Genomic DNA, 144,179 nt, shown 5'->3' with positions numbered 1-144,179 from the left:
ACTGTGTGTGGCCACGAGGAGGCACAGCAGAGGTCTTGGTGTTAGAGAGGCTGTGTACTGACAGGGGAAGACTTACGCACTCGGCTTCCCTATTCGCACAGGGCTAGCCAGCGGTGGCACTGAAAGCGAGAAAGCACAAGCAAAGCATGCAACTTATACTAAGGAGCATGCAGAGCATGCGACCTATTGCCCAGTAACCACACTAGACGCTTCATAACGCCCTGTGTATATACATACACTCACACACACTATTAGGCAGATAACGTCAGCCTAGACAAAACGTTTACATCTAGCACCCTTACTAGTAACATGGCCACAAGGACAGACAGAGACAGAAAAATTTCGGACATCTCAGTCTACTGGTCACCAAGTACTACCGACCTTTAAGCAGCTTTTTCTTCACCCTTTGTCAGAAAAATCACTCATTGAATGAGGACTGAGGGACAAAAAAGAAGTGAGAGTTACTGGAGCTGCTGATAACACATCCACTGTATTATCTACTCTCCATTTAAAAAAAAGGGGGAGGAATTGGTACAAGTGATTTATTTATATCTAAGTAGTAAGTCCGGTGCTAAGTTAACAATTCAGGACACTTTTGATGATAATCTCCCGTCCCATATTAATGGGTGGAAGTTTGTCGTTATCTATCGAGTTTGAATCATTGGAGTTTCACCGTATAATTAATGAAAATCCAATAATCAACTTTTATCAATTTGTAAAGGTGGCGTAATATTAATTTACATTTGAGTTTAGATAATTATTCGAGGTTTTACTTTAGGAGGTTCGTTTTCATGGGTAACTGTTTCTTTGCTAATGGCACTGTATTATATTTCGAATGTACTTTAAATAAGGCTAACTATATTAGATGGTTTGATAGGCTAGCCAGGAAGCAAGCATTTTCAATATAGGCAAGCTTGCAGTAATAGTATATATTAAGTATATTACTTAAATAAAGTCCTAAGTTTATCTACTCTAATAGAGAATAATTTCCGGCATTTTTTTTTTATCGGTTATTTTCCGGCATTTTGTTTGTTTTTATCGTTTACTTTGTAGCATGGGGATGACGAATAAGACAGGAGAATACAGACAAATACATAAATAAAACAAGAAAAACAAGTTTAAAAACAAGGTACCATAAAAAACATTTAGGATGAGTTTTAAAAAGATAGTTAACATGTTTGCCATAATGTTCCGTCCACCGTCTTTTTGCCAACTGGTAGCTGTCATGTCGTGTCTTTCTAGAGCGTAAGAAGATTTCTATTTCCGGATAACTTGGACGAGTGCCTATCTATTTATAGAATAAAAGTCGTTACGTTCAGGTGTGTAAAATATTTCATTTATATTTTTTTTTATTGTTAAAAAAGTTCTAACTTTTTTTTAAAAGCCTTAAGTTTATCTACTCTAATAGAGAATAATTTCTGGCATTTTTTAATTTTTTTTTATCGGTTAGGTTCCGGCATTTTGTTTGTTTTTATCGTTTACTTTGTAGCATGGGGGGGGGGGTGACGAATAAGACAGAAGAATACAGAAAAATACATAAATAAAACAATGAAAACAAGTTTAAAAACAAGGTAACATAAAAAACATTTAGGATGAAATTCAGGCAGAGGGGCATTAGCAGCCCATATTCTGTTCCAAAGACTGCCCAACCGTCTTAAGGAAGAATTAGTGAGGTCTGTAGGGGCACCACATCCATCTTTAACTTCTATTTTAGATACGGGCATCAGGATCTTAAAATCCTGGAAGGCTACACTCCCTGAAGCAAACCAGAGAGATTTGGATTACGGTAGCTCTCGTAGATACATTCATCCAGACAGAAAAATGGAGACAACAACGCCAACATTGGATAACTTCCATATCCAGGAGAGGCATATAACCTGCAACCTTTGTTTGAGGGATGGTCATTCCACTCAAGTTTGTGAAGAATACCATACATTTCCTCAAAGATGGCATCGTTGTCGAGAACTCGGACTATGTTATAGGTGCACAAGTAACAATCATTTCAGTGATTCGTGTCCCTGTAAAAGAAGCCCTAAGGGCAATTGTGAGCGATGTTCAGCCCAGGACCATACCACAATCATGTGTCCTATGCCATATACATCAACAAATGAATGTATCAATACCGGTTTGGGTGAGAAGCAGTGTATTTTGCCGATTACTACCATCGTACTACAAAGAGAGGACAAAGCTGTGATGTTTGATAGACACGGGCAGTCAAAATTTGTATTTTAGTGGAAGAATTTTGCAGGATCTGGCTTGTGACCCAAGATCCGTCTCAGAGGTAAACCTTGAGATTGGGATGTTCCTAGGAAGGAAAACCTGCAATTTTCAACGACTTACCACAACAGTGGAGTTGACACCAGTTGTCATCGGAAAAGGTTCTGGGTTACAGATATGACCCAGAGTCGGACTCCATCAGCCTAGTCCAGCGAACTTGTGACCCCAACTTAGCAACAAAACATCAAATACTATCAGCTACATCCAGTGTGTTTGACCCAGTATCTTTATGTCTCCCAGTCACCATTCAAAGTCGCATATTGGTGGGAGAAATGTGGAAGGCTAATATTGATTGGGATGATCCCATTCCAAAGGAAATGCAGGAAAGGTGGAGATTACATGCTAGTGATTTGTTGGCACTACATTCGTTATCGTTTAGAAGACAGGTACTTGATAGCTATACTGTTGTGGATTTATACATATTGACAGATGCCTCAAAAAAGGCATATGGGTTTTCTGTATATGCAGTTCAGGGAGGTATATCTTCTCTGATTTTTGCTAAGGCAAAGGTGGCACTATTAAAAGCTAAAGCTGTGCCAACGCTGGAACTATTAGCAGTCTTTTTGGAAATTAAATGTCTTAGTAATTGTGGAAAAAGAAGTGGCTTACCGTTAAAGCGGCTGCGCATTTATGCCTGCAGAGCACAAATTGAGAATCAAGATGGCGCCCGCATGCGTTTATGTGGAAAAAATCTCGGGGAATCTCGGAGAATCTCGTACCCTGATTCCATAAATAATGAGGAAAGGAAAGCGGGAAGGGACGATTTTTAGTCACTAAAGCGAACGGATGTGTATAAAAGTGTATATTAGGAGTCTTTTTGGAAATTAAATGTCTTAGTAATATTTTGAGAGCCTACCAAGGAACGAAATTTGGAAGTTTGTATTTGGCTGTAGATGCCCAAATTGTACTCACTTGGCTGATGTCCAAGCAGACGAGTCATAAGAACATTTTCACAAAGAATCGCTTCAAGGATGTGACACAGATGGAAGAAGTGATACTTGCAACTTACAACCTTACTATCAGGTATAAATATGTGCCTTTTAATCAGAACCTAATGACTAGAGAACTGACAATAGCTAAATTTAAAGAAAATTTCTCCTTTTGGAGTGCTGGACCAAACGGGTTGTCTGGTGAAACTGTCTGTTGGCCTGATAGTACTTTGGATTGTCTTAGTGCAACCAACCAGCAAATAGTTCGTACGAACCTGTTGTACACCTGTAATGAGAACTGGTCTAAACCTATCATCTCCTTTGACAGATTTTCGTGTTTTAACAAACTTCTACGTGTGATTTCCAGAGTCTTCGAATTTATATCCAAAACAAGAGGCAGGGAACTGGACTATAAACAGGCTGCTGCTAACTACTTGTTCAAGACAATGCAACAACAGGCGTTTCCTCTTGAATTGAAATTCTTACATGCACCTCATGATAAACCCATTCCGAACCTTGTGAGTCAGTTAAACCTATTTCTGGACAAGTCTGGTGTCGTCTGCTCCAGAGGCAGGATCCAAAAAAATTTTACTCTACAATATGAGGTTTTAAACCCTATATTGCCCAGGAAGAATCATCCCTTGATTAATCTAATTGTGAAGGATCAGCATGAGAGGGCTAAACACTTAGGTGTGCCAGCTACACTTAGTAGAATCAGGATGTGAGGATTTTGGATACCTCAAGGCAGACAGGCTGTGAAGGGAATATTGAAGCACTGCTTTATTTGTCAGAAAATCAACTCGATACATTTTTCGTATCCTAAGATGACAGACCTGCCTAAACATAGAGTAAATCTGGTAAGGCCATTTCTACATACAGGGATAGATTATACGGGACACCTGTGGGTTCAAAACCAAAATCTTCAATCTAAGATTTACATTCTCATATTTACGTGCTTGGAAATCAGAGCAGTACATTTAGAACTGGTCGAGGACATGACAGTGCACACATTTATACTGGCCTTCATCAGGTTTTTTCAAACATGTGGGGCTTGCCTTCTGACATATATAGTGACAATGCAAAGTCATTTCTTGCTGGAGTTAGTTTACTAAATCAGGCCCTAACTTCTTCCGAATTTGATGAGAAATTTGGCCAGTATAATATAAAGCATGTTAAGATCCCTCTTCATTCGGCTTGGTATGGAGGAGTTTGCGAACGCATGATTAAAACATTAAAGGAATGCCTCTATAAAAACTGTTGGAAGGTCCATTTATAGTCGATCTGAGCTGTGGACAGCTGTTTCAGATGTCCAACGGGCAGTGAACAATAGACCGCTAACCTATGTGAGTTCGAACAACTCGGGACTGGAGGTAATTACACCCAATCACTTCCTTCATCCAGATCAAAACCCTGGACTTCTTAGATTGGAGATTCAACCAATTAATGAAGGGGAACTGGCCGTCCAGACAGATATTGTTGGAATCTTTGAAGAATCGTGATGAGCTGCTCAAGGAGTTTAAACGGATATGGCATGAGGATTACTTACTCTCTCTTCGAGAACGTAAACAAGATCGTTATCCAACTATATCTAATAAGGTACGGCCTGGAGATATTGTGACGGTAAAACCCCCGAACAAGTTTAGACCCTTTTGAGCATTGGGGAGAGTAGAAGAATTGTTTCCAGGAGATGATGGTATAGTACGATCGGCACAGATACGCTCTTAAGCATCTATATCCGCTAGAACTTCATGCAGAATATGAACCACAAGAGGATGGTCCGGAACCTTGTTATGATGACTGGGAGTCCATAGAAGGAATTCCTTGGTCAGAAACCAGTTTTGAGGAACCCACTTTAGTACAAGAGAGTGAGCAGGTTTGGATTTGTCCCGGATGTAATAAGCCTGATGACGGATCGGCCGTGATCTGTTGTGAGCAATGTGATAACTGGTTCCATTTTAGATGCGTTATGATCAGTGCAGCTCCACCACATGAAAAGGATTGGGTTTGCCACCACTGCTCTGGTGATCAAGAATGAGGAATATGTATATTAAAAAGGCTTTACAAAATAACAATTGATTTTGTTTTCTGTTGAGTGGTAGTGTATTGAGAAAACTTGAAGCACTTACCCGCGACTCTCAGGAAGAGTGGCAGCAGAAACCTTTGTGTGGGTGATGACTCTTTTTATATTGGTAGTTGTTACGTTTAACTTATTTGATTGGCTAACTGGATTATAAGAAGGATGGAGTGAACTGAATTTTGGTTGTGATTTCAGTTTGGGATTGGAGTTGAAGAAATTGAATCATTACCCTTATTACCAGACTGACAGGGTTCTACAATTTTTACCTAGTCACAGGTCGCAACAAACCATTGTTGCAAAATCCTTGTTAACCTCTAACTTTCAGTGGAGAAAGTTTCCACACTAATATATATATATATATATATATATATATATATATATATATATATATACAGTGATGATCATATTTATTGGCATAGTAAAATAAAAGTTAAATTTTGTCTAATAAATTCTAAAAAAAGGGATTAAATTAAAGAAAATAACAAAGTATATTATGTATTTTTAACTGGCCTTTCCGATGCAGCAATCGGATTTTAGAAAAAATAAATAACAAAGGAACAACAAACATAATTGCAAAAAACCCTTGTTCAAAATTATTGGCACGGCTTTGTTTTTCTTTTAGTATCAATATAATATCAATCAATTTCCGGTTTACGTGCTTTCTGAACTTTTTATAGCCATATTATGCTTGTTTAACGCTAATTCAGTGAATAATTTTTTTCAGATAATTTTTAGATAGCGATTTATTTAAACTATTATAAGTGACTAAATTATAATTTTCAATCGCCATGGTTAAAACTAAGGAACACAGCGAAGACGTCAGGAAGCTTGTTGTAGCATGCCATACCAATGGGGAGGGCTATGATAAGATTTCAAAGAAGCTAAACCTTCCCAAATCCACTGTTAGAGCCATAATAAACAAGTTCAAATCGCAAGGCCACGTTATGAGTTTAGAGGGTAGAGGGAGAAAAAGGATTCTTTCCCCAAGAGATGAACGGAAAATTGTTCGACAAGTAAAACAAAACCCAAGGATCTCTGTTGGGGAGATTGTTGATGAACAGAGCACCTCTGGAGTGAATGTATCTCGACATACAGTTGGTAGAGTTTTGAAGAGAGCTGGTTTAAAAGCATATCGTCCGAGAAAGACTCCCTTATTGAAGCCTATGCACCTGAAAGCAAGGCTAGCGTCATATTGATAAAGATGTTGCATTCTGGAAACGTGTTCTATGGACTGACGAAACGAAAATAGAGTTATTTGGCCATAATAAAGTGTCTTATATTTACAGAAAATCTGGCGGAGCTTTCCTGCCTAAGAACACCATACCCACAGTGAAGCACGGTGGAAGCAGTTTGATGTTTTGGGGATCCTTTGCTGCCTCTGGACCAGGGCGACTTGTTAAGGTCACAGGTAGCATAAAAAAGGAAGATTATGTTAAAATATTGGATGAAAACCTGAAAGACTCTGCTAAAGAGCTCTCACTTGGTCGTCGTTGGTGGTTCATGCAAGATAATGACCCAAAGCATTCGGCTAAACTGACTAAGAAATGGCTTGAGGACAATCATATTAATGTTTTGGAGTGGCCATCACAAAGCCCAGACCTTAATCCAATTGAAAATTTATGGAGAACATTAAAATTGAGGGTAATGCAAAGGAAGCCTAAGAATCTTATTCAATTGGAGGATTATTGTCAGGAAGAGTGGGCTAAAATTACTACTGAAAAGTGCAACAACTTGGTTGTAAACTATGAAAAGCGACTGAGGAAGGTAATCAAGGCCAAAGGCTATACAATTGATTATTAAATAAATCGTGCCAATAATTTTGAACAAGGGTTTTTTGCAATTATGTTTGTTGTTCCTTTGTTATTTATTTTTTCTAAAATCCGATTGCTGCATCGGAAAGGCCAGTTAAAAATACATAATATACTTTGTTATTTTCTTTAATTTAATCCCTTTTTTAGAATTTATTAGACAAAATTTAACTTTTATTTTACCGTGCCAATAAATATGATCATCACTGTATATATGTATATATATATGGGTGTGTGTGTTTAGAAATAGTTTTCTGTCCTTATTTTTTATTACGTTTACATAAAATGATTCTTTTATTACGTTTACATATAATTATTCTTTTATTTCGTTTACATAAAATTATTTTATTTCGTTTACATAAAATTATTTTTTTATTTCGTTTACATAAAATGATTATTTGTATTTCGTTTACATAAAATGATTCTTTGTATTTCGTTTACATAAAATGATTCTTTGTATTTCGTTTACATAAAATGATTCTTTGTATTTCGTTTACATAAAATGATTATTTGTATTTCGTTTACATAAAATGATTATTTGTATTTCGTTTACATAAAATGATTCTTTGTATTTCGTTTACATAAAATGATTCTTTGTATTTCGTTTACATAAAATGATTCTTTGTATTTCGTTTACATAAAATGATTATTTGTATTTCGTTTACATAAAATGATTATTTGTATTTCGTTTACATAAAATGATTCTTTGTATTTCGTTTACATAAAATGATTCTTTGTATTTCGTTTACATAAAATGATTTTTTATTTCGTTTACATAAAATTATTCTTTTATTACGTTTACATAAAATGATACTTTTATTACGTTTACATAAAATGTGTTGTGAATAATACATAACTTACCTGGGTGTAGCTGCCAGAGTTGAGGATGCTCTTCCTACAGCCAAGAAGAACAATAGCCTTATGTTTATTTATATTAATAGAGTAAGACAATTATTATAAAAAACTTCCTCCTTACTGAAGAGTACTTCATTCCCTTTTTTATGTTACTGTGGTTACAAGACCTGAGAAGAAAGTCGTGAAAATATTGTATTTTTTCGCAACTTCAGGTTAGCTACTCTCAGTTATATGATATTTTTCCAACAAATGAGCACTTAACAGAAACTTAATAAAGGAAAAATAATTGGTAAATATTTACAATCGAATCCATCGTAGTTTTAATACTAAAACAAAATGTATTTTTTGGGCATGGGGGTCACCACTTATCAAGCCCCTGAGGCAACTCAGGGATAAGGGTTATTGTGTGTACAGTAATCAATGAGATAGAATTGTAGTAATCATTAGTATTGAAGATTTGATAGAGTGTCTTACTTAAGGGTCGGTTTGTCAGGAATTTGTTTATGTTGGATTTGAAGACGTCCAAGTTGTAGTCAGGTGGGAAACAGGCAAACGGAATAGAGTTCCACAATCGTGCACTTCTGAGAAAGAAGCTCTGCTCATGGAATCTACCTTTGGCACAGATAAAGAGTGGGGAAAATTATTGACAGTAGTTTCAGCCAGACGGGTGTTTCTCATGAAAGATTGGTGAGAGAGGGGGCGAGAGATTGGAGCTCAGATGAGCACTTGCCATGGAAATAACATTAAAACAAAGACAGGCTAGCAACGTCTCTTCTGTGGCAGGGAGGTTGCAGGGACGAGAAAAGGGCATCCCCCACTAAACCACGAAGTCTATTTTGTACTCTGTCAAGGCAGGATAGGCTGTTTTAGCAGCTCCTGCCCAGATGTGGCAGCAGTGCTCCATCCTTGGACGTACTTGGCTTTTATACAGATAGAGAATTGCATCAGTAGTGAGATATCTTCTGGAGCGGTAGAAGGATCCAACCATTTTCCCAGCGTCCTTGGCAACAGATTTGATGTACGTGTTCCATTTCAGATCAGGAGTAAAGGTCAAACCCAGAAGCTTGTCAAAACATGGAGCCTCTCCAAGAAAAGAGCCATCCATTTCAATTGATGCCAGATGGGGATCAGAGCGTTGATGATGTAAAGATAGAAGCTTGGTTTTGAATGCATTAAAAGTGACCAGCCACCTCTTCCCCCATTTACAACGCGTTCAAGATCAGAGAATTAGAGAGAACTTTTTCATTTACGACCTTTGATGTGTTGCCATAGATGATGGTGTCATCAGCATAGATGTCAACAAATGATTTAAGTATGTGTTTTTGGAGATCATTGATGTAGGTCAGGAAGAGAGTTGGGCCCAGGATGGACCCCTGGGGGATTCCAGCATTAATACTGTGGGCCTCTGATTTCTGCCCATCAACCACTACTCTTATGAACCTATCAGAGAGAAATTATTTAATGATTGAGAAAACATTTCCAGTTATACCGTAGCTCGAAATCATGTGAAGTAGGCCCTTATGCCATACCTTGTCGAAGGCCTTTGATATGTCAAGAGCAATTGCCCTTGGAAGGAAACCTTTGTCAAGAGATTCACTAATCCTATGAGATATAACCATTAGCACATCTGCTGTAGATCTTGCAGAGTGGAAACCATATTTCATGTCACTAAGAAGGTTGTTTCTGTTGAGGTGGTTGACTACTTCTTTATTTAATGTGGATTCCAGCAACTTACTCATGACACACAGGAGACTTATTGGTCTGTATTGAGAGGAAGATTACTTTTCACCTGAATTCTAAAATGCAGGCCATACTGATGAGGTTTTCCAGGGTGTTGGAAAGCACTTCTCCTTAAGGCAACGCTTAAACAGTTTTGTAAGTATAGAGGCAAGTTCTGGTTGGAGCTTTTTGAGCACTATAACTGGAATGCCGTCAGGGTCAGTTGCTTTACTGGAATCAAGGGTCTTGATTAGCTTGGTGACCTCATGCACAGATATTTGTATGTTGCATAGCGTGTTGTCTGTTATAGGAGGAAATACGGGGAGTTGATGGCCATTGTAGCATAGGGTAGAATTAGCTGCAAAGTTCTTGGCAAATAGTTTGGCCTTGTCTGATGCTGACATATTTTTGTTTGCCATTACATCTGAAAAGCCATTAAAAATATTGCGAAAAATAGAATGAAAAACACAAACTTTAAATATTTAAAACTTTGTTTTATTAATTAAACATAAGATGAGCACCCACCCCTTCCTTATAATAGATGCTGACATATTTTTGTTTGCCATTACATCTGAAAAGCCATTAAAAATATTTCGAAAAATAGAATGAAAAACACAAAATTTAAATATTTAAAACTTTGTTTTATTAATTAAACATTAGATGAGCACCCACCCCTTCCTTATAATAGATGCTGACATATTTTTGTTTGCCATTACATCAGAAAAGCCATTAAAAATATTGCGAAAAATAGAATGAAAAACACAAAATTTAAATATTTAAAACTTTGTTTTATTAATTAAACATAAGACGAGCACCCACCCCTTCCTTATAATAGATGCTGACATATTTTTGTTTGCCATTACATCAGAAAAGCCATTAAAAATATTGCGAAAAATAGAATGAAAAACACAAAATTTAAATATTTAAAACTTTGTTTTATTAATTAAACATAAGATGAGCACCCACCCCTTCCTTATAATAGATGCTGACATATTTTTGTTTGCCATTACATCAGAAAAGCCATTAAAAATATTGCGAAAAATAGAATGAAAAACACAAAATTAAAATATTTAAAACTTTGTTTTATTAATTAAACATAAGATGAGCACCCACCCCTTCCTTATAATAGATGCTGACATATTTTTGTTTGCCATTACATCAGAAAAGCCATTAAAAATATTGCGAAAAATAGAATGAAAAACACAAAATTAAAATATTTAAAACTTTGTTTTATTAATTAAACATAAGATGAGCACCCACCCCTTCCTAATAATAGATTATTCAATCTAATATTTAGATTTTTATCAAAAAAATGTGGTTATATACTTTCGTTATTTCTGAGAAAATAATATTTACCATAAACAAAATAAGTTGATCCAAAGTTTGTAGAATTGTTACAAATATTTTTCTGTCCACATTTCCCTAATATTTCCCTCGAGAATTGTTTGAATTTTGATATTTCATTCAATATTTTAGGTTTTAGAATAAGGATAATTTTCTTTAAAAAAATGTACATAAAATGAGCACACATTTATTGGCCATCATGAATTAACAGAAACTTAATATAGAAAAAATAATTGGTAAATATTTACAATGGAAACCAGCATAAGTAGTTTTCTGTCCACAATTATCCAGGGTTGTGGAGTCAGAGTCAGAAGGTGTTGGAGGTTTTAGCTGGAGTCGGATTTTTAAGAGGAGTAGGAATCAGTCAGAATTTTTTATCCGACTCTGACTCCTTAAGTCCAATAAACATGGTTTTCTTGTTTGGTTTTACCAGTTTTTTTATTATACCAAACAAGGCACATTGTCTCTTGATGTAGGGGGCTAATATCAGGGACCTAAGTTGCAGGGATACTATGTAGGGAATTGAGCAGCAAAATGTCTGTTTACATTACACTTCTGCATGTCAGTACAGTTGGGGAAGCAGGAAGCTAGAAGAGAAAGAAAGAAACAATTAGAGTAGAAGGCTTTCAGACATCTAGGGATCTCTTCTGTGTAAAGATGGGACTTTTCTGCTTGTCTGGTTTGTCGGGGGTATTTTCATTAAGGGGGTACAAGAGCTTGGAGTGTGTCAGAGCATTCACCATTAAAATACTGGTAAAACAAGCGGAGGGATGCAATACTTTGTCGATGGGACAGTGGCTGAAGCTTAGATGACTGTTCAGGATCTATCAAGTTGACGTCTCTCTTTTGAACCCTGCCAAGAAGCGAGAGACTAGTAGCAGATGCACCAGCCCAAATGTCATAACAATACGCCATACATGGGCGAATGGTAGCTTTGTAGAGGTATAGGATATTTTCAAGGATAAGTGACTTTCTAGCAGGGTAGAGAGAGCCCACCTTCTTCGCGGCAGTCTTGGCAATGATCTTGATGTATGTATTCCAACTAATGTTCCCTGCCTTGACAGAATTAAAAGTAGACTTCGTAGCCTAGTAGATGATGCTATTTTCTCTTCCTTGCAACCTCTTTCTCACAGCCTGTCTCTGCTTTATCATTATTTTCAAGGCAAGTGCTCGTCTTAGCTCCAGTCTATAGTCCCCCTCACCAAACTTTCACAATACACACTCGTCTAGCTGAAAAAACGTAGCATATAAAATTTCAAACGTAAAATTTTCACTGACTCCAAAAAATAAATAATGTAAACTATATAAACAGCATTCAAAATTGTTTGCAGCAGATAAAGCAACCATCAAAACACTTGACGGTAATAATATTTAATTCAATACAACAACCACAATAATAATGATAATTATATGAAAACATTAGGTGTACCAACCCTCAAAATATTCGACAGTAAAGGCATAAACACTTTAAAGTCGTTAACAAGCTGGTTGTAAGGACAAATTCACTACAGTCAGCAGTGCTTGCTGCTCTGTCTACACAAACCATGGCTGACAATTAATGCACATTAAATATCGGCAAGATACAGAAACAAAGATTAACTTGTTTTACTTGTTGATCTAGTGTTACTCTTCATCAATTCTCTTTTCAGGTACATCGTTATAATACATCATCATATTCCAGTACCTTTCTATCCAAAACTGTAGACTTGTGGAGCTCTATTCCGTCTGTTTTTACTGCCTATAACAATTCACTATAAAATTTCTAAAAACTATATTTATTTCCTATAGCAATTCACTATAAAATCTCTAAAAATTATATTTATTGCCTATAACAATTCACTATAAAATCTCTATTCAAAGCTGTAGACTTTCGGGGCTCTATTCCATAAAAACAGTTTTTATTGTCTATAGCAATTCACTATAAAATCTCTAAAAACTATATTCCTTGTTCAGGTACCTCGTTATAATACATCATTATATTCCAGTGCCTTTCCATTCAAAGCTGTAAATTTATATGAGTTTTTTTGTCCCTTTTAACTGTGACTTTACGATGAAAGAAGTTCATGAAAACATTTGTAAGTCTCTTCTTGTTCCCTGTTTCCTGACTATAAAAACATGCAAAACTTAAATGTGATGTAAACAGACATATCACATCACAAATCACAGGCAATGCCTCTGCTGGCATGGCCCATAGTCCATAGTATCATATTAGGTTTCAGTTGCAATGTGTGTTGTTTTTCAATGCCAGTAAAAATACTTTTTCAGTATCTTTTGTTTATTAAATTTTTACGTGAAATTATAGAATAGTTGATGACACTTGGCTTTTATTCTCCCTCAACTAATGTAAGAAAACTAAAACCGATACCATCCCCCTCTCTCTGCCACAACAAATTGTAATCATATTGTTTATCATGTAAAATGCATAAAATATAAACGACATACAAAACTGGTAAAGCAGATAAAGCATTAGGTGGACGAACCCTCAAAATCATCGACGGTAAAAGGGACCACCCTTTAAAGTCGTTAAAAAGATGATTGTAAAGACAAATTCAACACACTCAGCAGTTCCTGCCGATCTGTCTATACAAATTACAGCTTACAACTGATGCACATTAATTATCGGCAAGAAGACAGAAACAAAGAATTTTAACTCGTTTTACTGTTAATGTTGCTCTTCATCAATTCTCTGTTCAGGTACATCGTTATAATACATCATCATATTCCAGTACCTTTCTATTCAAAACTGTAGATTGTGGAGCTCTATTCCGTCTGTTTTTATTGCCTATAACAATTCACTATAAAATCTCCAAAAACTATATTCCTTAAAAATAGAAGAAAAAAGAATTAACTTTCTAAATATAAAACCATTTTTAGAGATGTATTATTAAATGTGTTGATCTTACATGTGATTAAGTTTTAAAAACATATGTTAATCTGAATTAGAGATGAACAGATATTTTTCTTCATTCGTTTGGAATAGGATTGACACATTGAGAAATACACGAGAAGAAATAGAAAATGTAATTGTCCCAAGCAAAGAAAATATCAATCTATTTGTGGTAGTTGTATTGTTATAAAATGTTGAGTTAAAAAAAAATCAAAATAATATAATTACGTTAATAATTTAAATATTTTGTCTTACTAATATTTAAATATAAAACATTAAACTCGCTTATAAGTTAAACGTCTATGATTACAAATAATTTTAACGTTCAGATGAATTAAGAATGAACAAATATTTTAAGATAAAACATTCCAACCCCAATTTTAAACTATTTTGGCCTCAAACAATAGAAGCCTTACACGCATCAACAAAGGAGAATGGTTGGATTTTGATGTTTGTCCGATTGGTCGGGAGTAAGTACGTTGGTGCAGAGCGTATACTTGAGACTTTTTAGAAGTCTAAGATAAATATGGTCTTTGGTAGTTGCACGAAGCCATATTTTGCAAGAATACACAATACATTTGGTAATTTTAGCTTTGTGAACGTATACGATACTCTTATGTAATTTTTTAGCAAGGTTTAAGCAGGTTTCGTAACATCCTTACTATGTTAATTGTGTATTAAATAATTATTAAATAACAATTTTGTTTTAACCAATAGTTAAAGTGACGTAAAATGGGCTGGTAAACAGAAAAACAAAATAAACCAAATACAATCCACAAAAGTCCAGCTAGAATTTCTCACTGTCAACTTTCTCTCTCAACTTCCATCACGTCTCTCCCAACTGTCTCTGCCAACAGACATTTTATCATAAAAATGACCCCATTCTATTTACATACATGTGCAGTGGAAGATGGGATCTTGTGAGATTCCACGAGAAGACACTTTATAAATCCATGGCTGCCATCTTTAATTTCTCTTTCTCTCAGATCCCAAGCATCAATAGTTGGATTTTCACACGCACACACACACACACACGCATACACACACGTGCACATTTTCCTTAAAACAAAATAAGTTTATAATGTATATAATCAATAAGCATATCTTAGAATTGCAACACTTTTTTTAACTCAATGAAAATGATTGATACTTTCACGTGTTTCATTGCATAAACAAATCAAACCATCAGACTTGTCATCAGTTCATGAAAAAAGAAAATGTCTACTTTTTTCTTAGGTTTAAAAGACAATAAAATATCTACTGCTTATTGATACAACATTAATATGCAGAAGTTTAGTTCGTATACCATGACTTGAATAGTTGGATTTTACAGGCCATTTTAAAATTTATACAAAGCTTTGAGCATTAATACATTTTAATAATTTATACTATTAGAAGGTGAAAATAATTAGAATAAAAATTCATAAACTAAAAAATATGTGAATAATAAAAATATGCTAAAAAATTGGATGAAACAATTTGTTGAATTTTTAATATAAAACATTATTTTTATCAAAATTAAAATAACTACTAACAATATCAATTCTCTAATGTTAGGTAAGGTACCAAATTCACTACATTCGATGGCTTTTTTCATATGCAAACATATATAGTATAAGACTGTTGATTTCTAAAAATCAAAGTAAATAAATAAGAACCTAATTCTGTTGCAGTAAATTTTTATGTGTATTAACAAATATGTATTAACAAATATGTATTAACAAATATGTAATGTTAGTAAAATATCCAGTTTAATATCAAACATTATAAATAAGCGGCTATATTTCCACACATATGACTTAAAACGAAACTATTTTAATAAACCATATTAGTATCCATTGCTACGTAACTAGATTATATATTGATTTGTATTAACAAATTTAATTTACTGAGTATTTAAATTCACTTTTCCTGTATTATAAACTTAAAATATTTCTATTGTTAACAATATATTTTTATTATTATCAGTAGCAACTATGGTAGTTGCATGTTTATTGTTCCTACAAATTATTACTATATTATTGTGTATTTTACTTTACTAATTGCATAATTTCTTTATCTAATACAAAATACTATGAATAATATTAAACATTTAAACAATATGAATGTGAATTTAGTGTTTATTTCTGTGATTTTTAAATGTTTTATAAAGTTATGTTTCTTGTTTTGTTTGCACGATTAAAATAAACAATGATATAAGTTAAAATTTAATTTTTTATTTGCAGATGTTCCTGCTTGAATGTTTTTAATGAATATTAAGGGACCATCCTGCACCTTAAACAGTATTCTATATACAATTATTTCCTTACCTGGCAGACAACAAAAACGGCTTCACACAATATTGTTAGACATATATGTGTGAAGAGTTATTTTATTTGGATTAGCAAATAGTGATTAGAACATCACATATATTTAAATTTGTGAAATTTTTGTTTAATTTTTCTATAAATTCTAAGATATTGAATTTAATATTTCAGAAAAATCTGCTAATTTAAAAAAGAGAATAGTTTTACTTTTACACTACGAAATATCTCTTATCACATAAAGTGATACAAATTGAAATTTCTTTAGCATAAAATCGAACTTAAAGTAAAGATAAAATGTCATTGTTTATAACTTGGTAGCGATAATCTTGTTGCAGGAGTAATTTGATTTAAATATGAATATACAAGATAGAGAAAAGCCATATTCTTGTGACACATATGAGAACACACACTGGCGAAAAGCCACATTCTTGGTGGATGTTCTTATTCTCAAAAGTAAAATTTAATGCGACATGAGAACTCACACTAATGCCTACTAGACACTGCCCTCGATTGTCTAAGGTCTCTCTGTACAGGGGTTTGTCAGAACAACCTGGCATGAGGATACTTTTTCCATAGAAGTAAACCCTGTCCAAATATTCAAAATCACATAGTATTCGCTGCCCAAATAAGATCTCCTCACTATGGCTAACCTACATTAGCTTTTACGAGGAATGGTGCACCTTCTCCAAGTGATGTTATCTGAAGTAATAGCACAAAGCTGGGTACTCCACCAGACTAGATAAATTCTTGTCCTGGAATCCAGTAAGACCAAGAGACCAAAATGAAAGACATACTACAACATATAAAAATGGTTAATTGGAGAGATGAAAATATGTTCTCAATTTCTTTACTTACTCAGTGTTTGAGAGATAAAGAACTTTAATGGAACATTCGAATATCTATGTATCTCATATAGAGTGCAAGTAAAATATGTTCTAAAAAATCATCTTTATATTCAAGTGTAAGCCCCAGGTCGTGGCCTCCGTGATGTCTGAGAACTTCGACTGAAGTAAAATAAAAAAATTAAAAACAAAAAGTGAAAAGCCAGATTATTGTGAAATGTGTGGATATTCTTGTTCTGATAAATCAAATTTAATGACATATGACACACTGCCAAAAAGCCACATTCTTGTGAATTATGTGGATATTCTTGTTCTCAAAAGTCAAGATTAGTGATACATATTAGAACTTACACTGAGGAAAAGCCACATTCTTGTGATGTATGCAGACATTCTTGTTCTGTTAAATCAAATCAAGTGATACATATGAGAACTCACACTGGGGAAAAGCCACATTCTTGTGATGTATGTGGATATTCTTGTTCTCAAAAATCAGACTTAGTTATACATGTGAGAACTCACACTGTAGAAAAGCCACATTCTTGTGAAGTATGTGGATATTCTTGTTCTCAAAAGTCAAGATTAGTGATACATATGAGAACACACACTGGAGAAAAGCCACATTCTTGTGAAGTATGTGGATATTCTTGTTCTCAAAAGTCAACATTGGTGATACATATGAGAACTCACACTGGGGAAAAGCCACATTCTTGTGAAGTATGTGGATATTCTTGTTCTCGAAAATCAGACTTAGCTATACATATGAGAACACACACTGGAGAAAAGCCACATTCTTGTGAAGTATGTGGATATTCTTGTTCTCAAAAGTCAAGATTAGTTATGCATATGAGAACACACACTGGAGAAAAGCCACATTCTTGTGAAGTATGTGGATGTTCTTATTCTCAAAAGTCAAAATTAGTGATACATATCAGAGCTCACACTGGGGAAAAGCCACATTCTTGTGATGTATGTGGGTATTCTTTTTCTGTAAAATCAAATTTCCTGAGACATATAAGAACTCACTCTGGGGAAAAGCCACATTCTTGTGTAATATGTGGATATTCTTGTTCTCGAAAATCGGACTTAGTTAGACATTCGAGAACTCACACGGGGGAAAAGCCACATTCTTGTGAAGTATGTGGATATTCTTATTCTCAAAAGTCAATATTAGTGAGACATATGAAAACACACACTGGGGAAAAGCCACATTCTTGTGAAGTATGTGGATATTCATGTTCTCGTAAGTCAAACTTAGTTATACATATGAGAATGCACACTGGGGAAAAACCACATTCTTGTGAAGTATGTGGATATTCTTGTTCTCGAATATCAACCTTAGTTATACATATGAGAACTCACACTGGGGATAGCATGAAGCTGGATACTCCACCAGACTAGATAAATTCTGCTCCTGGAATCCAGTAAGACCAAGAAACTAGAATAAAAGATATACTACAACGTATGGAACTGGTTAATTGAGGAGAGGAAAATTCTGTTCTCAATTTATTTACTAACTCAGTGCTTGAGAGATAAAGAACTTTAATGGAACATTCGAATATTTATGTATCTCATATAGACTTCAAGTGTTAGCCTCAGGTCGTGGGTCCCTTGATTTCTGAGAACTTCGACTGAAGTAAAATAAAACAAAAAAGGGAAAAGCCACATTCTTGTGAAGTATGTGGACATTTATTTTCTCGAAAAGCAAACTTAGTTATACATATGAGAACTCACACTGAGCAAGCATACCCGGCGAACCAAGTGCAAGTGAAATACAAACGATTGCACTGAAAGGGACGGCTAGAATCCTGAAAAGATCTCTTGGTTGGACTCACTAAAATAGGGGTAAATGTCAGACATCTGGTTGGATGTCCCATCCCCTAGAAGAAAAAGTTTAAGAAAAATGAAAAAAAAAGGGAAAAGCCACATTCTTGTGAAGTGTGTGGATGTTCTTAATCTCAAAATTCAAAATTAGTGATACATATGAGAACTCACTAGGGAAAATCCACATTCTTGTGATGTATGTGGATATTCTTGTTCTGTTAAATCAAATTTAGTGATACATATGAGAACTCACACTGGTGCTGTATCCTCAAGCCATACAGAGCGTCCCCAGATTGCGGATTGGGGGAATCTCTCTATTTATAGGGGGTAGCTTTGAATATTAAATCAAAAGCCGCTGACAATGAGGAAATTAAATGAAAATGAATACCAAAAATAATCCATACTGGCTGACCGTCGCCCAGGATAAAAAGGGTCCCTTTACCCGTTCACACACCAGACGAGAAAAGCTATTTGAATGTGTGAACCCTCTTAGCTCAGATAATGGTACTACCATGACAGAGGTCCACTTGGATCAGCCAAAAAATCGTGAATTAGATCCTGGCCCCAACCCATCATGTTCAACTACAAAAAAATGGAAACAGAAGAGGCCTAAAGGCCCAACCCTGGACAGTTGCACAAAAGAAGGTATTATTATATTGCTACCATTATTCAGTTTGAAAAATCGAACAGAACTTCGAATGAGATCCTACAAGAGAAAATCAAGAATTCTGACCTTCCTGAAGACAAAAAGCAGGCAACAGTAGCAAAACTGCGATCCCTTGTATCACAAATGAAGAGATACATAACAGAAGAATATGAAAATGATATAAAGCATAAAGCCCTAAAAATGCTGAGCATGATTACCTCCCTATTCAGGAAGAGGAGACTAAAGAAAGACTAAAGTCCAGATGGAGTAAGGATGAAAAGTGGACTTTAATTTGGGCCATTGAATACGCTAAAAGCAAAGCAAAAGAAGAATGTCACACAGAGTAATTTAACCTCTCAAAAGTATAATATTTTAAAAGAACGAGTGTTTAATGAGAGAGAACTAAAATACATGAGAGATGAAATAACAGCCCTAATAAACTCACAGGCTAACCCACTAGAGAAACCTATTCTGTATCCCACCGAATTTGATGAGACTGCAAATGTGAGCCTGCAACACCACCACCTTAGATCAGTGCAACAGTTGTCGATAGCTTCTCAACAGATAACCCTTACAGCATCATGTCCAACAGAAGTGGATCACTCTATATCAGGAACTCAAATATCTACAGAAACCTCTACACCAGCTCACTCTCACCATAAAGCAGATAACACATCTGCATTTCCATCAACGTATGAAATAACTCTTTCACCAGAAAAAACTCCCTCTTGTGTTTTGCTTCCAGAATCAGATGATAAGCAATTGGAAATAGAAGAACTGTAACACAATAGAAAAAGTTAACAATATGAGCATGGAAGAACGGCCTAGATTACCTAAAATACAAGCCTCAAGATTCTTTAAGTCATTGATCATCAAAGTCAATATTGCGCTTATAAAGCTTGTTCCAGAAGAAATAGACCTTAGGCAGCTAAATAACGTCAGATATGCAGCTGGACTGTACATTAGCAACAAAATACTTCCTCTGAATAAACACCAAAATAGAAATAAAAAACCTAATTTAACCAAAGCAACACCAAAATGGAAAGTCAAGCTGCTGAAACAAATAAACACCTGTAGAAAGGAGCTTAGCCAATTAAAGCAGTTCATGAAGAATCCCACAGTGGGAGGTAGACTCGAAACCATCGTCAAAAGAATCTGTGCGATATTTAAAACAAATTGTAAAAATATCAGAAGCATAGTGAAGGAACTGGACGGCAAAATACCAGCCATTGCCCAAAGAATTAAACGTCGCATGGCCAAGATTAATGCAAAGACACTGTTGTACTTACCAACAAAACAAACGCCCACATGTTTGTGCCCTGTATAGGCATGCGCGACAACAAAATTTGGGGTTTTATAAGCGGAAGTCTCGAGGTTGTCAGGAATCTACAGGCACATGCGCAAGAGAAGGGATTGAGATAGTGGTATAAAAGGCAGGTCGAGTGAGAAGGTTGTTGTTGTCATTGGATGTTACAGTGACGCGTGCGTTAGCAGGTAATTAAGAGGCTGTTTTTTTGTGTGTCAAGTCGCACACCTCGGTGAAGATCATATAAGTTGTGCACCTCGGTGAAGGTGAAGGTCATAAGCTATTTCGGCTATTTCGTTTTGTCACTTTTCCTGGACAACTATGGCTGGGGCAAAGTTTTATTTAAAACTGATACCCGAATTCGACGGATCCACTTCTGTTGTTGACTGGGTCGAAAGGGTTGAGCTGACCTGCAGCCTCTGTGAAGTAAAGGGGGTGCATACCGTGATTCCCCTAAGATTGGCTGGAGGCGCCCTAAGTGTATATCAGCAACTTAGGGCCGTGGAGAAGGCTGATGTTACCTGCATAATAAATGCTTTATACAAGGCATTTGCCATGGATCCCTGCACGGCCTACGAAACATTTGCCTCTAGGAAGCTCATGCCAGGAGAAACCGTGGACGTCTTCTCTGCGGAGCAGAAGAAACTTGCAGTTCTATTTGGCAATGGAGTGTCAGAGCAAACACTGGCGTATGCGTTTGTGGCCGGCCTTCCCACCCATGTTAAGCAACTGTTGAGGGCTTCACCAGCGTATCTGTAACGCCCATGGAACATTTGTTAGAACGTGCTCGAGCCAATATCAGAGATGAGGAGGACCTGAGGGAACTGGTTGTAATGATGGCGCAGGCAGCCAAGACTAATGCTGAAAAGAGTCCCAGTTTGAGACCCACGACCAATGGGAGATGTTTCTGCTGTGGCCAGCGAGGCCATTTCACAAGAAATTGTACTAACAAGGGGTGGGGGCGCCCGTGCTGTTTCCAATGTGGTAGTTATGGACATTAATCCCAAAATTGTGCGGGAAATGCATCAGGGGGCAGGATGTCAGCGCCACCCTGTTCCCCGGACAAGATTTAATTGAGGCACAACTGACAATAAATGTGTACGTGAACCAAGTGCCTTGTTCAGCTCTTCTCGACTCCGAGTGCTCACACACCATCATGAGTGCCAAGTTGTGTCGACATTAATGTGCTGGTGATGCGAGGGAATTTGCTGGCATTCGATGTACTGTTGGAATATGATGCTATTAAGGCACTGGGGGGAGTGGTTATCAGAAGAGATGGGACTGCGATTTTTGGAAACCCCAAGTGTGTGCTACAGTTCACATTGATCGGCCTGATTTTAAGGTGGACTACGACCCTCACCAAAAAGCATGGACTGCATCGTGAAAGTGGACAGAAGGAAGGGCGCCAACCGAACTCAAAAATAGCATTGCAGAGTACTCGATACCCGACAAGGCCTGTAATGAATACGAGAAGGAACTTGAGGCATGGATCCAGGATGGATGGCTGATCCCCTACCCCAACAAGCTGGGACCACGCAAGGGTCTGATTCCCTTAATGGCGGTAGTCCAGCATAACAAATCAAAAGTTTGTCCGGTGCTGGACTACTGTGAACTCAATAGATACATTGAGACATACACTGCCGATGCTGACGTGTGCGCCAGCAAGCTGAGAGAATGGCGCCAGAAGGGCTCCAATGTGTCTATAGTAGACTTGCAGAAGGCTTATTTGCAGGTGCGAGTGGATGAGACATTTGGCCGTTCCAGACAGTGTGGTTCCGGGGTCAGAGATACTGCCTTACTCGACTTGGCTTTGAGCTGAATGTGGCACCGCAAATCATGAAGACCATCGTAAATGCAGTGTTGTCCCAGGAAAAGACCACTGAGGATGCAACATCGGCCTATATTGACGATGTGTACGTCAATGAAGACGTACAATCTGCGTCGCACGTCAGAGAAAGGTTTGCTCAATTTGGGTTGGAGTGCAAGGATCCCGAACGTCTGAGGGATGGAGCACGGGTATTAGGATTGGACGTTTGCGGGAAAGATGGCACCTTACGATGGAGGCGTGGCAGTGAGATTCCAAACATTCCTGATGTTATTATGCGGCGGACTATTTTTTCCTTGTGTGGGAAACTTATTGGTCACTTACCAGCGTGTGGCTGACTCCAAGCAGCTGTGGGCGTCATCAAACGCAGGGCAAGTTTAGTAATACAGGTTGGGATGAGTTATCTGATGATGCTCTTCTAACTCTGATGACGACAGAAACCCTAGAGAGAGTTAACAAGGAGGACGCTGCCCGTGGAGAATGGTGTGTCGATGAGGACACTGTGAATGTGTAGGTTGACGCTAGTTCTTTGGCATTGGGAGTGGTATTGGAGCAACGTGGAAATGTAATTGAAGATGCATGCTGGCTGTGACCCGTGAATGATGCTCAACACATCAACCTGGCAGAACTGGATGCTGTTGTGAAGGGTTTAAATCTGGCACTGCAATGGCAGTCAAAGAAGTTAAACTTGTACACGGATTCTCTCTGCGTCTACCACTGGGTGTCCGACACTCTTTCGGGATGAACAAGAGTCCGCACTAAGGCAGCCAGTGAGATGTTAATCCGGCAGAGGCTAAACACCCTGAAGAGTCTGGTATCAAAGTATGACTTGTTGGTGAGTGTAACGCTCGTGGCATCACACTGTAATCGTGCAGACCAACTAACCCGTGTGCCTCACAAATGGTATGAAGCTGTGAAGACAGGCGTGGAGTTCGCTGCTCGATCTTGCGCAGTTGGCGCGATTAGCTCATGCCAAATACAAAGAATTCATGTGCAGAGTGGACATCCAGGTATCAAAAGAACTTTGTATTTTGCGAGGCGTGTGGACCTGGCAGTGACAAGGGTGGATGTCAGGCAGATCATGAAGCACTGTGAGGCCTGCCAGTCTATCGATCCTACACCTGAGCAATGGCAGAATGGGCGATTGGAAGTTGAGCATGTGTGGCAACGATTAGCGATGGATATTACCCATTACAGTGGTAAGCCCTTTCTAACACTTATCGACTGTGGACCCACTCGTATTGAGGTGTGGCGGCAAATGACCAGGCAGGACTCAGCGAATGTTGTCCGCCAACTGTCATCTATCTTTTCTGAGTGAGGTGCGCCGGAAGAGATATTGACGGACAACGATGCTGCTTTTTGTAGCCACCAAGTTCGGCAGTTGTTGAATGAGTTGGGTGTCCGACTATGACTGCGATGTGCTCATATGCTATCAGGGAATGGCATTGCTGAGAGGAGCCATCGCAGCATCAAGAGAATTGCTGCCAGAAAGCAATGCACCATTACGCAGGCCACATATTGGTATAAAATCACACCAAAGGATGGGAAGACACTAACAACAGCACCGGCCAATGCAATACACAAATACCGTGTTAGGATAAAGGGCATTGACACTGTCCAACCACGCGACAAGGAGAGTCATGACAAATACAAGGTAGGGGATCCAGTTTGGGTTAGGCCCCCTGGAAACCGGTGCACCACCAAGTTCAAGCGAGGACGAATATCTGGAGTGGTCAGCCAGCAGTCGGTCCTTGTTGATGGAACCCCACTCCATGTGCACGATCTTCGCCCAGCTAGTGAAGTACATCCCACAGCTACAGAGAGCAATGAATCATCAGATGATGAGCTGCTGATGAGTGAGGTCATCGAGCAAGAGAGTGGTAGTTGTAGTTCGTCTGATCAGGCAGGATCAGAACCAGAACCAGAACCTGAATTTGAGATTGTAAATACCACCCTTCGCAGAAGCCAACAAACTAAGAGGCCACCCCTGGAGTGCACTCTATGTGATCATCAGATCAGGGTGGAGTGTAGTACTTACCAACAAAACAAACGCCCACGTGTTTGTGCCTTGTATAGGCATGCGCGACAACAAAACTTGGGTTTCTATAAGCGAAAGTCTCGAGGTTGTCAGGAATCTACAGGCGCATGAGCAAGTGAAGGGATTGAGATAGTGGTATAAAAGGCAGGTCGAGTGAAAAGGTTGTTGTTGTTGTTGTCATTGGACGTTACAGTGACGCGTGCGTTAGCAGGTAATTAAGAGGCTGTTTTTTTTCGTGTGTCAAGTCGCGCACCTCGGTGAAGATCATATAAGTCGTGCACCTCGGTGAAGGTGAAGGTCATAGACACAAAATAAGCTTTTTGCAAACAATTCCTGAACTTTCTACAGGAATCTAATAAGAGAAGAAATTAAAATACCAGATCCCCCATGTAAACAGGAATTAGACGATTACTGGAGACCCTTATTTGAAAAAGAGGAAGTACATAACTAAGAGGCCCAGTGGATCGAGGATATGATCATGGCAATTAAAAACAAAAGAAAAATGCCAGAGCCAGAAATAACGCCAGATAAAATAAGATTAAAGCTGGCACGATCTTCAAATCACAAGAAACCTGGCATCGACAACATATCTAACTTCTGGTTAAAACAGCTAACAGCATTGCATGATCATTATAGCAGATGTTTCACCAGAATGTTGAAAGCTTATGAAGCGACATCATCATGGCTATTAAAAGGCGATACAAGCTTAATAGTTAAAACCACAGAAATCAAAGCCCCCAACAAATATCGCCCAATATGCTGCCTAACCACGACTTACAAGCTATTCACTGACAGCATATATGAACATCTTTCATACCGTGATTATCTTGAGACAGAACAAAGAGGATGCAGGAAAAACTGCCTGGGCACCAAAGATCAATTGCTCATCAATAAGACCATTTGGAAGATTGCAAGAAAAGAAATCTAAATATGGCATGGATAGATTATCAGAAAGCATTTGATAGTGTACCCCACTCGTGTATACTAAAATGCCTCCAATTATACGAAATCCACCCGACTATATGAGAAATTTTAGCTGCCCAAATGAAGGAGTGGCAAACATCCATTACCTTAAACCATAACGGGGGAAGGATATCCATTCTAAATATAAAAATAAAAAAAGGAATCTTCCAAGGAGACAATTTATCTCCTGTACTATTTTGCTTGGCGATCCTCTAAGTAAGCTTCTAAAGAACTGCCAAGGTGCTTATAATCTAAGCAACAGCCGCCAAAGAGAATCCTCCAAGGTAATAAATCATTAATTTTTCATGGATGATCTTAAGCTGTATGCTAGCTCGGATAAGGATTTAGATGATCTACTGAAAATTATCCACACTGTTTCCAATGACATCAAAATGAAGCTCGGGCTAGATAAGTGTGCTAAGTGTACTCTGAAAGTTGGCAAGAAGATATTTACTGAAAATATACAGCATGATGAAAATAGTGAAATCAGAGAACTGGATGAACAGGAAACATACAAATACCTCGGCATTGATGAAAATGAGTCCATCCAGCATTCCAAGATGAGAGAAAACTAAGCCAAGAATATTTATTCCGGGTAAGAAAAACCTGCAAAACTGAAATCACAAACAAGAACAAAGTTACGGCAATTAACCAACTTGCCATGCCAGTACTAACATATAGTTTTGGCATTATTGACTGGCCTCAGAAAGACAAATTGGCTTGACACAAAGACAAGGAAAATGTTAACCTTGTACCGAGTTATTTATCGAAACCAGTGCATGCCTCGTTTGTACCTACCCAGGCGAGAAGGAGGTATGGGATTCTCGGAAGTCAATCATCAACACAGAGCCACAATCGTCAGCATAGATCAGTACATAATAAGTTCCTGTAACCCCAAGCTTATGAAAATTAAAGATCATTATCAGAATCGAGCAAATAGTAAAACATCTATAACACAACTTGCCACTCATTTTGGAAAGGATTGCCTTACAAATGATGCTGAGAATCCAAACAAGCCTGCCACTGACATATCCCAGAAACGTCGGAAAAAATACACTAGCCAGTTCCATAGTGTTAAAATAGAAGAATGGACAACCTATAAACAGGCAAAATACCTACCGACTGAAATATCCCAAGAATATATAGATAGGGATGGTTCCCTGGACTGACTCAAAAGAGGATCCCTCCATTACGACCAAGAGAGGTTGATATTGGCTGCACAAGACCAGGGCCTCATGACAAACGCCTTCAAAAAGATGTGTGGTCTAAGCAACAATAATAAATGCAGGTTCTGTAGCACTGAGGTTGAGAGTGTGGGCCACCTGATTTCTAGTTGCAAAGTCCTACTTGGAGATGGTTATTATACAGATCGCCATAACGGAGTTTGCAAATACCTTCACTCGAAGATATGTAAGAAACTCAACATTCAGTGTAGTAAAATAGAGGTCAGTGTACCCAATGATACAGGGCTTAACAGAGCTGAGAGGGAAAAGATAACAAAGTATCAAGAACTTATGTATGATATGAAACGAAATTGGAAATTAAAAGACGTTTCAATTATACCAGTCATTATAGAAGCAACTGGGCTTATGAAAAAGAACTTTAAAAAGTACATAACAAGCATACCCGGTGAACCAAGTGCAAGTGAAATACAAACGATTGCACTGAAAGGGATAGCTAGAATCCTGAAAAGGTCTATTGGTTGCGCTTACTAAAATAGGGGTAAATGTCAGACATCTGGTTGGATGTCCCACCCCCTAGAAGAAAAAGTTTAAGAAAAATGAATGAAGAAAAAAGGGGAAAAAGAACTTGAATGCTTACTAGACACTATCCTCGAGTGTCTAAGGTCTCTCTGTTACAGGGGTTTGTCAGAACAACTTGGCATGAGGATACTTTTTCCATAGAATAATATTAAACATTTAAACAATATGAATGTGACTTAAGAGTTTAATTTTATTTAACTATGGATATACACATTAGGGAAAAGCCACAGTCTTGTAAAGTGTGTGGATATTCTTGTTCTCAAAAATCAAAATTAGTTTTACATATGAGAACTAACACTGGAGAAGTTGAAAACTTCTGGAGGCCACTCTATGAGGACACTAAAGTACATAAAGTGGAACATTCGAATATCTATATATCTTACATAGATTTCAAGTGTTAGCCCCAGGTTGTGGGCCCCTTGATTTATGAGAACTTCAACGGAAGTAAAATAAAACCAGAAAGCGAAGAGGGACAATACAAACTCCAAATATCAGTGTCCAGCGAGGTATATTTCAAGGTTATTGTTTGTCACCACTGCTCTTCTGTCTTACTATTGACCCACTCAGCAAACTCCTAAAATTGTGATGTTGGGTACAATCTTAGTAAAGGAAGGAAAAAAGAAAAAAGTAAAAGAGTAAATCATCTACTTTTTATGGACGATCTCAAACTATGTAGAGACAGAAAAACAGATTGTCTCTCTGATAGAAAATGTAAAGACTTTCACAGAGGATGTCTGCATGGAGTTTGTATTGGACAAATGTGCCAAATGCACAATAAAAAAAAGGAAAAAAGACGAAAAAAGACATCTGAAAATATTCAGTTCGATGATGGCTTTATTGAAGATCTAGGAGAGGATGCCACATATAAGTACCTCGGTATAGAGGAGAATGTAACTGTGGAGCATGAAAAAATGAGACATAAGGTGGAACAAGAATACACATCACGCCTTAAAAACATCCTCAAATCTGAATTAAGCCCGAAAAACAAAATAACTGCCATAAATTAATTTGTAATCCCTGTCATCACATATGGGTTTGGTATTATTGACTGGCCTCAATGCAATATTGATAGGTTAGATACAACGACCAGGAAACTCCTAACCTTACATAAAATAATATATCGAATCCAATGTATGGACAGAATATACTTATCACAAAAAGAAGGTGGCCATAGTAAGCATGGAGCAGTATATTAAAAGCTCAACAGATATGTCAATAGAAATAGTGAGGGACCACCATGGACGCTTACCCCAACAAACCTCAGTCACAAAGCTTGCTGAAAACTTTGGAGGTGCCATACTGGAAAATACTGCTGAGGTATATGATGAACCAGCAACACAGATTGCAAGAAAAAACAGAAAGAAATACACCGAAATCGAGATAGACACACAAAAAAAAAACAATGGTGGGAACAACATAAAAGAGCAGGAAAGTTCCTAGAGGAGCTTAAACAGGAATATAAAGACAAAGATGCTTCACTCGAATGGCTCAAGAGCGGGAGACTTCCATTTGATGAGGAAAGACTCATTATAGCCAGTCAAGATCAGGGCTTACTCACAAATGGATTTTAAAAAATGGCGGGCATACAAGCAAATGGCCAATGCCGGTTTTGCCACTCAGCAATTGAGATCTCAACCCACCTAATGTCTGCATGTCCAATCTTATTGGCAGATGGCCTTTACACTGCCCGTCACAACAAAATATGTAAGTACCTCCACTGGAAGATCTGTGGAGAGATGCAACTTGACAGAGTAACAAAAATCTGAGAACATGAACCACCACCGATAACATCAAACGGAAAAGTGATCGTGTATAAAAGACAAAGCTATCAAGCCAGATATTGTAATATGGAACAAGTCCGAAGGAACTGCGCTCATTATCGATGCCACAATCCCAAATAATTTTCGCCTTAATAGAGCTGAACGGGAAAAGATAACAAAATATCAGGACCTAAAAAATGATTTAAAAACAACATGGTCTCTGAAAGAAATAAACATTATACCGGTTGTGATAAGAACAACTGGTTTAATAAAAAAAGAACCTTCAGAAATACTTAGAAGCGATTCCTGGGGGACCAAGCTGCTACGAGATACAAATAGCAGCCATAAAGGGAACAGCATCTATTCTTAAAAGAGCCCTCGGATATAAATTTAAATCATAACAGAATCAAGTGTTAGCTCCAGGAAGGAGCCCCTTGATATCTTAAAACTTACTGAAGTTAAATAAAAAAAAGAAATCTTCCCTTCAGAGCAGATTTCCAGTATGATTAGAGATATTCGCTTAATGATTTAAGATGACATCTGCCCAATAAACAACCCCATCCCTCTTCCCAGAACTCACTTCACCTCAACTACCCGACATGGTCCCAGACTTAACATTGACAGAGGAAACACATTATCAAGGGCAACGCCCAATAAACAACGGTAACTCTCCTCAAGGCTCACCCCTGAAAATATCTCAACTAAAATATGGGCAAAAACAACACTGCAATGTCCCACCTGTAAACATGACATTGGATGCAAACCAGATGAAGCTGGAAGAAGAACTGGCTAACAATAGAAATGGCACGATGCCTGGCTGTTGAAGATCGACCCAGACTGGTGAAAATAAATTGTACCAAAGCCTTCAAGATCCTTGTTACGAAAGTGAATGATGCTCTCACAAAACTTGTCCCAACTAATGCGTCATTAACTGAAATAAACCATGCAACTTTTGGGGCAGCATGGTATATGCAGAGGAAACTTTAGCCTCACCATAAAGAGAAAAAAGAGAATTTCAGGTCACAACAAAAGAATCAGTCTTGAAAAGTAGGCTACAACAGAAAATCTTAAAACTCAGAAAGGGAACATCCCAGACATCTGCCTTTCTGTTATGTGACAGCCCAGGGGAAACATTAAAAAAGAAGATGAATAAACTTAAAACCGACTATTCACTCCATAACCAAGTGCAGCAAGGAGCTAAGGTAGCAGAAAATTGAATATTAAAGCCGACAGAGGTATATTTCTTGGATACGATAAAAACAGTCCAGCCAATTTAGTATTTTTTCCAAAAAAAAAAAATAAATAAAAAGAATCCGATGTGTAAAATTCACAGACACGTTTAATTTTACAGACGAAACCCCGTCATATGAAGAAGATGAAATTATATTCCCTCAAACAATTAAAACAAACGAAGACAATAAAAATAACGGAGACAAGAGTGTCCATGATGATGATGATGGTTATAAAGTCGAAACATATCCCAAAAGAAATAGAAGGCGACCCGATATTTTTGTGATTCGACAATATAAAAGATTATCAAATCGACTATTGCTATTCAATATGACCTAAACATCCATTAAATGGACGTATTCATATATCTATAATGTTCTCTAACCATCGGTTTTACGGGACCATTCAAGTCACAATGCACCATTGATAGGATTTTTTAGCCTTTGTGTCTGGTATCTTGTTTTAATAGTTTGTCATTTTCCCTTGCGTACAGACGTCGCAGTTGAAGTTTTTGATGTTTGTATTTTCATTCCATCAACTACAGTCGGCAACTTTTTGATATCAGGAATATTGCAATGTCCAAGAATTTTATGCCATGTCTGTAGATCATGGCAGGCGGTTTTCGATGGGACTACGCTATATAAATAATATAGTCTTCCATTTTTCTTTAATGTCGAATACAGTTCCATTCGAGTATACCAGTTTTGATTTATTGGGGCTAAAGTTTATATTTGCACCTTGATTTGTGGCAGCTTGTACAGAAAATATATTTTTAAACTAAACATGACTTACACTTCTAGAGATTATGCGCCCAGCGTGCGTCTTTATTTCGATAGATCCGAATCAAAACATTCAATATGACCTAAACATCCATCAAATGGACGTAAAAAAATGCTTATTTGAATGCCCCAATAGACTGTGAAATTTATATTACCCCTCCAGAGGGATTTATAATGAAAAATAGCGTATGGCGACTTAACAAGTCATTATATGGTCTAAAGCAGAGTGCTCAGTGTTGGAATACAGTATTTCATGATAATATTATTAACAACAATTTAGACAATGCGCTGTAGACCCCTGTTTATATACCCAACAGAAAGACGATAAACTACTGATTTTGGTTTTGTGGGTCGATGATATTTTAATCGCATCAAATTGTGACATAATGTTAACTGATGTTAAGAACAAATTAAGTAAAAGATTCAAAATTACCGATCTCGGAAAAGATCCTGGTTTCTGGGGATAGAATTTACTCAAAGCCAAGGACTTGTTACGATGAATCAATCGAGATACATCGACAAAATACTATTAAAATTTGGAATGGGAGAGTGCAAGAAACGCTCTACAACAGTCGAAAATGATATTAATAAAAATATACACACAGAATTTGAAATAATAAATATTATAGGTAGTCTTATATATTTCATGACTGCAACCAAAACTCACAAAAATTATCACGATCGACAATGAAGGATTTAAAAAGAGCTAAACAAGTCCTGCCTTATTTAAAAAGAACAGAAGTTAGTATTTAGAAAATCAAGAAATCCCCTAAAATTAGGAGGTTTTTCGGATTGAGATTGGGGAAACGATGAAGATCGCAAGAGTATATCTGGATATTGTTTCAGACTCTCAGAAAATGGGCCTATTATTTCATGGAAATCTAGAAAGCAACAGATTGTATTTCTCTTGACGTGTAAAACATAATTTATCGCGATCACACACACGACCCTGGAAGCACTCTACCTTTAAAATATCCTAAAGACTATTTTAGAGCCAGAATTAACTAAAAGCCCCGTAGTAACTGATTGTGATAATCAAGCCAGTATAGTCTTAGCACAGAACACGATAATCAACCAAAGATCTAATCATATAGATATAAAATACCATTTCATAAAAAACGAGGTGAAAACGGAATCCATTATATTGAATTACATATCATCAGAACAAAATATTGCTGATGTATTTACCAAACCCGCAACAAGAATAAAGTTACAGCGTTTTTCTCCAAACTTGTTGGAGGATTCAGCCGAAGATCTTTTTTCACGGCTCTGTATGTATATAAATGTCTATATATGAAGAAAAATAGTGCTTGACAAGACATTAAACTGTATCCATTTTATTTGTATTAAAACTTTAACCTACTAATGCGTAACTAATACTTTTGCTGAAATAAAAAAAGAGAAAGCACTTTAAAAAAGAAAAAAAAACTAGTTGTAATTTTCCTTTTGGACAAAATACTGTTTGCATGCTTATTTTAAGGTGCGCAGAAATTAAAATTGACTTTTATTTTTTTGTGCACATTAGTTTTCTTTTTTTTCAAAAATGTCCTATCTTTTTTGCATTGTTTTAATTAACAAAAAAACTCTTTAAACTGCATGTATGTTTATTTTTATGTATATTTATTTATATGTATGCGTTTTTTTCTTTTTTTTTTTACAAAACTGCATAATCAAATTTCAGAAATGGCTTCTTTTTCACATACCTACCCCCTTTTTAAGGTTAAAATACCTCCCATTTCTTTTATTTCTCTTCTTTGTACACATATCTGTTTTGACATTTGAACACAATTAAAAATGGCGTCTTTTTACATGCTAAAATTCTAGGATCCAAATGCATGTCCAATCGTATTGGCAGATGACCTTTACACTACCCATCACAATAATTGGAAGATCTCTGGATAGATGCAACTTGACAGATCGACGAACATCTGAGAACATGAACCACCACCGATAACATTAAACGGAAAAGTGATCGTGTTCTATGACAAAGACATACAGGCAGGCAGATACATAAAAGACAAGACCATCAAGCCAGATATAGTAATATGGAACAAGCCCGAAAGGACTGCACTCATTATCGACGTCACAGTTCCAAACGACTTTGGCCTTAATAGAGCTGAACGGGAAAAGATAAAATTTCAGGACCTAAAAAATGATCTAAAAGCAACATGGTCTCTGAAAGAAAGAGAAAGAAATACACCGAAATCGAGATAGACACAAAAAACAAGGATGGGAACAACATAAAAGAGCAGGAAAGTTCCTAGAGGAGCTTAAACAGGAATATATAGACAAAGATGCTTCACTCAAATGGCTCAAGAGCGGGAGACTTCCATTTGATGAGGAAAGACTCATTGTAGCCAGTCAAGATCAGGGCTTACTCACAAATGGATTCCAAAAAATGGCTGGCCTACAAGCAAATGGCCAATTCCGGTTTTGCCACACAGCAATTGAGATCCAAACCACCTAATGTCTGCATGTCCAATCTTATTGGCAGATGGCCTTTACACTGTCCGTCACAACAAAGTATGTAAGTACCTCCATTAGAAGATCTGTGGAGAGATGCAATTTGACAGATCGACGAACATCTGAGAACATGAACAACCACCGATAACATCAAACGGAAAAGTGATCGCGTTCTATGAAAAAGACATACAGGCGGGCAGATACATAAAAGACAAGGCCATCAGGCCAGATATAGTAATATGGAACAAGCCCAAAATGACTGCACTCATTATCGACGTTACAGTTCCAAACGACTTTGGCCTTAATAGAGCGGAACCAGAAAAGATAACAAAATATCAGGACCTAAAAAATGATCTAAAAACCACATGGTCTCTGAAAAAAATAAACATTGTACTGGTTATGATAAGAGCAACTGGCCTTTCAAAGAGCCTTCTGATATAAATTTAAAACATAACAGAATCAAGTGTTAGCTCCAGGAGGGAGCCCCTTTATATCTTAAAACTTACTGAAGTTAAATAAAAAAAAAAGAAAAAGAAAAGCCATATTCTTGTGAACTGTGCTGATATTCTTGTTCTCAAAAATCAAAGTTGGTGAGACATATGAGAATTCATACTGTGGAAACCCCCATATTCTTGTGAAGTGTGTAAATATAGTGGTTCTCACAAATCAAAGTTAGTGACTCACATGAGAACTCACACTTTTTAATTCCTACTAGACACTATCCTTGAGTGTCTAAGGTTTCTCGGTATAGGGATTTGTCACAACAACCTGGCATGAGGATACTTTTCACTAGTAACCATGACCAAATATTCAAAATCACATAGTGTTTGCAACCCAAATAATATGTCATTAGCTTTTATGCACCTTCTTCAAGTGATGTTAACTATAGTTGTTTATCAATAGCAACAATCGTTGTTGCTTTATCAATCCATCGTAACTATAGTTGTTCTATCAATCTATTGCAACGTTTTTTTATCAATGTATAACAACTATAGTTGTTATATCAATCTGTACCAACTATATTTTTTGTTTTATCAATCTATAGCAATTATAGATCTGTTGATTTGTAACGAACTCACAAAAGCATGGGTGATAAAAGACGAAAAACCTTCACATTTCCATAACAGTTAGGCACTGCGGCCTAGAAAATATAGAATATCTTCACTCACCTGCTTACATACAACATCTATGAACAATTATTGACTGGCTTAAAAACTATCAGGAGGAATTCTGTTCGCAACAAGAATTAATTATTGATAAGGAAGCTCATCGCTAAGTATTCCCATTTATTCCTATGAGAACTTCTAGCTAGTGAAAACAAAATGACAACTTCCCAAGTCTTCATCACTCTCAAACAACTATAGTTGTTGTATCTGTTGATTTGGTATGAACTCACAGAAGCATGGTTAATAAATATTTTGTTTAGAAATTCAATTCTCAGTCCATAATCTAAATTATCATTTACAAAAATAACACAATGGCTCGCTTCAAAGATCTGATCGAACTCAAATAAACAGTTAGTAAATACAGTTTTTGTTAACCTTTTTGAAAATAAACTTTACTATAAGTTGTGTGTCTGTGTCTGTTAAGAAGTATGAGTTACCCTCATGATAGGATTTTTCTCATGAAATCTGTTCTTTAGTTATTATTTGATCAGGCGGAGACAAACTAGACAGCCGAATTCAAATTTATGTATTAATCTTTGTTTTTGAAATTTGTAAAAACATTATATATACATCTATAGACACATTTGCATAAACATCGTTACATAGACACAATTCAAAATATATGTATTAATCTTTGTTTTTGAAATTTGTAAAAACATTATATATACATCAATAGACACATTTGCATAAACATCGTTACATAGACACAATTCAAAATATATGTATTAAGGTTTGTTTTTGAAATTTGTAAAAACATTATATTTACATCAATAGACACATTTGCATAAACATCGTTACATAGACACAATTCAAAATATATGTATTAAGGTTTGTTTCTGAAATTTGTAAAAACATTATATATACATCAATAGACACATTTGCACAAAACATCGTTACATAAACGCACTTCAAAATATATGTATTAAGCCTTTTTTTCTGAAATTTGCAGGAACGTTTTATATACATCAATAAACACATTTGCATGAACATAGTTACATAAACACAATTCAAAATATATGTATTTTTTTCTTAAATTTGTAACAACGTTATATATACATCAATAGACACAGTTGTAGGAACTTTAAGTTAAGATTCTTCATCCAAGCTAAAAAAAATAATCAGTCCACATGTTCCCGATGAGTCACTTTGGTAGACATGGCTACTCAACCAGCTCTCCTGACCTATCGTCTTATGACTCGCAAGTAACGTTACTTAATTCCTTTTTCTAACCAACGAACTCTTATTCCTTCTATATTCATTTCTTCACATGTATATTTATGTAAATAAATCTACATCCTTTCACTATCATAAATTGTTATATTTCGTTTTCACTTGTGACCTCTTGCTTCTCAATCACCTACCAATACATTTAACACATCCTCCACAAAATAAACTTGCAAGAAAGTAATATAATGGTTAACTGTCCTAATAAAAAATATTAGCAAAACTTTTTAAAGATAAACTTTACTATATGGTGTGTGTGTTTTTGTCTGTTAATATCAGTTAACCTCATGGTAAGATCTTTATCATGAAATCTGTTGTCTTTTTATATTTTTAGTTATTGTTTGATCAGCTGGAGACAAACTTAATAAAGATAAGTCTTTAACGATTTATTAATATTTTCACTTTTTATTTCATTATTTATTCTGTATTCGAGTGTTAACACAGATAGAGAGACACTTAATATATTAAAACAAACATGAATTGAAAACATGAACGATAATATGAAATGACTTGAACATGTAGCGTCTACCCCGGAACTAAAACTCAAGAGATACCCAACATTTTTCATAATCGAGATTAACGGCAGACGTGACTCGGTCAGTGCCGATCACTTAAAGAAAGCGATTTTTGACGATGATGTCACACACATGCAGAAACCAAAGACTACGGTCCGTTTCGACGACCCCGACTCATCGACCACGACCATTTCTACCAGGTCGGGTAGACGCATTCAGCGCCCACACCGATTTGCTGTTTACACTCAGTGACATTCTGTTCTCCTTATCGACATACTGTCTAGTAGGGGGGTAATGTAGCGTCTACCCCGGAACTAAAATTTGACAGAGACTTTTGAATTGTCACCGTTTCCGGAGAGCTCTAAAAAAGAGGACAAAAAAAAAAACGTGGCGCCAAATTCGAGTGCCTTCTCTTCCTCTTTCGCTCGCTGACCCTTGAGGAGTTAACACACACACTACTGCTGTGTCTGTCACATGTGCGCGACTGCGCGACACGCGCTATGCCAGTTCTCATAATGAAACCAAAAAAACATTCTTCTTACCATTCTACGCCACTTTTCACTCGAACGGCTATCCCACAGAAAAATATTTAAATTATCTTTTCTTTTCGACTTTACGCCAAAAAAAAAGAGAACATTTACCCAATCAGTCAAGATTTCTTTCTTTTCTACGGACACAAAGAAACCACATGAGTGTGATACACAAAAGGGTAAATAAAATTACACTTCTTTTAACAAGCCAAGTCTGACTATTTATTTTCATGAATTTTTCTGAATATTTGTTTTTTATTAATGTTTATGAAACATTATTTTAAAGGAGCTGTTCAACGTTTTGCCCGGCGAGCAGCTCACTTCAAACACATGATTCTTTTTCAAACCTATTTTTTAATTTAATTTTTTAATTTTTTTTATTCATTATTATTTATGATTGACTCAGTAAGAGGAGCCATCAAATAAATACAGTCAACCAAACGAAGTAACTTTATTTAATTATGACATCATTAACTTAACAATAAATATTTGCTTAGAAATGTTATTTTTGATATTAAGCCCAAGATGACTGGAAATAATGCTGAGATAAGCAGAGAGACCATATAGTACATGGAGGCACCAAATAGTAATTCATTTAATGCTGACTAGGTTAAACGTTGCGTAATATCGGTGATCGAGTGCTGAATCAGTGTGTCAATGTGATTAAGCCATTTTATATATATATATATATATATATATATATATATATATATATATATATATATATATATATATAAAATAAAAATTACAATAAGTTTACCAAGGTACTCAAAATGGTAAACTTAAAATATATTATAAATATTAAATATTTATATGCAAAATCCGATCCTGCATTTTGCTAATTCCTGCCCTCTGATGAGAAGGAGAGTATTTCTTCAAAACTCCGCAGATTAAGGACTATCCACTTATCTTGTGCTTCCTTTTTTCAAATTAAATATGTTTTTAACTCTTTTTCAAGATGTCTTTAAACATGTTTTATTAATCATTTGTTCATTTATATATATATATATATATATATATATATATATATATATATATATATATATATATTTAATTAGTTATTAAAACCTCAGCATAGTGTTCCTTGTCTTTTCACTGGGAGCCCATTTTCTGCGGTAGCTGTTCATTTGAGTCTGAAATCATAAAAAACGGCCAGTCATCTCATATGATGTATAGCAATAAGATATTGAATTTTCAAGAGTTGAAAAGTTATTGAAGGCACTCTCATATATTGCACACCATTTGGAAATTAAATATTCTTATCATAAATTGATACAATGTTAAAGCATTGTAATGTTATGTGATTTGGATTTTCTTTCGACAAATATCGCGCATATATTGAAATGTTTGTTGGATCTAATCGATATTTGTATAATGCATTGCCTAAAACAATTAGAATATTGCCATGTTTACAAGTTTCTCATATAGCATATATAACAATAACATAATTTTCAAGAGTCTCCGACAGTTTTAAATGACTGTCCAAAAAAGTCTGAAAACTTATTGAAGGCAACTCGTATATTGCATTTTGGAAATTAAATATTCTTTTCATAAATTGCTAGCGTTAAAACATTGTAATGCTATGTGATTTGGATTTGCTGGCGACAAATATCACATATAAATTTACGTTTTTGGTGGATCTAATCCAGATTTGTAAAATGCATAGTCTAAAACAATTAAAAAAGAAAATGCATTCTGGTGGGGGTGAGGATAATGATAATAATCATGGGTGTGGCCGATGTTTAATGTTTAACGTTAATATGAGTATACCTATAAACTAGGAAATAATTACATGTTAGAAGTGCAACTAATATACGTCATCTAATAAATAATAGGATTAAACTTTTAATATCCATAAAGATCAAAGTGAACAACTCAAAGTCTCCAGAGAATACAAGCGTCATTCATTTATGGTATTATTACCATACATTAACATGGGTACTAATTAGAGGTCACCATTTCGGTAGGCTCCCACTTCGGGGCGCCTCCGATAACAGGAAGAACTGGAGCGCTGAAATAGCACGAAATACTGGTAAAAGAAGACATTGTCTTCTTATAACAATAAGGACGTGTAACGCGACTTTGTTATGAATTCATGAGGTTTTATATATCCAATATATATATGTGTGTTTTCCCGAAACTCGGGTTACAAAGAAAGGCAGTGCATTTTATAAAGTCTGTATTAATGTTCAATGCTCCTCTTGGCTACCCAACGGGAGCTGAGGAGTGAGGCGAGGCGTGTGCTCTGTCTCTAGTCGCCGTGGAAGTAAGGACGTTTCCTTCACTCGAATGTCCCACGTAAACCGTTTTCGCTTTTCATTGGCTGGAACCTCTGATGACGTATAAGAAGAAAGGAAGGAAAAGAGAAAAGAGTAGGGAGAAAGAGAGAACTAAGGTGAGAATACAGCCTAGTTTCATAGTAGTAGCAGCTCGCTACACAATCACGAGGTACATGAATGCAGTGTAAATAAATAATTGACTCCAGGTGTTATCTTTGTTTTCAATTATAAAGATTGATTATCAAATAAATTTTCAGCTTTCAGAGAAGGAGGGTTATTGTTAGGTTTCTTTTCATTGATTTGAATTTTTTATGAAACAGAAATATATTCGTTTGAGATCCGTTTAGTGTAAGGAAGAATTGCTGTATTAAACGGTGTGGTGAATTATTTAAAATAATCTTTTTTTTTCACTGAAGTATTTCGTAATAGATTATTTGAAATGAATGAAACAATGTTCATCTAATCGAAAGACTTTTTTTTTTCAAATCATTTTTAATTAATTATTTTTGTGAGTGAAACATTTTCGGAAAATTCCTAATTGTTAAGAGAGATAGGAAATATGATTCATAACGTACTATATAAATCAAATATTCCTGTTTCTGGCGCTTCATTTTTTTTTCACAGAAAGAGTTCTTGGGGGTTTTAACCGTGGTAATTTTTATTAATCATTTTAGGATCGTGTAGATTTTTTTATTTATTTGCAGAGTCGAGTTATTCCTGTGCGAGGAGTAGTCCTTTTTTCGTACTTCTATTACTCGTAGTTTTCTTTTTTTCTCTCTTTTTGTTAACTTTTTCTTAAATAGTTTGTTTTGCAGAAATTTTGTTACAATTATTTTTTGCTTTCTATTGATTATATTCCAAGTTATTATTTAGTTAATATTTTAAAAACATATATAGTATCCTAAAAAACATGTATGTTATTATTTTAAATCAAGGTTTTTGATATATCCTGCGGTGGGTGGCCGTAATAAAAGGATATTCAAGAAAGGTATTCCACAAGGAAAATAAATGGATAAAGAGGTTCTGAAAGTTAATAAAGAAATAGAGAAGTCCACTCCTCGCCATAACAGTTTTACGAAAGGTGTGTCAGCTGAACAATAGGTGTTTTTTGCTGTTTTTTCAACTGTTGTATCGTCATTCTTTATTATATTATTTAAAATTTCATGTTATTGAAATTATATTTCATGTTTTTATGCGTAAGTAATGAAGTAGGTAAATTAGCTATGTATTAGTTTGAAATGTTTTTTTTGACGAGGGGGGGGGCAGAGATTTGAGTTCAGACGAGCACCTGCCATGGAAATAACGATAAAACAAGGATAGGCTTGCAACGTCTCTTCTGTGGGAGAGATGTTGCAGGGTAGAGAAAGGGGCATCCCCCACAAAGCCACGAAGTCTATTTTGTACTCTGTCAAGGCAGGATAGGCTGTTTTTAGCAGCTCCTGCCCACACATGGCAACAGTATTCCATACTTGGACGTACTTGGCTTTTATATAGATAGAGAATTGCATTAGTAGTGAGATATCTTCTGGAGCGGTAGAAGGATCCCACCATCTTTCCAGCGATCTTGGCAACAGACTTGATGTACGTGTTCCATTTGAGATCAGGAGTAAAGGTCAAACCCAGAAGCTTGTCAAAACACGGGGCCTCACCCAGATGAGAGCCATCCATCACAATTGATGCCAGATCAAAGCGTTGATGATGTAATGATAGGAGTTTGGTTTTGGATGCATTAAAGGTAACCAGCCACATCTTCCCCCACTGGATCACGCGCTCGAGATCAGAGGAGAGAGAATCTGAGAGAACTTTGTCATTTACAGCCTTTGATGTGTTGCCGTAGATGGTCGTGTCATCAGCATAGATGTCAACGAATGATTTAGGAGGAGACGAAAGTCTTTAAAAGGATGAGCGTAATAATCAGCCGTCGGATGTTGACAATAATCAATTAAAAGCCTTAGCTGAAGAATTCACAACTGTACAATAACTTGCTTCTAAATTAAATGATACATATACGACCATTTCCAAGATATATAAAGATAAAAACGTGAAAATGAAAATGCCAGACCGCACGTTGTTAAACTCTCCCTGCAGAATTTAAACGCATTGGGCTACGAAACTCTGCCTAATCCGTAGTACTGTCTAGACCTCTCAACTACCGACTACCACTTTTTCAAGCCTCTAGAAAACTTTCTGCATAGGAAATGCTTAAAAAAGCACAAGAGATATAAAAATCACCTTCATTGACTCCCCCCCCCCCATAACGTAAGACGTTTACGTTACTGGCATAAATACACTTGTTTTGTGTTGGTAAATGTGTTCATTCTGATGGTGCTTATTTCGATCAATACATTTTTGGTTGATCTGAGATATGTTCCTTTTAATTGAAAAGTTAAAAACCGCAAGAACTTTCTTGTCAACCTGACAGTTGACCATTATTTATCATTTGATATTTCTATTCTAATCATTTTGTTTGATTATATTTCTTTCTGATTTCGGATGGATGAAGTTTTTTTTTTTTAGTTTAACACTTTTTTAGTGCAAAACCATTCTCAGGAGACTTGCCGTCCACATTGCCGTGGAATCTACAATATCTGTTTGGGTTCTGTTTAGTCTTAATCTCATTGCATCGTTATTATTGAGACAAAGAAAGTATTATCCAAATTTACCTTCTCTTCATACTTGATTTACTTTTATTCTTTTTTCAAGCCAATTTATGTCTTTCTGAGGCCAGTCAATAATGCCAAAACTATATGTTAGTACTGGAATGGCAAGTTGGTTAATTGCCGTAACTTTGTTCTTGTTTGTGATTTCAGTTTTGCAAGTTTTCTTACTCGGCGTAAATATTCTTGGCTTAGTTTCTCTCTCATCTTGGAATGCGGGATGGACTCATTTTCATCAATGCCGAGTTATTTGTATGTTTCCTGTTCATCCAGTTGTGATTTCACGATTTTCATTGTGCTGAATGTTTTCAGTAGATATCTTCTTGCCCGCTTTCAGAGTACACTTAGCACACTTATCCAGCCCGAGCTTCATTTTGATGTCATTGGAAAAAGTGTGGATAATTTTTAGTAGATGATCTAAATCCTTATCAGAGCTAGCATACAGCTTAAGATCATCCATGAAAAATAAATGATTTATTACCTTGGAGGATTCTCTTTGGCGGCTGTAGCTGAGATTATAAGCACCTTGGCAGTTCTTTAGGAGCTTACTTAGAGGATCAATTTCTAAGCAAAATAGTACAGGAGATAAACTGTCTCCTTGGAAGATTCCTTTTTCGATTTTTATATTTGGAGTGGATATCCTTACCCCGCTATGGTTTAAGGTAATGGATATTTGCCACTCCTTCATTTGGGCAGCTATAATTTCTCGTATGCTCGGGTGGATCTTGTATAATTCGAGACATTTTAGTATCCACGAATGGGGTACACTATCAAATGCCTTCTGATAATCTATCCATGCCATATTTAGATTTCTTTTTCTTTTCCTGCAATCTTCCAAAATGGTCTTATTAATGAGCAATTGATCTTTGGTGCCCAGACAGTTTTTCCTGCATCCTGTTTGTTCCTCCTCAAGATAATCTCCGGATGAAAGATGGGCATAAATGCTGTAGCTATTAATCCAGTGAATAGCTTGTAGGTCGTGGTTAGGCAGCATATTGGGCGATATTTGCTGGGGTTTTTAGTTTCTGTGGTTTTAACTATTAAGCTTGTATCGCCTTTTAATAGCAATAATGGTGTCGCTTCATAAGCTTTAAACATTCTGGTGAAACATCTGCTATAATGATCATGTAATGCTGTTAGCTGTTTTAACCAGAAGTTAGATATGTTGTCGATGCCAGGTTTCTTGAGATTTGAAGCTGGTGCCAGCTTTGATCTTATTTTATCTGGCGTTATTTCTGGCTCTGGCATTTCTCTTTTATTTTTATTTGCATTGATAATATCCCCGATCCACTGGGCCTCTTCGTTATGTACTTCCTCTTTTTCAAATAAGAGTCTCCAGTAATCGTCTAATTCCTGTTTACATGGGGGATCTTGGATTTTAATTCCTTCTCTTATTAGATTCCTGTAGAAAGTTCTGGGGTTGTTTGCAAAAAGCTTATTCTGTGTCTTTGCATTAATCTTAGCCATGCGATGTTTAATTCTTTGGGCAATGGCTGGTATTTTGCCTCCCATTTCCTTCACTATGTTTCCAATATTTTTACAATTTGTTTTAAATTTCGCACAGGTTCTTTTGACACTGTTTTTGAGTCTACCTTCCACTGTGGGATTATTCATGAACTGCTTTAATTGGCTAAGCTCCTTTCTACAGGTGTTTATTTGTTTCAGCAGCTTTACTTTCCATTTTGGTGTTGCTTTGGTTACATTAGGTTTTTTGTTTCTATTTTGGTGTTTATTCAGAGGAAGTATTTTGTTGCTAATGTACAGTCCAGCTGCATATGTGACGTTATTTAGCTGCCTAAGGTCTATTTCTTCTGGAACAAGCCTTATAAGAGCAATATTGACTTTGATGGTCAATGACTATTGAGGCTTGTATTTTAGGTAACCTAGGCCTTTCTTCAATGCTCATATTGTTGACTTGTTCTATTGTGTTACACAGTTATTCTCCTATTCCCAATTGCTTATCATCTGGTCCTGGAAGCAAAGCACAAGATGGAGTTTTTCTTGGCGAGGGAGTTATTTAACATGTTGATGGGGATGAAGATGTGTAATCTGCTTTATAGTGACAGTGAAATGGTGGAGAGGATTCTGTAGGTATTTGGGTTTCTGATATGGAATTATGCACTTCTGCTGGATTTTGCATTGTAAGGCTTATCTGTTGAGTAGTTACCGACAAATGTGGCACTGGTCTAAGGTGGTGATGTTGCGGGCTCACATTTGCAGTCTCATCAAATTCGGTGGGATACAAAATAGGGTTGTCTATTGGATAAGCCTGTGTGTTCAGTTGAGCTGTTACTCCCTCTCTAATGTGTTTAAGTTCTTCCTCATTGAACACTCGTTCTTTTAAAATATTATGTTTTTGAGAGGTTAAATTACAAGGTGGAGTATTCTTCTTCCATGGACAGAAATAGAAGAAAATTTCCCTTCAGGTTTCTGTCCTTTGCTTTTTTTTTCATATTTTCCTTTCGCATACTCCATGGCCCAAATTAAAGTCCACTTTTCGTCCTTACTTCATCTGGACTTTAGTCTTTTCTCATTCTCCTCTTCCTGAATAGGGAGGTAATCATTTTCAGCATCTTTTAGGGCTTTATGCTTTATATTATTTTCGTCTTCTTCTGTTATGTATCTCTTGATTTCCGATACAAGGGATCGCAGCTTAGCAACTGTTGTCTGCTTTTTTTTTCTTCAGGATCTTTTAGGATCTCATTCGAAGTTCTGCTCCACTTTTCAAACTTTGAATAATGGTAGAAATATAATAATACATTCTTTTGTGCAACTGTCCAGGGTTGGGTTTTTAGGTCTCTTCTGTTTCCTTTTCTTGTAGTTGCACATGATGGTTTTGGGCCAGGATCTAATTCACGATCTGTTAATTTTGCTCATTGTGTATTTTCATATCGTTCACTAACTTTGATTTTTCACAATATGAATATAAGAATTTTGCTTGTCCTCACTGTGTAACTCCGGTTTCTCAACTATTTCAGAAAATATGTGAAATAATAGTATCCGGATATATACAGTTATAAAATAGTATCCAGATGGTTCTATTATTTTCTACATATCTAAAGAAAGTATCTTTAAAGAAAATGATGATCCATTAAAAGTCAATACTGTAAAATAAATTTGGAAGATTATATATTTTGCAATGAACTATGTTAAAAATATTTAAATATAATGAAAATATAATTTATATTTAGAATACTTAGTATATTTGAATTTGTGAGTTTTAGGGACTATGGAGTAACCACTTAGTGACAATTACTGGTTCCGGCTGATCTTTAAGAATGACATTTTGTTTAAATGAATCGAAGAAGTTATAATCGAGACAAATACTGATATTTTTTGTTTCAATGTGATTATATGTGTTACTAAATCCTATCAAGACAAAAATTTAGCAAAACGATTCACACATGTTCTTTTTACTTTTAATTTATTTCTTAAAGCTGAGCATAAGTGCACTCTACAGATGTCAGCATCTACTATTTTATATATTATATCATATATATATTTTTAATGCTCTTTGAAAAAAATACAGCCTTTATTATGTGTTATTTTTCTCCATAGTATTTTTCGAGTTATAAAAGAGAGATATTGTCTTTTCACATATCACATGCTTTTCTTTTATTTGTGATCTGCTATTCTTTAGGATTTCAATATTACACACCTTTTTTGCAAACATAGACATTCTCTTCGAAATGTATTCTCTGGTCACCAATGTTTCACAAAATTCATTTAATACTAATGTCCAGTATAATAAACTAAATAGTAATGTCCAGTATTATAAATTTTCTCACAAAATAAAGTAATAACTGCTTTATTTTTAAAGATGAGGATACCCCGTTAAAATGGAATAGCGTTCAATCAGGAACGTCTTTAACAAATAAAGTTCAATATTTTTAATATTTACATTCACATATTAATATTCTATATTTATTGTTGTCAATGCCTTTTTTGTGTATTTTTTATTGAACTGAAAACGTCCAAATCACTTAAGCATCATATAAGACACATGAAAAATGATTGAATAGTTTCCAACTTGACAAAAAGTATGTCGATACAGATGTTGCTTAAAGTATATAGTTGAAAGTATATCCACCGTTTTGTTTTCATAGTGTATATATATATATATATATATATATGCATGTATGTATATATATATACATACATGTATTTATGTAACAGTGAAAGTAAATTACAATAAGTCTATCAAAATTCTTGTCTCTGGATGTTCATATACTATTGAGAGGGTGTCATTCTGGGAGCTTAGCTTCGCAGATACTGACCGATGCTCACAATAGTTGCCCTATGTTGATGATTAATCTCTGAGAGTCTCAGACCTCCTTCTCCCCGGGCCAAATACAGCCGTGGTAGACACTGATTTCTGTATATTATTTTATGAAGCGTTAGTAGCTTCCGTGTTTTTACATCTAGCCGGTTGATGTATTTTTGTGGCCAGTCAATGATATCAAAGCTGTATGTTATTACTGGCATAGAAAGCTAGTTTATGACAGTAATTTTATTTTTATTGGTGAGCTGGGTTTTGCATATTTTCCTCACCCGGCGTACATATTCTTTACTAATCTTCTCCCTTATCTTGGCATGTTGTATGTTCTCATTTTCCTCAATTCCAAGGTACTTGTAAGGCTCATGCTCTTCTAGATCCCTGATGTCGATGTTTTCATTAAGCTGCATATTTTCTGTGTTGGGTCTTCTTCCAAGCTCTGACTGTACACTTGGCACATTTATCCAGGCCAAACATCATTCGGATGTCACTGGAAAATGTATGTACTACTTGCAGAAGGTGGTGCAGATCGGTGTCAAAGCTAGCATACAGCTTAAGATCATCCATGAAAAGCAGATGGTTTATTCTCTTGCTTGGATCTCGATGGCGTCCCTTACTCAAATTGTAGGCGTTCGGATTTTTATTCAGGAGCTTGCTTAGTGGGTCTATTGCCATACAGAAGAGTAAGGGAGATAAGCTATCACCTTGGAATATTCCCCTTTTGATTTTTACTTCAGGGATGATGGTTTTTCCTCCATTGTGATTTAATGATATTGTAGTTTTCCACATCTGAATGTGAGCAGCCATTGTTTGTCTAATTACCGGGTGGACTTTGTATAACTCAAGGCACCGAAGTAGCCATGAGTGTGGCACACTGTCAAATGCCTTCTTCTAGGACTGTCTTGTTGATTAATAGCTGGTCTTTGGTACCGAGGCATTTTCTTCTGCACCCTGTCTGCTTTTTTTCAAGGTAGGTCCCAAAAGATAGATGGTCATATATACCATCGGCTATCAGACCAGTTAAAAGCTTGTAAGTAGTTGTAAGGCAGCATATTGGCCTGTATTTATTTGGCTGTTGTGTCTCCTTGGTCTTGGGTATGAGGCTGGTGCCCCCCTCTGTCAGCCAGGGTGGTGTTGCTTCTTGATCTCTTAGCATCCTGCTGAAGCAATCACTGTATTGGGGGTGGAGTGCAGTCAATTGCTTCAGCCAAAGTTTTGGACATTGTCGATGCCAGGTGCTTTGTGGTTGGATAATTGTGCCAGTTTTCTTGTTATCATACCAGGAGTTATAACTGGTTCTGGCATCTGAGGCTTGGTTTCATTGAGCCTAATAATATCTTCAATCCACTGGGCCTCTTGATTATATTGCCTTCTGTTTCAAATAGAGGTCTCCAGTAGTTTTCCTGGGCTTCCTCTGCAGGTGGACTATCTACAGTAATGGTGTCCCTTATCAGCTGCCTGTAAAAAGTCCTTTGGTTTGTTTTAAACTGCCTATTTTGAATCTGGGAGTTGATCTTGTTCTCCTAGTTTTTAATTCTCTGGGAAAGTGCTGGTATTTTTCCTTCCAACTCCCTAGCTGTATTATGTAATCCCCCAATTTTCTCATGGTGGTATTTGGTACAGAGATTTTTGATGGTGGTCTTAAGTCGACCCTGTACCGAGGGATTTGCAAGGAACTGTTTTATTTGGCTTAGTTCTTTCCTGCAGACGTTCAGTTGTTTTCGCAGCTTGGTCTTCCAGTGAGGTGTTTGTCTAGAGACTCTGGGCCCTATTCGATGATTGTGATTGAATGTTCGAAGGTTAATTTTTCTGTCAATATAGAGGCCAGCTGCATATGTGATATGGTTGAGTTCTGTGAGCATTACTGTTGTTGGAATTAGCCTCTTGAGAGCGATGTTAACTTTGGCTATAACAGCCTTTGCTCTTCCAGCTGCTTGGATCTTGGACAAACGTGCTGAGCTCCTCCTCCAAAGCTAACTGTTCATCATCTGCTTCTGGGAGTACAAATGATGGTGGTGGGTGTCTATGTGATTGTGGCGGTGATGCAGGTGGTGGTATCCTGGTAGGTGATGTAGATTCCTGTGTTGGTGTTTGTGGGGTTTCCAGCAGAGAGTTTGTGAAGGCAGGTGTCATGTCATACAGAGACTCCAGTGGCACAGGAGTTCCAGGAGAGCTGGGCATGTGCTGGGATATTTGGATGGGTTCTGATGGTAAAGTTGGTGGTTGTTACTGGAGTAAGTCTATTGTGGGAATTTTGATTGGGTTTTCCAGGGGACATCTGTTGTTCACCGAAAGAGCTGTTATTTTTTAAGACATGTAGTCTAGTTCTCTTGTGGTGAACAATTTCAGGCTGTTATGTCGTTGTGATGTAATTTCCCCTGGAGGAATGCTTGCTTTTCCAGAATAAAAATGAAAAAAGATCCCCTCCAGGTTGCTGTTCTTTCTTTTTGTCTTTTATGTTTTTGTTTAGCATAATCCGTTGCCCATATAAGTGTCCACCTCTCTTCCCTTTCCCATACCACCTCCTGTCGAAGTTTTGTTTCCTCATCCTCTACTTTCTGGTAGTCTTTTTCTGCAGTCTTCAAGGCCTCACATCTAATGGTATCTACGTACTCTTGTGGGATATATCTTCCCATCTGTGAAATGAGGGATCGCAGGTTGTGTAAAGGTGTGTGCTTTTTCTCTGCTGGGAGGTTTGATGTTTTTATAACCTCGGTTAGTATCTTTCCTGAGCTGCGTCCCCATTTCTCAAACCTTGAGTAGTGGTAGCAGTGCAGAAGGATCTTCTTTTGCTCGACAGACCATGGCTGGGTTTTAATCCCCCTTCTGTTTCTTTTGAGATCTGTCAAGCGGGCTGGAGGAAGGACGCTTGGTCCATCTTGATCCTGGACTGGTTGCTGTCCTTGTGTGACCTCTAGGGTGATTGAGGTACCACCTTTTGAGGCAAGAAGGTTCACACCATTTCTTTCCTCTTCATGCCTGGTGTGTAAACAGGTTGAGGGGCCCTTTTTATCCTGGGCGACGGCCGTCAGTTTGAGTTCCTTTTGTTTGGCATTTTTCATGATTGTTCCTCATTGTCCACGGCTTCTTATTCGCTATTCGAAGCTTCCCTCTACCTACTTTACATAAGTAGAGTGGGTGCCCCCTTCCGCAACCCGGGGGACGCACTGGATGGCCGGAGGAAGACGGCACACCAGTGTGAGTTCTCATATGTCTCACAAAATATAAGTTTTGTGAAAAGGAATATCCACACACATAACAAGCATGTGGCTTTTCCCTTTTTTTATATATTTTTTTTATTTTTCTTCCTTTGAAGATTGTAATGCCGGGTATGGGGCAGCCAAACTAGCTGCCAACATTTCCCCGCTTTTTTATTGAAACCAACCGAGAGCTCTTTTTAGTATCCTCGCTGTTCCCTTAAGTGCAATTGTCTGAATCTCTTTTGCACTTGGTTTACCAGGAGTATTAGTTAGGTAGGACTTCAGGTTCTTCTTCATAAGTCCTGTGGCACCTATGATAACTGGTATGATCGATATCCCCTTTAGGTTCCAGTTTCTTTTCATATCATACATGAGACCTTGGTATTTGGTCTGTTTCTCTCTTTCAGCTCTGTTAAGACCGCCATCATTAGGAACACTCACTTCAATCAAGGTTGCAACTCTCTCTGACTTATTCCATATAACTATGTCAGTTTTCACAGCAGCATTTCCAAGGTAGGTGGCTGTAGGGATTACATGGTCGTAATGTATGGTATATAAATCATTTCCAACTGTTTTTTCAGGTTGATGTTCCCAGGACTTACTGCTACACTGGATGTTTAATTTTTTACAGATGATTCAGTGGAGGTACTTGCATACTCCATCATGTCTCGCTGTATAGTAGCCGTCCCCTAGAAGAACTTTGCAACTTGATATCAGATAACCAACACTTTCCAATTATGTGTGGCAGAATCTGCATTTATTGTCATTACTGATCCCTGCCATCTTCTTGAATGCATTGGTCATCAATCCCTGGTCTTGGGCAGCCATTATGACCCTTTCCTGGTCGTGGTGGAGGAATCCTCTTTTGAGCCAGTCCAAAGAACCTTCTTTATCTATGTATTCCCGAGAAAGTTTCCCCAGAAAATACTTTGCACGCTGATGTTGTTCCCATTCTTTAAGGTTCATCTGTTGAAAAGTCTCGGTATATTTCTACCGGCTCTTTATTGCTATTTCTGTGGCACACTTGTTTGGTGTTGCTTTTCCCCAGTGTGGGTTCTCATATGTTTCACTAGGTCTGATTTTAAGGAACAAGAATAACCACACACACCACAAGAATGTGGCTTTTTTTTTCATTGACAACCTGCATGTTTCACTAAAATATTTTAGAACAAGATTATCTGCAGAGTTTGAATAATATGATATTTTGTCTTCAGGTGTTTGTCTAAATTCACAGATGTTGAAGCAGATTTGAGAACATTACATATGGATATATTGCTTAATGCTATCGTTTCCTGTACTATATAGAATATTTTTTCAAAGACATTCTATTTTATTTGGTTTCATGTCTTCAAATCCACTAAATTTGTTCAAGCAGGAACATCTGTAAAAAAAAAAAGACACGCAAGTCAATATTTTCATAATCGTCATTCACATATTAGTATGCTATTTGTTTTATGTTATTTATCTTATTGGATGGAATTCACAATGTTTTAATATGTTTGTCTTATCGAATTAATATTACATTTTTATTGTGTTTGTCTTATTGAATTGATTTCATATGATTATCATTTTTTTTACTCATGTTCGCCCCTTACGAAGCATATCTCCACTGGATATTTGTTTTTGTAGCATTTACACTTCTGCATATCAGTACAGCCAGGAAAGCAGGTAGCAGAAAGTGAATTCCATTAATGTTATGCTGCCTGGATGTACGTCCATCAATGATAACCTGTATGGCAGACTTTGTCAAAGGCCTTGGATATATCAAGGGCTACAGCCCTGGCTTCGAGCACCTTATCCAGTACATGGTAAATGCGTCTAGAGATGACTTAAAATATCTGCAGTAGAACGACATTACCTGAATCCATACTGTTTGTCAGAGAGAAGATTTGCTTTTGTGAGGTGGTGAACTAGTGCTTGATTAATTAAGGTCTCAAAGATTTTAGCGAAGATTAGGATGATACTAATGGGATGATAATTGAGAGGGCCTGTTTTTTCACCAGAACTCTTGTACATTGGTATCATAGAGGTAATCCTCCGGTTATTAGGGAAGCAAGATTCAGCAAGGCATTTATTGTAGAACTTGAAAAGTATGGAAGCTAGTTCGGCTTAACATTTCTTAATTGGTAATGCATGGATGAGATCAGGTCCACACGCCTTTGTGGTATCTATTTTTTATGATATCGAGGACATGAGGAAGGGTGCTTTTTACATCATCTAATGCAGCTTCAGTCCGCATAAGGGACTTTGGAAGAGAGCTGTTTGTTGGCTCTAAGGTGGAGTTGGAGGCGAATCGCTGGGCAAGAAATTCTGCCTTCTCCATTGCCATGCATGCAACGGTCTGGTGGGGAAATTACTGACAATTCAGTAAACTATTATCGATTATCTAGAAATCACACGTTCCTATCTTTTGCGATTCAATGTGTTCCTTGATTATTTAAGCATGCTGGGGTAACATAATTGGATATGATTGGTCTATGATTGGTCTAGGAAATAAACCCAGTTTCACCCCTCCTATGAACGCAGAGTCGAACCCAGCCGTTGAAGCTGGAGTTGAAGCTGAAGTGGTTGAGAGTTGAGACAGAACCACTGGTCCAGAATCTCCACATGTTGCCCCTCTCCTCCTGCATCATCCCCACCACAATGCTGACAGAACTGTAGACAATTGTACATAACTATATATTTGTATATCTTTTCTTGAATTTAATCAGTCGAATAAGTTATGCACTGAGTTGTTTTTCTTTTGTGTGCATGAAATTTCTTTTCTTCTAGCGCAACAGATCGATGAAGCGCTGACATATCAACCCGGTTGCGAAATTGAGATCAAATCGATTGACGGGATCACAGAGTGCTGCATCTCTACTGTCAGAGACATAATAGATTAGGCTATAATTCTGACTTGAGGAAGAACAGTAGAGAAAATAGAAGTAACGCAGTAATAAAATGTTAGTCGAAAGCACATAAAATCCTGGTCATCCAATTTAAGATTTTTCTCTCTAGTTAAAAGAAAGCATGCTACAGATACAGACTCCAATCCTGTGCATATATCTATCCGAGTCCTTATGGAAAAGAGGGAGGTATCTTATCATGTTAAAGTAGTTAAAGGAGATTGAATAGTAAGTTTGTTTCAGTTAATTCTAAGATATCCAAGGAGTTTACTAAAATCTAAGACTCTACATCATCTAGATTACCTCCAAGCTCATGGATATTTTTAAAAGTGAACCTCAAGGGTGAAGGTGAATTGGTTTTGTTTGGGTGGCTGTCTGGTTTTATATTTGTTTGGGCTGTCATTTCATTGTTTTTGTTTAATGTCAGGTTAGGGGAAGAGCGTTGAGTAAAGTGGGCCAGTTTTGACGCCAAATATACACACAGTGGTCCATTAGCCGAGTCCTGTCTAGAAAGTTGTGGTCTCATGAAAGCCCATCAAAGATAGCAGCACTACAACTATCCTGATATCATACAACTGATGATAGAGCGCTCTAAACGCTACCAAAGAGCTACGACTCCAGTACTGTCAGTTGGGAACAGAAACAAAGCCAAGCACGGTGTGGCTCAGACGAGTCCCTTATATTGTACCTCTACCCCTGGCTAATAGACAAAGAAGAAGTGTGAAAGTTGACGATATGCAGAGCCTATCTACTCCTTAAGCAAGTTAGGTTTTCAAACCATGAATTTGTTCGAGTCACCAGCTTTAGGAAGGTTGCCGTCCATGACTGAGGAGGCCTCCCTCCTTCAGTCTTATTATCAGATTTTTTTCTCTCAGATGGATGATCTGACAAACCTAACCCTAAGCCGACAGTCCATCACACTGAGAAGGGTAATTATGCGCCTGGTTTCTACACCATGTATTTCTGCACCCCCACCTGGATAAAGATATTGAGTATCTTACTTTAAGGTTTTTCTCTATACTACCTAAATAAGCAGAGGATTCCCCTCTAACATTTACAAGAAACTGTCTCTTTCAAAACCTATCTGCTCTAGCAACTAATTCATATAAAAATGAATGTGATATTAATTACTTGTAAGAGAATATAAAGAAAAGAAACGGTGAAACTAGATATACACAGAAAGGCTACATACAACACATATATATAAATACGTTAACTTGATGTTCTTCAAGTAGCCCATGTTGGTCAGCTAAACGATTAGTATCTCAACGTGGAATAAGTTGGGGTGCAAAGATTAGCGTTTATTTGAGAGAAGTAAGAGGGAGGGCGGGATGATCTGCCTTAAAAGCAAAATGTGGGCTTTGATTTTATTACTTCTTTTATTAATTGAAACGGTATAATTTTTGATTTCTGTATTAATACTTTAAAACATACAAACTCCCTTTCCAAAGATGCTTAGTGCTAGAAAAAGATATGCATATTTTTAATGTTCTATTGTATCTATACCTATAATGTTAATCATTGATATGTTACAAACAAGATGATATGCGGGACCAATCCAGGGCAGTAGAGTTTCAAGAATATAGAAAAGGAATAAAATAATACAATAAAATAAATTAAGTTTTTTTTTTTTTAGTAATTTCTATTTTAAAGGCGGATTAAGGCATGGTTAAAATTATAAAGAGATAAAAAAAACTTTTCTTTTTTTACATTTAATACAAATTTCATTATTGTATTTTATTGTAGACTCGTCAGTTAAAATCATTTCAGATTTCTGTGTTTTTAACATAGTTTTAAGCGTTTATTTATTTATTAAAAATAAAACGAAAAACTGGTCAAAAACCAAATATAAAAATTATTAAATTTGAATATAATTACTGCCGAAACATAAAGCTCACATTAGACGGTCACTTTTGGAGTCCCGATAATAGCTAAAACTTGAAAATCCAACAAAATACTGGTAGAAAGCCAGCTATTAACTGTCACGGTGTCACTTTAGGCAAAGGTTTATTATGTTCAATGATATTTCATGGTATGTTTTTTTTATTAAATTGTTACATGAAAATATAGAATGATATTTTATTGTATTTTTTGTTTATTAAATCGTTACATGAAAATACAGAATGATATTTTATTGTATTTTTTGTTTATTGAATTGTTACATGAAAATACAGAATGATATTTTATTGTATTTTTTGTTTATTAAATTGTTACATGAAAATACAGAATGATATTTTATTGTATTTTTGTTTATTAACTTGTTACATAAAAAATCAGAATGATATTTTATTGTATTTTTTGTTTATTAAATTGCTACATTAAAATACAGAATGATATTTTATAGTATGTTTTGTTTATTAAATCGTTACATGAAAATACAGAATGATATTTTATGGTATGTTTTGTTTATTAAATTGTCACATTAAAATACAGAATGATATTTTATTGTATTTTTAGTTAATTAAATTGTTACATGAAAATACAGAATGACATTTTATTGTATTTTTTGTTTATTAAATTGTTACATTAAAATAGAGAATGATATTTTATTGTATTTTTTTTATTAAATTATTACATGAAAATACAGAATGACATTTTATTGTATTTTTTGTTTATTAAATTGTTACATTAAAATACAGAATGACATTTTATGGTATCTTTTGTTTATTAAATTGTTACATGAAAATACAGAATGATATTTTATTGTATTTTCTGTTTATTACATTGTTACATTAAAATACAGAATGATATTTTATTGTATTTTTTTTATTGAATTGTTACATGAAAATACAGAATGATATTTTATGGTATGTTTTGTTTATTAAATTGTCACATTAAAATACAGAATGATATTTTATTGTATTTTTTGTTTATTGAATTGTTACATTAAAATACAGAATGGTATTTTATGGCATGTTTTGTGTATTAAATTGTTACATGAAAATACAGAATGATATTTTATGGTATGTTTTGTTTATTAAATTGTTACATGAAAATACAGAATGATATTTTGTTGTATTTTTTGTTTATTAAATTGTTACATTAAAATACAGAATGATATTTTATGGTATGTTTTGTCAAATAAATTTTAACATGAAAATATAGAATGATATTTTATGGGGTGTTTTGTTTATTAAATTGTTACATGAAAATACAGAATGATATTTTATGGTGTGTTTTGTTTATTAAATTGTTACATGAAAATACAGAATGATATTTTATTGTATTTTTTGTTTATTAAATTGTTACATGAAAATATAGAATGATATTTTTATGGTGTGTTTTGTTTATTAATTGTTACATGAAAATACAGAATGATATTTTATGGTGTGTTTTGTTTATTAAATTGTAACATGAAAATACAGAATTATATTTTATTGTATTTTTTGTTTATTGAATTGTTACATGAAAATACAGAATGATATTTTATGGTATGTTTTGTTTATTAAATTCTTATATTAAAAGACAGAATGATATTTTATGGTATGTTTTGTTTATTAAATTTTTACATGAAAATACAGAATGACATTTTATTGTATTTTTTGTTTATTAAATTGTTACATGAAAATACAGAATGATATTTTATTGTATTTTTAATTTATTAAATTGTTACATTAAAAGACAGAGTGATATTTTATTGTATTTTTGGTTTATTAAATTGTTACATGAAAATACAGAATGATATTTTATGATATGTTTTGTTTATTAAATTGTTACATGAAAATTCAGAATGATATTTTATTGTATTTATTGTTTATCAAATTGTTACATTAAAATACAGAATGATATTTTATTGTATTTTTTACTTATTAAATTGTTACATGAAAATACAGAATGATATTTTAAGGTATGTTTTGTGTATTAAATTGTTGCATTAAAATACAGAATGATATTTGATGGTATGTTTTGTTTATTAAATTGTTATATTAAAATACAGAATGATATTTTATTGTATGTTTTGTTTATTTAATTGCTACATTAAAATTCAGAATGATATTTTATTGTATTTTTTGTTTATTAAATCGTTACATGAAAATACAGAATGATATTTTATTGTATTTTTTGTTTATTAAATTTTTACATGAAAATACAGAATGATATTTTATGGTATGTTTTGTTTATTAAATTGTTACATGAAAATTGAGAATGATATTTTATTGTATTTTTGTTTATTAAATTGTTACATTAAAATACAGAATGATATTTTATTCTATTTTTTGTTTATTAAATTGTTACATGAAAATACAGAATGATATTTTATGGTATTTTTTGTTTATTAAATTGTTACATGAAAATACAGAATGATATTTTATGGTATGTTTGTTTATTAAATTGTTATTTGTTACATTAAAATACAGAAAAATTTCAGAATAAAAAAATTTAGAAAGCAAAAGTCAACTCTTCTCTGCCACAAAATGGGTGCTCATTTTACGATAAATTTATATAGCAAAGTTATACCTTACTCTAAAATCTTAAATAATAATTCTATTTTTAAAATTTTCTTTGCGGACATTTTAAAGGTTATTGAAACTTATTGGAAATAAAAGTAGATTAAGAAGTTTTAACTGATAGTGATGGGTGATCATTTTATGTAAACTTTATAGAAGAATATTAGGTACCTCCAAAATTCACCACAGAATTAACCCCACTATATGTAAAACGGTGTAAATTTTTTATAAATTAATATTATCAATATAACTTTTGTACCATTAAGAATATTAGGTACCTCCCAAATTCACCACAGAATTAACCCCAATATATGTAGAACGGTGTAAATTTATTATAAATTAATATTATCAATATAACTTTTGTACCATTAAGAATATTAGGTACCTCCCAAATTCACCACAGAATTAACCCAACTCTATGTAAAACGGTGTAAATTTATTATAAATTAATATTATCAATATAACTTTTGTACCATTAAGAATATTAGGTACCTCCCAAATTCACCACAGAATTAACCCCACTCTATGTAAAACGGTGTAAATTTATTATAAATTAATATTATCAATATAACTTTTGTACCATTAAGAATATTAGGCACCTCCCAAATTCACCACAGAATTAACCCCACTCTATGTAAAACTGTGTAAATTTATTATAAATTAATATTATCAATATAACTTTTGTACCATTAAGAATATTAGGTACCTCCAAAATTCACCACAGAATTAACCCCACTATATGTAAAACGGTGTAAATTTTTTATAAATTAATATTATCAATATAACTTTTGTACCATTAAGAATATTAGGTACCTCCCAAATTCACCACAGAATTAACCCCACTATATGTAAAACTGTGTAAATTTTTTATAAATTAATATTATCAATATAACTTTTGTACCATTAAGAATATTAGGTACCTCCAAAATTCACCACAGAATTAACCCCACTATATGTAAAACGGTGTAAATTTTTTATAAATTAATATTATCAATATAACTTTTGTACCATTAAGAATATTAGGTACCTCCCAAATTCACCACAGAATTAACCCCACTCTATGTAAAACGGTGTAAATTTATTATAAATTAATATTATCAATATAACTTTTGTACCATTTAAAAGAAGGCAAAATATACTAGTACTAGTTTTTGGATTTTTTTTCATTCTACGAAAATAATGAATTTGCAAGACGAAAATCGTATTTACATAATTGGTGCTTTAAAATAACGTACCAACGTAATAGGCATTCTGAATGTGAAAACATACCTGTGTTTAATAAATCTGGCAAAAATCAACTAATGGTCAGATTTTCGTGAAATTTCTTATACTAATCCATTTTAGAATGAAATTATATATACAATCCAGTTTCCGTAAAATATTCGAGGGGAAACATTTTTTTCTAGTATGTGCCCCCTCCCATATATTTTTTCGAAATTTGAACAAAATATATTTATATCGTTCGAAATTTCTATTTATTATGAAACATAAGAGTTCAAATAAATAAAACAATATTTATTTTTTTAAAATTAAATACACCTATTGAATACCTTGAAGTTGCAATTAAAAAATTGATATAAATTTAATATTATTATGTTGTTTTTTAATAGCGTTTTCTCTAATTAATATATACTATAATTAGTTGACTTGCAAAGAAAAAGAAACTTCCTAAAATTAATTGATTTTTAAAAGATTAAAACGATTAAAACTCCATTATTTCAAAATGTTCCGTTACAATATAGATTTTGAATCAATTGTGTTTAAATTTTTTTTAATATTAAGCTTTAATATAAACATGACTCCTGTCAGCTATTTTTCCGCCAAATAAATGGAAGTGTTACATGATAAGGGCTGTCCCCTTTTCATGTAAGTATAAAAATAGAGAGATTTTGTTAAAATGAAAATGAAATAGCAATAGACGAAATTCGAACCTCGTAATTTAGGTTTAGAAATAGATTATGTGTGAGAATTTAAAAATGTAAAACAAACGTTTGTTTACAATATAGATAAAATATTTCAAGAAAAGAATGTGAACTGTCAAGTTTGTTATGAAATTTTAAATTGAAAGAATGCAGCTTATAAGATAATGTTTTTAACATATTGGAAAAATAGGTTACTGAGTATAGGTTAAAATTCCGTTTGTAGAAATAGGAAAAGTTTTGGGCATGTATGTCCAGAACACGTGAAAGAAGGCACATGTTTTTACATGTGTATGACGTCACGGAAAATAGAAAGTTTTAGGGATAGAGAAAAACTTTAGATTAAGAGAAGACAGTCAGTGAAAAACTGAGAGAGAGTCAGTCGTCTAGGAAGCGAGACGTCACTTCAAGAAAAAAATGTGAAACTTTGAATTCTTGATGATGGAAACAACGGCCGGTCGTGACAAAATAAACAATCATGTGTTTTATAAAAACGTCGTCTTGTCTTATGATTCTTACAAAAAGGTAAAGTGAAATTGTATTATATATTTGTGTTATAAAATGTCTTTTCATACACATCTCGACTTCTAATATCCACAATGTGAATCTACATCATGTCTACACAATGTCTGAACAGTGAACACTGTCTCCTCACTCAAAGAGCTTTCTTCTTTTTCCATAAACACAATTAAGGAATTAACATTTAATATATAGGAATCGTTATAAACGAACAATCTCTCTAAGTCTCTTACAACAACATCTCTCTCTCTCTGAGTCTTTCAACATCCCTCTAAATAAAAGACTCTTTCTACAACTTCTCTCTCTCTCTCTCTCTCTCTCTTTCTCTCTCTCTCTCTCTCTCTCTCTCTCTCTGAGTACAACAACATCTCTTTATCTCTAAGAACATCCCTCTGTAGAACTCTTACAACACATCTCTCTCTAAGATACAACATCTCTTTATCTCTAAGACTCTCTCAATGAAACCCCTACATGTAACAGAAGCGGGTATTTAACCAACTGAATACGTGTAAAACTGTAGTTCATATTTAATATACAAATGTTTATAATATTATTAATCATTAAACTGTGTAAATCTTAAAACCTAACAAAATTATAACAAAGATTAATTATTAATTACCGTGTTAAGCAGATAAAAAAAGGTTTTAAAAAATCATTTAGTCGCTTCTGCTTTTCCATAGTTCGTACAGTTACCACAGGTCTGACGTCACGGAATCGTGCTTTCTTTTTTTTCACAATTCTTCACATTCGGTTGGCAATGCCTAAAGAATATGGTCGCTTCTTAAATCTAAAGTAGTGGATGAAATATTAAAAATCAAACGAAAAACTCTAACGCCATATTAAATAAGTATATTCAGAATTTATTTTTTAAAATATTGTAACAATTAAAAACCGCAAAAGCAGTTTTTGTGCTAAGTTATCTAACAATTTAACAATATTTGAATTAAATTATTGTGTTTATGATAAACATTATTATTTTCTAAGAAATCACATAAGTTTTGCTAAAAATAAACAAATTTCTGATTTTAAAAAATCTTAATGTCAGATTGAATAATATTTTCTTCGAAGATTTTTTATTGATTGGAGTTTCATATATTTTTTATTGATTGGAGTTTCATATATTTTTTTATTGATTGGAGTTTCATATATTTTTTATTGATTGGAGTTTCATATATTTTTTATTGATTGGAGTTTCATATATTTTTTATTGATTGGAGTTTCATATATTTTTTTATTGATTGGAGTTTCATATATTTTTTATTGATTGGAGTTTCATATATTTTTTATTGATTGGAGTTTCATATATTTTTTATTGATTGGAGTTTCATATATTTTTTATTGATTGGAGTTTCATATATTTTTTATTGATTGGAGTTTCATATATTTTTTATTGATTGGAGTTTCATATATTTTTTATTGATTGGAGTTTCATATATTTTTTATTGATTGGAGTTTCATATATTTTTTATTGATTGGAGTTTCATATATTTTTTATTGATTGGAGTTTCATATATTTTTTATTGATTGGAGTTTCATATATTTTTTATTGATTGGAGTTTCATATATTTTTTATTGATTGGAGTTTCATATATTTTTTATTGATTTGAGTTTCATATATTTTTTATTGATTGGAGTTTCATATATTTTTTATTTATTGGAGTTTCATATATTTTTTATTGATTTGAGTTTCATATATTTTTTATTAATTGGAGATTCATATATTTTTTATTGATTGGAGTTTCATATATTTTTTATTGATTGGAGTTTCATATATTTTTTATTGATTGGAGTTTCATATATTTTTTATTGATTGGAGTTTCATATATTTTTTATTGATTGGAGTTTCATATATTTTTTATTGATTTGAGTTTCATATATTTTTTATTGATTGGAGTTTCATATATTTTTTATTGATTGGAGTTTCATATATTTTTTATTGATTGGAGTTTCATATATTTTTTATTGATTAGAGTTTCATATATTTTTTATTGATTGGAGTTTCATATATTTTTTATTGATTGGAGTTTCATATATTTTTTATTGATTGGAGTTTCATATATTTTTTATTGATTGGAGTTTCATATATTTTTTATTGATTTGAGTTTCATATATTTTTTATTGATTGGAGTTTCATATATTTTTTATTGATTGGAGTTTCATATATTTTTTATTGATTGGAGTTTCATATATTTTTTATTGATTGGAGTTTCATATATTTTTTTATTGATGGGAGTTTCATATATTTTTTATTGATTGGAGTTTCATATATTTTTTATTGATTGGAGTTTCATATATTTTTTTATTGATTGGAGTTTCATATATTTTTTATTGATTGGAGTTTCATATATTTTTTATTGATTGGAGTTTCATATATTTTTTATTGATTGGAGTTTCATATATTTTTTATTGATTGGAGTTTCATATATTTTTTATTCATTGGAGTTTCATATATTTTTTTATTGATTGGAGTTTCATATATTTTTTATTGATTGGAGTTTCATATATTTTTTATTGATTGGAGTTTCATATATTTTTTTATTGATTGGAGTTTCATATATTTTTTATTGATTGGAGTTTCATATATTTTTTATTGATTGGAGTTTCATATGTTTTTTATTGATTGGAGTTTCATATATTTTTTATTGATTGGAGTTTCATATATTTTTTATTGATTGGAGTTTCATATATTTTTTATTGATTGGAGTTTCATATATTTTTTATTGATTGGAGTTTCATATATTTTTTATTGATTGGAGTTTCATATATTTTTTATTGATTGGAGTTTCATATATTTTTTATTGATTGGAGTTTCATATATTTTTTATTGATTGGAGTTTCATATATTTTTTATTGATTTGAGTTTCATATATTTTTTATTGATTGGAGTTTCATATATTTTTTATTGATTGGAGTTTCATATATTTTTTATTGATTGGAGTTTCATATATTTTTTATTTATTGGAGTTTCATATATTTTTTATTGATTGGAGTTTCATATATTTTTTATTGATTGGAGTTTCATATATTTTTTATTTATTGGAGTTTCATATATTTTTTATTGATTGGAGTTTCATATATTTTTTATTGATTGGAGTTTAATATATTTTTTATTGATTGGAGTTTCATATATTTTTCATTGATTGGAGTTTCATATATTTTTTATTGATTGGAGTTTCATATATTTTTTATTGATTGGAGTTTCATATATTTTTTATTGATTGGAGTTTCATATATTTTTTATTGATTTGAGTTTCATATATTTTTTATTGATTGGAGTTTCATATATTTTTTATTGATTGGAGTTTCATATATTTTTTATTGATTGGAGTTTCATATATTTTTTATTGATTGGAGTTTCATATATTTTTTATTGATTGGAGTTTCATATATTTTTTATTGATTGGAGTTTCATATATTTTTTATTGATTGGAGTTTCATATATTTTTTATTGATTGGAGTTTCATATATTTTTTATTGATTGGAGTTTCATATATTTTTTATTGATTGGAGTTTCATATATTTTTTATTGATTGGAGTTTCATATATTTTTTATTGATTGGAGTTTCATATATTTTTTATTGATTGGAGTTTCATATATTTTTTATTGATTGGAGTTTCATATATTTTTTATTGATTTGAGTTTCATATATTTTTTATTGATTTGAGTTTCATATATTTTTTATTGATTGGAGTTTCATATATTTTTTATTGATTGGAGTTTCATATATTTTTTATTGATTGGAGTTTCATATATTTTTTATTGATTGGAGTTTCATATATTTTTTATTGATTGGAGTTTCATATATTTTTTATTGATTGGAGTTTCATATATTTTTTATTGATTGGAATTTCATATATTTTTTATTGATTGGAGTTTCATATATTTTTTATTGATTGGAGTTTCATATATTTTTTATTGATTTGAGTTTCATATATTTTTTATTGATTGGAGTTTCATATATTTTTTATTGATTGGAGTTTCATATATTTTTTATTGATTGGAGTTTCATATATTTTTTATTGATTGGAGTTTCATATATTTTTTATTGATTTGAGTTTCATATATTTTTTATTGATTGGAGTTTCATATATTTTTTATTGATTGGAGTTTCATATATTTTTTATTGATTGGAGTTTCATATATTTTTTTATTGATTGGAGTTTCATATATTTTTTATTGATTGGAGTTTCATATATTTTTTATTGATTGGAGTTTCATATATTTTTTATTGATTGGAGTTTCATATATTTTTTATTGATTGGAGTTTCATATATTTTTTATTGATTGGAGTTTCATATATTTTTTATTGATTGGAGTTTCATATATTTTTTATTGATTTGAGTTTCATATATTTTTTATTGATTTGAGTTTCATATATTTTTTATTGATTGGAGTTTCATATATTTTTTATTGATTGGAGTTTCATATATTTTTTATTGATTGGAGTTTCATATATTTTTTATTGATTGGAGTTTCATATATTTTTTATTGATTGGAGTTTCATATATTTTTTATTGATTTGAGTTTCATATATTTTTTATTGATTGGAGTTTCATATATTTTTTATTGATTGGAGTTTCATATATTTTTTATTGATTGGAGTTTCATATATTTTTTATTGATTGGAGTTTCATATATTTTTTATTGATTGGAGTTTCATATATTTTTTTATTGATTGGAGTTTCATATATTTTTTATTGATTGGAGTTTCATATATTTTTTATTGATTGGAGTTTCATATATTTTTTTATTGATTGGAGTTTCATATATTTTTTATTGATTGGAGTTTCATATATTTTTTATTGATTGGAGTTTCATATATTTTTTATTGATTGGAGTTTCATATATTTTTTATTGATTGGAGTTTCATATATTTTTTATTGATTGGAGTTTCATATATTTTTTTATTGATTGGAGTTTCATATATTTTTCATTGATTGGAGTTTCATATATTTTTTATTGATTGGAGTTTCATATATTTTTTTATTGATTGGAGTTTCATATATTTTTTATTGATTGGAGTTTCATATATTTTTTATTGATTGGAGTTTCATATATTTTTTATTGATTGGAGTTTCATATATTTTTTATTGATTGGAGTTTCATATATTTTTTATTGATTGGAGTTTCATATATTTTTTATTGATTGGAGTTTCATATATTTTTTATTGATTGGAGTTTCATATATTTTTTATTGATTGGAGTTTCATATATTTTTTATTGATTGGAGTTTCATATATTTTTTATTGATTGGAGTTTCATATATTTTTTATTGATTGGAGTTTCATATATTTTTTATTGATTTGAGTTTCATATATTTTTTATTGATTGGAGTTTCATATATTTTTTATTGATTGGAGTTTCATATATTTTTTATTGATTGGAGTTTCATATATTTTTTATTTATTGGAGTTTCATATATTTTTTATTGATTGGAGTTTCATATATTTTTTATTGATTGGAGTTTCATATATTTTTTATTTATTGGAGTTTCATATATTTTTTATTGATTGGAGTTTCATATATTTTTTATTGATTGGAGTTTCATATATTTTTTATTGATTGGAGTTTCATATATTTTTCATTGATTGAAGTTTCATATATTTTTTATTGATTGGAGTTTCATATATTTTTTATTGATTGGAGTTTCATATATTTTTTATTGATTGGAGTTTCATATATTTTTTATTGATTGGAGTTTCATATATTTTTTATTGATTGGAGTTTCATATATTTTTTATTGATTGGAGTTTCATATATTTTTTATTGATTGGAGTTTCATATATTTTTTATTGATTGGAGTTTCATATATTTTTTATTGATTGGAGTTTCATATATTTTTTATTGATTGGAGTTTCATATATTTTTTATTGATTGGAGTTTCATATATTTTTTATTGATTGGAGTTTCATATATTTTTTATTGATTGGAGTTTCATATATTTTTTATTGATTGGAGTTTCATATATTTTTTATTGATTGGAGTTTCATATATTTTTTATTGATTGGAGTTTCATATATTTTTTATTGATTGGAGTTTCATATATTTTTTATTGATTGGAGTTTCATATATTTTTTATTGATTGGAGTTTCATATATTTTTTATTGATTTGAGTTTCATATATTTTTTATTGATTGGAGTTTCATATATTTTTTATTGATTGGAGTTTCATATATTTTTTATTGATTGGAGTTTCATATATTTTTTATTGATTGGAGTTTCATATATTTTTTATTGATTGGAGTTTCATATATTTTTTATTGATTGGAGTTTCATATATTTTTTATTGATGTGAGTTTCATATATTTTTTATTGATTGGAGTTTCATATATTTTTTATTGATTTGAGTTTCATATATTTTTTATTGATTGGAGATTCATATATTTTTTATTGATTGGAGTTTCATATATTTTTTATTGATTGGAGTTTCATATATTTTTTATTGATTGGAGTTTCATATATTTTTTATTGATTGGAGTTTCATATATTTTTTATTGATTGGAGTTTCATATATTTTTTATTGATTGGAGTTTCATGTATTTTTATTGATTGGAGTTTCATATATTTTTTATTGATTGGAGTTTCATATATTTTTTATTGATTGGAGTTTCATATATTTTTTATTGATTGGAGTTTCATATATTTTTTATTGATTGGAGTTTCATATATTTTTTATTGATTGGAGTTTCATATATTTTTTATTGATTGGAGTTTCATATATTTTTTATTGATTGGAGTTTCATATATTTTTTATTGATTGGAGTTTCATATATTTTTTATTGATTTGAGTTTCATATATTTTTTATTGATTGGAGTTTCATATATTTTTTATTGATTGGAGTTTCATATATTTTTTATTGATTGGAGTTTCATATATTTTTTATTGATTGGAGTTTCATATATTTTTTATTGATTGGAGTTTCATATATTTTTTATTGATTGGAGTTTCATATATTTTTTATTGATTGGAGTTTCATATATTTTTTATTGATTGGAGTTTCATATATTTTTTATTGATTGGAGTTTCATATATTTTTTATTGATTGGAGTTTCATATATTTTTTATTGATTTTAGTTTCATATATTTTTTATTGATTGGAGATTCATATATTTTTTATTGATTGGAGTGTCATATATTTTTTATTGATTGGAGTTTCATATATTTTTTATTGATTGGAGTTTCATATATTTTTTATTGATTGGAGTTTCATATATTTTTTATTGATTGGAGTTTCATATATTTTTTATTGATTGGAGTTTCATATATTTTTTATTGATTGGAGTTTCATGTATTTTTATTGATTGGAGTTTCATATATTTTTTATTGATTGGAGTTTCATATATTTTTTATTGATTGGAGTTTCATATATTTTTTATTGATTGGAGTTTCATATATTTTTTATTGATTGGAGTTTCATATATTTTTTATTGATTGGAATTTCATAAATTTTTTTGATTGGAATCTCATATATTTTTTATTGATTGGAGTTTCATATATTTTTTATTGATTGGAGTTTCATATATTTTTTATTGATTGGAGTTTCATATATTTTTTATTGATTGGAGTTTCATATATTTTTTATTGATTGGAGTTTCATATATTTTTTATTGATTGGAATTTCATATATTTTTTATTGATTGGAATTTCATATATTTTTTATTGATTGGAGTTTCATATATTTTTTATTGATTGGAGTTTCATATATTTTTTATTGATTGGAGTTTCATATATTTTTTATTGATTGGAGTTTCATATATTTTTTATTGATTGGAGTTTCATATATTTTTTATTGATTGGAGTTTCATATATTTTTTATTGATTGGAGTTTCATATATTTTTTATTGATTGGAGTTTCATATATTTTTTATTGATTGGAGTTTCATATATTTTTTATTGATTGGAGTTTCATATATTTTTTATTGATTGGAGTTTCATATATTTTTTATTGATTGGAGTTTCATATATTTTTTTATTGATTGGAGTTTCATATATTTTTTATTGATTGGAGTTTCATATATTTTTTATTGATTGGAGTTTCATATATTTTTATATTGATTGGAGTTTCATATATTTTTTATTGATTGGAGTTTCATATATTTTTTATTGATTTGAGTTTCATATATTTTTTATTGATTGGAGTTTCATATATTTTTTATTGATTGGAGTTTCATATATTTTTTATTGATTGGAGTTTCATATATTTTTTATTGATTGGAGTTTCATATATTTTTTATTGATTGGAGTTTCATATATTTTTTATTGATTGGAGTTTCATATATTTTTTAGTGATTGGAGTTTCATATATTTTTTATTGATTGGAGTTTCATATATTTTTTATTGATTGGAGTTTCATATATTTTTTATTGATTTGAGTTTCATATATTTTTTATTGATTGGAGTTTCATATATTTTTTATTGATTGGAGTTTCATATATTTTTTATTGATTGGAGTTTCATATATTTTTTATTTATTGGAGTTTCATATATTTTTTATTGATTGGAGTTTCATATATTTTTTATTGATTGGAGTTTCATATATTTTTTATTTATTGGAGTTTCATATATTTTTTATTGATTGGAGTTTCATATATTTTTTATTGATTGGAGTTTCATATATTTTTCATTGATTGGAGTTTCATATATTTTTTATTGATTGGAGTTTCATATATTTTTTATTGATTGGAGTTTCATATATTTTTTATTGATTGGAGTTTCATATATTTTTTATTGATTGGAGTTTCATATATTTTTTATTGATTGGAGTTTCATATATTTTTTATTGATTGGAGTTTCATATATTTTTTATTGATTGGAGTTTCATATATTTTTTATTGATTGGAGTTTCATATATTTTTTATTGATTGGAGTTTCATATATTTTTTATTGATTGGAGTTTCATATATTTTTTATTGATGAGTTTCATATATTTTTTATTGATTGGAGTTTCATATATTTTTTATTGATTGGAGTTTCATATATTTTTTATTGATTGGAGTTTCATATATTTTTTATTGATTGGAGTTTCATATATTTTTTATTGATTGGAGTTTCATATATTTTTTATTGATTGGAGTTTCATATATTTTTTATTGATTGGAGTTTCATATATTTTTTATTGATTTGAGTTTCATATATTTTTTATTGATTGGAGTTTCATATATTTTTTATTGATTGGAGTTTCATATATTTTTTATTGATTGGAGTTTCATATATTTTTTATTGATTGGAGTTTCATATATTTTTTATTGATTGGAGTTTCATATATTTTTTATTGATTGGAGTTTCATATATTTTTTATTGATTGGAGTTTCATATATTTTTTATTGATTGGAGTTTCATATATTTTTTATTGATGTGAGTTTCATATATTTTTTATTGATTGGAGTTTCATATATTTTTTATTGATTTGAGTTTCATATATTTTTTATTGATTGGAGATTCATATATTTTTTATTGATTGGAGTTTCATATATTTTTTATTGATTGGAGTTTCATATATTTTTTATTGATTGGAGTTTCATATATTTTTTATTGATTGGAGTTTCATATATTTTTTATTGATTGGAGTTTCATATATTTTTTATTGATTGGAGTTTCATATATTTTTTATTGATTGGAGTTTCATATATTTTTTATTGATTGGAGTTTCATATATTTTTTATTGATTGGAGTTTCATATATTTTTTATTGATTGGAGTTTCATATATTTTTTATTGATTGGAGTTTCATATATTTTTTATTGATTGGAGTTTCATATATTTTTTATTGATTGGAGTTTCATATATTTTTTATTGATTGGAGTTTCATATATTTTTTATTGATTGGAGTTTCATATATTTTTTATTGATTGGAGTTTCATATATTTTTTATTGATTGGAGTTTCATATATTTTTTATTGATTGGAGTTTCATATATTTTTTATTGATTGGAGTTTCATATATTTTTTATTGATTGGAGTTTCATATATTTTTTATTGATTTGAGTTTCATATATTTTTTATTGATTGGAGATTCATATATTTTTTATTGATTGGAGTTTCATATATTTTTTATTGATTGGAGTTTCATATATTTTTTATTGATTGGAGTTTCATATATTTTTTATTGATTGGAGTTTCATATATTTTTTATTGATTGGAGTTTCATATATTTTTTATTGATTGAAGTTTCATATATTTTTTATTGATTGGAGTTTCATGTATTTTTATTGATTGGAGTTTCATATATTTTTTATTGATTGGAGTTTCATATATTTTTTATTGATTGGAGTTTCATATATTTTTTATTGATTGGAGTTTCATATATTTTTTATTGATTGGAGTTTCATATATTTTTTATTGATTGGAATTTCATATATTTTTTATTGATTGGAATCTCATATATTTTTTATTGATTGGAATCTCATATATTTTTTATTGATTGGAGTTTCATATATTTTTTATTGATTGGAGTTTCATATATTTTTTATTGATTGGAGTTTCATATATTTTTTATTGATTGGAGTTTCATATATTTTTTATGGATTGGAATTTCATATATTTTTTATTGATTGGAATTTCATATATTTTTTATTGATTGGAGTTTCATATATTTTTTATTGATTGGAGTTTCATATATTTTTTATTGATTGGAGTTTCATATATTTTTTATTGATTGGAGTTTCATATATTTTTTATTGATTGGAGTTTCATATATTTTTTATTGATTGGAGTTTCATATATTTTTTATTGATTGGAGTTTCATATATTTTTTATTGATTGGAGTTTCATATATTTTTTATTCACGTTTTTTTAAAAGCAGAATCCATAGTTTTATTGGATTGCAATAAAAAATAAACTTATTTTAATGTTTAACATTATTGTAAAAGTTATTGGATGTATTTTTTGGAAATTGTAAACAAAAAAAAAAAAAAAGGAAAATAACTTACCTTTCATTCCAGAAATTCAATACGAAAACAAAAAGTGATGTGAATTCGTTTTTTTCTTTTGTTTTCAAAACAGAACATTTGTTTTGTTTGTTAAGATTTCTTTAGTAAATTGATACAACTTTTGGTCTGTGTGTTGAATTCATTAAGAAATAAAATATATGAAAATATAAAAGAATCAAAATGAAAAGAACACGATTTAAACGTGAAATTATTTAAAGAAACAAATCACTGTCTAAAGAACAAAGAACTTAAGGTCATCGTAATAACACGGTGTCATCATTATTTCGTTCCTCGTGTAAAAATGTCTGTTAATTTGTTAAATGTTCGAAATGTTTTCCTATAAAATGTTTTCATAACAAGTTTAGATTAAAACTTGTCAATATTTCATGATTGGTGTGATTTCTTTATTAATTGCACTTAAGTCCCGGAAAAGTTCGACAACTCAAGAAGGATCTCATCAGTATTTTACACCGTCAAATCACGAATATTACGAATTATTATCTTTAAAATAAAACTAAAAATTATTAAAGTTTTAAAAAATATGTAATTAATATAAAAAATAGTTTAATATTGGAAGTAAGCACTTGATTAAATAAAGTAAGCGAACAAAATATACATTTTTATATATTTATGACTATTTATTTAACAGAAAAATGAAACAATTTTTAGAAAGTGTATTATTGTCTTAACAGAAAAACGAACAAAATAAAATCTGAAGTAATGGACCACGTAACAAAATATAAATTTGTACAAAATAAAATCTGAAGTAATGGACCACGTAACAAAATATAAATTTGTACAAAATAAAATCTGAAGAAATGAACCACGTAACAAAATATAAATTTGTACAAAATAAAATCTGAAGAAATGAACCACGTAACAAAATATAAATTTGTACAAAATAAAATCTGAAGAAATGGAACCACGTAACAAAATATAAATTTGTACAAAATAAAATCTGAAGAAATGAACCACGTAACAAAATATAAATTTGTACAAAATAAAATCTGAAGAAATGAACCCCGTAACAAAATATAAATTTGTACAAAATAAAATCTGAAGAAATGAACCACGTAACAAAATATAAATTTGTACAAAATAAAATCTGAAGTAATGAACCACGTAACAAAATATAAATTTGTACAAAATAAAATCTGAAGTAATGAACCACGTAACAAAATATAAATTTGTACAAAATAAAATCTGAAGTAATGAACCACGTAACAAAATATAAATTTGTACAAAATAAAATCTGAAGTAATGAACCACGTAACAAAATATAAATTTGTACAAAATAAAATCTGAAGAAATGAACCACGTAACAAAATATAAATTTGTACAAAATAAAATCTGAAGAAATGAACCACGTAACAAAATATAAATTTGTACAAAATAAAATCTGAAGAAATGAACCACGTAACAAAATATAAATTTGTACAAAATAAAATCTGAAGAAATGAACCACGTAACAAAATATAAATTTGTACAAAATAAAATCTGAAGAAATGAACCACGTAACAAAATATAAATTTGTACAAAATAAAATCTGAAGAAATGAACCACGTAACAAAATATAAATTTGTACAAAATAAAATCTGAAGAAATGAACCACGTAACAAAATATAAATTTGTACAAAATAAAATCTGAAGAAATGAACCACGTAACAAAATATAAATTTGTACAAAATAAAATCTGAAGAAATGAACCACGTAACAAAATATAAATTTGTACAAAATAAAATCTGAAGAAATGAACCACGTAACAAAATATAAATTTGTACAAAATAAAATCTGAAGAAATGGAACCACGTAACAAAATATAAATTTGTACAAAATAAAATCTGAAGAAATGAACCACGTAACAAAATATAAATTTGTACAAAATAAAATCTGAAGAAATGAACCACGTAACAAAATATAAATTTGTACAAAATAAAATCTGAAGAAATGAACCCCGTAACAAAATATAAATTTGTACAAAATAAAATCTGAAGTAATGAACCACGTAACAAAATATAAATTTGTACAAAATAAAATCTGAAGTAATGAACCACGTAACAAAATATAAATTTGTACAAAATAAAATCTGAAGTAATGAACCACGTAACAAAATATAAATTTGTACAAAATAAAATCTGAAGTAATGAACCACGTAACAAAATATAAATTTGTACAAAATAAAATCTGAAGAAATGAACCACGTAACAAAATATAAATTTGTACAAAATAAAATCTGAAGAAATGAACCACGTAACAAAATATAAATTTGTACAAAATAAAATCTGAAGAAATGAACCACGTAACAAAATATAAATTTGTACAAAATAAAATCTGAAGAAATGAACCACGTAACAAAATATAAATTTGTACAAAATAAAATCTGAAGAAATGAACCGCGTAACAAAATATAAATTTGTACAAAATAAAATCTGAAGAAATGAACCACGTAACAAAATATAAATTTGTACAAAATAAAATCTGAAGAAATGAACCACGTAACAAAATATAAATTTGTACAAAATAAAATCTGAAGAAATGAACCACGTAACAAAATATGAATTTGTACAAAATAAAATCTGAAGTAATGAACCACGTAACAAAATATAAATTTGTACAAAATAAAATCTGAAGAAATGAACCACGTAACAAAATATAAATTTGTACAAAATAAAATCTGAAGAAATGAACCACGTAACAAAATATAAATTTGTACAAAATAAAATCTGAAGTAATGAACCACGTAACAAAATATAAATTTGTACAAAATAAAATCTGAAGAAATGAACCACGTAACAAAATATAAATTTGGACAAAATAAAATCTGAAGAAATGAACCACGTAACAAAATATAATCTGAAGAAATGAACCACGTAACAAAATATAAATTTGTACAAAATAAAATCTGAAGAAATGAACCACGTAACAAAATATAAATTTGTACAAAATAAAATCTGAAGAAATGAACCACATAACAAAATATAAATTTATACAAAATAAAACAACTTTGAAAACGAACCATTTTTATGCTTTAATAATTTGTGGAAATGCGTGTCCTTTCTCACGCCAGCTCCACAACTCTTCTATGAAATAGGAATGGAACAAATTTTCATTAGTCGCTAATATTCTCATCTTCCTTTTCACATGTGACCAGAATCCCTCCACAGTTTATTAAATATTACTTACATATTTTTTTTATTTTAAAACTTTAATAATTTTTATTTATTTTTTAAAAATAATAATTCGTAATATTTATGGCCTGGATATTTATGAGAGGATTAGGGGGAAGGAAAGGATGCCATAGAGGCCGCAACCAAGAATACCTGAAATGAATAACGTTGCAAGTGTGTAGATTCTGACTCCATATAATTAAAGACAGACGAATATTGAAGGTTGAGAACCGATTTTATTTACTACCAACAATTTGTATTAGGAGAGGCAAAGTGTTCGTAGGATGGAATGTGATTTAACAAAGGAGATGAATTTTCATAAAATGTTTGTAGGTATGTATGAATTGACAAGGAATGAATGTTCGTAAAATGTTTGTAGGTATGTATGAATTGACAAGGAATGAATGTTCGTAAACTGTTTGTAGGTATGTATGAATTGACAAGGAATGAATGTTCGTAAACTGTTTGTAGGTATGTATGAATTGACAAGAAATGAATGTTCGTAAAATGTTTGTAGGTATGTATGAATTGACAAGGAATGAATGTTCGTAAACTGTTTGTAGGTATGTATGAATTGACAAGGAATGAATGTTCGTAAAATGTTTGTAGGTATGTATGAATTGACAAGGAATGAATGTTCGTAAAATGTAACTTATCTTTTAGACGATGGAGAGGGTCAGGGTAGGCATCTTCGTCGTCTTTCTCCTCCTCTCTTCTTTGGTTTGTGTGAATTAGGCATTGTCAGGAATTGAACGCGTTTGGCCCATAACATGAGAGCGTAGTCGGCTTCAGTTCACTGGTGCCTTATTTCTTTTTCTTCTTCATTAGCACTAGTAGCTAAGAAAAATGGAAGCCTACGGATATGCATATACCCAAGATCACTGGCGGCAGCGGTGGGATGGAAAGAGCCCAAGATGTAGAAAAGAATAACAAGTGAAAAGTTATTTGCAGAAACAGATAAGCAACTTTATTGTTCTTGTTTCAAATTCTAATTTATATGTACGTTATGTAGACGCCCCTATGTATGAGAGATAATTTAGCGGCGAATTTGAAGTTGTTTAAACTGAAATAGTATAACTACGCCATTATTATATGTTTGACGAAACAGTCATTACAATATCAGAGGGCACCTTTACTTCATATGTTGGGAGACGACACATCGAGAGTTTACTACGGGTTTCAGTTTTCAACACCCAAAGACAAATGTACACCCACTGAAATTCAGGCATTTGATAAATATGCGATAAGGGAAAACAAATGAAACCTACGAGCGTTACGTATTTCATTCTAGAAACCGAGGAGAATTAGAGACTGTGGAATCCTTCATTCCGGCACTTCGGACGTTGATAAAACCGTGCAATTTTTTGCAACAATTGTGTTTAATCAGTACTAAGAGATCACGTAGTACTGGGAGTACACAACCCCCAGACACAAGCTGAGTTATTGAAAATAAGACAGACTTACAAAAATATGTTGTCTGAAAATGCTACAGTCCAATCTAGAATCCTAAGGCCTGAAAAGGTTAACAAGGTTGATTTTAAACCCAGGGGAAAGACACAATCTGACAGAGAGTGCTGGGCATGTGCATTGCGGCATGGAGCGAGCAAAGAGTTATGTCCTGCCTTTGTAAAACCTGTTATAAATGTAAGGCGAAAACCACTTTGCCGTGAAATGCAAAGTATCAAGGAAAAAGGAGGTGCAGACTGTCAAAACCCAACATTATGAAAACCAATTGCCTTTCAGCTCGATAGTGGAGTGCCCGCGAACATACTGAATCAGAATTGGAAAAAACACTGGATCATTCAATTAAGACTCTTGTCATGTGGAATGGAACAGAAGTGAAGTCATTGGGAGAGTGTCGAGTAAAAATGATAAACCCCAAAACTGGACAAAAATATGCAGTCAAGTTTGTTATTGTGAAAGAGAATTTCCATGCCTTCCTTGGAGCAAATGCAATCCAGAAAATGGAACTTGTCACAATCAATAACGACAAATTCAAAATGATCGCCAAAGTCTCCCAAATGAATGAATTCAGCAGCTAGTACTCAGACAGCATTAATGTGGTTTTCCCCCAGTGTGAGTTTATTTGTTAGATATTAAGGAAATTAGTGATTGTCCTTTATTCACTACACTATTATAATTTCCCAGAAATAGCGAGTTCCTATCTTCTATGATTCTGTGTTCCCTGGCTACTTCAATATGTATTCTTTTAGCTGTGGTTATTACTCTCTTACAATGACTTCTAGCATCTATACATTTTTTGCCCATTTGCATTTGAATTATGACTTATGAACTGGCGAAGTGAATGCTGTGTTTGTGCAATGGCAGCTGCAAAATCTGTAATGAACTGTGGTGAATTGGCTTCTGCAATGAACTGGCTATAATCTGGAGGAATGTGCTTCAATGACCGCTTTGCATAGTTTAGTTGTCTCATAAAACGAGCGCAGACACAGAGTCGACTGTAGTAACAGAAACGTTTCGATGTAGCACACGCAAACCTGCAAACGGGTGGATAAGGCTATATAGTCGTCTTCCTTCTGATCGAACAGCCAAGGAACTTGACAGACCCTTGAGTAACTGAGCAGCCCTTTCAAGGAATGCACTGTTTTCCTCCATACCATGAAAAGCAGCTGTAAGCAGTGCACTGAAAAGTGACTGCTTCAAGTTTGATGCAAGCAAGTTTACAATTAGGGATGCTTACTTCAAATTGAGTTGCTATTTTCTCCCTCTTATCCCATATATGTTCAGCTTAATATCCTCGTTTTCGAGGTATGTAGCTGTAAAATTTCCAAGTCATAGTGGATGATGTCTAACTTATTTCAAACCGTTCTTCCTAGTACATGTTCCACAGACTTGCAACTACATTTGATATGCAAGTTTTTGCAGATTTTCCAGTGGAGTTATGTACACACTCCATTGTGTCGCATTGTATAGTAGTCATTCCCAAACGTTACAAATAGATGTAATGTGATGCACACTCTTTACTTCTGTGTGGCAGAACCAGCAATTGTTGTTATTGTTGAGTGAGTTCTCATGTGTCTCATTAAATTTGATTTGTCAGAACTAGAATAATTACACACTTCACAACAATGTGGCTTTTCACCAGTGTGAGTTCTCATGTGTTTCATTAAATTTGATTTGTCAGAACTAGAATAATTACACACTTCACAACAATGTGGCTTTTCACCAGTGTGAGTTCTCATATGAAATACTAACTTTGATTTTTGAGAACAAGAATATTCACACACTTCACAAGTATATGGCTTTTCGCCAGTGTGAGTTCTCATATGTATTACTAACTTCGATTTATGAGAACAACAATGTCCACACACTTCACAAATATGTGGCTTTTCGCGAGTGTGAGTTCTCATATGGTTGACTAAGCCTGATTTTTGATAACTGGAATATCCACGTATTTCACAAGAATGTTGCTTTTCCCCCGTGTGAGTTCTCATATGTCTCACTAAAGATGTTTTGTCCGAACAAGAATATTCACACACTTCACAAGAATATGGTTTCTCCCCAGTGTGACTTCTTACATGTATTACTAACTTTGATTTTTGAGAACAAGAATATCCACACACTTCACACGTATGTGGCCTTTCCCCAGTGTGAGTTCTCATATGTACGACTAACCCTGATGAGTTAGAAAAAGAATGTCCACATAGTTCACAAGTATATGGCTTTTCACCAGTGTGAGTTCTGATATGCTTCACTAAATTTGATTTTTCAGAAAAAGAATATGTGCATACTTCACAAGTATGTGGCTTTTCACCAGTGTGAGTTCGCACATGTTTCATTAACGTTGATTTTCTATCACAAGAATAATCGCACACTTCACAATAATGTGGATTTTCCATCGTGCGAGTTCTAATTTTTGTAACTAACGTTTAATTATTGAAATAAAAATATTACCACACTTGAAGAATTTAGCTTTTCTCAAGTGTGAATTATAATATGTTTAACTAAATCTGATACTTGATAACAACACACTTTATTTTTCTCTAGGATGTGTGTTTTTATGTTTTATCATTTATATCTATCCACTTCATATTAAATCTACATAAATGTGGCATTTCCAATAAATGATTTTTTTCCAATTTTCTTCATTTGAAGATTGTAACGCTGGGTTAATTAATTAATGTCTCAATAAATAGTTTTTCAGACCAGAAATATACTACACACATTGGTTATAACTTTTTTATCCAATTTTCTTATTTACTTGTTAAAACTGAAGATAAAGCAGCCTAGCAGATGCGAAAAATTTGTCCACAGTTTTATATATTTCAACTGAGCGATCTTTGCAAATTGCTATATCAAAGGATTTAGCATTTCTACGAAAGTTTTCTTAGTTTTTCTATAGTTTCCGGTATTGTAGAAAATATTGTCTTCTTAAAGCCATATACTTTTCTTTCCAAATTGTTTTTTACTTTTTGATCTATTATGGTATTTTTGTTTATTTGAACAAAAGTTTATTACCTTTAAGATGTCTTATGTTTTCAAATGATTTTACAATTGAATACTAGGGTCCACCCAGGAACATCTGTAACATAAAATGAAATTCAATATTTTTAGTATTTACATTCAAATATTAGTATTGTGTCACTTTATTGTCAATATTATTGGTTTGAACTCACCATATCTAGATTAATTTAATATTATTTATATTATTGGATCTTGCTTATAGATTTAATATTCTAATATTAATATTTGTCTCTTTATTGTTATTAATATTATTGGATTTTTCTTATAAATTCATTGCATAATCCGTTTGTTTATTGTTGTAAATATTTTGGAGTGAACTCACAATATCTAGATTAATTTGACCCAAAAATGTTAATTGAGACACGTTTCAAAAATAAGAGCACTCAATACATGTGTTTCTGAAGATATAGTTCTGTTGAAAATATTTCTTGTATTTTTTATGATTAAATGCTTGTGAAAGAGAAACATATATTGATATTGCATTCAAATATTTATATTATGTCTGTTTATTGTTATTAATATTTTTGGATTGAACCCAATATCTAGATTAATTTTATCTACAAAAATTCATATTAAACACGTTACAAAATAGTTGAAAATATTTCTTGCGTGTTTTATGATTTATATCCTTATAAAACCGATATATATATATATATATATATATATATATATATATATATATATATATATATATATATATATATATCGCATTGACACCAGATGATTATGATTTTCTGTCTTACTCATCAAACTTAATCTGATAGAATCAGTTTTTGTAGTACTTACCAAAAAAACAACCGCCCACGTGTTTGTGCCTTGTGTAGGCATGCTCAACAACAAAACTTGGGTTTTTATAAGTGGAAGTATTGAGGTTGTCAGGAATCTCCGGGCGCATGTGCAAGAGGAGGGATTGAGAGAGTGGTATAAAAGGCAGGTCGAGTGAGAAGGTTGTTGTTGTTGTCATTGGACGTTACAGTGATGCGTGCGTTAGCAGTTAATTAAGAAGCTGTTATTTTGTATCAAGTCGCACACCTCGGTGAAGGTCATATAAGTCGTGCACCTCAGTGAAGGTCAAGGTCATAAGCTATTTCAGCTATTTCATTTTGTCTCTTTTTCTGGACAACTATGGCTGGGGCAAAGTTTGATTTAAATCTGATACCCGAATTCGACGGATCCACTTCTGTTGTCGACTGGGTCAAAAGGGTTGAGCTGACCTGCAACCTCTGTGAAGTGAAGGGGGTGCATACCGTGATTCCCCTGAGATTGGCTGGAGGCGCCCTGAGTGTATATCAGCAACTTAGTGCCGTGCAGAAGGCTGATGTTACCTGTATAAAAAATTCTTTATACAAGGCACTTGCCATGGATCCCTGCATGGCCTACAAAACATTTGCCTCTAGGAAGCTCATGCCAGGAGAAACCGTGGATATCTTCGCAGAGCAGAAGAAACTTGCAGTTCTATTTGGCAATGAAGTGTCAGAGCAAACACTGGCATATGCGTTTGTGGCCGGCCTTCCCACCCATGTTAAGCAACTGTTGAAGGCTTCCACCAGCGTATCTTTAACGCCCATGGAACATTTGTTAGAATGCGCTCGAGCCATTATCAGAGATGAGGAGGACCTGAGGGAACCGGTTGTAATGATGGCGCAGGCAGCCAAGAGTAATACTGAAAAGAGTCCCAGTTTGAGACCCACGACCAATGGGAGATGTTTCTGCTGCGGCCAGCGAGGTCATTTCGTAAGAAGTTGTACTAACCAGGGGCAGGGGAGCCTGCGCTGTTTCCAATGTTGCAGTTATGGACATTTATCCCAAAATTGTGCGGGAAATGTATCAGGGGGCAGGATGTCAGCAGCGCTCTGTTCCCCGGACAAGATTTAATTGAGGCACAACCGACAATAAATGTGTACGTGGACCAAGTGCCTTGTTCAGCTCTTCTCGACTCCGGGTGCTCACACACCATCATGAGTGCCAAGTTGTGTCGAAACTGGACAAAGCAGAACATCAAAGTAACCACAATAGGTGGCAATACGCAAGCTTGCTGTGGAGCCGGAACTGTCAAAGTCCACACAAACTCTGGTGTGGCCGCAGACATTAATGTGCTGGTGATGTAAAGGGATTCGCTGGGATTCGATGTACTATTGGGATATGATGCTATTAAGGCACTGGGGGGAGTTGTTATCGGAAGAGATGGGACTGTGCGATTTTTGGAAATCCCAGTGTGTGCTGCAGTTCACATTGATCGGCCTGATTTTAAGGTGGACTACGACCCTCACCAAAAAGCATGGACTGCATTGTGGAAGTGGACAGAAAGAAGGGCGCCAACCAAACTCAAGATTCGCATTGAAGAGTACTCGATACCCGACAAGGCCCATAATGAATACGAAAAGGAACTTGAGGCATGGATCCAGGATGGATGGCTGATCCCCTATCCCAACAAGCTGGGACCACCCAAGGGTCTGACACTCTTAATGGCGGTAGTCCAGCATAACAAATCAAAAGTTCGTCCAGTGCTGGACTATCGTGAACTCAAGAGATACATTGAGGCATACACTGCCGATGCTCACACACCATCATGAGTGCCAAGTTGTGTCGAAACTGGACAAAGCAGAACATCAAAGTAACCACAATAGGTGGCAATATGCAAACTTGCTGTGGAGCCGGAACTGTCAAAGTCCACACAGACTCTGGTGTGGCTGCAGACATTAATGTGCTGGTGATGCAAAGGGATTTGCTGGGATTCGATGTACTATTGGGATATGATACTATTAAGGCACTGGGGGGAGTTGTTATCGGAAGAGATGGGACTGTGCGATTTTTGGAAATCCCAGTGTGTGCTGCAGTTCACATTGATCGGCCTGATTTTAAGGTGGACTACGACCCTTACCAAAAAGCATGGACTGCATTGTGGAAGTGGACAGAAAGAAGGGCGCCAACCGAACTCAAGATTAGCATTGCAGAGTACTCGATACCCGACAAGGCCCATAATGAATACGAAAAGGAACTTGAGGCATGGATCCAGGATGGATGGCTGATCCCCTATCCCAACAAGCTGGGACCACCCAAGGGTCTGATTCTCTTAATGGCGGTAGTCCAGCATAACAAATCAAAAGTTCGTCCGGTGCTGGACTATTGTGAACTCAATAGATACATTGAGACATACACTGCCGATGCTGACGTGTGCGCCAGCAAGCTGAGAGAATGGCGCCAGAAGGGCTTCAATGTGTCTATAGTAGACTTGCGGAAGGCTTATTTGCAGGTGCGAGTGGATGAGACATTGTGGCCGTTCCAGACAGTGTGGTTCCGGGGTCAGAGATACTGCCTTACTCGACTTGGCTTTGGGCTGAATGTGGCACCGCAAATCATGAAGACCATTGTAAATGCAGTGTTGTCCCAGGAAAAGACCACTGAGGACGCAACATCGGCCTATATTGACGATGTGTACGTCAATGAAGATATACAATCTGCGTTGCACGTCAGAGAAAAGTTAGCTCAATTCGCGTTGGAGTGCAAGGATCCTGAACGTCTGAGAGATGGAACATGGGTATTAGGATTGGACGTTTGCGGGAAAGATTGTACCTTATGATGGAGGCGTGGCAGTGAGATTCCAAACATCCCTGATGTTATTATGCGGCGGACTATTTTTTCCTTGTGTGGGAAACATATCGGTCACTTACCAGCATGTGGCTGGCTCTGAGCAGCTGGGGGCGTCATCAAAGGCAGGGCAAGTTTAGTAACTACAGGTTGGGATGATGTATCTGATGATGCTCTTCTAACTCTGATGACGACAGAAACCCTAGAGAGAGTTAACAAGGAGGACCCTGCCCGTGGAGAATGGTGTGTCGATGGGGACACTGTGAATGTGTGGGTTGATGCTAGTTCTTTGGAATTGGGAGTGTTATTGGAGCAACGTGGAAACATAATTGAAGACGCGTGCTGGCTGCGTCTCATGAATGATGCTCAACACATCAACCTGGCAGAACTGGATGCTGTTGTGAAGGGTTTAAATCTGGCACTGCAATGGCAGTCAAAGAAGTTACACTTGTGCACGGATTCTCTCTGCATCTACTACTGGGTGTCCGACACTCTTTCGGGACAAACGAGAGTCCGCACTAAGGCAGCCAGTGAGATGTTAATCCGGCGGAGGCTAAACACCCTGAAGAGTCTGTTATCAGAGTATGACCTGTTGGTGAGTGTAACGTTTGTGGTATCACACTGTAATTGTGCAGACCAACTAACCTGTGTGCCTCACAAATGGTATGAAGCTGTGAAGACAGGCGTGGAGTTTGCTGCGCGATCTTGCGCAGTTGGCGCGATTAGCTCATGCCAAATACAAAGAATCCATGTGCAGAGTGGACATCCAGGTATCAAAAGAACTGTGTATTTTGCGAGGCGTGTTGATCCGGCAGTGACAAGGGTGGATGTCAGGCAGATCATCAAGCACTGTGAGGCATGCCAGTCTATCGATCCTGCACCTGAGCAATGGCAGAAGGGGCGATTGGAGGTTGAGCATGTGTGGCAACGAGTAGCGATGGATATTACCCATTACAGTGGTAAGCCCTTTCTAACCCTTATTGACTGTGGACCCACTCGTTTTGCGGTGTGGAGGCAAATGACCAGGCAGGAGTCAGCGAATGTTGTCCGCCAACTGTCATCTATCTCTTCTGAGCGAGGTGCGCCGGAAGAGATATTGACGGACAACGATGCTGCTTTTTGTAGCCACCAAGTTCAGCAGTTGCTGAATGAGTGGGGTATCCGACTACGACTGCGATGTGCTCATGTGCCATCAGGGAATGGCATTGCTGAGAGGAGCCATCGCAGCATCAAGAGAATTGCTGCCAGAAAGCAATGCACCATTACGGAGGCCACGTATTGGTATAACATCACACCAAAGGATGGGAAGGCACTAACAACAGCACCGGCCAATGCCATACACACATACCGTGTTAGGATAAAGGGCATTGACACTGTCCAGCCAATCGACGAGGAGAGTCATGACAAATACAAGGTAGGGGATCCAGTTTGGGTTTCATCCACACTATCAATATGCAACAAAAACTAAGTGCACCACTAAGTTCAAGCGAGGATGAATATCTGGAATGGTCAGCCAGCAGTCGGTCCTTTTTGATGGAACCCCACGCCATGTGCGCGATCTTCGCCCAGCTAGTGAAGTACATCCCACAGCTACAGAGAGCAATGAATCATCAGATGATGAGCTGCTGATAAGTGAGGTCATCGAGCAAGAGAGTGGTAGTTGTAGTTCGTCTGATCAGGCAGGATCAGAACCAGAACCAGAACCACACTCAGAACCAGAACCAGAACCTGGATCCGAGATTGTAAATACCACCCTTTGCAGAAGCCAATGAACTAAGAGGCCACCCCCCGGAGTGCACTCTATGTGATGATTAGATCAGGGGGGAGTGTAGTACTTACCAAAAAAACAAACGCCCACGTGTTTGTGCCTTGTGTAGGCATGCACAACAACAAAACTTGGGTTTTTATAAGCGGAAGTCTTGAGGTTGTCAGGAATCTCCGGGTGCATGCGCAAGAGGAGGGATTGAGAGAGTGGTATAAAAGGCAGGTCGAGTGAGAAGGTTGTTGTTGTTGTCATTGGACGTTACAGTGATGCGTGCGTTAGCAGTTAATTAAGAAGCTGTTTTTTTTGTGTCAAGTCACACACCTCGGTGAAGGTCATATAAGTCGTGCACCTCAGTGAAGGTCAAGGTCATAGTTTTGACAACTCAGTTTCTTGTCTCCATTAACATTCATTGTATAAAGATTATATCCCCTTCTCATAATAATAATACACTATGTAGTGTGCATTGGATTAGACAAACTTACCTAACAATTTTGTATATGATAATATTTTGTTTGTGATTTATAAAACTTCGAAAGGATAAAATTATTCGATTTGAAGTGGAGCACAAGTTGTTCAGTGCTTTGTATAGAAGTGTTCCCAGAGATGTTGCATCGATATTGCAAGACGGTTTCATCCACACTATCAATATGCAACAAAAACTAATGACCCATGTTGTCATTATCATCTTTGCTATTTTAAAGAACACTTTATTCAACCATTAAATTGATGTTATGCCACTGAGAATTGTATGTGTTTCACATGTAATGTCCTTAGAAAATGTTGAAATATGCTTGAATTATATTTATGACAACATATTTTATTTAATGTTAATAGTTATTTTTTAAAGAACAGTCAAAATCTTTTAAACAAGTTTAAGACAATTGTAAAATTGATATATTTTTGCGAGAGTAATAATTTCAATGGTTGACCTTTGTTATTTCCTTTTATATATTCATTCATATCTGCTCCTGTTTACAATATGCTTTATTGTGTTGCATCAATTAAACGCTAATCTATGAATACAAACTTTAAAAAATAAAAGTTATGTTCTTATTCTATAAAAAAAATACTTTAAATCCGCCAAAATTTAAAAAAAATGTTTTCAACCTTTTTATCACTGCATAAGAACGTTGATAAGGTGTAACTTTTGAAATGCCCGAATAAATAGAACTTGCATTTCTTAGTGGAACACAAAAAATTACGTTTTAAGTCCATTTTCTAGTACATGCAATTCTTCGATATTTCAAAAGATAAAGGAAGAGAAAGGAAGAGACGACACTGTTAGGCATAGCTTATTGATGAGTTTATTGCAAACTAAAGTTAATTAAAACAATTAAAATGGACTTTTGTGCAACACAACTCAATCCATACGCAAAATAATCCCGTACTATATTATATATATATATATATATATATATATATATATATATATATATATATATTAGATAAAGATGTAACTATTGACATTTTCATAGATAAGTTACTAGATAAAGTAAGTGCAAATTAAAATTAAAATTTATTAGAATTGAAATTGAATTCTGTCAAAAACTTTTTAACAAATTTTAAACAATTGTAGACTTTATATATTTTTGCTAGAGTAATTATTTAATATTTATAATCTACAAATCTGTATTAGATATGTTTTTTTTTCATATATTCATATCTGAAAAAATGTATATGGACTGCTGACAAACATAACTCTATCCCTACACAAAGAAATCCCATACTATTTAATTATATATATATATATATATATATATATATATATATATATATATATATATATATATATATAAAGATGTAACGATTGACATTTTAAGTTACTTGATAAGTTAATTGTAAATTACAACTAAGAAGAATTAAAATTGATTTTTGTCAAATGTAATGTGATCCTCATGCTGTTACATTTTGTTAAATATAGATTTTCTTAGATTAAAAATAAACGTTTAACAGCTGTTATGTAATTATTATTAAGGTCATTCTAATAAATTCACACCCACATTATTCACTGTTTATGCATTAAATCCAGCATGATCAGCTGCTAACATTTTACATATGGTTTATCAGATGCAGACTGAGGTGGTATGACGTCATAATATTATCAGTTAAATATGATTTTTCAAAGGAAAAAAAAGTGTTTATAGATGAATTAATGAAGAGAGTGTGTAACAAATCACATGGTAAATCGATTTACCCTTAAAATTGGTTGGCTATTGAGTCATATAGGATGATGTTGGTTGGTTAGTGTCATATATGAGTCATATAGGATGATGTTGGTTGGTTAGTCATATATGAGTCATATAGGATGATTATCATTTTCTGTGTGACTCATCAACCTTAATCTGATAGAAACAGTTTCGACAACTCTGTTTTTTGTTTCCATTAACATTTGTTGTATAAAGACTATATCCACTTCACATAATAAAAAAACATGTAGTGTGCATTGGATTTTTTTAACACTATAATTGGGATGCCATCAGGGCTAGTAGCTTTAGTGGAATCAAGGTTCTTGATTAGCTTGGCGACCTCATGCACAGATATTTGTATGTTACCTAGCATGTTCTGTATTATAGGAGGAAATATGGGGAATTGATGGCCTTCGGCGCACAGGGTAGAATTAGCTGCAAAGTTCTTTGCAAATAGTTTGGGCTTGTCTGAAGCTGAGAAGATGACCTCTGGTCCATCGATAATAGTCGGCATAGAACGCACACTTCTGTTCAGGATCCTATTTGTTATTTGCCAAAACAATTTTGTGTGTCGTTTTTAAAACTTTGAAGAAAATGATTCGTAGATACCAGTGCTTTGTAAAGAGGTGTTTCCAGAGATGTCGGATTGATATTGCAAGATGTTTTCAGTTACTATTCAACAAAAACTGATGACCTATGTTGTCATTAATTATCATCTTTGCTGTTTTACAGAATATTTTATTCAACAATTAAATTGATGTTATGCCACTGCGAATTGTATGCGTTTCACATATCATGTCTTTAGAAAATGTTGAAATATGTTTGAATTTAATTTATGACAACAATTTTAAGGATATTTAAATAGTTAATTTTTAAAGAACAGTCACAACATTTTGCAAATTTTAGACAATTGTAAACTTGATATATTCTTGCGAGAGTAATAATTTCATGTTTGGAATTCTAAAAATCTATATTAGATCGATGTTTTTGTTCGTGTATTCATATCTCATATATATATATATATATATATATATATATATATATATATATATATATATATACACGTTTTATTTTTTATTACTGTATCGTTCTGTTAAGTTACATTATTGTTTCAGCTACCCGCCCGTTTTTTTTTGGCCGGTAATAAAAAATAAAATGCATATTTGCTCTACAACAGTATTGAGCACTTTCTTCAGGTTTTTATTAATTACCATTTCTACTAAAAATATATATATATATATAATTATATTTAAAGAGAAAAGTTACTTTATAAAGTAATTGAAAATTGAAATTTATTAGAACAGATTAAATTGATTTTGTTAAATATAATGCGATCCTCATACTGTTATATTTTGTTAAATATATATTTTCTTTGATTAAAATATAAATACATTGTGTAAAACTGTTGATGAAAATAACTGGTTATTAAGGTCATTCAAATAAATTGACAGGTAATTCAATATGTACGTATTACATCCAGTATATCACCGACTAATTGAGTTTCAGTCTCAGAAATGGCAGAAACATTGTAGTAAGATGTAAAGGTCAACTTCTTTTCTTATTTTCATGAAAATCTAGTTGTAATGGTTTTGTAATTTATATTAAACGAAAACTGCGATTTACTAGATGTTGGTATTTTTAATATGTTGTTCAGTAAAATAAAGAAGTTGCCACAGCCTTCTTTTTTATATTTTAATCTTTGTTTTATTAAAAAGTTTTTTCTAAAAAAAAAAACAATAATTTTGTATCGTCACATTTAATCTCTTATTAAGTCGTAAAAAATGTAGAAACAACTATCATCGCCTTTTCATGTTTTGTAATGTTAAAAACTACATGTTGGTGTTATTAATAATGTAAGATTTGTTACAGTAAAAAAAAGTCGCCTCAGCTTTAAAAGTTTCATCCTTGTTTTATTAGTTTCATTCTGGGAAGCTTTTAAAGGTTAAAAACTAATTTCTTAATAACCTTGCCATAATATTTACTTTTTAATAAAGAAAAAACAAATTGACGAACTTCTTTTTTTAAATATTTTCATCTAATGAAAACATTGTGGCTTCGTTGGTTTTTCTCTTAATAGTTGCGTAAACTCTACATTTTGTTTTATTAATGTTATCAACTTTGTTACAGTAACAAAAATTCGTCACAGCTTTCTTTGTTTTAATGTTTTGATTTCAAAAAAATATGGTGTTCTAAATTATGAGTGTTGTTTTAACTTTATTTGAAGTGTTTATTTAATTTGAAAATTATTATTTTCAAACCTTACGTTAGAACTAAGGACAAAAACTTACATGAGACAAGTCATCTTTGGGGTCTCGATAATAGCAAACAATCAAAAATCTAACAAAATACTGGTAGAAAGACAGCTAATAACTGTGATGTTGTCATTTTATGCAAAGGTTTATTTTGCACAATGAAATTTTATGGTATGTTTTGTTTATTAAATTGTTACATGAAAATACAGAATGATATTTTATGGTATGTTTTGTTTATTAAATTGTTACATGAAAATACAAAATGATATTTTATGGTATGTTTTGTTTATTAAATTGTTACATGAAAATACAGAATGATATTTAAATGGTATGTTTTGTTTATTAAATTGTTACATGAAAATACAGAATGATATTTTATGGTATGTTTTGTTTATCAAATTGTTACATGAAAATACAGAATGATATTTTATGGTATGTTTTGTTTATTAAATTGTTACATGAAAATACAGAATGATATTCTATGGTATATTTTGTTTATTAAGTTGTTACATGAAAATACAGAATGATATTTTATGGTATGTTTTGTTTATTAAATTGTTACATAAAAATACAGAATGATATTCTTTGGTATATTTTGTTTATTAAATTGTTACATAAAAATACAGAATGATATTCTATGATATATTTTGTTTATTAAATTGTTACATGAAAATACAGAATGATATTTTATGGTATGTTTTGTTTATTAAATTGTTACATGAAAATACAGAATGACATTTTATGGTGTGTTTTGTTTATTAAATTGTTACATGAAAATACAGAATGATATTCTATGGTATATTTTGTTTATTAAATTGTTACATAAAAATACAGAATGATATTTTATGGTATGTTTTGTTTATTAAATTGTTACATGAAAATACAGAATGATATTTTATGGTATGTTTTGTTTATTAAATTGTTACATGAAAATACAGAATAATATTTTATGGTATGTTTTGTTTATTAAATTGTTACATGAAAATACAGAATGACATTTTATGGTATGTTTTGTTTATTAAATTGTTACATGAAAATACAGAATGATATTCTATGGTATGTTTTGTTTATTAAATTGTTACATGAAAATACAGAATGATATGTTATAGTATGTTTTGTTTATTAAATTGTTACATAAAAATACAGAATGATATTTTATGGTATGTTTTGGTTATAAAATTTTTACATGAAAATACAGAATGATATTTTATGGTATGTTTTGTTTATTAAATTGTTACATAAAAATACAGAATGATTTTCTATGGTATATTTTGTTTATTAAATTGTTACATGAAAATACAAAATGATATTTTATGGTATGTTTTGTTTATTAAATTGTTACATGAAAATACAGAATGACATTTTATGGTATGTTTTGTTTATTAAATTGTTACATGAAAATACAGAATAATATCTTATGGTATGTTTTGTTTATTAAATTGTTACATAAAAATACAGAATGATATTTTATGGTATGTTTTGTTTATTAAATTGTTACATAAAAATACAGAATGATATTTTATGGTATGTTTTGTTTATTAAATTGTTACATGAAAATACAGAATGATATTTTATGGTATGTTTTGTTTATTAAATTATTACATGAAAATACAGAATAATATTTTATGGTATATTTTGTTTATTAAATTGTTACATGAAAATACAGAATGACATTTTATGGTATGTTTTGTTTATTAAATTGTTACATGAAAATACAGAATGATATTCTATGGTATGTTTTGTTTATTAAATTGTTACATGAAAATACAGAATGATATTTTATAGTATGTTTTGTTTATTAAATTGTTACATGAAAATATAGAATGATATTTTATGGTATGTTTTGTTTATTAAATTTTTACATGAAAATACAGAATGATATTTTATGGTATGTTTTGTTTATTAAATTGTTACATGAAAATACAGAATGATATTCTATGGTATATTTTGTTTATTAAATTGTTACATGAAAATACAGAATGATATTTTATAGTATGTTTTGTTTATTAAATTGTTACATGAAAATACAGAATGATATTTTATGGTATGTTTTGTTTATTAAATTGTTACATGAAAATACAGAATGATATTTTATGGTATGTTTTGTTTATTAAATTGTTACATAAAAATACAGAATGATATTTTATAGTATGTTTTGTTTATTAAATTGTTACATGAAAATACAGAATGAAGAAAAAAAAACAACTAAAAAAAGCAAAAGTCAATTCTCCTCTGCCACAAAAATTTGAATCATGGGACAATTACATGTCTTGTTGATTGTTAACTGGTCATTAAATGGGTGATCATTTTACAATAAATTCATATAGCAAAATGATATCTTACTCTAAAATCTTAAATAAAAATTATATTTTTAAAATTTCTTTGCGGATATTTTTAAGGTTATTGAAACTTATTAGCCAATAAAAGTAGATTTAGAATTTTGAAGTGATGGCCACTAAATGGGTGATCATTTTATGTAAACTTTATAGAAGAATATGATCACATTCTTAAATCTAAAATATTGGATAAAAGATTAATAATAATACTAAATAAGTGTATTCAATATTTTCTTAAAATATTAAAACAATTAAAAACCGCAAAAGCAATTTTTGTGCTAAGTTGTCTAACAATTCAACCATATTTGAATTAAATTATTGCGTTTATGATAAACATTATCATTTTTAAATCGCATAAATTTTACTAAAAATAAAATTTCGGATTAAAAAAATCTAAATGTCAGATTTAATAATATTTCTGCGGAGATTTTTATTGATTGGAGATCCATACTTTTTTTTACGTTTGTTAAAAGTAGAATCCATATTTTTATTGGATTGCAATAAAAAATAAACTTATGTTAATGTTTAACATTTTTTTAAAAGTTATTGGGTGCATTTTCTGAAAGAAAATAACTTACCTTTCATTCCAGAAATTCAATACGAAAAAAAAAGTGAGTGAATTCGTTTTTTTTTCGTGTTCAAAACAGAAACTTTGTTTTTTTTTTTTTTGTTAGGATTTCTTTAGTAAATTGATACAACTTTTGTTTTGTGTGTCAATTCATTAAGAAATAAAATATATAAAAATATTTAAAAAAAAATCAAAATTAAAAGATAAAAAACACGATTTAAACGTGAAATTATTAAAAGAAACAAATCAACTGCTAAAGAACAAAGAACTTAAGGTCATCGTAATAAGACGGTGTAATTATTATTTCGTTCCTCGTGTAAAAATGTCTGTTAATTTGTTCCTATTTACAATGCCTCTCCACGGGATAGAGTTAGACACCAGGGTCGTTTTTTAATGTGGAGAAAAGGAACAACAATAAATATTGTCTCAGTCGTGAAGGATTTCTCCTCGCCTGACAGAGAACAAGAAATTGAAGTGTAGCATCTGAAAAACAAATACTACACTTTGTTATTGACCCAAAGACTTAGTCGAAATGTTTTCCTATAAAATGTTTTACAAGCAAGTTTAGATTAAAACTTTTTAATACTTCACAATTGTTGTGATTTCTTTATTAATTTTCTTTTTTCTTTTTTCTAAATTTAAAAAAAATCACTTGGCATTTCATAATAACGGCGCTACAGATTGGCTATTAATCAAATTCATATTAAAGGAGGATATAATTCATGGGATGATGCAACTCATAATACACAGTCAAACTACACATCAATTCAAGAAGCAAAACTTGCATTTAACTTGCAATAATAATGATAATGCGAAACATGGTTGTTATGAGTACATAAACACGACAGGTATAACAACACAAACCAAAAACAGGTACTACACTTTCATTTACAGACGAGTTATTGATAGTGATAAAGGATAAACGATAAAAAACATAAACAAACGAACAGGAATTTTACGTTGATTTTAATTTATTGTCAAAACAATTTTCGTGCACACAAGTTTATTGAACAAAAAAAGTAGAAACTTAAACAATAGTTTTTATGAGTTTACGTTTCTGCTACTATTTAACAGTTTAGGCACCGCCAAAAATGGCCGAAAAATCAAGTTGTTGTTGTTGTTTTTTAAAAACTAAATTACATTTATTAAAATCCATTATTTCTGAGTAACTTTTTTTTTCCAGAAAGATAAAACCCTGAATTTTATCATATAGAAAACAGAATAATGTAAAGCTTTTTCTACTATTTTTAATTAAATTTTGATGCTATTTTTAACACAAAGGGCACAATTTTTATCGAATTTTTTTGTATCGATTATTCAAAGCATGCCCTGTTTAATAATGGTCATGCATTATTCGGCTCGCTAAAAAAAATTGTTAATTTATTTATCAAAAATTTTAAAATGGCTTTTTTCGTATAAATATTTAAAAAAAAATTTTTTGTTTTGCTTAACTTAAATAAATTATTTTACTTAACATATTCACCGAATTTCACACTTCAAAACTCAAAAGCGGGATAATTAAACACAATCAAAGTTCTGATATTCAGATGGCAAAATAAGGTATGCAAACAATTTTTTTTTTAATCTATAATTCTGCCCCTTACAACAACACAATATGTTTTGTTCAGTTTCAGATGCTTATTTTAAGCATATTTGTTCCCATTTCAAAACAAGGGGGGTTGTAAGCAAAAAAAAAAATATATATATATATATAAATATCGTTTATGAAAAATAAGTACACAGTTATAAAGTTCATTCTTCTCCTAATAATCGCTGAAAATTTCTTATTGATCGGATAATTACCTGATTTTTGGTAGATTTTTAAAAAGACGGTCCGTCAAAAAGTACTGACCTGCCCCCCCCCAGTTTCGGCGGTGCCTAAAACGTTCAATATGAAAACTACTTAATGGGTGGGGAATTTTTACATGCAAAAATGATCGAGAAAGACACATTGACATTAGTAATTTCAATGGAGGAGTACATGCATGGGAGAATACAACTGATGACAAGTAAAGACTGCGTTTATCTCGCCAAATCAATAATAACCTGAATAATGGCACACGAGAACTCAAAACACAAACAGATACTTCAAGTTATTCGTTCTTCTCTGGGTTCTGATTGTACGCCTAACAAATAATTAGCAGGGTTAAGATTAAAATCAGAAAATCATCCTAAGTTTAACCGAATCAAGTAAGATAAGTTGCAAGTTTCATTTCACTGACTTCCAGCTGTGGTAAGTGTTAAGGTTCATGTTAAGGTTCATACAAAACTACCTACCAGCATAAATAATTGCTAAATTGTAACACAAGTACAATAGACACATATTTATTGACAAACACGAACACGTGACAACACTGCAATACCTAATATACTATACCTATTATATATATATATACTATACATCCTATATATATATATATATATATATATATATATATATATATATATATATATATATATATATCGCTGACATTTTATACATCAGGAGTGTTCACCACTAATTACTACCTGTTTGAGTGAGATAATCCCTGGTTGCCTATACAGAATTGTGAAATATTCAGTTTCATTTTTTTAATTGGTTAATTCGGACTATTGTTTTCATCTAAACACGATATCAAAAACAATTTATTAAACAACATCTATAGAAGCTTTGAAGTGATGCCAGTGTCTTCAATCAAAGCTTTAAAAGGTTGTCTATGCATTTTGTCATATGGAAATCAATCCAACGTTAACAAACCTTATTCTTGGCTTTCGCATTTCAACCTTGTTTTCATCACATAAAGATATTCGATATCTAATTTGTCTTTTGTTTATTTTCTTTTTATTTTCTCATTTTTTTTTTCGTGTTAGAATGGAGCATTCACCTGGTATCTCATACATTCTTTTAGCCGAGATTTATTTTTAACGATTATAATCATTCTTTTGGACGAAATTAGTTGGATATAGTTGTAACTTGGTTCATCAAGTATATTTGACTTTTTTTCAGTGTGATTTCTCATACATGTAAAAAAAACTTGAGTTCTAAAAACAAGCTTATATGTTTTGAAAAAATATCATTTTTGGCAAGTGTTTTTCTTTTCGTTTTTATAAAAGTTTATTAACGAGAAGAGAAAAATTAATAAAAAAGTGTGGATACAAAGATTTCGTCTTTATTTACAAGAAAGCTTTTTTGATTTCATTAAAATACACACAAAATTGGTTTTATTACGTAATTACTTTGCTTTTATAACTTTATTTCTTTTGCACAACAGCTTGTGTTTTACTAATTGTGTTTTGGTATTTCATCAGGTTTTGATTAGTTCACTTGTTCTGACAACAATCAATATAGTATTTATAGTTTTTAGGTTTGGATTAGTTCACTTGTTCTGACAACAACTAATATATTCATATTTTTCAGGGACAATGTCGATTCGAAACAGTTCTTTACTTTCTCCTTCTGTATTATATTATCTACTTTCGTTCTATGATGAAATATTAAGAATAGTTTCATTAATCATGAGTCGTTTCAGGTGTGTCAGTTCTCATATGCGTTTTACTAATAATGCGTTTCAGGTTTGTTTTATGTAATTTTATATCCTATGTAATACCGTGATACATACTTGTTTCATATCTTACTTGAATAAATGCAAAATCGAAGATGGTGACTATTTTTTTCAAATGACATTTTCTAATTATTTTTATATGTATCACTAAACTTGATTTATAAGAGCAAGAATATTCACATATTGTGCAAGAAAATGACTTCTCCAGAGTGTGAGTCCTAATATGAAGCAGTAAATGGTATTTGTCCGAAAAAGAATATCAACAAACTTCACAAGAATGCAGTTTTTCCCTTTTTTCTTTTCTCTTATTTCAGTCGAAGACCCCAGAAGTCAAGGGGCCCACAATCTTGGGATAAGGATTGAAGTCTATATGAGATAAATAGATATTCAAATGTTCTATTAAAGTTCTTTATCTCTCAAACACTGAGTTAGTAAAGGAATTAAGAACATAATTTCCCTCTCCTCAATCAACCATTTTCATACGTTGTAGAATATCTTTCATTTTGGTCTCTTGGTCTTACTGGATTCCTGGACAAGAATTTATTTAGTCTGGTGAAGTATCCCGCTTCGTGCTATTACTTGAGGTAACATCACTTAGAGAAGGTGCACCATTCCGCTGAAAAGCTAATGTGGGTTAGGCATAGTAAGGAGATCTGATTTAGGCGAATACTATGTGTTTTTTAATATTTGGTCAGCGTTTATTTCTATGGAAAAGTATCCTCATGTCAGGCTGTTCTGACAAACTCCTGTAGAGAGAGAACTTAAACACTCGTAGTAGGCATTCAAGCTCCCAGAATGTGGCTTTTCTCTTTTTTTTGTATTTTACTTCAGTAAGTTTTAAGAAATCAAGGTTCTCCTTCCTAGAGCCAACACTTGATTCTGTTATGATTTAAATTTATATCCGAGGGCTCTTTTAAGAATAGATACTGTTCGCTTTATGGCTGCTCAGTATGAGTTGTCATATGTACTACTAAAGTTGATCTTTGAGAACAAGAATATCCACAAACCTTACAAGAATGTTGTTTTTCTCTCCCTTTGTTTTATTTTACTTCAGTCGAAGTTCTCAGAAATCAAGGGGCCGGCAACCTGGGACTAACACTTGAACTCTATATGAGATACATAGATATTCGAATGTTCCATTTAAGTTCTTTATCTCTCAAGCATTGAGTTAGTAAAGAATTGAGAACATAATTTTCCTCTCCCCAATTAACCATTTTTATACCTTGTAGTATATCTTTCATGTTGGTTTCATGGTCTTACTGGATTCCAGGACAAGAATTTATCTAGTCTGGTGGAGTATCCAGCTTCGTTCTATTACTTGAGGTAATTTCACTTGGAGAAGGTTCAATATTCCTCGGAAAAGCTGTGGAGTAGCTGTAGTGAGATCTTATTTGGGCTGCGAATAATATGTGAGTTTGAATATTTGGTCAGGGTTTACTTCTATGGAAAAAGTATCCTCATGCCAGATTGTTCTGACAAACCCCTGTACAGAGAGACCTTAGACACCCGAGGACAGTGTCTAGTAGGCATTCAAGTTTCTCTCCCGTAGGCATTCAAGTTTCTCTAGTGTGAGTTCTCATATGATACACTAACAATGCTTTTTTAGAACAAGAATATTTACACAATTTGCAAGAATGTGGCTTTTCTCCAGTGTGAGTTCTAATATGAAGCAGTAAACTTGATTTGTCAGAACAAGAATATCCACAAACTTCACAAGAATGCGGTTTTTCCCCAGTGTGTCTTCTCATATGTATCATTAAAGATAATTTATGTGAACAAGAATATCCACAGACTTCACAAGAATGTGGCTTTTCCCCTGTGTGAGTTCTCATATGGTTCACTAACGATGCTTTTTGAGAACAAGAATAATTACACACTTTGCAAGAATGTGGCTTTTCCCCAGTGTGAGTTCTCATATGTATTACTAAATTTGATCTTTGAGAAAAGGAATATCCACACACCTCACAAGAATGTGGCTTTTCCCCAGTGTGAGTTTTCATATGTATTAATAAATTTGGTCTTTGAGAAAAGGAATACCCACATACCTCACAAGAGTGTGGCTTTTCCCCAGTGTGAGTTCTCATGTGGTGAATTAAGTATGATTTTCTAGAAAAAGAATATCCACAGACTTTACACGAATATGGCTTTTCCCCAGTGTGAGATCTTATATGAGACACTAAATTATGTTTTAGAGAAAAAAAAATCCACACACTTTACAGGAATGTGGCTTTTCTCCAGTGTGCGTTATCATATGTCTTACAAACGATGATTTATAAGAACATGAAAATCCACACACTTCACATGAATGTGGCTTTTCTCCACTCTTCTGCATGTTTTAATATAATTGATCCTACAAAAATATCCACGTAATTATAGAATTTTGTGTTCGCAGTTTTAGTCTTCATTTACAAATGTTCCAGCGAAATTAAGAAGCGACACTTACTTTGCAAAAGTGTATCATAAGTTTTTAAGATATCTGCAATTTGTGATTACTTCTCTTCAAACATTAACATTCATTTGAACATTAAACACGTATTGCACAAATACAAACGTTATTTTCATGATGTATGAGGTGTTCGATTATTTCAGTGTATATAGTCATATAGTAAATAGTTTTTGTTAAATATTAATACAAATAAATTTTGGTATAGAAATCTCTGTTGTCTATAGATGATAATGATGATCCATGATTGTCTATAAATGATGATAGTGATGATGATGATGATGATGATGCATTGTTGTCTATAGATGATGATAATAATGATGATGATTCATTGTTGTCTATAGATGATAATGATGACCCACTGTTGTCTATAGATGATGATGATGATCCATTGTTGTCTATCGATTATGATAATAATGATGATGATTCATTGTTGTCTATAGATGATGATGATGACCCACTGTTGTCTATAGATGATGATAATGATGATGATGATTCATTTTTGTCTATAGATGCTGGTGATGGTCCATTGTTGTCTATAGATGATGATGATGATGCATTGTTGTCTATAGATGATGATGATGATCCACTGTTGTCTATATATGATGATAATGATGATGATGATTCATTGTTGTCTATAGATGATGATAATGATGATGGTGATTCATTATTGTCTATAGATGATGATGATGATCCATTGTTGTCTATAGATGATGATAATGATGATGATGATGATTCATTGTTGTCTATAGATGATGATGATGATGATGATGATGATGATGATGATGCATTGTTGTCTATAGATGATGATGATGATGATGTTCCATTGTATTCTTGAAATTCAATAAAGGCGTTCATACAGGAATAAAAACACAAAAAAAACGAAATTCAATATTTTTATCTGCATTAAATAATTTGTATTCCGTTCGTTTATGTTATTGGATTGAAGACATAACATTTTGATGAATTAAATCGATAGTCATATGGGATTCATTAGACAAATAATTATATATTTTATAACTTAGATATTTTTTAACTTACCACACAACCAGTAAATATATGTAATGTTTTAGATACAATGTAAAGTCTACACAATAGTGACAATCATACTATATTCATTATGTTTTCTAAAGAAGGAAAAATAGTGATAATCAACTCTCTTCCTCTTTTTTCTTTTTCTCGATATATAATTCTGTATATGCATATATACAACTGTACATGATTGTCATTGTGGTGAAAGAAAAACATATTTATATATGAATAAATGGGGGAGTTAAAAAAAGAAAACAAATTCTTTAAGACTTATCGGATAATACAAAGCTCAACAAATTGTTTTGGAGCCTGGAGTCAATAAAGGGAGGTAATCAAGTTGGAGTCAATAAAGGGAGGTAATCAAGTTGATCCCCAACCAGTTTTTTGTGTCTATTCTCATCAGCTTTTGATTTTTCTAGTCCTCTATGTAAAGACACGTCCTCTTATGTTTCACGGAATACCTCGATTTGTCTATAACATTTATTGCAAATAACTATTCTTACATTTTTATGAAAGGAAATACCTGCACCATCTATCAAAGAAATTCAGTTTTCAATCCGGGTATTATAAATGAAGAAACATTAATATACAAATCTTTTGTCTTCCTAAAAAGAAAATGTTAATTTTCTTTCCTCTATATTTTCGTCCAAGTCAAATACGCCCTCCCCCAAATTGCAATTTTTCTACAATCAAAAATAGCACACTTCTATGAATCACTATCTAAACTAGACCAAAACCGTTTTATTTGCATCCAATAAGAACCTGATTAAATGGGTGGCATGTACGTTTCTACACACGACCTTAAAGAACTTTCTCCAACCGAATAATCTATTATTTAACGATCTTTTCTTTTATTTAATATCACACGCATGTATACATATATATATATATATATATATATATATATATATATATATATATATATATATATATACTGAATGATCTATTATTAAACATTATTTGATATCACAGGCACATATATCCACGTAATATATATATATATATATATATATATATATATATATGAGTCAATAAAGAGATTCTTTATATATATATATATATCTGCATATATATAAAGAAATTTTCTATATTATTTTATATCTCTATTTCTTTATCTATCTTTACTTTTTTCTTTCTATCATTTGACGTCTTACATCCTAATATTTTCATCCACTTTATTCACCTTTTTTGTTTTTATTCTCCTATATTTCTTCATTATCCTCTATTTAATAACTACGTACACCTTAAAACCATTAGAAGAATAATTATCTATTATCATTCAATAGTTCCGATATTTTTCCAACAATCCACCCCATAACCCTTAGTAATTTATCCTTTTATTCTACCATGTGTTCATCCTCTATTTTACTCAATAAAATTTTAGTACACTGCACCCCGTATAATTTATCCCCATCACTTTAATTATCATAATATTACTCATAATAACTTATATCTCTTCTATGTGCTGTTATAATCTCCCTATCCATGTTAAAAATACCAATTAAGCATTAACTCCATATCTCATGTAAACCCCTTTCATAGCAATAACACTACACCTATGATTAAAAAAGAAACTTATTTCAAGAAACTTACACTATAGTCTCCCTAAGAGTTAAAACACCCATACTGTCCACCGATATAAAACCCACTATGACAGCAATGCTATATAATAAATTACAAACTAAACTCCCCTATAAAACAAAAACATATATATTTCCAAGAAACATCTTCAATACTTATTTTGCTAGACGTTTCATCTCTATTAGGTTATCTAGCACCTTCTTCACTCTTCTTAAAAGTATAAGACTTCCAAAGTTTTCCAATTAGTCCAATAACCCTAATTGATGTATACGCTCATTAAATAAATTATCACGTTATAAAGTGTTCCGATTAACCCAACATCTCTATTATGTATATATATATATATATATATATATATATATATATATATATAGACTTGTTTGTAATATTCCAATTTTTACTGGGTTTGTATAATTCAGTAAATTTTCATATACCAATGAATTTTAAGCCAAAGGGAGATAACTGAAATTGTAAGCTACAAATTATCATATTTCAGAATTGAGCATTCATATACTGTATTAACAAAAAACAAGACTTCAAAAAAAGAATTGATAGCAACAAGAAGTGTATATCATTGTTAGTTACAATTGTTTCAAGACTAATTGGACAAATTAAAACATTATGTCGTTTGAAAATTTTAATATAAATAGCCTTTCCTCAGACGTATTGAATAAAATACACTTTAATAATAGAATATTATGTAAAGACATTTCCCTTAAAGGAAAAAAAGCATGCGAAAACATTTATCCCGGACGCATCTTTGTCAGTCTCCTGAGAGGTCTAGGTATGCTAAATGTGATAATTCGTCTACACATGCTTCGGCTCTATTATTATTATTATTATTATTATTATTACCTGGATCAAATTTGTGCACAAAGTGAGAAAAACAGTGGCCTCTGGAAAAAGGACCCTAAAAAAGTCTTTTCAGGGTTGAGAAATGTAACTTTGTCTGAGAGGAACACAGAGATGAGTGCTTCTTCTATCTATCTATTGAAGCCTCTCTAACATGCTGCTGTTGTTCTGCAGGGCACTATATCGGCTATTAGTGAGGGGATCCATTCAGGATGATATAATTGAGGGGGATCCCTTTGATGAAGGGAGAAGCAATAGCTTTGCTCGATCTGGCCTTGGGCGCCTGGGTCAGTGTCTCACTAACAAGCAGGCATCTTTGGCCTGTCTGGTAATTCGTGAAGCTCGCTGGGTCAGAAGGAAACTACACTCAGCTGGCTTAGTGATTTCATGTTTGATCTGGCAAAATCATGGTTCATTAAAATTGTGGGGTCTGCGTACACGCCTGGCCCACAAAGTATGGAAATAAAAAAATTAAAAGGTTAAAAAAAAACGTTTAAAAGTGTTTTGGATATAGATGTACATAATAATACTTTGATAAGTATGTTTTAACTTAAATAGGGATGGTATAATAAAATTGTCGGGTCTGCGTTCGCGCCTGACCTCCATAGAATGGAAATAGGCACAAACTTTAATAAAGACTTTTCATACCTATCTGCGTAAGTGTACTTTGATAATTATGTTTCAGTTTGAAGAAATATAGTATAATAAAATTATGGGGTGTTCGTTCGCGCCTGACTTCCATAGAATGAAAATATGTCAGAAAGTTTAACAAGTTTTTTTTTTAATATAGCTCCACAGAATATTGTGGTAAGTGTTTCAGTGTGAACAGGTATGGCATAATAAATTATGGGGTTTATCTATTTTCGTTTTACTTTCATCATATTTTGTTTTGGTTTTGATATCCCCAAATCCGAAGCTATCTCTTTATAACCCTGCCTTTTCATCACCTATCATACTTTCATAAATCAGAGTCTATTTTTTGCAGGCTGTTTTTGAACCCAGTAAACGACGGATACTTTTGCTAGTATATATATATATATATATATATATATATAGTAAGTTATAACATATATATGGCGATTAATGTGGATGAAACGTGGAATATTCAGTGTAGCTTAATCGCCATATATATTTTATAACTTACTGATTAGCTCTCCCTACGTATTGAGCACTTTTGAAGTAAATACTTAAAGTTTACGCATAAATTTATACTTTCGTATATTAATTTTATGTGAGTAAATGAAGTAGTTATATATATATATATATATATATATATATATATATATATATATATATATATATATATATATATATGGGGTTGTGCATTTGTTTTTTTCCCCATTTCAATTTTAATTTGTTCTTTTTAAAAATTTTAACTTTAGCTTTGTGGAGGTGTCATTTTTTTCACTTATCCATTTTATTTTTTCTTTCAAATAAAAACATCATCTACTCATTAATAATAAGGTAATTATTTAGACAGCCATTCTTAACATGGGGAAAATGTCCTTGCTAACTAATTTGAATTTTTACCTAACCATTAAATAAACAAAAAAGTTATCAAAAAACAAATATATTACAAATAAATTTTACCAAATGAAGGTTAAGTGATTCTTCGAGCAACCGGGATAAGATTTTCTTAAAACTTGTTTTAAAGCTGTTATTTCGAAAGATGAAATAGTGCCGAGTCTTTGTTATAACAAAAAAATAACTGACATGAGACAGTCATCTAGATAATCCCGATAATCGCTCAGAAATTGAAAATTAAACAAAATACTAGCATAATTTCCCCCATAAATGTCGCAGTGATATTTCTTTGTCTATCAAATTGTAAAAGTAAACAATATGTTTAAAAAATTTGAACAATAAATGTAAACTCTAATCTCTCCACAAAAGAAGACATCAGGGGTTTTTATTACTGTACACATAGATTCGAAAAAGTTGTCAAAAAAAAATATATAACAAATAAATGTTATCAAACGCAAGGTAAGTTACTTTTCGTGTTTTTATTCAATGTAACATGTTTATTCAGCTCGAAAAACTATACAGTGTTTACCGATGTATTAGAAAATTCAAGATTGCGCCCGACTCTCTCTTTAACACGGTAAGTTTGGGAAAAGGTGTTATAAATAAAAAACTAGACAAAATACTGTTAAAAACTCGCTCAATATATGTTTCCGTGACATAGGTTGACATATATTCGGCGGCTTTTTAACAGCATTTTGCCTAGTTTTTTATTTATCACACCTTTTCCCAAACTTACCGTGTGAAAGAGAGAGTCAGGCGCCATCTTGAATTTTCCAATACATGGGTAAACACAACAGCTTTTCGAGCTGAATAAACATGTTACACTGAATAAAAACACGAAAAATATATCCTGTTAGGTAGAAAAGTAACTTATATTGCCTTTGATAACATTTATTTGTTATATATTTGTTTTTTGACAACTTTTTCGAATCTATGTGTACAGTAATACAAATCCGACATCAGAAAGGAAAAAACGATCCGCCCCCTCTCACCATACCACAAATTTGGAAACTCGGAATCGTTACATGTCTTGTTGACATTTTTCTGGCAATGAAACCGACGCTCATTTTACGTTAAATTTATAACGGAAAACGATACTCTAAAATCTTATATATTTATTTTATTTTCTTTTTTACAGAAAATTTTTAAGGCATTAACAAAAAAAAAAAATCGAATTTTTAAGTGGGTAAACTTCGCTGGGTAGATTTTAAAGATAAAAAAAATTGCTTTTCCACATTATGTTTCTGCTTATTTATGATGGCCAATAAATGGGTGTTCATTTTACGTTAACTTTATAAAAGAAAGTGATGTGCTGATGCTTGTGCATCTATGTTACCGCGCTATATTTTTAACAGTATTATAAATTAAAAAAGAAAACACCATCCTCTCCCCATATTAAGAAAGGATTTATAAATAATAACGTTATTGTTTAAGCACGGTAACATAAATGCACACTATGTAAAATACTGGATAAAGCATAAAAATATCAAACGGAATTCTTTAACGACAAACAAAAAAAAATCAATTATTGTGTTGATGGTAAACATTATTATTTAAACAGAAATAACATACGTTTTTGACAACAATATAAATGTCAGATTTAGGAGATTTTTTAAACGGAGATTATTTTATATTGATAGTAAACACTATTATATTTTTTGTTATAAAGCATGGCAGAATTAATATTTAATGTTTAAGATTAATTGAAAAGTGTACAAAATACAAAACTTACCTTTTGTTCCCGGATTTCAATGCGAAAAAAAAATCAGGATGAATTCGTTTTTTTCTTTTTTTTTTTTTTTGTATTCAAAACAGAAAATCTATTTTGTTTGTTATGATTTCTTTAGTAAATTGATACAACTTTTGGTTTTGTGTGTCCAATTCATTAAGAAATAAAATATGTTAAAATATAAAAGAATCAAAATTAGAAGATGAAAAATATGATTTAAACATGAAATTATTTAAAGAGAAAATCAACTTTTAAAGAAGAATTAATTCAAGGTCGTCTTAAGACGGTGTAAACATTATTTTATTCCTCGTGTAAAAATGTCCGTTCTTTAATTAAGTGTGCCGAATTGTTTTCTTATGAAGTTCAAATAATATTTATTAATGCTTAAGGCTCGTTGCGATTTCTTTAGTAAATTTCCAATTCATTAAATATATAATATATGAAGATATAAAAATGAGTTTTTTTTGTTTTTTTTAAGACTGAATATTTCATTATTATTCCGATTAGTGGAACTACTGTTAAAATCCAAAATAAGAACAGTAGTGAGTGCAGCGCGTCGCGTCAGTGCGACCCCCCCCCCCAAAAAAAAATCCTCTTTAATTATAAACCTTGGTAAACTACGTTGGATAGATAGTAAACAAATTTTTAAATTTCAAGTAAAAAGTAACTTTCGTAAACAAGACTGGACATATTGTAAAGATTTAACAATTTTTTTTCTACCTTAAGTTTGTGCTAATTTGTGATAATCAATAAAACTTATGTTCATTTTATGTAAACTTTATTAACTAAAGTTATGTATTGATGTTTGTGCATCTACGTTACTGCGCTACATTTTAATAGTATTTTAAATTTAATTTTAATTTTTACGATGATTTTGTTAATTGCATTGTTAGGTTAAAATGCAAAATAGATACAAAAAACCCTCCCCCTCCTCATGTTAAGAAAGGTGTTCAAAATAATTACGTTACTATTTCATCGCGGTAACATTGATTCACAAGTATGTATTTTAAAATCTAAAATATCGGATAACGCATAAAAAATCAAATAGAATCATCTAACAACAGCGTAGAAAACAACACATTTGTTTTGAATGTTAAAATAATTAAATATTGAAAAAGAAGTTTTCATGCTCAGTTGACTAACAATTCGACCAACTTCAAATTAAATTATTGTATTTAAACATTCTTATTTTCTCGAAAATCACATCAGTTTTCTGAAGTTTTTATCTTCATACTTTTGTTGCAATAATGCATCCAAACTATTTTTTTTTTTTTTACTTGCGTCCGTAGTGATTTGTTTGGTTGTCTGGATCATAAAATTACCAAACTGATATTTTTATTATTTCGAATGACTAAAGTACTTTCACGGTTCGGATATTTCTAAGTTGTTCAGTAAAGTCAATAGTGGGCCAGAACGAATGCAAGTTTCATAATGTAATTTTCTTATTTAACTGACTTCACTGCTTTCTACAATTCCTTTTTCTTTTCTGAGTTTGTATTGGTAGCGTCAAAAGGGAAATGGGTCCTTCCAGCTCGTTGTTAAGCTAAATTCGAAATGCAAATGTCTGTGATATATATATATATATATATATATATATATATATATATATATATATATATATATATATATATATATCGTTGACATTGTATACATCATATATATATATATATATATATATATATATATATATATATATATAATACATATTTATATATATTATACATAATATATATATATATATATATATATATATAAAATACATATTTATTATACATCATATATATATATATATATATATATATATATATATATATATATATATATATATATATATATATTATGCATCATATATATTATACATCATATATATATATTAAAAATCATATATATTATACATCATATATATTTATATATTAAACATCATATATATTATACATCATATATGTATACTATACCTCATATATATACTATACATCCTATATATATATATATATATATATATATAACTACTTCATTTACTCACATAAAATTAATATACGAAAGTATAAATTTATGCGTAAACATTAAGTATTTACTTTAAAAGTGCTCAATACGTAGGTAGAGCTAGTTAGTTATAAAATATATATGGCGATTAAGCTACACTGAATATTCCGCGTTTCATCAACTGTAGGAATCTTCAGGCTTATGCGCGAATTTTGTGGTTGTCTGTCCTTTTTTATACACGAACCTAATAATAATAATAATAATAATAATAATAATAATAATAATAATAATAATAATAATCCAAGCCCGGACAACAGCAGCCATACTAGAAATAAAAATAAAAATATCAATAACGAACAAGATAAATGCAACTGTAGACACCACACACTTTGCCCACTTCAAAATAAATGTCTAACAAAAAGCGTAGTTCACCAGGCCACAATATTTACGAAAGAAAAGCCGAATAACAACAAATATTACGTAGGTATGACTTCCTTAGATTCCAAAACTCGATACTATGTTCACAAAAGTACATTCAACAATAAAAAGCACTGAATGAAGACAACACTAGCAAATAAATACTGGGAACTCAGGGAAAGCAGACATTCGCCGGTAGTTGAATGGAAAATAATAAGACAAGCTACCACGTGTAGGAACTTCGACGATCCATGTAGATTATGCCTTCAGTAAAAATTCGCTATCCTGTACTTTAAAGAACCCCAACATCTAAAACTGTAAACGAGAAATAGCGAACAATAGTGTTCATAGAATAAAATTTACTCTAGGATAGCGATTCAAAATAAGTTTAAAACTAACCTAACAATAGAAAATAAACAAATAAATTAAATAAACACGATTATACATAAACTTTCACACACACACAAGAGATCCCTAATTCTCAGATTTGAAACCGACGGTACTGCTGAATTATCTCATCTGAACTCACTGTAAACAAACTCACACACAATATATATATATATATATATATATATATATATATATATATATATATATATATATATATATATATATATATATATATATTACTGTTTTATCTGTTTGGTTACATATGTTTCGGATGTTGGACCGTGTTTACGATCTAACAGCCTCGTCAGACCTTACAGAACTAGTTGAGAGGTATGAGATAATAGAGGGGGGAGGCGGATAATGACAATATTTCAGTTTTGAAGTTTAAAGTATATTAGGTTGTATTGTGTGTGGGGGGGTAGCAGATTCAGGTAGGCTTGGGTGGAGATATGTGACGGGAAAGGGGGAGAGAGAGGATGGTACAGAGAAAAGAAAAAAGAGAGGGGATAATGAGAGGAGGGAGGAAAGAGTTTCAATTTTTGGGTTTTAAACTTTTGACTACTTTTTTTTCCTGTTCGATAAGGTATATTAATGAGATGAGAGGGAGAGAGCGATAGAGGGAGAGAGATAGATGGGAGGAAACGGAGAGAAACGGAGAGGGAAAGGGAAGGGGGTTAGTACGGCTGTCATTTTTGGCAGTTACAGAGTTACGTGGTCGTTGTTCATTTAAAAGTGGGTTGTTTTTAAATAGTTAAGAGTTAATACAGACGTTGACGCACGCATAAGAGCGTATAATACATATACATACATATTACAGACCAAGGTGTAGACACATAGGCACATACATATAAAAACAATGCCTATGCAGATGTACATGGGTCTACATGCAGACATATACACACATACACGCAACTCTCGTACACATATATATATACTCGCATATATATACAGATATAAGTACATGCTCACAAATACATAAACATACGCACACCAATCCGAGTACATATACGTTGATATACAGATCTCTAGTAAGAAGTAGATGCATACATAAATATACATACACGTACACACATACGCACGGGCTCATGCGCACGAATACATAATTACCCAAAAATTAATATTTATAAAAAATAAATATGTAGACCCATATAGGTACATATATATATATATATACACATATACACAAATGTATGCATATCCACACATGCACATATATACATACGCATACCGGCATGCATACATCTATGTCTAGTAAATAAAGTAAAGTTAGGATAAATAAATAATAATAATAAATAAATGAGTTCATGGTTTAATTTAGTTAAGTTATTTTAGTTAATACTGCGCGGGTTATATAATATATATAAGCATATACAAGTATACACATTCATAAAAATACAAACATACATACACATACATATATACATATATACACAGAGATGCGTGTATTTATGCTGAGTAAGTAAGGTAAAGTTAGGGTAGATAAATGAATGAATAGATAAATGATAAAAAAGTGGGTGTAGATAATGCAAGGTTAGGTGGACATGTTGGAGTTATGTTCGAAATGCATGTTGTTGATTTATTTTTTATGGGTCTGTATTGATTTGCTTTGCTTATTGGATGGGGATTATTTTATAGTTTCTATGAAAAAATGGGGGGGGGTTAAATGAGGTATAAAGGTTTAAAAATTATTAGGTTCATATACATAGAGGGCGGCTCCTAACATGTTGCCTTGGGCAGTGGCTATGCTTAACTTTATTTTCAGTGTGAAGTGTGTTGTGGGTATAGGCATACAGACACATATATGTATATAAATCCCGGCATAGCTACATCTGTACATATATGCTCACTCATGTGCATATACATAGACACACATATACATATAGTCACAAAGGTCAGCAGATGCATGCCTACAAATACACTTGTATGGAGACATAGACACACAAATATATATCCAGGCATACATATGACCCATATATATATATATATATATATATATATATATATATATATATATATATATATATATAAAAGCGAAAATGTATGTATGTATGTGTGTATGTTTGTTTGTCTGCTAAAACTTTCGACAGACAGAACAAAAATTCACAAATTTGGCCTCATATGAAAGGCCCATCCTTCGCCCGACAAATATTTAAAATGTGGCAAAAAACGTTATTTTTTTCATCCTGAAATCAACACTTTTCTCCAGGAGGGGGTCAGCAAAAACCGTCCTCTCATGACGAGATCAGTTCTACGCATGCGTCAGACCACGTCATAACCTGATTTAGTTTAAATATTTAAAGAACTGAGACAATTTCATTTACGTCGTGTTAGGTCAGTTGGTTAGAGCGTTTGGTCATTATCTAAAGGTTTTGGCTTTGAATCGTGGTGTGAGATGTCTTCTTTTTTTTCGATATTTTAAATTTTAATATTGAAGCAGGGTTATTTAAGCCATTTTCACGTAACGTCTGTTTTTCTGCTGTTTTTTTTTCTTCGCCTCTACTTAGGTTTTCATTAACCCCCCCCCCGCCCCGACCGACCTGAAACACCCCAAACTATACAGATACCCACTGATTTTAAAAAAATTTTAATGTCAAAACAATCTTATTTAAGCCATTTTTCACGTTTTTGATGTTTTTTTTATTTTTCAGATATGTTAAAGCAGTGTTAACGTTCGTTTTTCTATTTTCTTTTTTGTTTTTCGATTTTACATTTAACATCGTTCGTTTGCCTTACGTTAGTTTTTTGTGTTTTTTTCGATGTTTTGATTACCCCCATCCACCAACACCGGTACCCCCGGCTTTATTTTTCAGATAAGTTTTAACGTTCGTTTTTCTGTTTTCTTTTTTTACTTTGCTTATTCTTAGGGGTTCATTAACACCCCCAACCCCTACCGACCACACACACCTCTAAACACTCGGACAACACCGGGTACCCCCCCCCGCTAGTATAATATAAAGCTGAATATCTGTGTGTGTGTGTGTGTGTGTGTGTGTGTGTGTGTGTGTGTGTGTGTGTGCGTGTGTGTGTATGGTAATGAAGAGGCTCCTATATGGTTGACTATTTTTAAAAAACTGATTACATATAATGATAGAAGATGTATAGAGACACAGGAATGGGTGTGTTTGATCTGGCAGAACGGTGGTTCATTAAAATTGTGGGATCTGCGTTCGGGCCTGGTCAACAATATATGGAAATAAAAAATTTAAAAATTAAAAAAAACAACGTTTACAAGTGTGTTTGATATAGATGTACATAAGAATACTTTGATAAGTATGTTTTAATTAAAATATTGATGGTATAATAAAATTCTTGGGTCTGCGTTCGGGCCTGGCCTCCATAGAATGTAAATAGGCACAATCTTTAATAAAGACTTTTCATATCTTTCTGCGTAAGTATAGTTTGATAATTATGTTTCAGTTTGAAGAAATATGGTATAATAAAATTATGGGGTGTTCGTTCGCGCCTGACCTCATAGAATGGAAATATGTCACAAAGTTTAACAAGGTTTTTTAACGTAGATCCACAGAATATTGTGATAAGTGTTTCAGTGTGAACAGGTATGGTATAATAAATTATGGGGTTTATCTATTTTCGTTTTACTTTCATCATATTTATCTTTGGTTTTGATAACCCCGAATTCGAAGCTATCATTTTACAACCCTTCCTTTTCATAACCTATCATACTTTAATAAATCAGAGTCCATTTTCTGTAGGCTGTTTTTGAACCCAGTCAACGACGGGTACTTTTGCTAATATATATATATATATATATATATATATATATATATATATATATATACATATATATATATATAGTTAGTTAGTTAGTTAGTAAGTTAGTTATAAAATATATATGGCGATTAAGCTACTCTGAATATTCCGCGTTTCATCCACTCTAGGATTCTTCAGGCTCTATCTACGTATTGAGCACTTTTGAAGTAAATACTTAATGTTTACGCATAAATTTATACTTTCGTATATTAATTTTATGTAAATGAAGTAGCCTGGCCTTTTTGGGGGAACTGACTTCCTCCACAAATAATAAAAATAAAAATAAGAAATCTTATGTGCAACACAAACGGAGGTTTATTTCCGGAATAGAAATAACAAATAATAACAAGTTAAAACATAGTTCTCAATATTTCAGAGTTCTTTTTTTTTGAGTTCATATGAAAGGTGGATAGTCTCTTTTTTGTGTTCTTTGAATGTTCAAATATGTAACATAGACAATATTAATGTTCGTCTGTTAAAAGAGAGTATTAATGCGCGGAGCAGTGGAAATGAAATAATTGATGTTTGCACGCGTGGTAAGTCCTAATGAGAAAGCGTTGAATGAGTCGGAAGAGTTTAAAGAGACGAAAGAATGCTCGAAAGGCTAAGAGACTAAAGAGATAGATTTTGTTTTTGTGCATGTTTATATTTGGTTTGGTTGGCTCCAAACGAGCTCTAGAAAATCAGTTTTAAAATGTGTCCTAGGAGGAATTCCATTGGACGGAAGACATCACATGGGGTGCTTTCAACTACGTACGCACCTTTGGTATATAAAGGTCACGCCGGAATTTTCGTGGGTGTCATTTTTCATTTTTTTAACGCGCCGAAACAATCAATTGCACTGCGCGCCTAAATTGTATTTAACGATTTTAAATTTGAATATTAAACTGTGCCAACTGGCACAAATACTCCCCCCAGATTGGAAAAAAAAATTTTTTTTTTAATATGTAATGTATTCCTTGAAATGTTTCGGCCAGTGGACTTTCCTACCCGTTTTTGTCGTGGGTTTGGTGTCCTCGTCATTTTCTGCTGGACTCCCATGTTCTAAGGGAATTTGTTCTGGTGGGAAAATTGTCTGAGGGTATTCCTCAATGTATGCTGGTTTAATTCGGTCGATCGCGATGTTGTCTTTCCTGTCTTTCCGTTGGACAGTAAAATATTTTTCACTTCTGTCCAAAACTTGGTATGGTCCAGTGTAATTTGGACAAAATGGCTTTTTGACCGTATCATTCCTGATAAACACAAATTTGCATGTGTGAAGGTCGTTCGGTATATAGGTTTGTTTGTCAGCCCTCCTGGTGGGGGTAAATTTGAGAGAAGACATTTTGTTCTTTAATTCCGTCACAAATGTAGCCGTGGGTGAAATATCTGTGTATGCATTAAAATACTGTCCAGGTAGTGTGACTACGGATCCAAAAACTAGCTCTGCTGGTGTGCTTTGTAAGTCTTCTTTTATTGTGTTTCGGATCATTAATAGGATTAATGGTAAATTATCTGACCAGTACGCGTTGTTAAGACTCGTGGCCAAAGAAGTTTTTAGCTGTCTGTGAAAGCGTTCGACGAGGCCGTTTGAGCAAGGGTGATAAGCAGTAGTCTTTATGTGGGTTGTTCCCAACAATTGGTTGAACTCTGCGAAGAGTTTCGATTGAAATTGCGAACCTCTGTCCGTTGTGAGTATTGACGGTACTCCAAAAATTGCTATCCAGTCTTTTAGTATTGTTCCAGCTACTGTCGCTGCCGATGTGTCTTTCACGGGTATGGCTGTTGGCCATCTGCTGAACCTGTCGACTATGGTGAGAATGTGGGTGTGTCCTTTTGAGGGCGGTAATGGCCCCACCAAGTCAACATGGATATTGGTGAACCTGGCATCAGGCGCACTGAAAGTGCCCAGCGGTGACTTCGTGTGCCTGTGTATTTTATTTTTCTGACAGGATACACACGTCTTGGTCCAATTTCGAATATCTGCATTCATATTCGGCCAAACAAAGCGGTCTGTTATTATTTTTACGGTGGCTCGTTTGCCTGGATGCGACATATTGTAAAAATGTAGAAAAACATGTCGTCTGATGCTTGGCGGTGGTAAGGCTGTGGAATAGCTTTTTGTTTACGTAGAGGTGGTATCACGCTGATTTCAGCTCCAGTGTCTATTAAGAAATTATATCCATGATTATTATCACGAATAAAAAATAAACGACCTTTAGTGGAAAATCCAGCGACAGTCGTCGTCTCTACTGGCCAGAATATTCGTTTCCCTGATTCTTGTTTTTAAAAGAACAAGGATAAGTGCAACGCCGAGCTTGTGTGCCGAATTTTTTGTGGTAAAAACAGATTTCGTTCGCTCGTTCCCGTGTGTTGCTTCGACCTCTACTAAGACTTCATTTTCGGTAGTCCGATCGTTTATTAAATGAGTAACAATGGTTTATTTGCATTAATTCCTGCACTTGTCGAGTGAGATTTTCGACTGTCATTTTTAGTCCCGATATATCGTCGTCGTACGTCTGTTTCTGCTGTGCTTGTGCTGAGTTTACTTTGCGGTGCCTCAGATTTTCATGGATTCGATCTGCCATATCGGCGAGTTTTTCAATATTTGTCTCTTCCGTTGTGGGTGCTAGGATTTGTATTGTTGTGTCTGGAAGTTTATCCAGCCACAGACTTCTCATTATATTTTCGGACATTTTGTTGTCCCCTAGCAATGTACGCATGTATCGCAAAAGTTGTGACGGGGTGCGATCTCCCAATTCTACTTGGGTGAAAAGATTGCGTAACCTTGTTTCGTTTGAAAATGTAAGATGGCCTTCTTAAGTTCGTCATATGGGTTGTCTTCAGGCACATTCTCCAATAAATCCGCCACCTCTTCGACGACGTCTGCCGGGAGTTTTTCCACCAAGTAACAGTATTTGGTTCGTTGAGACGTTATCCGCTTTGCGTCGAAAAGGGCCTGGATTTGGATAAACCAGGTCTTTATGTTGGTAGGATTAAATGCTGGTATATTTACCGTAAACGTTGCCAGAGGTTTTTCAACACAGGAAGGTTCCATGTTTGTTTTCTTCGCTCGAAAGTGATTTCAAAGCCTTTAAACTGTCAACTGACTTTTTCCGATGACGCGGAGCTTGAAATTGTGGTCGAAAAAAAATTGTCGCTTTTTCCGCTGAGTCATGGTTGTTTAATAGTTTATAAGATTCCGTTGTGCATATGATTTCTGCGTCGGGTCACCAACTTGTGGGGGTCGCCTGGCATTTTTTTGGGAACTGACTTCCTCCACAAATAATAAAAATAAAAATAAGAAATCTTATGTGCAACACAAACGGAGGTTTATTTCCGGAATAGAAATAACAAATAATAACAAGTTAAAACATAGTTCTCAATATTTCAGAGTTCTTTTTTTTGAGTTCATATGAAAGGTGGATAGTCTCTTTTTTGTGTTCTTTGAATGTTCAAATATGTAACATAGACAATATTAATGTTCGTCTGTTAAAAGAGAGTATTAATGCGCGGAGCAGTGGAAATGAAATAATTGATGTTTGCACGCGTGGTAAGTCCTAATGAGAAAGCGTTGAATGAGTCGGAAGAGTTTAAAGAGACGAAAGAATGCTCGAAAGGCTAAGAGACTAAAGAGATAGATTTTGTTTTTGTGCATGTTTATATTTGGTTTGATTGGCTCCAAACGAGCTCTAGAAAATCAGTTTTAAAATGTGTCCTAGGAGGAATTCCATTGGACGGAAGACATCACATGGGGTGCTTTCAACTACGTACGCACCTTTGGTATATAAAGGTCACGCCGGAATTTTCGTGGGTGTCATTTTTCATTTTTTTAACGCGCCGAAACAATCAATTGCACTGCGCGCCTAAATTGTATTTAACGATTTTAAATTTGAATATTAAACTGTGCCAACTGGCACAATATATATATATATATATATATATATATATATATATATATATATATATATATATATATATATATATATATATGTATGTATGTATGTATGTATGTATATACACACACACTTCATTGTAAACATTACATTCCTCCATTTCGGGGTTGAATGAATTGTTCTATCTATCTATCTATCTATCTATCTATCTATCTCTCTCTCTCTCTCTCTCTATATATATATATATATATATATATATATATATATGTATATATATATATATATATATATATATATAGATATAGATATAGATATAGATATAGATCTACCTATCTATGTCTGACTGACGTAAAGAACATTTAAATCTAAAACGTTTAAATTCAACGTTATTTCACGCGGTTAATGCTTGCCGAATGGATACGGTCTTTGCTAATCGAGCCAGAGATGTCTCGTGTTGCCGAGTTCGAATTGTTCGACTGGTGTTAATCGCTTAATCGCGACACCCTGCAGTCCTGCACTGAAGATTCCCGAAAGGATGAAACACTAGTGTCTGTAGGTATTTAATTAATATAGTAAAAAAAATTATATATATATATATATATATATATATATATATATATATATATATATATATATATATATATATATATATATATATATATATACAGAACAATTAATTCCACCCTGAATTAATGTAATGTTTACCAGTGAAGGGACACAACACCCAAAAGAGTTTCCTTTCCCTGGCAATATATATATATATATATATATATATATATATATATATATATATATATATATATATATATATATATATATATATATATATATATATAAACAAGTGGGGTGCAAGCAAATTACACAGCGATCTGAATGTTGTTAAGTATCGATTTGTGTTCTGTTATATTTTTTCTCATATTCATATGTGCGAGGCGCGACATTTTACAACATTGCGTTACTTCTCTATCAAAGGAGGTAATACATGGGAGGGCGCAAAACATGACACGTAAAGTCAGAATAGTGATATGGCTGAAATGCTCAAACAAACTAGAAACAGGTACTACACTTTCATCGTTAGTCGTTTGATGCTGATTGCACGTATAACATCAGGTTTAAGTCTGGAATTATAAGTTAAGGTCATTGTAAAGTTAACGGAATCGAATCTGATAAAAATAATTCGCAATTTTCATAATGTAATCATGTGATTATTGTTTTGTTTCTTGTTGGTTCAAATCTATTTTTGTTATTTGATTGACTTCGCTATTTGTTCAATTCCTTCATTTTTGAAATGTTTATGTGAAGTATTCAGTTTTGCATTTTTTTATATTTGGATTATTTGGATTACTGTTCTCATCTTGGATGTAAACAGTAGTTCGACTAATCCAACTAATAATGAAATGTTCAATCTTTTACACAAGGAACAAAATAATGATTACACCGTTTTACGATGCCCATAAGTTCTTTGTTCTAAAGCAGTTTTTCTTCTTATAATAATTTCACGTTTAAATCGTGTTTTTTGTCTTTTAATTTTAATTCTTTTATATTTTCATATATTTAATTGCTTAATGAATTGGACACACAAAACAAAATTTGTATCAATTTACTAAAGATTATATTAAGAAATCCTGACAAAAAACAATTTTTCTGCATTGGACACAAAAGAAAAACGATTTTTTTTTTCGTATTAAATTCCTTGAATGGAAGGTAAGTTTTTTTTTTTTTTTTTTTTTTCACTTCACAAAAATATAAGTCAACAACTTAAAAATAATCTTAAATATTAAAATAAGTTTTTTTTTTTTATTGCAATACAATGAAAGGTAAGTTATCTTTTTACGCTTTAAAAAATCCCATTCAATAACTTTTAAAATAATCTGAAACAGTTTTATTTTTTGCAATTACTCAAAAATATTGATTCTTAAAATAATATTAAACATAAAAAAGGTTTAATTTTATTGCAATCCAATAAAATATTGATTTCGTGAATAAAAATGCGTTTATTTAAGATTAAGATTTTAGAAAATCCTAATGTTTACCATAAACACAATAATTTGATTCGAAGTTGGTTGAATTGTTAAACAACTGAACACAAAACTGGGTTTTCACTATTTAATCTATCTATCTATCTATCTATCTATCTATCTATCTATCTATCTATCTATCTATATATATATATATATATATATATATATATATATATATATATTGTGAGAATTTTGAATTGGTTGACTCGCCGAGGGTGGGTCCGTGGAGAAGAAAGGAGTGCTGATAGCTGTGACCAACACGGCCGGTGGTGGTCCGTTAATCAAAGAACCTGAGTGCCTATTCCTTACAAGTTAAATACACATTTCAGTCACGCGTGAATCTCGTTGACTGAGAGTTGGACTAGATAAAAAGAGATGGTTGCTCTACTGTAGGCACCGCCAAAAATGGCCGCAAAATCAAGTTGTTGTTATTTTTTAAAACGAAATTACATTTATTAAAATCCATTATTTCTGAGTAACTTTTTTTTTTTTCCAGAAAGATAAAACCCTGAATGTTATCATATAGAAAACAGAATAATGTAAAACTTTTTCTACTATTTTTAATTAAATTTTAAATGTTAAATTTTCTTAAAAAGTTAACAATTGACATTTTTGTCTTGCACAAAAAACGTACATAAATATTTAAAAAAAAAGGTTTTTGAAATAATTAATTTATTTATTGTCTAACTAAGATTTAGGATGATTTTCTAAGAGAATATGCAAAAATATGTGGTGTAAATGAAGAAAAAAGAAACAAGAACGACCGACCGCGTTTTTGTGTGGCTTAGATCGTGTTCAAAATGAAGAAGAAAGAAACAAAAATGGCTGCCCTGTTTCTTTATATGCCTACAGGGTGATCACGAGGTATGCAAATGAGATGCTCCTGATTGGAGATAAAAGAGGAGTGATTTGGGGAAGAAAGGCATTCTGAAGTTAGATTGAGTCTTGTCCTGTGCGTTATTCAACCAGCGATTTATACCTTTTATTTTTATTACCGTCCGATTTTTTTCTACACGACGCTTCCTTTTTCCCCCTCTTTGTCTTTACTGTTATTTTTAACAGTTGTTTCTTTTTTTCTTGGACTTTTTTTAACCGTCTTTTTAACGGTTCGGCTATGGCCGCTTCGGCGTGCCAAACGCCTATTGTCGTCACAATGGAGATGGAGAACGTCGCAGCTGCAACGACGAACCCGTGGACAAAACCCCCAAAAGTCGATATTAACGTCACTGAATTCGTTGAGAAAGCAAAACAATGCCTTGATCAAGTTACTGACTCAGGACTAATTGTCAACATCCCGAAATTGGATGAAATAAGGAAAAGGTGCCTAACATTATTTGTGGTAGACAGGAAGACCAAGAAAGTAATAAGAGCAACCGTGGACATAATCATCAATCTACTGGCAACCGCAGGACTTAGACCTTTACGCTTCATAAAGTGCAAAGGTTACAATACCTGGAGTGCACTCTTTAACTCATCACAAGAGTGCCTCACTATTTCCCAAAAGGAAATAATTACCCAGCAATTCATCCTGAGGACGGAATACCTAGGGAAGCGACGCACGACAGTATCGGTCTTCCATGTACCACACCACGTAGATGGCGAACACCTCGGTGCCTTTTTCCTGAAGTTTGGGGAAATGGTACACATTGAAGTTGACGAATTCCACGGGGTCTGGTCATTCGACATACTGCTGAACAAGGAAGATTTCGTAAGCATCCCCTTCTTCCTTGAGGTGGGTGAAGAAAAGTTGCCCATCATAGTGGCCGGCAGGCGACCTACATGCTGGCACTGTGGTGAGATCGGACATCTCACATCAGATTGCCCATCAAAAAAGCCCACTCCTAACACAAAGAAAATAATAGGTGAGCATCTGGGAGCCAGCACATCAAAAAGTGTACCCAACCAAACTACCAGCGAAACAACCAACACCAAAGACGAGACCCTCAGAGGAGAACCATGGCAGATCGCCCCTGGGAAAAAGACCCCCGGACGTGTTTCGCTCGAGCAGATGAGAGAAGAGGCTATGCTGCAACACGACCCAGGCAGAGAAAAATACATAGAAATAGTAAATCTCAAGAAAAAACTGGACACCAAAAAACAGACACTCCAATCCCCATGCAAGTCACCTCCTTCCAAAAATACCAGACTCATCACTACACAGTCCCCCGCAACATCCAAAACTCCTTCCCCTTTTAAAATGCCTCCTCCAGTCACAACTCCTGTCCCCTCCAAAATGCCTAAACTAATTCCACTAAGTCCTCTTAAAAAACATAAATCCCCCTCTCCTGTACCAGCCACCTCTAAGTCCCCTCATAATACTCCTCCTGTATCTCCAGTAAAAACCCCTACTAACCCTACTAACACATATACTGACATGGACACTACCCCCTCACCTGAACACAAAAAAAAGACCCTCTACCTCCCTGGAAAAGATATTTGCATCTTAAACTCAGCTGCCATAAATAATAACAAGAACTTTAAAGGTGTAGACCTCAGCAAACTAATTGATTTCAGGGAGGTAGGGGGGAAGCTAATAGACATCCCCACCAATTTCCCTAAAGCTAGACGCATACTAACCGTAATCAGGAAAAAAGAAGAGGCAAAGGACCTATGGCAAATGCTGGAGGAGGCAAATAAGGCTTTCAATATTTCCCCTCCCCTAGCCATATTTAAAGACACAAATATTAAAAATCTAAAAAAATGTTGCGTTGGGAGGGTCCCGGTAAAAATGCACCCCTCCCTGTATAGGATAGTAAAACTAACCTATCCCCTGCATGTCGGCGGTATCTCTCGTGACGGACTCATCGATACTGCGATGGGTACTTATTCCCTCACGAGAGCCGTCGGCATGCTCACGACCGCGATGTTCGTTCCTGGTTCCCAACCCTAAGGCACCACCATGGATCTCAAGCTTGCTAGTTTAAATATCCGAGGGCTAAGGGCCGACTCGCGCAAATGGCGCTTGAGTTTGGACCTGCAGCACCTCGGAGTGGATATCTGTTGTGTGCAGGAAACCCACCTTATTCCTGGTGACCATTTGAGTGCACTGTCTAGGACCTTTGAGGCTTACTCAGCGCACTATAATTCTCGCTCGAGAGGGATTTCCTGGCTAGTTAAAAGGTCTCTAGATGCGTCGTGTGACCCGTGTTACTTGGATCCGGAGGGAAGACTATGTGTTTTGGATGTTACCATAAAGGGTAGGGCATTACGTCTTATTGGGGTTTATGCGCCCAATAGCCATTCTGAGCTGGCTGGTTTTTTTCGGCGGATCGAGCAGTTCATAGATGTTTCCAGAACGGTTATCTTAGCGGGAGACTGGAACGCCGTCCTGGATCCCGAGTTAGATCGATTTGGGTTAACATCTAGGGGAACTAACAGAGATCGGGATGCTGTTTTATTTCGTGAATTTGTGGATAAGTTTGATCTTATCGACAAATTCCGAAATGAAAAGCCCCGTGACTTAGTGTGGACTTGGACAGGTAGAGGCGGCTCCGATTCGATACAGCTCTCGAGCTATATCGACCGGTTCTTAGTTAGGCGAGTCGACATAGGAGTATTGGATTGTCCAAGTTTCCACAACATAGTTTACTCGGATCACAGACTTGTTCGTGTACGGGTAAACTTAGATAGACCTAAGCCTAGATTAGCCGGTTACTGGAAGCTCAACACGTCGTTGTTCGATGTGAAAGGCTTCCGTGACGGGCTATTACTAACCCTACAGCGGGAATTGACGGGGGCAATTATTGGGAATAAGTGGTGGGTAAAAGTTAAGGAAGCCATTAGGTCCTTTGCTGCTGACTTTAGCAAAAGACTCAATCTAGATTCTAGGGCAGCTAAAGTGACACTAGAGTCTAGACTAGATCGGGCGGTGGAGGAGGGGGATAGTGCTAGCGTTAATATAATTAGGGCTCGGCTTGCCTCCCTTGCTGAAAAGGAGCACCAAGCCTTAGCGATTAGGGCTAGGTTAAAAAGAATGCCCCAGGAAGCAACAAACATGGCCGCTGAACTGCGTGCAGAGGAGCTTAGGCAAGCGGCTAATAGGCACATCGCTCGTGTCACATTGCCGGACGGGCGTACCGTGACCACAAACCAGGGTGTGCTGGAGGCGTTTAGATCCCATTTCCAGGAGCTTTTTTCCATGGAACCCGGTCTGTCATTAGAACAATTCGACACCTATTTGGCTGACTTTTCTCGTCTTTCGACGACCGAAGCGGCTAGGTGCGAAGGTGGCATAACGGAGGATGAAGTCATTGAAGCCTTAAAGCGGGTCGGCCTTAATAAGTCACCGGGGATCGATGGTCTTCCCTACGAAGTGTATTTGAGGTTGTCGCACATCTTTGTCCCTCTACTGACGGTTTTGTTTAACTCATGGTTTAGGAACGGTTCAATCCCCAAGTACTTTACCATGGGTGTGATAAAACTTGTCCGTAAAAGCAAAGATGGTGGGGATGGGTTAGGTAATTTCAGGCCCTTAACGATGCTTAACGCTGAGTTAAAGATTTTGGCCAAGATTCTCGCAAATCGTCTGCAGCTTGTCCTGGCGCGTCTTATTAGCCCCGAGCAAACGTGTGCCGTGAAGGGCAGGACAATCCAGGATAACTTGCACTCGATACGCCTGATGATAGAAAAAGTCGACACTGAGGCCGCGCTGATCAATTTAGATCAGTCCAAAGCCTTCGATAGGGTTGACCATCGGTACTTGGGGGCTGTTTTATCGGCGGCCGGTTTTGGCCCGCAATTTCGCTCTTGGGTTCATCTTCTCTATGCTAACCCCGCGGTGATGGTGGAAGTAAATGGGAAGAGGTCGAGACCCTTCAGTTTGTCACGTTCCATTCGTCAAGGGTGCCCGTTATCACCCATGCTATATGTGCTTGCGATCGAGCCATTTTTGCGCAGGCTAAGGGTGAATCCGGTCCTACGCGGAATCACTTTGCCAGGTGTGGATGCCCAGGCGAAGTACTCCGCCTATGCCGACGACGTAACTGTGCTTGTAACGAGCAGTGCTGAGATTAGTGTCGTCGGTGTAGAAATCAGATTGTATGAAACGGTAACAGGGGCCAAAATTAACTGCGACAAGTCTTCGGGTTTGCGCATTGGTGCCTGGAGGGGTATGCCCCTTCAGGGGCCCTTTAGTTGGAGCGATGGGCCTTGCAAGATACTCGGCGTCTGGTTTGGTCCTGACCTCCAGCTGGAGAAAAATTGGTCGGAGGTTCTGAAAGCGGTACGGTCTGCAGCTTCACGGTGGATCAGTAGGAACCTTTCATTAAAGGGGCGAGCGGAGGTGTGTAATACTCACATCTATCCAATCGCTATTTATCGTCTATCAGTGCTTCCAATCCCGTCAGATACACTGCTATATTTGCAGAGGGCTCTTTTCAACTTCTTATGGCTTGGAAGGGCCCCTAAGGTCTGTCGCGATGTCTGCTACCTACATCCTTCTGAAGGCGGTCTAGGTATGCCAAACGTGGAGATTCGGCTATACACGCTACGGCTCTACTACCTAGATCGAATGTGTACACAAGATAGGGAAAACGGTGGCCTCTGGATGGAGGACACCAAGAAAGCCTTCCCGGCTTTGAGAGGGGTGCACTACTCCGAGGGGGAGGCACACAGGTTGCCCCGAGGTGAATGTCCCTTCTATCGCGAGTGCCGGCGCGCACTGAAGTCCCTCTTAAGAGTGAAGGAAAGCCTCTCTAACACTCTGCTGTTGTCCCGAAAGGCATTATATCGGGTTTTAGTGAGGGGATCCGTAACGGATGTCATTGGTGGGAGGCTCCCTTTGACGAAGGAGCAGCTCCGCTCAATCTGGCCTTGGGCGCCTGGGTCAGGATGCCTCACTAACGACGAGGCTTCCCTGACCTGGCTGGTAATTCGAGATGCTCTATGGGTCGGTAAGAGACTCCACTCAGCTGGCTTGGTGGATTCGCCTATTTGTAAACGGTGCGGCGATGAGGACGAGACTTTATGTCACGCCTTCGTTTATTGTCGCATCGTGGCGCCGCTGATTGAGTTTGTTACAGGTCTCATGGTCCGCATACTAAACACATCCTCATTAACCTTGGTTCCTATTAATGTCTGTAGCAATTGGGCTCCGACAACGGATAAGCTCAGAAAAGATTTGTGTTTGACCTTGCTAGCTGTGATGAGAGGTGTTATCTGGAACACACGTATGAAAGTGGTCTATGGATCTGAGGACTTCGCTCCCCTCGACCTTATACGACTCTTTCGTCATTATTTAAAGGATCGTATCAAGGCCGAGAGAGTTAGACTCGCTCCGTCAGACTTTGTTGAAAGGTGGGTGTCAGTTGCGCGTGTGTGTCGGGTGAGAGAAGCAAGTCTTGACTGGTTCTTGGATGTTCCTTAGGGAAAGAATTTTGGGTGACAGGAACGAACGTCAGCCCTGACTCGTTTTTAGTCCAGAGTAGGTCACGATATAGGCAAGAGTAGGACCATTATTTAGGCTTCTTTGTTCATAACCTAGCTAGTGTGTGATAGCGATCATTAGGCCCCTTTTAAGTTTGTCCCTGCGTTTTTTTTTTTTTTTTTTTTTTTTAACCCCACTCCCCTCCCAAATTAGGTGACAGATCGCTTGATTCGCCAGAGATGCGGGTTCCCTTTCGAAGTTTTCGTAAGAGGTGTTTTAAATAAAGCGTTCGGACCCGCATCACCCTTTCGACTGGTGAATTGGTGCATCTGCCATAGTTTAACAACGGGGGGGTCTTTTGTTACTAACATTGTAAATATCTCATTTGTATCTTGTATATAAAATTTTTATCTTCCCAAACCCCCCCTTTCTTATGGGTTTTAATTAGGTTATCATGGTATGATGTTCTTATGGTGATTGATGAAGGATGTATACGCTGATGGATGTATAGTATGAATGTGGTATTATGGTGTAAGTAGAGTGAAAGTAGGAACTAGTTAGGTTAGATTAGTTAGCACTAGTCAGAGAAGACCGTCCTTTCCCCTCCCCCATCTTCGGCCTTGTGCCAAATTTTTCTGTAAATTTTCTGAAAATAAATACCATTCTGAAGTTAGATTGCGAGCAGAGAAGTTGTATTTGTAGAAGAGAAAAGTCAGATTCGGGGAGAGAAAAGCTAAAGTTGCAGAAGTTTGTTTTGGAGTGGAGAGAAGACGCGTCAAGTGGTAACCAGAAAGTGAAAGTTCGGACAGCAGTGTCACGCAAACGACAAGCTATTTCGGCATATCAAGCAAATTAACATGGCTGAGTGGAGACTGAGCACTCAGATGTTGAGACCCTTTACTGGGGAGGGCGACCTGATTAAGTGGCTGGAGAAATTAAAAATGGTGGCGAAGCTGCAAAAGATAGAAGATGTGGTCACCCTGCTGCCGCTATACTTAGAGGGGGAAGCCCTCACGATTTACCAGCAGATGCGAGATGAAGACAAGGAAGACCTTGCCTTAGTGGAGCAAAGGCTGAAATTGGCCTTCGCTGAGGGCCTATTTGAAGCACTTGGCAAGCTGTTAAGTTTGAGGTGGACCGGCGAGTCCATTGACGTCTTTGCGGCAGAGATCAGGAGACTGGCAGGGTTGGCTGGTTACGTAGGGAGGAGCCTGGAGATGACGGTAAAGCTGTACCTAGTGAACGGCTTCTCAGAGGAAATCTCTGCGAACATGCAGAGAATCACGGGGATCCATTCTATGGAAGTGGACGATCTCTTGGTCCACACCAGAGTCTTAGTGAAAAATGTTAAAAGCCCAATCGTGGCTGCAGCTGTGAGTGGAAATATGTGTATGAGGCCTCACTTGAGTGAGAGGCAGCCGGCAGGGCGACAGGAGGGGAGACCTGCCATCAAGTGTTTCCGGTGCCAGGGTCCTCATCTGATCAAGGACTGCAAAGAGCCGAGACCGGGGATCACGTGCTACTGATGTGGACAAGTGGGGCATATTAGCCACTGTTGTGTTGCTGCACGGCACCAGGGAAACGAGTGAAGGGGAGCTATTGCGCCAGTGGTTACCCCTTCTGTGTGGAAATGGCGCATGATGGAACATTGCCTCGGTTACCGGTGGTAGTCAATGGGAAGAGAGCCATAGCCCTTGTCGACACAGGCTGCACTACAACGTTGTTAGCGAGGAATGTCGCGAGGTCATGGAGCGGAACCAGGATTATTAGGACCGTGGATGGCAGGGATGTGAAATGCCTAGGAGAGACGACAGCAGAAGTAATGGTGCAAGGGGTGCCAATTGGACTGCAAGCCCTAGTTTTGAATCATCTGGTCGGTGGTGTCGACGTGATTATAGGTATGAGTGCAATTAACTGACTGAGGGGCGCTACGTTAAGAGGGGGCCAAGTGACGTTTGGATGTCTCGGCGCAGTGGGGATGGTAGGAATGGAAGGTGATAGAACCGTCAGAACCCCAAAACCGGAGGTTTGCTGCATTGAGGACAAAGATTTCCTGGCGAAGTTTGATGGCGTGAGGTGGACGGTGGAATGGAAATGAATCTCCGGGCCCCCAGAACTACAGAATAAGGTGGGCTGCTACGAAAACACCCTGTGAGGAGAAATAAGAAAAGGATTCGAGGAAGAAGTGGAGAGGTGGATAAAAGAAGGAATTCTGAAACCGTGGACAGGGAAAGAAAAAGGAGTGTTGCCACTACTGGCGGTTGTTCAGCCTACCAAAAACAAGATTAGGCCCGTGCTGGATTTTAGGGAATTGAACAGACACGTAGCCTGCCACACTGGAACGGGGATCGACGTATGTGAGGATGTCATGAGGAAATGGAGAAGAATGGGGCGGGCCACTAAGATTGTCGATCTGAAATCGGCATATCTGCAGATCCATGTAGATGAAAAACTCTGGCAGTACCAACTGGTCCGGTACAAGGGGCGGGTGTATTGTCTGACGAGGTTAGGCTTTGGGCTGAGTTCAGCCCCCAAAATTATGACTGCCGTGCTGAAGACAGTGCTGAGCAAAGACTGTATAGTGGAGGAGGCCACTAGTTTGTACATTGACGACATCCTGGTGGAGGAGGCAGAGGTGACAGCAGAGAAAGTAAGAAGCCATGTCGAGAAGTATGGGTTAACTGCAAAACCGGTGGAGGCCCTAGATGGAGGAGCGGTACTGGGGTTGAAACTAAGGCGAGATGGAAAAGAAAGTCTTGTCTTCCAACGAGGGAATGCAATACCCGAAGTCGGATCTGAGCTCATGAGGCGAGAACTCTTCTCAGTCTGCGGGAGGCTGGTGGGCACTATCCTATCGCTGGCTGGCTCAGGATAGCATGCAGCTTTATTAAACGACAAACAGGCACTGATGGCTGGGAGGGCCGTGTGACGAAGGAGGTCATGAACATGCTGCAAGAAGTCATTGCGAGAGTGAGGAATGAGGACCCAGTGAAAGGGAAATGGTATGTCAGCGGCGAAGATGCGGGTGTGGTTTGGTGCGATGCCAGTAACCTGGCGTTGGGCGTCGTACTAGAGATAGGAGGTGTAACTGTGGAGGATGCAGCGTAGCTAAGAAAAAACGACTTCTCCCATATCAACGTAGCAGAACTAGATGCCGCTATAAAAGCAACGTGGATTCGGTCGGCAGTAACTGGCGATTAGAGAGTTAAGACCAGGGGTGCCGCGGAAATGCTGATCAAGCGCAGACTCGGAGCGCTCACCGACCTGATAGCGGAATTCCAGTTGAGAGTATCTGTTGTGTTGGTCCCGTTAGAAAAAAACAAGGCGGATTCCATGACACGCGTGAAGAAGGCCTGGCTGCAGGAGGGAAAGGAGGTCTCCTCGGTATGCTGTGCAGGGGAAGAAGTCAAAGAGTCACACGAAATGCACCACTTTGGTCGAGAATGAACATTATTCCTAGCCAGAGAGGTTTACCCGGAGACCACCGAGGAGGAGGTTAGGGAGGTGGTGGAGAACTGTCGAGAGTGCCAATCAATTGACCCTGGACCGTCCAGACACGAAGCAGAAGAGCTACACGTTGCGGAGGACTGGAAACGATTGGCCATTGATGTGACACACTATCGCCATAAATTGTATCTGTCGATGGTCGACTGTGGACCGGGAAGGTTTACCATCTGGAGAGAGATCAGGGCAGAAGCTGTATGGGCAATCGGAGGGGTCATCGAGGAGATATTTTTGGAGAGAGGGCCGGTTGAGGAACTCTTAATGGACAATGGCCCGGCTTTCCGATCAGAAGCCTTTAAAGGGGTGTGCGATAAGTGGGGAGTAAGGCAATTTTCAGAGCAGCGTATCGGCCGAGTGGCAACGGAATAGTGGAGAGGAATCATCGCACCATTAAAGCCGCTGCGGAAAAAAGCAACGTATCACCCATAGAGGTGGTGTTTTGGTATAACATCTCACCGAAGACCAAACAAGATGAGACAACTGTGACTCATAGGGCCGTTTTCACATATAAGTGGCGGCATCCGTGCAACAAAACAGCAGGACTTGAGAGTGAAGAAGCCACTATCAAAGTAGGTGAAGAGGTGTGGGTGAAATCCCCCAATGTACAGTGTACCACTCGTTGGAAAAGAGGGGTCGTAACAGGATTGCAGTCGAAGAACAATGTGATGGTGAATGGCGTTCCCCGGCATATCTTAGACCTGCGTCGTGTGACATTGCCGGTATGCAGTGAGGGCAGTGAAGAAGAGGAAATCGAGGGCCACCGAGAAGCAAATGATGCTGCTCGACCTGACTTAGGCCCGCGTTGTAGTAAACCTGAAAACGTTAACCCCCGAGAAGTTGTCCCCCAGAGGCCTCGACGTGAGAGGAGGCGGCCTGCTTGGATGGAGGATTATGAAGTATCCTATTGATCTCGAAGATCAGGGGAGTGTGTGGTGTAAATGAAGAAAAAAGAAACAAGAACGACCGACCGCGTTTTTGTGTGGCTTACCTCGTGTTCATAATGAAGAAGAAAGAAACAAAAATGGCTGCCCTGTTTCTTTATATGCCTACAGGGTGATCACGAGGTATGCAAATGAGATGCTCCTGATTGGAGATAAAAGAGGAGTGATTTGGGGAAGAAAGGCATTCTGAAGTTAGATTGCGAGTAGAGAAGTTGTATTTGTAGAAGAGAAAAGTCGGATTCGGGGAGAGAAAAGTTAAAGTTGCGGAAGTTCGTTTTGGAGTGGAGAGAAGACACGTCAAGTGGTAACCAGAAAGTGAAAGTTCGGACAGCAGTGTCACGCAAATGACACTATAAGTACCTGAATTTCAAATAATTCCACTTATTCATATAGCTAACCAGATATTTCGCGTCGATCTAGAGTCTAGATCGACACTGTTTACGTTTGCATTTAATAAGAAGAAAACTATGGAAGACCAAACAGGCCAAAAAAACTTATTTTTCAGTGAGGAAATTTCAATATATTATTAAGCTGAGGCTGGCCAGTACCAGATGGGTGACCATTTGTATGAGTTTAGTTTTTAATGTGTATGTGTGTGGGGGCCAGGCACCCCAAAAGGGGGGGGGCAATTTAAAGCGGAATAAAAAAAAATTATTTCAGGGCGTTTGGTCCACCATAGTCGAAAGGCGGCAAACGTTTTCAAATGGGATAAAAAAAAATGATGCCATTTTTAACACAAAGGCACAATATTTATGGAATTTTTTTTTGTATCGATTCTTCAAAGCATGCCCTGTTTAATAATGGTCATGCATTATTCGGCTCGCTAAAAAAAATTGTTAATTTATTTATCTAAAATTTTAAAATGGCTTTTTTCGTATAGATATTAAAAATTCTTGTTTTTGTTTTGCTTAACTTAAATTAATTATTTTACTTAACATATTTACCGAATTTCACGCTTCAAAACTTAAAAGCGGGATAATTAAACACAATCGAAGTTCTGATATTCAGACGTCAAAATAAGGTATGCAAACAATTTTTTTTTTTTATCTATTATTCTGTCCCTTACAACAACACAATATGTTGAGTTCAGTTTCAGATGATTATTTTAAGCATATTTGTTCCCATTTCAAAACAAGGGGGGTTTTGTAAGCAAAAAAATATATATATAAATATCGTTTATGAAAAATAAGTACACTGTTATAAAATTCATTCTTCTCCTAATAATCGCTGAAAATTTCGTATTGATCGGGTAATTACCTGATTTTTGGTAGATTTTTAAAAAGATGGTCCGTCAAAAAGTACTTACCTGCCCCCCCCCCCCAGTTTTGGCGGTGCCTACTCTACTGTTATGTTAGTAGTTGTTGCTGTCTTTTAGACAAGTTACACTTCGACCATCGTTACCCATTTGTTACTTTTACAAGGAAAGACTGCTTGTAAGCAACGTCGACATTTCATTGCAAGAATCGGGCGAAACGTTGAGTATCCAGGTCCTTCCACCTCCATTTTATTTCATATCGTCGGATTTAATCCAGCTCAACAATCATATATATATATATATATATATATATATATATATATATATATATATATATGTGCGTGTATATATATATATATATAATGTGTGTATACATATGTGTGTATGTATATATATATATATATGTGTGTGTGTATATATAGCAAACAGTAAATAAAACATGTTAAAAACACTTAAAAAAGAGGTTAATATATATTTAATCTGAAAAAGAACCACTTGATAAGTGCATAGTTCTTAATCCGCGGAGTTTCAAAGAAATACTTTCTTTTACTTGTGCAAATGGAAATTCCATTAACTTTCTTGAATTTAGATTTTTGGATTTTACCGTCATTGGATTATTTACCTTTCACCAGACTATCCATTCACGTGTAATCACCTTTTTCTTCACCAAATTCCTCAGCTTCACTTTTTTGTTATCAAGTAAGATCTTTAACTTACTTGCACTTTTATCAAATACTTTTGTATGCAAAATCCGATCCGACATTTTGCTAATTCCTACCCTCTGATGAGAGGGAAAGTATTACTTCGAAACTCCACGGATTAAGAAGTTGGTTGAATTGTTAGACAACTGAATGAAAAACTGTTTTTTTCGGTTTGTAACACACACACACACACACACACACACACACACACACACATATATATATTAGCTGAAATAATAATGTTACAGAAAAACATGGTAATGAAAATAAAACGCATATTTGCTCTACAACAGTATTGAACACTTTCTTCAGGTTTTTATTAATTACCATTTCTACTAAACTATATATATACATATATATATGTGTGTGTGTGTGTGTGTGTGTGTGTGTGTGTGTGTTTAGAAAGAGTTTTCTGTCCTAATTTACCTATTATGTCGCTAGAAAATTCCGTTTGAGTTTGGATATTTTATTTAATGTTTTAGGTTTTGGAATAATAGAATAACGATTCTTTTATTACGTTTACATAAAATGATTTTTTTATTTCCTTTACATAAAATGATTTTTTTTGTTACGTTTACATAAAATGATTTTTTTTGTTACGTTTACAGAAAATAATTTTTTATTACGTTCACATAAAATGATTTTTTTTGTTACGTTTACATAAAATAATTTTTTATTACGTTTACACAAATGTTTTTTATTTCGTTTACATAAAATGATTCTTTCATTTCGTTTACATAAAATGATTCTTTTATTATGTTTACACAAATGTTTTTTTATTTCGTTTACATAAAATGATTATTTTATTTCGTTTACATAAAATGATTCTTTTATTACGTTCACATAAAATTACCCTTTTATAACATTTAAATAAAATTAGTATTTACCAGAAACTTAATAAATAAAAAATAATTGGTAATAAGGATAATTTTCTTTAGTAAAGTTTACATAAAATGAGCAGTCATTTGTTGGCCATAAGCAATTAACAGAAAATTAATAAAGAAAACATAATTGGCAAATGTTTACAATCGAAACCAGCATAGTGTTTCAGTATTTCATTGTTTTTTTACTTTTAGAAGTTGTTTTCTATGTTTTATTATAAATTTACTTTTTTACATGGTTTTTCTGTTTTGTTTCACCAGTTGTTTGTATTACATTAAACAAGGCACATTGCCACTTTGGTGTATGGGCTACTATCAGGCACCTAAGTTGCAGGGATACTATGTAGGGAGTTGAGCAGCAAAATGTGTTTACATTACACTTCTGCATGTCAGTACAGTTGGGGAAGCAGGAAGCCAGAAGAGAATTTTTAAGTCTAGCGGTTCTGGGCAAGAAGCTATTAGAGTAGAAGGCTTTCAGACATCTAGGGATCTCTACTGTGTAGGGGTGGAACTTTGCTGCTTGTTGGGTTTGTGGGGGGTATTTTTATCAAAGGGGGTACAAGAGCTTTAAAATACTTGTAAAACAAGTGGAGGGATGCAATATTTTGTTGAGGGGACAAAGGCTGAAGCTTAGATGACAGTTCAGGATCTACCAAGTTGGCAACTCTCTTTTGAACTCTGCCCAGGAGCGAGAGACTAGTAGCAGATGCACCAGCCCAAATGTCACAACAATACGTCGTTCATGGGCGAATGGTAGGTTTGTAGAGGTATAGGATATTTTCAAGTGTAAGTGACTTTCTAGCAGGGAAGAGAAAGCCCATCTTCTTCGCAGCAGTCTTGGCAATTATCTCAATGTATCTATTCCAACTCATGTTCCCTGCCTTGAGAGAGTTAATAATAGACTAGTGAGTGATGCCATTTTCTCTTCCCTACAAACTCTTTCTCACAGCTTGTCTCTGCTTTATCATTATTTTCATGGCAAGTGCTCGTCTGAGCTCCAGTCTATAGTCCCTTCTGCCAAACTTTCACGAGAAACACTCGTCTAGCTGAAAAAAACTATCAATAATTTCCCCCACTCTTTATCTGTGCCTAAACATAAACATAGATTCCATGAACAAAGTTTCTTTCTTAGAATGCACACCTGTCGAACTCTTCCATTTGCCTGCTTTCCAGCTGAATATAATATTTTTATTTTATAGTTCAACCTAAACATGTTCTTAATAAGTTGTTTCCCTTAAGTAATCCAATTTACCAAATTTCTACTAACAATTACTACAACAGTGTTCCATTGACCACTGCATGCTTATTAACCTTATGCTCGAGTGGCATATGGGCCTTAATAATGGTTACTCCTTTGTAAAAAAAACAAGTCAAACGTAGGTATATAAAATTTCAAACATAAAATGTTCACTGATATAATATCATAATTTAATAAAAATAATAACATAATAAAATAATATCATAATTTAATATAAATAATAAAATATAATAATTTAAAACTTTTCTTAAACTTGAAAAGATATATTAACTATTGTGTAAAAAAAACTTTTAAAAAAGCAACTGTTACAAACTCTTAAAAAATGGAGTCGGAAATTTAAATGCAACATGTTTCAGCATTTTGTAAGAATATATTCTGTAGAGATCATAAAATTCTATAAAGTCTCTCCCGTGAACAACTTGTGCTTTAGGTCTAATTAAATAACTTTATACCTCTTAAGTCTGCACTTTATAAACGATAAACAAAATGTATAATGCCAGCACAGAAATGTTCGGTAACCCTATTTAATCCAGTGCTCACCAAACAATAAAGTACAACCGAACAATATATATATATATATATATATATATATATATATATATATATATATATATATATATATATATATATATATTGTGTGATTATAATGTGAAGATGAATTAGACTTGGTACAGCACTTACATATTTTAAGTGCCAATCAATTTGCCAGGTGAGTTGTTACACATTCCTTACACATAATACAATTAAATGTCCGGGTAAAGTTTGCTATCCAAACAGTAAAGATGATAATGAGAATATGGAAACTCAGGGTCCTTTGAATTAGCATATCATTTAATATGTCACTTACTTATCCTCAGCTAATTGTATTACTTAATATCATCTCAGCACTATATAAACGACATTCAAAATTGATTGCAGCAGATAAAATTTTAGGTGTAACAAGCCTGAAAACACTCGATGTTAAAGGGAGAAACACTTTAAAGTCGATATTCATATAAAATCTTATATAATTCAAGAAAAAACTCAATAATAATGATAATCATATGAAATAATATTTAATTCAATAAAAAGTCAATAATAATGAAAATCATATGAAATCATAATTAATTCAATAAAAACTCAATAATAATGATAATCATATGAAATAACATTCAATACAATAAAAACTCAATAATAATTATAATCATATGAAATCATATTTAATTCAATAAAAACTCAATAATAATGATATCATATGAAATAATATTAAATTCAATACAAACTCAATAATAATGATAATCATATAAAATCATATTTAATGAAATAAAAACTCTATAATAATGATAATCATATGAAATTTTATTTAATTCAATAAAACACTTAATAATAATTATAATCATATTAAATTTTATTTAATTCTATAAAACACTCAACAATGATAATCATATTAAATTTTAATTAATTCAATAAAAACTCAATAATAATGATAATCATATGAAATAACATTTTATTCAATAAAAACTCAATAATAATGATAACCATATCAAATCATATTTAATAAAATATGATCATATGAAATAAGATAAAATTCAATAAAAACTACATAATAATGATAATCATATAAAAAATATTTAATTCAATAAAAACTCAAAAATAATGAAAATCATCTGAAATCTCATTTAAATCAATAATAACTCAATAATGATAATCATATGAAATGCTATTTAATTCAATAAAAACTCAATAATAACGATAATCATATGTAAATAATATTTAATTCAATACAAACTCAATAATAATGATAATCATATGAAATAACATGTAATTCAATAAAAAGTCAATAATAATGATAATCATATAAAATAATATGTAATTCAATAAAAACCCAATCATAATGATGAATATATTAAATAATATTTAACTCAATAATAATGATAATCATATGAAATCTTATATAATTCAATAAACACTCAATAATTATGATACTCATATAAAAATAATATTTAATTCAATAAAAACTCAATAATAATGATAATGATATGAAATCTTATTTAATTAAAAAAAACTCAATAATAATTATAATCATATTAAATTATTTAATTCAATAAAAACTCAATAATAATGATAATGATATGAAATAATATTTAATTAAATAAAAACTCAATAATAATGATAATCATATGAAATCTTATTTATACAATAAAAATTGATTAATGATTATAATCATATAAAAATAATATTTAATTCAATAACACTAAATAATAAGGATAATAATATGAACTTGTATTTATATAATAAAAAGGTAAATAATAATAATAATAATATGAAATAACATGTAGTTCAATAAAAACTGAATAATAATGATAATCATATGAAATCTTACTCAATCAAACTCAATAACTATAATAATATAAAATGCTGTTTAATTCAATAAAAACTCAATAATAATGATAATGATATGTAAATAATATTTAATTCAATAAAAACTCAATAATAATGATAATCCCGTGAAATAATATTTAATTCAATAAAAACTCAATAATAATGATAATCCCGTGAAATAATATTAAATTCGATAAAAACTCAATAATAAGGATAATCAAATGAAATAACAATTAATTCAATAAAAACTCAATAATAATGATACTCATATGAAATCATATTTAATTCAATAAAAACTCAATAATAATGATAATCATATGAAATAATATTTAATTCAATAAAAACTAAATAATACTCATATGAACTAACATTTTATTAAAAAAAAACAAAATTATAATTATAATTATATTTAATTATATATAATAAATAATATTTAATTTAATTAAAAAACCGATAACAATGATAATTATATGAAATCTTAATATAATTCAATAAAAACTCAATAATAGGGATATCATATATAAATAATAGTAAATTCAATAAAAACTCATTAATAATGATTATCATATTAAATCATATTTAATTCAATAAAAACTCAATAATAATGATGATCGTATGAAATCATATTTAATTCAATAAAATTACTTAATAATAATGATAATCATATAAAAATAATATTTAGTTCAATAAAAACTCAATAATAATTATAATCATAGAATATTTTATTTAATATGATAAAAAACTCAATAATAATGATAATCATATTAAATGGTATGTAATTAAATAAACACTCAATAATAAGGATAATCATATGAAATCATATTTAATTTAATAAAAAAATCAATAATAATGATAATTATATCAAATATTAGTCAATTTTATAAAAACTCAATTATAATAATAATAATAATAATAATAATAATTATAATAATATAAAAATAATATTTAATGTAATAAATAATAATTATGATAATCATATGAAATCAAATTTAATTCAATAAAAACTCAATAACAATGATGATCATATGAAATCATATTTAATTCAATAAAATAACTTAATAATAATGATAACCATATGAAACAATATTAAATTCAATAAAAACTAAATAATAATGATAATCATATGAAATCTTATATAATTCAATAAAAACTCAATAATAATGATACTCATAAAAATAATATTTAATTCAATAAAAACTCAATAATAATGATAACTATATGAAATAATATTTCATTTAATAATACTCAAGAATAATTATAATCATATGAAATCATATTTAATTCAATAAAAACTCAATAATAATGATAGTCATATGAAATCATATTTAATTCAATAAAGACTCAATAATAATGATAATGATAATGAATAATATTAAATGGAATAAAAACTCAATAATAATAATCATATGAAATTTTATTTCATTCAATAAAAACTGAATAATAATTATAATCATATGAAAATAATATTTAATTCAATAAAAACTCAAAAATAATGATAATCATATGAAATTTTATTTAATTTAATAAAAAACTCAATAATAATGATAATCATATTAAATTTTATTGAATTCAAGAAAACTCAATAATTAATAAGTCTTTAATAATTCGTGCAGCAGAGCTCTTAGGTCATGCATGCCTTTGATAAATACTTGGTCGTAGTTCGCGAGGCCTAAGAAGCTCTGTAAAGTCGTCACATTATGTGGTACTGTTTCTAATTGCTATTGCTCTTTCTGGATCAGGGTGTCGACCATCTTTACTTATTATTTGTCCTAAATACTTGATTTCGTCTAGACAAAACTCACATTTGTTTTCTTTCACCTTGAATCCGTACTCTTTTATTATTGTGAACACTTGTTTTAAATGCTCTATATGTTCACTTATGGACGTACTCCTTATGATTATGTCATCCAGGTATGCACAAGCCCAATCTAAACCATTCAGCATTGTGTCCATTGCTTTCTGGAATATCGCCGGCATGAGTTTTATCCTGAACGGTAATCGGTTATACTTTAATAACCCTTTGAGTGTGTTAATGCATAAAATCTTTGATTATTTTTCTTCAATCGGAATTTGAAAATAAGCATCGGACAAGTCTACTTTTGCAAAAATTATCCCGCCATTAAGTGTGGCAAAAATCTCTTCCGGGCTTCGTAAAGCGTAATGGTGATCTTGTAGCATATTATTTTTGTATCTATATCTTGTTCACCAACGTATGCTAATTAGTGGGCGTCTCCACAAGAATAATGATAATCATATTAAATATTATTTAATTCAATAAAACTCAATAATAATGATAATCATAGGAAATAACATTTAAGTCAATAAAAACTAAATAATAATGGTAATCATATTAAATAATATTTAATTCAATAAAAATCAATAATAATGATAATCATATGAAATATAATTTAATTCAATAAATACTCAATAATAATTAAAATCATATGAAACCTTATATAATTCAATAAAAAAATCAATAATAATGATAATACTATGCAATCACATTTAATTCAATAAAACTCAATAATAATGATAATCATATGAAATAATATTTAATTGAATAAAACTCAATAATAATGATAATCATATGAAATAATATTTGATTCAATAAACACTCAATAATTATGATAATCATATAAAATAATGTTTAATTCAATAAAACCTCAATAATAATTATAATCATATGAAATAATATTTAATTCAATAAAAACTGCATAATAATGACAATCATATGAAATAATATTTAATTCAATAAAAAACTCAATAATAATGATAATCATATGAAATAATATTTAATTTAATAAAACTCAATAATAATGATAATCATATGAAATAATATTTAATTCAATAAAAACTCAATAATTATGATAATCCCATGAAATAATATTTAATTCAATAAACACTCAATAATTATGATAATCATATAAAATAATGTTTAATTCAATAAAACCTCAATAATAATTATAATCATATGAAATAATATTTAATTCAATAAAAACTGCATAATAATGACAATCATATGAAATAATATTTAATTCAATAAAAAACTCAATAATAATGATAATCATATAAAACAATATTTAATTCAATAAAAAATCAATAATAATGATAATCATATGAAATACTATTTAATTCAATACAAAAACTCAATAACAATGATAATTATATTAGATCATATTGCATTCAATAAAAACTCAATAATAATGATCATCATATGAAGTAATTTTTAATTCAATAAGAACTCAATAATAACGATAATCATATGAAATAACTTTTAATTCAATAAAAAGTCAATAATAATGATAATAATATGGAATTTTATTTAATTCAATAAAAAACTCAATAGTAATTATAATCATATGAAATCTTATTTAATTCAATAAAAAATTCAATAAAAATGATAATCATATTAAATGATATTTCATTAAATAAAAAACCCAATAATAATGATAGTCATATTAATTTTTATTTAATTCAGTGTAACAATCACGAATATGAAAAATCATATAAAATCTATTTAATTCAATAAAAACTCAAAAATAATGATAATCATATGAAATAACATTTTATTAAAAAAAATTCAATAATATTCTGAAATATGAAAACATTAGGTGTAACAACCCTCAAAACATTCTACGGTAAAGGGAGAAAATCTTTAAAGTCGTTAACAAGCTGGTTGTAAGGACAAATTCACTTCAATCAGCAAGTACCTGCCTCTCTGTCTACACAAACCATGGCTGACAATTAATGCACATTAAATATCGGCAAGATAAAGAAACAAAGATTAACTTATTTGACTTGTTGATCTAGTGTTACTCTTCATCAATTCTCTGTTCAGGAACCTCGTTATAATACATCATCATATTCCATTACCTTTCTATTCAAAGCAGTAACGGGGAGCTCTATTCCACGTTTTCATTGCCTATAACAATTCACTATAAAATCCCTCAAAGCTATATTCCTTAAAAATACAAAAAAAAAGAATTAACTTTCTAAATATAATACCATTTTTAGAGATTTATTATTAAATGTGTTGATCTTACATGTGATTAAGTTTTAATAATATGTTAAGCTGAATTAGAGATGAACAGATATTTTTCTTCATTGGTTTGGAATAATAGGATTGACACATTGAGAAAAATATGAGAAGAAATAGAAAATGTAATTGTCCCAAGCAAAGAAGATATCAATCTATATGTTTAGTCGAAAATCAAAATAGTATTATTAGGTTCAATGTTTGTTATATGTTTATAATAATTTAAATATTTTGTCTTACTAATATTCAAATATAAAATATTAAACTCGCTTATAAGTTAAATGTCTATGATTAACAATAATTTTAACGTTCAGATGATAATATTTGATTCAATAATATTTGAAAAAATATTTTAAGCTAAAACATTCCAACGCCCATTTTTAACTTTTCATGTCTCACACGGTAGAAGTCTTACAAGCATCAATAGAGGAGAATGCTTAGATGTTGATGTTTGTCCAATAGGTCGTTAGTAAAGACGTTGAGAGAATACAATTTGCTATGAGTTCATCGGAGTACATTTCATTAAATAACTTGTAGGGGTGAAACAGGGTTGATCTTGAACGTTGGTGTAGAGCTGCTATTTAAGAGTGTCTTGGTAGTTGCACGAAGCCATATTTGCAATAATACACAATACATATTTGCAAAAATACACAATACATATTTGCAGTAATACACAATACATATTTGCAACAATACACAAAACATATTTGCAACAATACACAATACATATTTGCTACAATACACAATAAATATTTTCAAAAATACACAATACATATTTGCAACAATACACAATACATATTTGCAATAATACACAATACATATTTGCAATCATACACAATATATATTTGAACAATACACGATACATATTTGCAATAATACACAGTATATATTTGAAACCATACACAAAACATATTTGCAACAATACGCAATATATATTTGCAACAATACACAATACAGACATGCAACAATACACAATACATATTTGTAACAATACACAATATATATTTGTAACAATACATAGTACATATTTGCAACAATACACAATACATATTTGCAACAATACGCAATAAATATTTGCAACAATACACAATACATATTGGCAACAATATACAATACATATTGGCAACAATATACAATACATATTTGCAGCAATACACAATATATATTTGCAAAAATACACAATACAGATATGCAACAATACACAATACATATTTGCAACAATACACAATACATATTTGTAACAATACACAATACATATTTGCAACAATACATAATACATATTTGCAATAATACACAATATATATATTTGCAACAATACATATTTCATATTTGCAAAAGTACATAATACATATTTGCAATAATACAGAATACATATTTGCAATAATACACAATACATATTTGCAACAATACACAATAAATATTTGCAACAATAGACAATACATAGTTGCAATAATACACAATATATATTTGCAACAATACACAATTCATATTTGCAACCATACACCGAAACATATTTGAAATAATACAGAATGTAAATTTGCAACAATACACAGTACATATTTGCAACAATACACAATTCATTTTTTCAACAATGCATAATATATATTTGCAACAATACACAATACATATTTTCAACAGAACACAATACATAGTTGCAACAATACACAATACATATTTGCAACAATACACAATACATATTTGCAACAATACACAATACATATTTTTAACAATACACGATATATATTGGCAACAATACACAATTCAAATTTGCAAGAATACACAATACATATTTGCAACAATACACAATTCATATTTGCAACAATACACAATACATAATTGCAACAATACACAATTCATATTTGCAACAATACACAATACATAATTGCAACAATACACAACACAAATTTTCAATAATACACAATACATATTTGCAACAATACAAATACATCTGGTAATTTTAGCTTTGTAAATGTATAGCATACTCTCATATAAGTAATTTTGTGGCATGGTTTATGCAGGCTTTGTAATATTCTTACTATCTTGATAGTGTATTAAAATATTAAATAATTTTTTTTTAAAAATCAATAGTCAAAGATTAAATATTAACTTGCTGATGAGTTAAACACATGTAGTAACAACAATTTCTATGTTCAAATGAATTAGCGATAAACGGATATCCTTAAACAATCTATAAATTTTAATATGCTTTAAATTTGAGAAATATATACGGAAAACAAGAAATAACTAATAAAAAATAAATGTATAGATTTTCCAACCGAATTAGTTTTGGAATTAAATAAGTCTCTTTGAAGAAATTGTCGAGACTTTTGTAAAATTTACGTATTCCTATATCAAGAGTATGCATGTGCTTTAGTAAACCAAAAAAAAAACGTTTTCTGATGAAGCTAAATATATTTCTGTCATGGTAAATATTACATTAAAATTTTCATATATCCATGTGCTTTATGATTTCCACTCACACACACGCATGTGCGCATGCTCCTTAAAACAGATATACGTTTATAATGTATTTATTCAATAAGCATATCTTAAAATTGCAACGGTGTATTAAACTGAATGAAAAGGATTTATACTTTCAGAACATATGTAACGTTATTAAACATTAAATTCACTTACATATTGTTTTAATTACTGCGTCTTACCCGTGTGTCATTGCATAAACCGTACAAATCATCAGACTTTTCATCGGTTCATCAAAGAAGAAAATGTTTATTATTTCTTTGGTTCAAAAAGGAAATGTTATTTTAAAGTGAATTAAAAATGTTTAAAGATATAAATATCCAAAATCCAGTAAAAAAAAAGTAAAGTAAAAGTAATTTTGAAGCTAATTAAAACGGTTTAAAAGACAGTAATAAATCTACTGGTTATAGATACAACATTAATATGCAGAAGAAAGAAAGAAATTGTTCGTAGACCATGAGTTGAATAGGCTCATTTTACAGGTCATATTTAAATTCATATTAAGCTTTTTTGGCTCAAAAGGAGAGCCCTCCACCACGATCTGGAAAGGGTTCTAATGGCTGCTCAAGACCAGGGATTGATGAGCAATGCATTCAAGAAAATGGCAGGTGTCAGTAATGACAACAAATGCAGGTTCTGCCATACAGAATTGGAATGTGTGAGTCAACATATGCAGAAGAAAAAGAGAAGATTATTTTGTAGACGATGAGTATAATAGTTGAATTTCACAGGCCATATTTAAATTCATACTAAGCTTTCAACATTAATACATTTTAATAACTTATACTATTAGAAGGCGAAAATGATTAGGATAAAAATCATAAAAACACTAAAAAAATATGCACAAATAAATAAAATATGCTAAAAACGTTGGATGAAATAATTCGTTGAATGCTAGTAACAATTTCTTGAATGTGAAAAATTAAAAAATTATTTTAATAAAAATTAAAATAACTACAAAGAATATATACAATAATAAGAATATAATGTATATGGTATACGAATATGTATTACCAGAAATGAAATTCTGATAATCGATTATTACAATTGCTGATAATGTTTGTATAATAAAATATGGGAATGATAATAATGCATTCAAAAGCGTTGGATGAAATAATTTGTTGAATGAAAAAACTGTTGATTTCTAAAATAAAAGTAAAAAATAAGAACCTAATTCTGTTGCATTAAATTCGCTATTATTGTTGAGACACTTGTAGTCTGTCTAAACTGTACGAACGAACTGTCTAAACCAAGATGGCCGACTCCTATTTATATCACCACAAGCAAGGGAGGTAACCAATGTCTACATTAACATTGCTGCTGTCCTCAAGTGAATAATTTATTTCTGATTTAACAAGTCCCTTAGAAGCTCAGACGAAGCTCCTGCCTTGGTCAAACAATCAGAGACCTGATCACAACCCTTGATCCATTCTATCTGTATCTCTCCTCTACTCTTCATTTCCTTCAGCCTTGCTACATCTATTCTCAATCGTCGATCGCTTACCAGATTGTTGGAATTCAATGTCTCCACAAGTGATGCATTATCTGTCTTGCAGAGAACGTCTGGCAATTTAGATAACTGAAATACCTCTTGTATCATAACCGCAGTCAAAACACCAGCATCAGCTCCCTCATTCAGAGCAAGAGTCTCTGAGGCCAATGGGCTTTTTGTCACTCTGCCCAATTTCTTTGACGCCCAACACATGGGGGCCATTTTGTCAGTACTTCCTCCAATAAAGACAACAAAACCACCCTGTGAAGATCCATCTTCCAGACTGGCATAAGAGGCATCAGTATAACACAAAATGTGTAAATCTGAGGGCTTTCCCAACCGGTCGCAGTGGAGCTTTTTTAAATCTAAGGCAAATTTGACAGTTTTCACAAACCTCCTCAATCGCCTTTATAAATTCCTTGTCATTGAATTTGCCACTTTTTTTAACCAAGGAAACAAGTTTTTCCTTCGAGGCATGAGCAAACTGTCGATGAAGTTTTTCTGCTTTTTTTTTTTTCTGTGAAAGAACACTGACCAAAATTCTGAACATGTAATACAATGTTCTTAGTACCACTATGATCCAACAACTTATTTGTTAAGGGGAGACAATAGTGCCCTGAAGTTGTGGTCTTTAGTTCAATACATTTATCAAAAATCCAGCACATATCTTTCCGGAAATCTAGCACTATTCCTGCTGTCTTCATTGATTTGTGACTTAATAGAAGAGGCAAGTCGTTTTTCACAATATCTGCTTCGATATAAACTCTTATACCTCCGAGTGTAACCGGAAATTTAGCGACTTTAATTGCTGTGACAGCCACTCCATCACCAAAACAAAAACTCCGGTCTGAGTTCGTATACTTCACTAGTTGCAGGTCACTTTCATTTAAAGTATCTAAATAAACATCAAGCCACACTTCGCCAGCCAGTGTGCGAGTACAAGCAGAATCCAAGACTGCCATTCCAAATGTTTCCTTTACAAGATTTGAGATTTTTTCATTTGTACTGTTCAAATAAATATTTTCTTGAATGAACAACGTAATGTGTATTTGTTCTGTCGCTTCCGTAAACCTGGGCGTATTTCTAGGACACTCTCTAATTAGATGGTTCGGAGACTGACATTTGTAACACAACAACACGTTTCCACTTCGGTCACATGGATTAGATTGTCCTCGACGGAAACGCCTTTTGGTGTTACCCGGTTTAGAATAATTATAGTTGACGATTTCGGGCTCTGATTTCACTGCCGGTACATTTTCATCACGATAAATGTCACCAAATACTTTCTTTATCGATTCCTTCATGTTTTGATACGTCAAAACAGAACACGTTGTCCGCGCTAATTTTTCGTTCTCTTCCGATATGTTAACCGCGTTCAAAACAAGAAAAGCTTGCACTCCTTCCGGTAGAATAATGTTGAATTTTTTTAATCTTTGGTACAAAAACTCATAACGAACAAGAAAGTCATTTATACTGGTACCTGACGATCTTTTATAAGTGTAAAATTCCTGCAAAGTCATGTAAGCGCGCGTGTGTTCATCCTTTAAATATATGTCATCCAGTTTCTTTATTAAGATCTTCAAGCCATCTCGTCCGCCGATGTCACTTGTTGGCAATTCACGGACACATTCTCTAATATTCGGTGGCAGCGTCAAAAACACTGCTGGCCCTTTTTTTTCCTCAGAAAGATCCGTGAACAACGACCACATTTCAACGTCTTGTTTCCAGTTCTCGTAAACATCCTCCCCCTCCAACAATGGAGGTTGTTTGTTCGAAGTTGCCATATCCGATATCCGATCTGTCTAGTGCTACAGACAAGCTGTACAAAAAAAAAAAATTTTTTTTTTTTTTTTTTTCGTTTTGTCGCACACAGAGGGATATCTCTGCTACCATTTGTTGAGACACTTGTAGTCTGTCTAAACTGTACGAACGAACTGTCTAAACCAAGATGGCCGACTCCTATTTATATCACCACAAGCAAGGGAGGTAACCATGTAACTGAAGCAAGGGAGGTAACCAATGTCTACATTAACAATTATGAGTATTAAAAATATGTAATGTTAGGAAAATATCCAGTTTAATAGCAAACATATTATGAATAAGCGGCTATATTTCCACATATATGACTTAAAACGAAAGCTATTTTAAAAGACCATGTTATTATCCATTGCTAAGTAACTAGATTATATATTGATTTGTATTATTAACTTGAATTTACTTAGTATTTAACTTCATTTTTGTTGTATTGTAAACTTATATTTCTATCGTTAGCAATATATGTTTATAATTACCAGTAGCAACTATAGTAGTTGTATGTTTATTGTTCCTATACATTCTTACTATTTTTATTATTATCAGTAGCAAATTATTACTACATTATTTTTTATTTTACTTTATTAATTGCATACTTCCTTTATCTATGAATACTATTTTAAATCTAAACAATATGTATGTGAATAAAGTGTTTATTTCTGTGATTTTTAAATGTGTTATAAAGTTATGTTTCTGGTTTTGTTGGCATGATTAAAATAAACAATGATATTAAAATGTAAAATTTCATTTATTTTTTATTTGCAGACGTTCCTGTTTGAATGTTTTGATGAATATTAAGGGACCATCCTTCTTAAACAGTATTCTATATACAATTATTTCCTTACATGGATGACAAGAAAAACGGTAGCAGACAACTTTATTAGACATATATGTGTGAAGAGTTTTTTATGGATTGTTTAGCAATTAGCGATAAGAACACATATTTAAATTTGTGAAATTTCTGTTTAATGTTTTACTAAATAATAAGATATCGAATTTAACATTTCAGAAAAATATGCTGATTTACAAAATAGAATATTATAACTTTTACACTACGAAATATCTCTAATCAAACGAATGAAAAGTTATACGATTAAAATTTCTTTAGCATAAAATCTAACTTCCATAAAACTGGATAATTACACTACGAAATATCACTAATCCAACCAATTAAGTGATAGAAATTGAAATTTCTTTCGCATAAAATAAAACTTGCATCAACAACTCCAGATTAAAACTGAAAACGTCAGGATAAAATCTCATATAGCTTATAACTTTGTTGTGATAACTGACGCCAGGAGCAATTAAATTTAAATATGAATACACACATCACAGTTAAGCCACATTAGGTAGAAGTGTGTGGCTATTCTTGTTTTAAAAATCAAAATTAGTGATACAT

General features: G+C 32.9%; 1 protein-coding gene and 1 long non-coding RNA gene across 2 annotated transcripts; both read right to left on the bottom strand.

Moving 5' to 3' along the window:
* Positions 1 to 48,500: 48,500 nt before the first annotated feature.
* On the bottom strand, positions 48,501 to 70,443 carry LOC145249053 (uncharacterized). The gene is made up of 2 exons (XM_080110903.1): positions 70,188 to 70,443; positions 48,501 to 50,866 (listed from the first exon to the last, which is right to left on the bottom strand). Exon 2 carries the CDS (start codon positions 49,345 to 49,347, stop codon positions 48,631 to 48,633), a length of 717 nt encoding a protein of 238 aa, XP_079967029.1. The 5' UTR covers positions 49,348 to 50,866; positions 70,188 to 70,443; the 3' UTR covers positions 48,501 to 48,630.
* A 3,127-nt stretch (positions 70,444 to 73,570) lies between these two features.
* Positions 73,571 to 103,584, bottom strand: LOC145249052 (uncharacterized). Its single transcript, XR_013863459.1, has 2 exons — positions 103,241 to 103,584; positions 73,571 to 77,897 (listed from the first exon to the last, which is right to left on the bottom strand). It is a non-coding gene; the product is annotated as an uncharacterized LOC145249052 (long non-coding RNA).
* Between the last annotated feature and the right edge of the window lie 40,595 nt (positions 103,585 to 144,179).

Source organism: Euprymna scolopes, chromosome 27 (assembly GCF_053919585.1).
Source record: "Euprymna scolopes isolate OS-2025 chromosome 27, ASM5391958v1, whole genome shotgun sequence".
NCBI classification, from domain to species: Eukaryota; Metazoa; Mollusca; class Cephalopoda; order Sepiida; family Sepiolidae; genus Euprymna; species Euprymna scolopes.
Note: the sequence above shows the minus strand (reverse complement) of the source record. Positions and strands in the feature narration are given on the sequence as shown.

What these genes read in the sequence shown, in the direction of transcription:
- LOC145249053 (XM_080110903.1), bottom strand. Translation starts at nt 49,347, where the DNA reads ATGAAAAATGCCAAACAAAAGGAACTCAAACTGACGGCCGTCGCCCAG.